Below are 130788 nucleotides of genomic sequence, written 5' to 3' on the forward strand. Positions count from 1 at the left end.
CCAGGAGCGTGAGGGTGCCCCGTGGTGGGGGGAAAGCACCCCCTTGTCCCTCCTCCCGAGATCAGGGGTGCGATGGGGTCCCTCGGACCCTCACAGGTGGACAGCCCCCTGGCTTGAGCCCCGCACCCTGGCACTGTCCCCGGTGTTCCCCTCACCCCACTGTCCCCCATCCCCCACAGCTCTTCCCCCTCTTTGGCCCCACGTCCCCACTTGCCCACATGTTCCCAGCCACCCCCTCCCCATTCCTGTGTCCCCAAGTCCCCTGTCATGGTCTGTTTGGATCTCTCAAATTTATAGGACTACACACACTGTAAATTAAGTTTTAATTTACAAGCTCATTAGGAAAGCGACAATGATGTGAACAAGGGCTCCATCCCCCTGCAGGGGCTGGTCTAACTCCTGCACTCACTATCTGGTCGCTTACATCACACACTTCTCACCTGCATGTTCTCGAATCCATAATTTGTGAGTCCTGCTCCTGTGAGGTGGGAGAAGGTGAAGGTGCCCATCCCTCCTCCTCTGCCCCAGCACGGTGTGTCCCCTGCCTCGCCCTGGGAAGCAGGAGGCCCCAGCGGCGCAGCTGTGGCCAGGCCCCCTTCCAATGCCCCCCAGGTGAGCTGAGGTGTTCGCACCTTCCAGCTTGGCCAGTTGCTCTGCACTGCTGCCCGGAGACAGCGGGTTCTGCAGAACCTGCCGGCGATGGATGGGGAAGGATGCTGCTGCAGGAGAGTGTCTGGGGACCCTCAGGGGTCTCTTCAGGGGATTCTTCAGGGGACCCTCTGGGTGACCCTTCAGGGGGCTCCCCATAAAAGTGTACATCGGTGCCCTCTGAACTCTCTGTGAGACTCTCTGGAGAACTCTCCTGTGAAGTCTCCACAGGACTCTCCTGAGAGGGCTTCATGGGCCTCTCTGGCAGCCAGGTGGGGAGGACCGCTGCCAGCCCACCCTGGTCCCTCTGGGGCTGCAGCAAGGGAGACATCACTACCTTGCCCCAGGAGGGGTCAGTGTCCCCCAGCATCGCTGTCACTACTCAGTCCTTGGGGCAGTCACCCTCCACCCTGACTCCAAGTCGGGCAGCTGGCTGCGGCAGGGGACATCAGGGATGGTGTCCTCGCCATCACCAGTGTTGAGCCAAGCCAGCATATCATGGATGCTGGTCATGTCCATGGTGAATGGCTGCTGGTCCTGCACCTGTGGGATGTCCCCTGCCAGCTCAGAAAAGCCTCCGCCAGGTTCTGGGCACTGCTGGGCAGGGCATGGAGCACAGTGGGGCTCCATGCCCAGTGCTGAGCCGTGGGGTAGCAGGTGGTGGGGCCAGGGTGGGCAGCAATGTGAAGCAAACAGGAGCCCACGGGGTACAGGGGCTTCCCCTGCACCCTGGCCCCATCGGCTGGTGGGGCACCAGTGTCCCTGGTGGCATGGCCAGGGCGGTGAAGCTCACGCCAGGCACCTCTGATGCCATCGGCAGCTGGAGAAGGAACCTCTCTGTCGGGGGGAGCAAGGAGGGGTGATGGGGCAAGATATTGGCAGGCAGAGCTGGTGGGGGGTTAACCTGGCAGTCAGGGGCCCCACGAGGAGCAGGAGCCTGCTGCTGTACCTGCTCTGGTGTTGGTCAGTGGGGGGTTGTTGTGGACAGTGTTCTGGGGGGTCCATCCCCATGGCGATCTTTCTGCCAGAACCTGCTTCAGCCACCCTTGCGATGGTTTCATTCTTCATACTGGAACTTCACACCTCAATGATTTCCCATCCTATTGTCCTCAGTGATGGTTTCCCATCCCAACGATGGTTCCTCAGCCCCATGAGGGTTTCCCACTCCCACGACGGTTTCTCACCCCCACGGTGGTTTCCCAGCCCCACGATGGTTTCCCATCCCAGAGGCTTCCCATCCCAATGTTGGTTTCACATCCTGACAAAGGATTCCCACCCCCCACGAGCGTTCCCCACTCCCACAATGGTTTCCTCCTCTCACGACGGTTTCCTGCCCCAACAATCCCCCCTCCCCACACCGGTTCCCCCCCAGGCTCCCCCCTCCTGCCTCCCGCGGGGTCCCTGCCGCCCGCCTGCCGCCGCCGCGCTGCCTTTGCCGCGCCGCTAGGCGGCGCTGCGCCCCCCCGCCGCACAGGGGGCGGGGCCTCATCCCAGGGGGCGGGGCCGCGGGACGTGGCGGTGGCGGAAGTGACGCTGGGCGAGCTTGGCGCCGTGGCGGCGGGTGGTGCGGCAGCGGCTCGTTGTGGCGGGGGCCGGGGGGCGGCCCTGGGCCCGCGGCGGCGGTGCGGGGGGTGGCCCGATGCTCTGCCCTTCCTGCTGGCCGCTGGCTGCCGGCGGGCAGATCCCAGCCAGCGGCGCGGGGGCTCTGCGCTTCCCTCGGTGCCTCAGCCCCGCCGCCCCTCACCGCGGAGCCGAGCCGGGCCGGGGGTGGGCGGCCTGGGCCGGGCCGGGGCCCGTGCCCGTGAGCAGCCGCGCCGCAGGAAACCGAGCCCAGCTGGCCCAGCTGTGCCTGCTGCTGCTGTTGGAGCCTCTGCCGGCTCCTGGCCCACTGCCAGGGTGGGACTTAGAGCCACACTGGGTGTCGCGTCTCCCTGCGCACGCAGAGGTGTCGGGTCCCCAAAGGCCTCAGGAATGGTGGCAGAAACCTGTGCCCAGGTTACCCAGTACCACTGCTATGTGTGGGCTCTCACTGTCCTTCCCCTTGCCTTTGGATCCTGCTAGCAATGAAGCTCTTGGGCTGCACAACCCTGACGCCTTTTCATGGGAGATGAGATGGTCTCGACCACAGTGATCGTGGGATGGTTGACTTCGAAATGGGCAGTGTAATGAGAAAAAACAGACAGCAGAGTTTCTCCCCTGGAGTTTGAGAGAGCAAGCATTCTGCTGCTCAGGGAGGCACTTGGCAGAGTGCCCTGGGAACCCGCTGTTGAGGGCTCAGGAATCGGTGAGTGCCAGTCAGTTTTGAAGAAGCATCTTGGAGAAGCTCAGGAGCAGGCAATTGCCCTGTGTTGGACATCAGGCTAGCGGGGCTGAAGGCTGGCCAGGCTGAACAGGGAGATGCTTGCAGAGCTCCAGAGGAAAAAGGAATCACACAATCACTGGAAGCGAGGTCAGGCTTCACAGGAAGATGCCAGAGCTGAGGCTACCATCTGCCGGGAGGAGACTTAAAAGGCCAAAGCTCGGGGAGAGCTGCAACTGGCCAGGGCTGTGTCTGACAGCAAGAAGGGGGTTGGAATTAATGTTCATGGCCAGAGGCCTAACAAAAGCATTGGAGCGCTACTTGCTGATGGTGGTCACCTGAGGAATAGGGATGAGGGAAAAGTGAGGGATTCAATGCTTTGCCTCTGTCTTTCAGAATACTGTTAGACTGTGGGCTGCCTGATCCTCCAAGACAGAGTAGAATGAGTGCGGGAATAGTGACTTTCCGTTTGTTTGGGTGCTGATATTGCCAGAGAGCAGCCGTATCAGCTCGGCATTGATGAGCCGAGGGGGCCTGCTGGTATTCCCCCCAGGGTACTGATGGAGATGGCAGAGGTTAAGGCATTAAAAGAGGAAATTAAAATGTCCGCTGCCTTCAGTAGCCAAGGGATGGAGCCTCAAATTTACTTGGCTGGGAAAAACGTTGGGGCTGAATGTGGTGGAAATGGCTATACCATCGCTAGAGGGCTCCTTTAAGGCAGGAGTGACATTGTACTCTCTTCCTCGGGAAGCTCTCCCCATCACGACTGTTCAAAGCTCATTGAGATCCAGCTCCTGCCAGCACTTCAGTGCTGCTGACTCCTGTTGGGTCCTCACACTACGAATTCACCTGGAGGCATCTAGGAAAGGCACTCAGCCTGCTCATTCCCCAGTGCATCCTTGGCACTGCACCCTGTGTGCTCAGCACTGCACCCCGTGTGCTTGATGCTGCTCCGAATGTATGTGGCCCTGCACCCCCTTTTGTTCAGTGCTGCACCTCGTGCCCACTGCTGCACCCCCTATGCTCAGTGCCACACTTCTCAGCGCTCAGCCTCACATCCCACACCCTCTGTGCTGCACCCCACATGCTCAGCAATGCACCCCCAGGCTGCCTCTGCCCCTGCAGGGATGCAGATGCACCTCGGTGCTCTCCTAGCTTTGGGGGTGCAGGGGGATGGGATCCAGGAGCCCAGGCCATGTTTTTTGCCAGCTTCATCCAGGGGCTCTTGTCTCAGTTTCCCCCACAGACTCGCCCATCTAGGGCAGATGGGGCCACCCAGGGGTGACAGGAATGCAGGACAGGGATGGTGTAAGGGTGCAGGCTGATCCCCTACTACCTCCTCAGGGGGCTGAGAGAGGAAAGGGGACCCCAGGCTCCAGGCACACGCGCCCCCTCACCCCTCAGGCCCACGCTGGGCCACGCTGCGGCTCCGCACACCCAGCACCACATGTAGCTGGGGACACAGGGCCTGCAGGGACACAGGATGGACTCTGGCCCAGTGACACAGGGGCAGTGGGGCAGCAGGGCCGGGGCACCCCGGACGCTTCCCCCCACCGGGTGCCATCCACAGGCCCACGTCACCGGCAGCCCAGCAGTGCAGCAGCTTGTGACGGACCAGCCCCAGCCGGCACTGAGCCGATGAACCATGGACACAACCACCCACCGGCCACCCCAGCTCCCCATGCCAGGCTGACCCACTGCCCTGGGGCTGGAACATCGTGGCTCTGCCCACTGAGCCGCGGTTCCTGCCGGGCAATGGTCACCCCAAGGTGGGAATGGGCACTGGCCCTCCTGGGGGCACATGTGTGCACTCAGCATGCGTGTGTGTACATGGGGGCTGTGTGTGCACACATGTCCATGGGGGGTGGGTGCACCAGCAGCACGCAGGGGTGCACCCTGGCTGTGCCACCCAGGCAGGGGGGCTGGGGGGACCTATGAATCCACTGGGACCTCACAGGATCCCCCAGGCCAGGTGCGGCAGTTGGTCCTGGTGGGACTCAGTTTTGGTCCCTGCATGGGGCCTTTGCTGGTGGGGGAAAGCTGGGCTGTGCTCCAGGGCAAGGGGGATGCCCCCATGGCCAAGTGCCCCCCAGGCTGGTGCTGCTGCTGGGTGCTGGCCCACAGCCTGTGTGTGATGCAGATTCAGAGCCTAGAGCAGCACCTGGCTGCACCATGGTGCTGGTCTGGTGGTCTGTGGGTCGGTGCCCCCCCGAGCCGGTGTGCCACAAGTGCTGTGCCTGGTGCCAAGCCGTGCCAGGGCCACTCTGGGGCTATGCCGGACCGTGCCGGATGGGGGCCAGACCCACATGGACCCAAAGCAGACCATGCTGGAGCCAAGCCCACACCTCTGCCCATCCATGCCAATCCATGCTGGAGCCAAGCCGATCCCAAACCCATATTGGACCATGCCAGAACTGAGCCCACGCCCGTGCCAGGCAGTGCCAGAGCTGAGCCAGCCCACACCCATGCCGGGCCGGGCCAGAGCCCACACCCGTGCCAGGCTGTGCCACACAAGGGCCAAACTGTGCCAGAGCTGAGCCAGGCCAGTGCCAGGCTGCACTGGAGCTGACCCCGTGCCTGTGTCAGACCAGACCATGCCGGTGCCGGTGCCGGTGCCGGTGCCGGTGCCGGTGCCGGTGCCTGTGTCAGGCCGTCCCGTGCCGGTGCCGGTGCCGGTGCCTGGGTCTGGCCGTGACGTCCAGTGCCGGTGCCGGGCTCTCCCGCTCCGCTCGGGGCGCCACTGAGCGCGCACGTGGTGTCGGGGCGCGCTGCCCGCGCGGGGGCGCGGCGGCGGGCGGGGGCGGGGCGGGGGCTCTGCGCTGAGCGGTGCCCAATGGCGGCGCGACCCCGCCCCGCCCCGGCGACGAGCGGGCCAATGGCGGTCTCGCGCGGCGCAGGCGTCAGGTGGGAGGGGCGGGGCGGAGGTCACGTGTGACGGCGGGAGCCGTTAAAGGGCGACGGCGGCACCGGGCGGGGGTGGCGCGGCGTGGGCACAGAGTGGGTGCGGACACGGACAGGCCCAGGCCTCGGCCCTTCCTGGCAGCTTCCCGGTGAGTGCGGCTTGGCCCGGCCCTGCCGGTGAGCGGTGGCCTTGGGCGATGGTGCTGGGCGGGGGTAGGGCGGGCACATGGCGGCGGGAAGGGCCGTTACCGGGCGCGGGAAGGGCCGTTATCCCGGCGGCCCCGCTGAGCCCCGTCTCTCCTGCAGGATGAAGAGTGGCGCAGGCCATGGCGCGGAATCCGGTCCCCAGTCCCCGCGGCCGCCGGGGCCGTAGGACGGCGGAGCCACCCCACGCCCTATAGCGACCCCGCCACCCCCCGCTGTATTTAATTTTATACCTAATTTATTAGCACCTCGCCCAGCTCCCCCCAAACCATGGACCCGACCCCCACGGCGCCACTCCTCCCCATGGAGGACTTCCTCTGGATGCTGGTCCTGGGCTTCATCATCGCTTTTGTACTGGCCTTCTCCGTCGGTGCCAACGATGTGGCCAACTCCTTCGGCACGGCGGTGGGCTCGGGGGTTGTGACCCTCCGGCAAGCCTGCATCCTCGCCAGCATCTTTGAGACGCTGGGCTCCGTCCTCCTGGGAGCCAAAGTCAGTGAGACCATCCGGAAGGGACTGATTGATGTGGAGATGTACAACTCCACACAGCAGCTGCTGATGGCGGGTTCGATCAGTGCCATGTTTGGTGAGGAGGGGGGGAGGGGGGGCAAGATGGGGGAGCAGTGTACCCCAGGGTGCCCCGGCGATGGCTTTCTTACCAGGCTTCTCCTCCTGCTCCAGGATCTGCTGTGTGGCAGCTAGTGGCTTCGTTCTTGAGGCTCCCCATTTCAGGTACCCACTGCATTGTTGGAGCAACCATTGGCTTTTCACTGGTGGCCAAAGGGCAAGAAGGTGTCAAGTGGTCCGAGCTGCTAAAGATCGGTAAGCCCGGCTCATGTGATGGCCTCCGTGTGCCCCCTGGGCTTCCCCTTCCAGCAGTGGGATGCTGATTGTGCCTCTTCTCTCCTAGTGTTGTCCTGGTTCGTCTCGCCCCTCCTTTCAGGCATCATGTCTGCCATCCTCTTCTTCCTTGTCCGGAGGTTCATCCTCCGTAAGGTAAGAGCTGCCCACTCTGCTTTCTGATGGCTTTTGGGGCTCCCAGGTGCTCCCTTGTCTGCCCATTGCAGTGGTTGGGTGGCTTCCATGCACCAGGGTTTTGCCAGGCACATCCGTCCTTGGGTTGACAGTTGGGTGAGCCCTTCAGGACTCCTTTGGGAAGGGCTGAAGGGGTGGGAAAATGAGATGTGGAGCCCAGGAGGTGAGGAGGCAGCACTTCACCTCCTCCAAAATATGTGGGCCTGGCCTTGGCAGAAGCAGCTGTAATTCCCAAGCAGGGAAGTAGCCCAGAACTGATAAGGTCAGACCTGCTTGTCAGGCTTTTCCTAAGTCCTGGTGCAAGGCAGGACCTCCTCATGTGTCAGGCTGCAGGTGAAGGTAATGACCAACAGTGATGGCTTTATTTAAACCAGGAGGGCCAGGACTGTCCCCGGTGCTGCGCAGACTGTCCTTTCCTCCCATCTGGGGCCCCAGGTACAGTGAGAGGCACCTGGGCTGGCTCCAGGAACACGCTCCCACTGTTGGGAGTGTCCGAAAGCCCAGGAAGAGGTATCGGGCACCCAAAGCTGCTTGAAATGGAGGTGGCGGTGTTAAGCCTCATCCTTCTGAGATGATGATGACTACCGTGGAGCACAGGATGCTGCTAGCACAGAGCAGGGGTACCCAGCCAGCTGTACAGAGGAGCTCCAGCATTTCCATCTGTATGTTTGAGGCTAACTTCAATTATTTGAAATCCTAGATCTAACTATTTCTGGTTCCAGAGATGTTCAGATCTTATCGCTGCTGTTCTCTCTACCTGGCAGCCCTTAAAAACAGTTTAGCGTCACTGCTGTCAGAGTAACCTTGCGTAACTGGCTTTTCAAAGCTGGGCTGGCCCTGTCATGCTTCATTCTGGTGCTGAATAGTTTGGTTGCTCCGTCCTGCTTGGCATTTGGTAAGGCTTGGTGTGTTTGTACCAATGCTAGACCCTGATTGCTGGGCAGCAGCAGCGGAGATTAAGTCCTCCTGCTGCTCGGGTGAGGGCCTCTCTGTGCAGGTATGTGGCCAGATAAGCTGCTTTGTGAGTAATGGACTCCTATTTTGTCCAAGTCGGCTGGAAAGAGGTAAAGGCTTTGTCTGACAGACTATTTTGTCTGAAAGTGCCTGGGGAATTGAAAGAAAACCTAAATGCAGCCAGAGGCTGGAGAGCCTTAGGAAGGGTTCAGGAGCAAGGCAGCCCCTAGCTGCAGGCACAGATGAGATGCTCCACGTTGGAGTGGTGGGACACTTGGCTGTGCCTGTTCTTGGTCCCTGGGGAGCCTCATGGGATCCCTAGTGTTCTGCCACCTTCTCTGTCCCCAGGCTGCTGGGGTGGTCTGACAGTGCCAGCCCCGTGGGTTATTATCCAGAAGCTGTTGGGAGCTTTGGCTTTTGGCAGAGCTTGCAGGAGCGTGGTGTCTGAGCTGCTGTCAGCAGTTGACTGAAGGTGCAGACCCCCTTTTGGGAAGGGGGTGTTGCTTTGGTGGCTCCGACAGCTGCACAGCCCTCGAGGTCTGGCTTTCTGCAGCACTGATCCTTGTTTTGCAGGCAGATCCTGTTCCCAATGGTTTGCGAGCTTTGCCAGTCTTCTATGCCTGTACCGTGGGGATCAACCTCTTCTCCATCATGTACACCGGTGCACCTTGTAAGTACCTGTCAGAAAAATTGAACCTTAACTTTTGTGTGCTTTACAAAACCTCCATTAAATGCACGATTTACCCCTTTTTTGCTTTACAGGGCTGAAATCTCCTAGAAGGTGGCTGGCCTGTGCCAGTTACAGAAGGCTGCAGGCTAGTGTGCGCTGAGTTCTGGGCTAGATAGTTGCCCAGCCAAAGAGACCTGCTCAAACTAAACCCCTCCAGACCTTTCTCCTTAGACTGCACAGGACTAGCAGATAACTTGGCTTCCTCTTCCCTTCTCTCACCTGTGCTAAAGCTCAGGTACCCGGCTGCAGCTGAAGAGACTCCTCGGGCTGCCACTAGCAAGACTAGGAGCAGGGATGGAGGCCGTGCCTCCCGATTCACTTTGTCCCTCAGAATAAACTCACTATCCCTGGCAAGAAGAGCTGGCACCTGTACTGATAAGAGGAGTTCGTACTTCAGTCTGAAAGGCCAAATTGAAATGCTTGTTTGGCTCTTGTGCAGGGGGACATGTCGTGGGCAGGACTAGGAGAGGGCTTGGCAGGGGAGGGTGGCGTTGCCTGTGGAGCTGGAGGCTCCGTAACCTCCATCTGTCGGGATGACTTGGTGTGAGCCGCTTTTGGTCTGAGCATCGGTTTCCTGTTGTGGAGGAGCTGCCGGAGGTGGGGTGAGAGCAGTCAGCCCTGGCTCTGCAGGGCTTCCTCTGTAAACAGTGGCTGGAAAATGTTCTGGAGGGAAGTCAGCCTCCCCTTCCTTGGCTTCCCGGCCTGGGGGAGAAGGTGAGGCTGCTGCGGTGCTGCTCCAAGATCACTTCATCACTTGGCCACCCCCAAGGTGGATTCATGTTTATCCTGAGCCCTGTGCTGCAGGAGAGCTGGGGGAGCTCTGTGCCGCTTAAATGCAGGGCTTGCAGCCTGCAGGGAGCCAGGCTCACTGTAAACGAGTAGCCAAATGTGTGGCTAGAGTAGCTGTGATGTTGCTGGTGGTGTGTTAAGAGCAGTCGGGTATGGCCTGCAGCAGGAATAGGGAGTTGAGTGGTCGGTCACAGCACCTGATAGTCCCGTGGGGGGGGGGGGGGGGGCTTCAGGGTGTGGCTGCGGCTGGCTCTATAATGCAGAGCCTCTGCTAAAAGTCACACTGCATGTGGGAATGCTTGTAACTGGGTCAGGTAACACCTCAAATGCCTTGAAACTTGAGCTTAAGTTCCTAGGGACACAGGAGCAGGAGAACCATCTTCCCCCTGCAGCGGGAGGAGTTAATGGGTCTCTGGTGGGAGCAGCCCAGGTCCTGCATGTCTTCTCCCTGACGGGGAAGTGGTGCTGCTGCTGCAGCAGCCGTGCTGCGTGGTTTGTTGTTTTTTTCTTTGACATTGCAGCAAGAGAGGAGACAAGGGTTGTGAGTTGTCTCCTGTCTCTGCTCAGGGCACGCACCAGTCCCTGATTTGGTTTGGCTGCGGGAGGGAGGGGAAAGTGTCTGCCCATGTGAAAGGCCAGCTTGTGGGTGGGGGAGACTGTAACTAGGGGGGAGGGGGGCTTCTGTGCAAGTGAAGCGCTTGGTTTCATTGTGGCCAGTGCTGGCTTTCCAGTGGCATTTCTCCCTGGCAGGCACATTAGCTCAGGGGTGTTGCAGGTGATGGAGTCCCCGTGCCGGGAAGAGCAAAGTCATGCGTGAAGGAGGCTTTTGCCCGGAGGTTTTCAAAGATCCGTTGTTTTATTTCCTAGTGCTGGGCTTTGACAAACTTCCTCTGTGGGGTATCCTCCTAATTTCGGTGGGGAGTGCTGTTGTCTGTGCTCTCGTCGTCTGGTTCTTTGTATGTCCGAGAATGAAGAAGAAAATCGAACGTAAGTAATGCCTCCCTTTTTGCAATCCCTTGGGGAAGAGTGTGCTTGAACTAACCAACTTACTTTCCCAGTGGGAGATCTCACTAGCCCCAGGGCTGTTACTAGCAGGGATCCTCAGCTTCAGTTAGAGCTTAAGCTGCTCTGCAAACTCCGAGTCACTGGAGCACATCCCATTGAGCTGGACCTGCATGCACCTACCCCGCTGGTCAAGCGGCTCCCCGGGGCCCCAAAATACCCCTTGAAGTAGTTGTTGTGCTGCTGAGTGGTGCCTGGCAGCTGATCCCTCAGCAAGGCAGCCTCTCCTTGGGCTGCACCGGACAGCAGGCAATATTGAACAGCCTGATTTCACTGCTGAATAGAGAAAGAAGAGAAGGCGGGAGACAACCAGCCTGTTAACCAGTGTAACCTTTAATCCTCTGCATACCTGCTGATCGGTCTTTGGCCTGGCAGATGCAGATCACAAGTTTAAAGCTGTGTAAGCTGATGAAATCCTTTCCCTGTAGCCAAAAAAAAAAAAAAAAAAAATTGAAAGGCATCCAAAAGAGCAGTCCCGAGCTCTGCCTCCTGAAAAGTACAGGCAGCTCTCCTGGAGTCTGTGTGTGGTCTTGCATATAAATTTTGTGTGCAGTCTGGGGCACTTGCAGAACTGGAGATGAGGGGATAACCAGTGTCCTTGTCAGACTGGTGTAATTGGGGTGTGACTAACAGCTTTATGGCTGCCCTTGACAATCTTCCAGCTGTTCAAGCTTCGGCTTAACTCCTGCCTGCCTGCCAGCCAGGCTCCCCTGCCTGCTGGAGAGCCCCACTCTGCTGTGGGGCGGCGCTGGTGCAGGGGGATGTGGGCTCTGCAGAGGCTTGATACCAGGGTGAGGGGCTGGAGGCCACAGCCTGGCCCTTGCAGTGAGCAAACTGGGTAGAAGATGGTCATGTTTGTGACAAGGAAGTGGGTTTTTGTTGTTGTCTGAAGGAGCTGACCTCATCTCATGTTTTCACCTGGAGAAAACATGCTTTTCCTGGTAGAGGGGGTGTAGCAGCCTCAGCATGCAGGGCTTGGTGCTGCTGGCTTGGCTCTCCCAGTGGGACAGGAAACCAGGCTGCCCTTGGGAGGTGGGGACCGGCTCCGGTTTGGGTTTGTCACCCACCAGTGGGTGCTGGAGAGGAGCCCAGGCGGGCAAGTCCTCCCAGCGGGCTGGGGCTCGTGGGCTGGTGGAGGAGCTGGGCTCTTCTGGGCACCTTCCCATCAGCCTCAGGGCTGCAGCTGCCCCGAAGCGGGTCCAGAGCATCCCACGGCTGCCGGGAATGGAGATGGGACAAACATGGCTTGAAGAGGAACCTCTGCTGCATAAAAGCCCCATAACGGTGCTCACCACACCCGGTGTGGGTGGGTAGGGCCTAAAAATAGGAGATGAGCTGGCCTGTGACTGTTTGGCTGTTGTGCCTGGGACAAGGTGCGACTGCCCAGCAGTTTCCAAAGTTCAGGATGGGGGCGAAGCTGTGAATTTTATTTGGCTGGCATAAATCCGAGTGGTGAGGGGTGTGGGCTTGTTCCTGGTGTCGGGAAGGGGTTTGATGGCAGCTGCCTCCCTTTGTAGGTGAGATCAAATCAAGCCCTTCTGAAAGCCCCTTGATGGAGAAGAACATCAGCCCCAAGGAGGACCACGACGAGCCCCGGGTGCCCCTGGGTGATGCCAAGAGCCCCGTTGCTGATGTGGGGTCAGCTGCACCCCACCGGGCAGTGGTGGAGGAGAGGACAGTCTCCTTCAACCTGGGGGACCTGGAGGAGGCCCCGGAGCAGGAGAGGCTTCCCAGCCTCGACCTGAAGGAAACCAGCACTGACAGCGGTGAGCGGGTGTGGGGGGTGACGTAGGGTGCCAGCGTGGTTTTCCCTCACCCCAGGTACCCCTGGGTGCTAAACCCCCACTGTCCCCCTTGGCAGGAGCCATGCGGCTGCCCAACGGCAACCTCGTCCAGTTCAACCAGGCCGTGGGCCACCAGATGAGCTCCAGTGGGCAGTACCAGTACCACACCGTGCACAAGGACTCTGGCCTCTACAAGGAGCTGCTGCATAAACTGCACCTGGCCAAGATGGGGGACTGCATGGGGGACTCGGGGGACAAGCCCCTGCGGCGCAACAACAGCTACACCTCCTACACCATGGCTATCTGTGGCATGCCCCTGGACTCCCTCCGGGCCAAGGAGGTGGAGGAGATGGAGAAGCTGACCTGGCCCATGGCGGACACCAAGAAGAGAGTCCGCATGGACAGCTACACCAGCTACTGCAATGCAGTGGCAGATGCCCACCCGGCAGCTGATGTGGATCTCAACGCTGCCCAAGTGGAGACAGGAGTCGGTGACCACAAAGGCAGCAGGAGCTCCCTGGAAGAGTGGCATGACCAGGACAGACCTGAGGTGTCCCTCCTCTTCCAGTTCCTGCAGATCCTCACAGCCTGCTTTGGCTCCTTTGCTCATGGTGGCAATGATGTCAGGTCAGTTGAGTCAGCAGGAGCGGCGGGGTTGCGCACTAGGGCTGGTGCCCATCTTGCCCAAAGCCTCTGGCCTTCTAGACCAGCTCTCCTTTCTCTTCCAGCAATGCCATAGGGCCCCTGGTTGCACTCTACCTGGTCTATCAGACAGGTGAAGTGGCAACTCCCATCTGGCTGCTGCTCTATGGAGGTGCAGGGATTTGCATTGGCTTGTGGGTCTGGGGGAGGAGAGTCATCCAGACAATGGGGAAGGATCTGACTCCCATCACACCATCGAGGTAAGGTCCGCCTTGGGGCGGGGGGAGGCTGCAGGCAGCTCTAGAGCTGCATCCTGCTCCTGGAGCCCCTCTCCGTTCTCTGTTGGGGATTTCATTGCTTGGGTGGTGGAGCTGGGTTATGTGTGGCCCTGTAACACCTTCCTGCATCCCTCGGGGCCGGGGGGGGGTATCAGTCTGGGACTGCTGGGGGTCTGGAGAGCCAAGTGAGGAGCTGACTCAGCTCTGCAGGGTCTGCCCGGGGAGAGCAGTCCCAGCTCTGGCTTGGGCTGAGCAGCGCAGGGTGTCTGGTGCCCAGGTTCTCATGCACTTTCTCTCTTTGCAGTGGCTTCAGCATTGAGCTGGCATCTGCCCTGACGGTGGTGATCGCCTCCAATGTTGGCCTCCCTATCAGCACAACCCACTGCAAGGTAGGAGGGGGATGGTACTGGCTCTGTGCAAGCCCTGCTTTCCCCAAATCCTGGTGCTAATAAGGCTGAGCTGTGGAGGAGGTCCCAAATGGGGCTTCCAGCTGGCCTTTGGCTCTGCCATTTGCTTCCCAGTGTGGAGTGGCAGCAGCTGCCCGGGGCTGGGGGAGGCCCCTGGGTGAGGGGGCACTCGATGAGGTAGTAAAACCTCTTTGGACCCCTGGGCTCTGCTGAGCGGCCATAAGAACCTGGGTGCCTCAGTGCCCTGTCCCCACTGCTGCCCTGGGATGGCAGCTCCTCACCCTGCTTGCTCTGCCTGGGGTCTGCTGGGTCCCCAAGGGCTGGAGCGAGACCCCCGGCCCCATGGCTGTGGCTTTCCTTTGGCACCCTGGGAAGGGCTGGGGGGTGGCAGGCAGAGTGCAATGCTGAGCTGTGCCCTGGCTTCTCGGGCAGGTGGGCTCTGTGGTCTCGGTGGGCTGGCTGCGTTCCAGGAAGGCGGTGGACTGGCGCCTCTTCCGCAACATCTTCATGGCCTGGTTTGTCACTGTCCCCATCTCGGGTCTCATCAGTGCTGCCATCATGGCTGTCTTCAAGTATGCGATCCTGAAGGCTCACGCTGCTCCTGCTTCCCTGCTGCCACCCTCCCCTCCAGGAGTGGGGGAGGCTCGTCCCACCGTGGCATGGAGCTCCCTCAGTTCTGCATAGTGTTGTCACTGAAGTATCTTCTTTTTTTTAAATGTCTTGGCGCTAAGTTTGTAGGGGGGGCGTGCAGCACTGAGACTGTGCCTGCCCTTGGGGTGTTTACTGTTTCCCTTGGACTCTCCCTCTAGCCAACTTCAGCTGCTCTATCTTAAAAACACATCCAAGCTCTAGGGTGGGAAAGGAAAATCCTTGTAAATTTAAGGGGATATTTATTAATATTCTTTATATTCCCTTGAAAGGAAAAGAGGTGAGCAGCTGCACATTCTCCTCTGGCTTGCTTAAGTGGCAGAAGAGGAACCCAGGGTACCACCAGATCCCATCCTCACCCTCCTCTTTTCTGAGGCATAACATCCAAACGAGTGTTCACCAATAAGGGGACTTTGGACCCTGGTTCACCCAGTTAAACATTGTAAACTCTGCTGTCCCCTGGAGGTGAAGACAAGTCAGCCAGAGCTGCTACTTACTTCCGATCTGCAGCTGATGGGGTCTTGGGAACACACGTAGCCTGTACCCTTTGTGTTTGGCTTGCCTTTGGCCTCTCTCTCCTACTAAATTTGCTCTCAATTGCTTGAATTTTGGAGCAGTGTGCACCGCGAGGCTGGTTTGGGGGCACTGTTACTCGGGATGCTGCAGTGCTTCCTGGAGGCACCACCTTCATGTCCTTCCTGTTTGCCTCCCCTCTAGCCACAGGTCTTTGCCATTGCACAGGGCCAGCTGTTTTCAGGCTGGAGTTCAGGTCTGTGGTCCCCAGGGGCCGGCTGGAGGCTTTGTGGAAGATCTGTTCACCTAGGGGGATCTAGTGTGGTGCTTAAGGCTTCCAACTGGAAGTGTGCTGAGTGGATTTCCCATGGGTTGCCTTGCCATATTAGTCTTTTGGCTTCTCATTCCTTCCTGGATTTAGGTAACCACAGTTTGAAGCTGAGAGCTCCCTTCGGTCTGTGTAGGATGGCTCGTGCTTGGCATGAGCCCTGTGGGAAGCTTCACACTCTTCCTTGGTTGCTCTGGATGCACCACCATGGCTCTCTGGCATGTATTAGAATTCTGCTGAGCAGCGTGGCCAGCATGCTGCGTGGATAAAGGGTCTGTAGGAAGTCAGACAAAACATCAGGTTATTTAACAGCAGTTGCAGAAAAGGTTAAATATCTAAAACAGTGCTGGCTGTCTCAGTCACAGCTTACAAGAAGCTTTTGTAAATCAAAAAGCTGTCAAGGAAGTACCACATTATTTTTTTTCTTTTGTGGGGCAACAGAAGAGCAGCTCAAAACACTGCCATCCAAGGCTGCCACAAAACTTCCAGCTTCCACTGACAACAAAAGTAACCAGAACAGTTCCTGCAGGCAGGGGGCCCTGGCAGGCAATAGTTTGGAGGCTCCTGCTGCTGCTGCTGGCTGGTGTCAGAGTTGCCCCCCCCCCAGGTGCTGCAGACAGCTGAGGTGCATCCGAGTCAGCTGCTGCAGTGTTGCAGGTCACAGCAGTGTCTTGGAGTGCACTGGCCAGGTTTTACTCTGCCACGGTGAGCCGCAGCACTGCAGCAGCTGATTCACCAGCCTCCCGGCTGCCCCAGGCACTGGTAGTGAAGCTGGGAAGTGGGACAGCAACCCTGGCTGTCAGCTTCCCCCACCCTGTCCTCCTCGCTGAATTACAGCCCTCTGACAGCAGCCAGCTGCAGGGTTCTCCCACCCCTCTGGCTCTGGAGCTAGGGAACAGCTCAGCAGTTAGGGAAGATTAATGCCTGTGCAGCTATTTTCCTGCAATGAAAAAGCTCAGAGACTTTGGGTATTGTCCTCTATTCTACATAAGTATGCCAAAAAGAAAGATTGTGAATCTTCTCACCTCATTTCTGTTATACTAGTGGCATTTTCCAGAGCCTGACCACAGGGACTGATTTGCTTTTTCTGGTCTCTGATCCTGCTTACATTTATCTTCTCTCCCCATGGAGAAGTTTTATGGCTTCCTTTGCACTACAACATCATGATACTCACTGCAACAGGGAGTCTTTGAAGTGTTCAGGTTTGCCAAGTGCATCAGCTGTTTCAATTAAAAGCTTTGAAAAAAAAAAAAAAGGTGCCTTGCTACTGACAGCTTGCAAGCGGAGGCTGCACTCACAGCAGTGTATTTGCACACAACCCGGGTCCAGCAGAACTGGGCAAGACAGAGAAGGGGTCCCAGAGCCAGGTAACTCATTTAACAGGTGGTTGTATCTATTTCCTTTTAAATGCATTGAAAATGCCCCTTCCTAACATTAACCTATCCCAGAAGGCCACTGAAAGCTGCCAGTAAAAAGCAGTGGTGAGACTCCAACCACCCATTCTTCAAGGCCCAGTTACAAAGCTGGCAAAAAGGCACGTTCCGCCAGAGCCAAGAGCTGAGCTGAGAAAGCTTCATGGAGACTCAGAAAATACCCAGAAGAGAACGAGATCAACCAGCTGGAAGCATCAGCACTCAAGCCATCCCTTTGCTCCTGCTGCCAGGGTGCTGTGGGGGCAGAGCCGCCCCCAGCTGCTGCCTCAGCACTGGTGCTTGGCACTAGCAGGAGGCAATTCTCTGTACGCTAGTGAATTGCTGGGGAGGGAAGGCAGGCACTGGCAAGCTGAGAAGAGTCAGCTATACCTCAGAGAATCACTGATTTGGGTCGGAAGGGACCGACATCCATCTGACTTACTTTGCACTTGGGCATTTCAGCTTTGCTTTGGCTGCTAGGCGCTCCTGGAGCAGTCTTCTCTGCTCCTCTGCAAAGAGATGGTAGGAAAACGCAGTGCACGCACCACAACCCCGGTAGTTGGAGCACCAGTAAGAATGGATTTCTTTTACATTCACAGCACAACGGTGGAGGTCTCCTGAGCTCCCCGCCTAAGCCTGACAATGCTGTTCCCACAAATTCCCAGAGTGTTTCCATGCACATGACATCGCCCAGGGGCTCACTGGCATAGAGAGACCCGAGTTCCCCGATCCTCAGGGCATCGTGACGCTGCTCACGCCTCAGCTGTGTGGGGCTTAGTTCGCAGAAGGAAAGGGGAGATGCTGCCCGTGCCCCTGCTTCAGCTGTGGGTCCCGCAAGCCCGTGCCCCACAGCAGCCAAGCCCACCGCTAACACAGGCGGGTGGGAAAAGCGAGGAGCGCCGCAGCCGTGGGGCACGGGGTACCTGTGACACCCCCAGTCTGGCTGCGGTACCGGGCATCTCGCGGCGGGACGGCCTGGCCTGGCTGGAGGCAGCATCACCCCAGCCCCAGGGCAGCGCCCCCTCCCCTGACAGCCCACGCGCCCAGGGCGCTGAGGGCACCTCTGCCCCCCCACCTGCCCCCTATGCCACCCCCTTCCCTTGACACCGCACCCCCGGTGTCCCCAGCACCCCAAGGCGCGCCCCAACCCCCCCCGCTGCCTGCCCCCCCAACCACGCCGGTGCGCGCGTTCACGGGCCACCCCGCGCACCCGAGCCTCCCCCGTAAGTCCCAGCAACCCCCCACTCTGCCCCTGCTCCCGGCAGGCCCACCGGCCCCACTGAGCCCCCCAGGCCTGTCTCGGGTCACGCTCAGCCCAGCAGCCCCCAGATCGCCCCCTGCCCCCCATTCCACAGGCACTAGCGACTGCCCCGGCCACCGCAGGGCCACCGCGGGCCCGCACCCCGCGGGGCGTCCCCAGCCGGGGCGTCCCCAGCCCGGCCTGGTCCCCCGCCCCACATCGGCCCCTGAGCGCCGCCACCCGCTGGGCCCCCGCCGCTCACCCTGCGCGGCCGCCCCTGTCCGCTCCATGCCGGGCCCCCGCCTCAGCACAGCCGCCTCCCGCCCGCCGCCTCTGACAGCCGCGCCGCGCCCATTGGCTACCTCCTCCTTCAAACCCACCAATGGCGAGGGCGAAGCCGCGGAGGGGCGGGGACACGGCAACTGCGGTCGCGTCAGTTAGTCCCGGTTCCCGTCAGTTACCCTGGGGCGGGGCGGCGCGGCGCGGCGCGGCGCGGCGGGGCGGGGCGGGGCACCATGTCTTGCCGGACCATGCCAGGCCTTGCCGTGCCAGGGCGCAGTGTGGCACAGCAGGCTATGCGATGCCATGCCATGCCGCACAATGCTATGCCACACCATACTGTGACAGCCCATGCCATGCCACACCATGCCGCACCACGTCACCCCATCACATGCCAGGCCAAGTCATGCCACACCATGGCGCACCATGCTGTGCCATGCCATGCCACACAACAGCACGCCAGACCTTGTCATGCTATGCAATGCCATGTCACACTGTGCCAGACCATGCCACATCATGTGACGGAATGCCACGCCACACCTCACAATGTCATGCCACACTACAGCCCACCCCGCCATGCCTCAGTGGTGAGCTGGAGTGGTGGCAGTGGCTGGGGCAGAGGTGGCAGCCCTGGGTAGCTACTGGGAGCTGCAGGTGACCCCCACCTGTAGGATGCCCACACCAGCCACCCACCCAGCTGCGGGGTGAGCATGGGGACAGGGTGGCAGAGGGTCCTACATGGGGCCGGCTGAAGGGCAAGGCCTCAAGGACAAGAGTCCAGCACCGTTAGCCTGAGGAATGGAGACGTGTTAGAACTTGTCGGGCATAAGCCCTGGCAACAAAGGAACAAGTTAACAGCAGACTCTTGAGCCATAGCGGTTGAAATGACAACCCCCACGGACAAAGAGGGACATACAGCAGGACAAAGAGGGAACGGATAGTGCTGATGAGGAACTTTGTTATTCACCAAAGTCAAGTAGGACACCCCCCCCCCCCCCAACCTTAGAATAGAGATTGTTGCTAAAATAAGATAGACTAATCAGTACCTATCGTTTAAATGAGGTGTCTTAGAAGATAACCAATCGGTGTAGGTCACGCTTAAGATCTACCCAATCAGTGTGTAACATGCAGAAGGCAGAAACGTATGTAAATGTAAAAGAATCACCAATAAATCGACATCTTGCTTGCATCAAGCTACCTCCCGTCTCTTCATTCACCGCAGCCGACCAAGCCAGGGTGGTCCCTGAGCTGTGGGGTCAACCCCACCCCCTGGGCTTTGCACTGAGACCTGGAGAGTCCCCCAGACCAGATGAAACTGGGATTTTCCCAGCCATAAACCACCCCTGCATCATTTAACCCCTGCAAAAGGAACGAGCTGAGCAATGCCTCCCTGGGAAATCTTTTATTTTCAACTCCATCGCTAACAGCCCCATTCCCAATAACAAGACCCCAGCGTTTCCAACACAATACATACAAATGAAAAGCAAGGGGCGGACACAATAAATACGTATAAATTAGGGTGGCTCGGGCCCACGGGGCCTAGAGCTGCTATTTCACTTGAAATAGGTGGGCAGGACAAGGGTCCTGGTGGGAGGGGTTGTACTCGGTACATACAGCTTGAAAACCGGTGACTGCCGGTTGGGTTGGGTGTGGGGCTCCTCAGTGCCTGATCAGCTTGTAGGTGGCAATGTTGACCTGGTCGGGCTGGTTGGTGATGCCAACCGGCTGGTGGGGCTGCAGGGATGTGCAGATGAACCAGCCAGGGAAGGCGGCTGACTCGAAGCGCGTTGTCTTCTCTGGCAGGCTGTCCACACGGTAGAAGATGAAGCGGGTCAGCTCCACGCTCTCGATGTCCCTTTTGATGTCGGCTTCCTACAACCCGGGGGTGAAACAGGGTTCAGGGTGCGATGGAGCCCTCAACCCCATAGGGGATGGAGCAAGTGGGGCCCCCACTCACCTCCAGCTGCAGCATGGGCTCAGCACCACTCATCACGCATGAGAGGTAGAGTTGGTAGCCCTTGATGCCCAATGCCACCGGCATCTGCCAGGTCCCTGGGCCACCCTGTGATAACTGGGGACGGTACAGAGCGATGTTGAGCTTCACTGCAGAGAGAAGGGATGGGTTAACGGGTAGTCCTTGGGCTGTAGGGTGGCTCCTGGGTGGTCCCAGGGTTGGGGATGGGGACGTTGGGTCAGGACCATATCCTCTCACCTTTCCGCCCGGCGGAGGGTCCCTGCAGGTGCAGGGCCACCAGCTGGGTGGGTGACTCCAGCACGAAGCACTTCTGGTCGATGTCAAAAATGTCGAAGGACTGGGAGCGGGTGTAGCGGTAGACAGGTGCCCCAGCATAGCTGCTCTTGATCTGCTGGAAGGAGACGGGCTCTGTGGAGAGGGGGGTGGTCAGGAAGATGCCAGTGCTCTCCAGTCCAAGAGCATCCCTCGGCTGGGGTGATACCCCTGACACCATTCCCCCATACCAAAAATATCATCCAGGAAGGCCCCAAGGTCACTGTCGGCAAAGTCCTTGTGCATTGGCTGCTTCAGGAGCTTGGTCACGGCCACCACAAGGACGGCAGCCTGGCGAAAGGTCTTAGCAGGTTGTGCCTTGGTCACCATCACCTGGATGTCCACTCCGGGTGATGTTGCCTCCAAGTCCAGGCGGGATTTCTGGGGAGGAAAGGGGATGTGGGGTGAGGGCCCAGCTTCCCCATCGCAGGGGTCTCACCGTTCCCACCACTCCAGTGTTACCTTCTGTGGGCAGAGGCCGTTGGGGCCATAAAATGTCTCCTCGTTCAGGCTGAAAGGCAAAGGGAGATGGTGAAGCCAGGGCCATCATGGCACCAGGATGGCATTGTGTCCCCACTGTCCCCTTTGGCATGGCCACACTTACCTGCTGCTCTCCAGCGTGTCCAAATCGGGCACGAACGCCATCTCCAGTGCTGACTGCAAAACCCTGGGCAGAGACCTGCTGGTACCTGTTGAGTGCCGCGGCACTTGGCTGCCTGCCTCCGCCTGTCCTGCCTGCAGTGTCGCTTGGGTGCTCTCTGAGCCCAGCCTTGGCGTGGTGCGTTTTCAAGAGCCTCTGGAAGGAAATGCCGTCAGGGCGGGATTTCCACCTTTCGCAATGCCTGGGATTGCCCAGTTCCTCTGGTGAGACTGGGAGGGCTGGGGGGCTGGCTTCCCCCACGCAGTGCTGTGGGGCTGAGTGAGGGGCTGGGTGTGGGGCAGAGCAGGGGCGATGCTCCAGGGTTGGCATGTGGGGCAGAGCAGGGGCGATGCTCCAGGGATGGTGTGGGGCAGAGCAGGGGCGATGCTCCAGGGTTGGCATGTGGGGCAGAGCAGGGGCGATGCTCCAGGGTTGGCATGTGGGGCAGAGCAGGGGGGGATGCTCCATGGTTGGCATGTGGGGCAGAGCAGGGGCGATGCTCCAGGGTTGGCATGTGGGGCAGAGCAGGGGCGATGCTCCAGGGATGGTGTGGGGCAGAGCAGGGGCGATGCTTCAGGGTTGGCATGTGGGGCAGAGCAGGGGCGATGCTCCAGGGTTGGCATGTGGGGCAGAGCAGGGGCGATGCTCCAGGGATGGTGTGGGGCAGAGCAGGGGCGATGCTTCAGGGTTGGCATGTGGGGCAGAGCAGGGGTGATGCTCCAGGGTTGGCATGTGGGGCAGAGCAGGGGCGATGCTCCAGGGTTGGCATGTGGGGCAGAGCAGGAGCGATGCTCCAGGGATGGTGTGGGGCAGAGCAGGGGCGATGCTCCAGGGTTGGCATGTGGGGCAGAGCAGGGGCGATGCTTCAGGGTTGGCATGTGGGGCAGAGCAGGGGCGATGCTCCAGGGTTGGCATGTGGGGCAGAGCAGGGGCGATGCTCCAGGGATGGTGTGGGGCAGAGCAGGGGTGATGCTTCAGGGTTGGCATGTGGGGCAGAGCAGGGGGGATGTCTGGGGTCAAGGTGTGGGGCTGGTGCTTGTGTGCTGGCCCTTGGCGGCCAGGCTGACCCAGCAGGGACTGTACCAGCCCCATCCCACGGGGGCCACGATGATGTCCACCCTCGTCATACTGGGGACCGCGGCTGCCCCAGAAGGGCCAGTGGTGCAAGCGCTGCCATTCCACAATTTCCCCACAGCTTCATCCTGCACTGGCAGGGCTCTGCCACACCTCCTGTCCCTACCACCCCAGTATCAGATGGCACAGGACCCTGCTGTCCCCTTGGTCCCTTGTGCCGACCCATGCCACTCTGGGGACGTGGCTTTTGGGGACGCCATGCCCTTGAGGCCATTCCTTGTCACCGTGCTGCCGTACACCCCACTCTGCAGGACGCATCCTGCCAGGGTGCTGGCGGTTGCGCCATGCCGGCCGGGCCAGGGATGTGCATGGCTGGGCTTGTGTGGCCGTGGGCTGTTGAGGTGTTTTCCTGGTGCCCGTTTCACTTCCCGAAAGTGCTGCCCGGCTGCGTGGCTCCTCGGCGCAGGGCTGGCGTGGCTATGACTCAGCTGGCAGGAAATTGCCAGGAGCCCCTGAACCCCCGGGGCACCCCCCACCCGCCCAGCCCTGCCTGCGCCTGGCCGGCTCCCCGGTGCCCCGCGGGGCAAGGTCCACCACGCGGGGATGCCCTGGAAGGCCTGAAGTCCTCCATGCCACGGGGTCCTTCCCAGCACGGTGGGGCTCTGCAGGCTCTGGCGGGGGTCCCCGGGCCATAGTGGGGGTCCTCAGGCTACGGTGGGTGTCCCCAGGCCGTACCGGGGTCCCCGGGCAAACTGGGGGTCCCCGGGCCATACTGGGGGTTCCTGGGCCCATACTGGGAGTCCTCAGGTTATGGCGGGTGTCCCCAGGCCGTACCGGGGTCCCCGGGCAAAACTGGGGGTCCCCGGGCTGTGGCGGCAGTCCCTGGGCCGTACCGGGGTCACCGCCCCCAGCGCCGAGGCCCGGTGCGAGAGCGGCCCCGCCCCCGCCGCCCCCGGGCTTCCTCCTGGCCCGGCCCGCGGCGGCGCATGCGCACCGGGCGCGCTCGGGGGCGGGGCGGGGCGGGCGGTGACGCAGGAGCGGGCGGGGCGGCGGCCGGGGCCCGCTGTCAGAGCCGGGACAACGAGCGGGGCGCACGGACGTGCCGGTGGGTGCCGCGGGCGGGCCGGGCGGCGTGTCGGGGCCGGGCCGGGCCGGGCCGGCCCTGGCGGGGGGCGGGCCGGGCCGGGGCCGGCGGGCGCCGGGCGGCGGGCGCGGGGGACCGCGGCCGCTCCCCGGTGTCCTTGGCGCCGCCGCCCGGGCGCCTCGGGGCGGGGGGAAGAGGCGGGCCTGCCGCTAGACGGGCAGCCCGGAGCGGCCAATGGGACGGCGGCTCGGCGCTTCGCACCGCTCCTATAGGCGGCGGGGGCGCCAAGCCTGGGCGGCGGCGGCGGGCGCTGATTGGCGGGCCCGGGCCCGGCAGCGCGGGCCGCGCGCGGTGGCGGGGCGTCACGCGCCCCTTTCCCGCCTCTACGTGTTGCTTTCCCCCTCCCCCCCGCCCTGTGCTCGGGGTGCCCGGTCCCGCCCGGTGCGGGCGTCCCCACCTGCGGGGCCTCTCGGGGCGGCCTCGGGGTGCCGGCGCTGCCGGGGTCGGCGGTGCTGCCTCCCCAGAGGGGCAGCGGCGGCCCCGGCCCGGGGGCGCCCGGTGCTGGAGCGGCTCGGCCGCCAGCCGCGGCCCCGCGCCGGCCCAGCCGCTTGCTCTGGCGCTGCGTTTGTTGTGCTAAGGCAGACCCGAGCGCAGCTCCTCGGTACGTCGGGCAGGTGCCGGGGGTGCCGCCCGCCGGGGGCCGCATTTAGCACCTTAATCTGCTCAGTGCCGCTCCCAGCCGTTCACCGGTTGGAACGGTCCTGTTGTTTGATCTCTCGATGAAATCTGGGTTGTGATCCGACTGCGGCCACGAGGGCCCGGCCTGCACGCCCGGGCTTCCCCTGCTCAGTCCTGCTGCGGCTGTAGCTGTGTGTGCGGTCGCCAGCGGGCCCTGCGCCGGTAACCGGGCTCGCTTTCCTACGCCCTGGCTCCCGGCTGCGCCTTGCATTACCCGGGAAGCGCCCCTGCTCCGGGCTTCCCCTGCTCTGCCTCACGGCACGGGCTCCCGCGCCTGCAGCCAGCCAGCCCCTTCTGCCAGAGGCCCCTCTGGTTCAGCTGGTCCGGGTGATTCCCTGGCCGGAGCCCCCCGTTCTCCAGAGAGGTCACCGGGACGCTGCGAGCGGCGGTACGAAACCAGACACCGAAGCTGGAGGGGCCACCTACGTGCCTGTGTGCTGATGCCCAGTTCAGTCGACTCCCTAAAATATCTGTTTGTGTTTTGCTGCTTAACTCTGAGGAGGGTAAGCTGGGAAAACGTGTCGTGCTGCCGCGCTTGCTGTCCTGCGCCTGCCTGCCTTCTCTTGCCTGTTACGGGCCTGGTTTGCCTGCGGGCAGAATTGAGCAGGCAGGGCAGAAAGGGCAAGTGGGCTTCCTTTTTTCCCTTGGGTGAATCTGTATAACACCTTGGCTGAATTAGAGTGATCCCGGGTCTTCTTCAGGCTCTTTGGACCAAAACCTTATGTTTTGAAGCAGGAAGCGTAGCTGCTGCTGTGTCAGGTCGCCCGAACTAGATTCAGCAAGGCAAACCTGGCAGCCTGGCTGATGAAACGCCAGTCACAAAGGTGTGTTTTTTTTCTCTAGTCTGCCATGAAACTTCATTTTAATCTGGTGAACACACGGTAGCTGCTTCGACATTGGGCTGCTGCTTGTTAAACTGGTTGGGGTTATGGAAACTGGCCAGCTGGGTCACGTCCAGCCTCGGGTCCTGCCTCTGGCAGAAGTCGCTGGGTGGAAAGGGCAGCTGCAAGAAGAGCTGGCTCCAAGCGCCAGCGCTTCCCTTGAGGTGATCTTGCCTCAGTGCTTTCTCTTGAGCTGTGGCTGCTGGTTGCATGTGCGTAAGGAGGAGCGTGGTTAACCTCAGGCCTCCCTGTCCATGCAGGGCTGCACCTCACCAAGAGCTACAAAGTGGACGTTGCAGGGGGGGACCTCTGAGAAGGTCCCTTGCCAGCTCCGGGTTGCTTCTCTGGGTTCTCTGGGCAGGGGGAGAGCCTCTTTCTGGGTCTTTCAGCTGCATTGACCTTCTTGGGTCTGAACTTGTAAGGAGAAGCGATGAAGTGGTCTGTCGTGGAGCCCACATCCCAAGTGCTTTGTACCACTGTACCTCTGCTTTGCATAGACAGTTTCTTCCCCGCTTTATACTGATGCATATAATGCAAACCGGTGAGAAGAAAACCTCGGCCAAGCAGAGTGGTCACGGGGTGAGTAACGCAGCAAGAATCGAAGCCAAGACCTTCTACCTGGGTGAGAGAAAAAGCTTCTGTGCTGGGTCGACGTGATAGGAGTTGTCCTCTGTCTTGCGCAGACCTGGAGGAGCACGCCCTGCTAGATTTGATGAGCTGGATGTGACAGAAAACGTGACATTAAGATCCAGCTGGTAACAATTTTTTTCCAGTGCCTTTCTGGGCATAGTGCTTTAAAGTGCTTCTCTTCAAACTCGTATGATGTCCCTGCGAATGGGAAGTTGAAGGGCTAAAGTGTCCAGCTCCTGCTGAAATCTGAGAGGATTTTCTGGTTTAAAGCAAACAAAAAGAGGATTCTCAGACGAAGAATCAAAAAATCAAAAGAAGTCAAAGAATACTTCATGGATTCATTAGTGAAAAAGAAGTAGATGTTGCTGGCCAGGAGCTCAAGAGGGAAGCGCTGGGGGAACCTGATACCTTACACTTAATCCGGGCTGTGTTTCACCATCCAACATGCCTTATTTTGTACAAAGGTGCTGATATAAAAAGGTGCAGGTGGTTTTGACGTGCAGTGGCTTGTTTGAGACCGGTGTTGGATGCCCCAGCAAGCAAATCTGCTTTAACTGTCAGGGGAGATGACGGTGCCATGCCAGGAGCGATGGAGGAGGCAGACCTGGTTGTGCCGACTGTCTTGAGCAGAAACTGTTTCTCAGCTGTTGGGGACTTCACTGGGGTGGGGCGGGTGTGGATGGATTAATCTGTATTAAAAATTAATCCTAAACTCAGTTGCTCGTGCTCAGGGTTGACGGCGGGTGGAAGAGTGCGTGTGTCTCTGTTCTGTGCTCTCTTGCAATAATTTCTAAGCCACTTTTCCCTTCTGTCCCAACAGGAACTTGTGTGAGGCGACAGGACAAACATGCTTAACTTAAGGACTTGTGCAGCAAAGCTGAGGCCGTTGACGGCCTCGCAGACTGTAAAGACAATTTCCCAACACAGGCCGGCAGCACCCAGGACGTTTCAGCAGATCAGGTGCTACAGCGCACCGGTGGCTGCCGAGCCATTTTTGAGTGGGACTAGTTCAAACTATGTGGAGGAAATGTATTATGCTTGGCTGGAAAACCCCAAAAGTGTACATAAGGTAAGGAGCAACCTCGCCAGGAGATCACCCTCACATCTCTGTGTGTGTGTGTCTGAGCAGGGGGTTCGGGTAAGTGCACGCATCCCAAGGAGGACTGAATTCAGCTGGAGGGGCTGGATGGTTGTGGATGATCCTTTTGCCTGCTTTGGTGGAAAGAAACCTAAGCGATTCCTTGAGCAAGAGCCAAGAGGAGCTTCTCCGTTCAAGAGGGAACACCGAGGGCTTGTGGGACGTGGGCAGCATCCTGGATCACAAGCAGATACAAGGAGTGCCTTCTGCTGGGAATCCACCTTTAATGAGCTCCCAGTGCTTTTTTGGTTTTTTTGTTTTTTTTTTTTTTTTTGTCCAGCTCTGATGGCTCATCAGGAGAGTTTATTCTGGAGCAGAGGATGGGGTGGGGGGTGCAGGGAGGGTATTTTTCACACCTTGACTAGTTTCCTTTTTGCTTCAGGCGTGGGTGGTGTTACATGTCGGGGTAGACGGGCCGTAGCTAAGCTTGTGCTTTGAGCTTGTGTGTGTAAAGCCAGACGGGTGATCTGCAGCCTAGGGAGGGGACTGGGTCTGGAGGCCAGAGGAATTCCCACCAGCAGCTCCTGAACTTAAAACTGGGGAACCAGCCTGGCTGTGGGCAGTACTTGCAGAGGTCTGTCTTGATCGGAATTAGTGAAGCTCCCCCAGCGCGGTGGAGGGCAACTCTTCAATGTAGAGTCCCGCAGGTGAGGGCTCAGCTGGGAAGAGAATTTCTGAAAGCCATCTCTGTTTTTCCCCATTCCCAGTGTTTCACAAGGAAAATGTTCCAGTGACTAAGTCTCAACATTACCCAGGGGATTTTTAAGACAGTTTCATACATGTCCTGATGTAGAGCAGGCGTTTTCTTTGTGCAGCAGCACACGAGCAGCCTGCGAACCAGGACGCGATGGTTAAATGAGCAGTCAGGGGTGAGGAAGGAATCTCATGCCCCAATGCTTGCATCAGCGTTGAGTATGTTTTCAATGGCACCAACCCCGTGCACCCAAAACACGCAGCCTGTAGGGTGCTATAAAGGCTTTACCGTAGGATCAAAGCTGAAATTTTCACAAACAAGGATGTCTTGATGCTTCTTTCAAGGCAAACAGGTAGCTGAGCCAAGCAATACAGACTCAGAAGACATGAAGTATGTTTGTTTGGGTTGTGCCCTTTGCCAAACAGTGACATGAAAGCTACCCAAGCACGTGCACATGGTGCAACGCAGTCCTTCAGAGGCAGGATATTGAGTTAAAAGCCATGAATCTAAATGACGTAGTCTAATTTAAAAATGAGTGAGGGTTACACCACGCTTCTCCCACTGACGGGCACAGTTGTGTCTCTGGCAAAGAGTCTTTGTGGTTTGATACTGGCTGTTTGATCTTACAGCCCCTGCTCAGTCTTGAATGATGCTCTGAGTGGATGTGAGAGTAAACATCAGGACTCACCAGGGCAGCTGGCAGGGAACCGTGGCTGGGTGCTGAGGCTGGACCTCTGGATCTCTTCTGGTCTTGTCTCCTCTTTAATGTAGCTCCTGTAGCTTTGTCAGCTTGTCTATAGGTAGGCAGTGCATGCGGTGCTGCGTGGGAGTCCTTGTGCATGCTCGGCTGAAGAAATAGGAGAATTTAGGTTGGAAGGAGCCTTGGGGCCTCTACCCCAGCATGGCTGTCTTGGAGGTGGCATCTGGCTTCATGGCTAGAGCAGGTCACCTGGGGGCCTTGTGCAGCCAAGTTCTGAGCCCCCACAAGGGTGGACCTCCCACCACATTTCCAGGCCCCCAGTCCCGTGTTTGTGGTGAAGTGTGTATTAGTCACTCCTGGAAATCGGTGTCCCTGGAAGTATTTTTAAGTGCTCAGAGAGCAGTGCAGGAGCTGACAAGATTTTTGCCTCCGCTGCAGCTGGAAATGGTTTGTGACAGCAGGAAAATCGGTGTCACGTGAAAATGAAATGTCAATGAAAATGAAATGGGGTCGTATCATTGCCAGGAAGCGAACCTGACACTGACAATATAAAACCCAAGTCTTACGGACTGCTTTTTGAACAAAATGAAGCTGGCACCCTGCTTGGCAGAAAGGGCGTTGGGCCAGGGAGATTGGACTAGGTGATCTTGGAAAGTCCCTTCGAGCCCAAACCATTCTGTGATCCTGTGAAATCCAGCTCCCGGTCCCACAGCTTCTGGTGGGGTTAATACCTGAGCTGGCTCGGACTTTGCTGTTGCTCCCTGATGTACTTGGCCCTCATGCGTGACTCATCGCTCCTGGGTGGATCCCACCTCGTTCCAGTGACCCCTTCACCAAGATCCCTTCCCAGCTCCTAGCTTCGCCCCTTTCTCCTCTGCACTTTTTCCTGGCTCACCCTGTCCCCGCTGGGACGCTGAGCCGCCCTGGTGGGATCGGTGCTGCAGCTGTGCCTGGTCTCGGCCCGTGAGCAGTCCCCGCCGGCCTGCGTCCCATCTGGCGTGACGCTGAAGCAGCAGTGGAGCGCGTCACCCCTGTCACTGATAAAGCGTTGGCTTCCGTCCCGTCAGATGTAGGGTCAGATCCAAGGGTGGAGTTCACCGAAAAGCTGGGCTGTCACACGGGCCTGGCTGCCGCTTGCCTGTTCCGTGCACAGAGAGGGAGCGGCTGCTCCTCGCCCTCGTTCTGCTGATGGGGGTGAGACCTTCAGCCAGGGAAGAGCTGGAGTGTCTTTGCTGTTGTCACCAAAAACCTGAGACCTCCAGCCAGCATGAGTGTCCCAGCTGAGCAAAATGAATTCCCTTCCTGCATGCAGATGCTGGTGTTTAAAACTGCAGAATATACTTCAGTGCTTGTTTAGAGTAGGGAAGATTTAAAAAACCAAACCAAACCAAACCCCGCTATTTTAGGTTTGGGTTTTTTTTCTGCATGCAGTCCTTCAGCTGAACTCCAGTTTCTGAGTCTGGTGGGCAGAGCTGGGGAAGGAGGAGGTGAGGGTGCGGGGGCCAGTGCCAGTGGGCTGCCAGAGGGTCGGTGCTGCTCGTTCCTGGGACTGCTTCCCGGGGCAGCGGGGATGCCGCCCTCCTGCCCCCACGCTGCCAACTCAGGTGTGGGGCTGGCTGCTAGCGACGCTTGGCACAGCCCACGCCGTCTCCTCAGGACCCCAAGTAACTTGCTTGCTTCAGGGTAGATGGCTGGAGAGCTTTGACTGCAGATAGGTGATACCTGCAGTCAGACCTCCGTGACGAGTTTAGCCTTCCTACAGGGCAGCCCCAGTGTGTAGGATGAACTTGGTAAAGGGCGACAGCTCTCCCCTTAGGTATGTACATCGAATGGTCTTTAACGTGGACTTCTTAGTACACCGCTGTTTTGATTTTTATATTGAAAGTGGCTGTATGACCGTAACGTGTGTAGACCGTGCTGTGTAACCCCGCCACGACTGCAGGAGCCTGCAGTCTTCAGCGAGGCCAGACCCCCATGCCCGGCCATGGGAGGTGCCTTCCCTGCGTCCTCCGCAGCCGTGCTGGCAGGCAGGGTCCAAGCCTGGATCTGGTAGGAGTGTTGCCTGAGAGTCTGAAACATTTGGGTTTTGTTACCCATCTTCGAAAGCAAGCGCCTCAGAGAACCGAAGGTCCTTGTTGGTGTTGATAAGGGACAAGACGATGTGCAGAGCACGAACTGATCGATCGCTGCTTGACCACCTATGCTCGGCAAGGGCTACCTGCTGTAAATTTGGTTTGAGCTCCTCCTCTTCCACCTCTAAGCTCTGAATGTTCCTCCTCTTCTCGCTGGTAAAGCAGGAGGTGCTGCCTGGCTTGCTGACCGTGCAGAGTGGGTCTGGTTGATGCTTTCCATGCCCTGGAGTCAGCATCAGGAGAAGGAGCAGGGGTGCAGCCTGGGCTCTAGGCAGGGGCTGTGTCTCCCCTGCGCATCTCAGCCTGCTGCACCCCCAGCCCACCGAGGTGGCTTGCAGTGGATGGAAGATGTCGCCCTCCTCTGCCTGCCCGACCTCCGAGCTGGCTTTGTGGCGGAGGCTGGGACATCTGAGCCTGTGCCCTTCTCCGAGAACAGAGTCTGATAAATGAAGTGAAAGGTGCTGGTTTCTCCTGGAGAGCTGCTCTGGGGCTGTTCTCAGCAGAGAAGCCTGGGGTGAGCTCCGCTGGCAGAGCCAAGCTCAGAATCCCTCTGAGCTATCCAGGCTTTGCTGGGGCAGCTGGCTCTCCTGCCCGGCTTTGCCGGCGCAGGAGCAGCGGCACAGAAGAGCGCTGGGAAAGCTGCTCCGGGCTGATGCCTCGTGCCGTGGCTGTGGTGGGATGTGGCCGCGGGACGGTCACAGCAGGGACCTGGGGTTGGTGGTATTCAGCGTGCTGAGACCTGGGAGCTGCCTGTAGGCTTGGGCGCTGGGGAGGTGCTGGCTTTGGTGAAGTGGTAACAATGAGGTGCTCAAAAATCTGAGCTTGGAGCTGGAGGAGTTCTTGCAGGGCTGCCATGGGCAGAGAGGGAATAACGTGCTGGATTAAGGCAAAGATCTCCTTCTCGTGATACAGCAGGATGGTGCTGATGGGGCTGTTCAGCCTCTCCCACGGGATACGTGAGCTCCAGAGGCACCGCCATGGGTCACCAGAAACCCCTGGGACGGCCCTTGAATACTCTTGAATTCAGAACTGCATCAGCAGCTTGAAAGCTGACATTTTTATAGCGCTTACCAGGGCCACAGCCTTCACTGGGGGCAAAGCCTGCAGCCAGGTAGCCTGGGAACTTCTGTAATTACGTTGGGCAGTAAAGCATTTAGCGAAAGTGCCTGAGCTGACTGAGCCGGCGCCGCACCTTGTTTGGAGAGCTTCAAATGAACTTTTTCTTTCAAAACAGAAGCAAACTGCATCTCCAAGAGGTTAATGCTAGTAAATGTCAGCAGGGAGGAGGTCATAAAGGCAACACCTCTGCCTCCTGGCTCTGTCCCCAGCGCTGCTGTCGGCCCCTCCTGGGGCTAGCAGGTGCTCCCTTTCTCTTGCCTGTCTTTATCTTCCAGTTTGTTAAACAACCTTGAACCACCGAGCAAAGCAGCTAGCCTGATTCCTCCCCATCTGAAGGGCACCGAGCCTGTCGCCAGGGCGCTCGTCCTTCTTGCTGGCAGGCTTCTGGGGCAGCCCTGAGCTCTGAGGCTGAGGGAGGGACTTGGGCTGCTCCCACCAGTGGCCAGCAGTAAAGATTGTACAAAAAGCAGCTCTCCCTCTTTTCCTGTCGAAATTTCCTTTAGCAGACAGCGATCAGAATGAGGTTGGGTGTTTTCTGATTTTGCTTCTTGGTTTGTGGGTTGTTTTTTTTTCTTCCTTTGGGGAAGCTGTTGTTTATCAGTTATTGTGCCAAATTGTTCCACGTTTTATTTATGCTCCTCCAGCGTGACCCGTTTCTAAATTTACTCACCTTGCACAGCCGTGTCATGGGGCGTCTGGGTAGGTCCAGGCTGTAAATAGCTTCCTGGGGCATGTGATGGGTGCTGCAGCTGGAGGAGCTCCAGCAAAAGGGGAGAGCGGGTGTTCCTTTGGCGAAGATCAGGTTCTCAGTCCCCTCCACCCTGCTACCAGGGTGCAAAGCTGCTTTTTTTGCCCCAAAGCACCACTAGAGCTGCTCTCGCGGCTCTTTTTGACTTGGTTGAAATGTGCTGGGGTTGGCTGGGCAGCACTGTGCCTGGCGCTGCGTTGCTGAGGTTGGGTTGGGTGCTCCCCGCAGGCACAAGGTTTGAGGGTGCGCAGGGAACTAACTGAGTGCTGGGCTCTTGCTCCCAGTCAGTGGAGAGACCCTCGGGCTGAAACCAGCGCACAGATCTGATGGGCTTTGCTGTAGCTGGCACCTCGGTACGTGTGGGCACGCAGATGCGGCTCCACCTTGGCCCTGTCCTTTGCTGTCGGTCAGTAGCGTGTAGGAAGCAGGCAGGGGTGACAGTGTGATGGAGGCCCTGGCCTGGACCTTGCTGTGCTGGTCTCTCCCCTGCCCCAGGTCCGTTGCTGCCTCTCCAAGTAGATGGATTGCCTTGAGTTTGGCCTGGGACATTTGTGAGCTCTTCAGGCAGGGCTGGGTAAATCCCACAAAGTTACATCAAGTCTGTTGAGGGCTTTTTAGGGAGTTTTTGCTTTGTTGTCTTAACACCTGGAAATACACATCTGCAGAGGGGAACAGCAGCAGAGGTGATGCCTGCCTCGCTAAGGGCACAGGAGAGCTGGCATGGGAGTATCCACATAGTGCTGGCATTGGCATTGCTGAAAGGGTGGGGGGAAAGTTGAAGAGGGGACAGAAAAAGAAAAAAGCCATTGCTGGCTGAGGGCTGTACAGCACCGCTTGTGCGGGGACTTGGGTCTCAAGCCATTTAGACAAAGGCAAAGAGGAAGAGGTACATTTGACTACAAGGCAAAAATTTTTTTTCAGAAAATATCGGGGGTATTCAGAGGGCAGTCTCCTGCCCTGTAGAAAAGGGAAGAAGAGCCTGAAGACCAGGCTGGGGCTCGTTGCTCACAGTAGTGATTTTGAGAGCCAAGCTAGGGGTGTCACCCATGTCCTGTCCTGAGCTGTGCTGCTCAGGGGCCTGGGGCGGGGGCTCTGGGGACAGTCTCATCCTAAAAGAAACAATCCAGATGGATGAGAAGTAAGATAATGATGTAACTGGAATAGTGGGAGAGCTTTAGGGCTCTCCTGTCCCAGGCAGGTGGGTGTCTTTGGCAGCAGCTATATGGTGCTGGGGCAAGGGGGAGGAGGCAGCTCTGCCCCCCAGGAATTGTGCTCCCTGCTTTGGCAATACTGCTGAGACCCCAGTAACCTTGAGTGAGGATGTGTTTGAGTCACAGGTAATGACCCTCTTGCCTCTCTTCTTTCCCTTTTCCTAGTCATGGGACATCTTCTTTCGCAACGCCAATGCTGGAGCTGCTCCAGGCACTGCTTACCAAAGCCCCCCTCCACTGAGTACCAGCCTTTCCGTGCTGTCCCAAGCGCAGTTCCTGGGTCAAGCACAGCCCAACGTAGATAAACTGGTGGAGGACCATCTCGCAGTGCAATCTCTCATCAGAGCTTATCAGGTAAAGAGACTGACTTTGCGCGGAGGAGGAGCATGTCCTCTGTAGAGGGGCGTGCAGTGGCTGCAGTGGGCTGGGGTTAGTGTGGCTGATGCATGTGTTTTGCATGAAGAGCATGCAGGATGCGTGCTGCGCTGCCTGGTTTTTAATAGGAGCTGCTGATCTGTTGGGGCAGAAGCTCAGCTGTTGCTTTGCTGAACAATAGGAAGATTAAAGCTATTGTCACCCAAACAGAGCCATTACAGTGGCAGGGAGGGGGTGGTCCTCTCCTCACAGGGTGATTTGCTGGCCTCCGGAATGATGCCTCTGTGCTGTGGGCTCCTGCCATGCTCAACAGTGGCGCGGGACACACATCCTGCTTGCCCCATGTTGCTGCGAGAACTTCTGAGGTCCTAAGATAAAAGTTCAGAAAATGTTTCCTTGTGATTTGTGGCATGGAAGAGGGCTGTGGTGCCACTGGGCCTTTCAGGAGAAACAAGTTTTGAGCAGGAAGGAAACACCCTCTGGCTAGGGGATGGCCAGCCAATTTTAACTAAAGAGAACACCTGTCAAATACATTTGGTTGCACCCTGGTTTGTCAAGCGTGGGGGCTCTAATTTGGGCTGCCGTGTGAAGTTTTAACAAACCCAGATGCTGTGGAGGTGTGACCGTGGTCTTCTCACCCATTCCGGTGAAAAAGCACCCGCTGCAGGTTGTGTTCCTGCTCAGGTACAGGGAAAATTCAACAGTCTGCTGCTGAACAACAGCATGAATTCAACAAATTGCTGCAGTTAAGGCAAAAACCGCAGCACTGCACAAGTCCAAAGGCCTGCCCAGCCTTGGCCTTGCTCTCTGGCTTGAAGAAGGTGCCCCTGCCCTGCCCGCCTTCACAGCTGAGGTGCCGACACCAATGCTGGGGCACTGCCATGCTTTTCTGTAAGAAGGGGAAGCTGGGACCTGTTTGTGAGGACCTGCTTCTTTCCTCGTGGCTGATTTCATGGGAGGTGACCGCCCTGCCGCTCTCCAGTCTGGGCGGATCCTGGTGAGCTGTTTCTAAAGGCCGTGCAGCTCTCGCTGCTGGAACAAGCGGGCAGATACCGAGTTCAAACTGGTGTGGTTGGAGGCAGCAGCTCCAAGTCAGCGGTTTGAACAAAAGATCTGTAACCTCTTCTGCATTCCCATCACTTCTTCCGTCTCCAAATGACACCACTGGGAGGTGGTCGCTCTTGGATGTGTTTTTCTAAGCTGTCTGCAGTGAGAAGTTCACCTCCCTTCCTACCCCGGTGTCACCAAAGGGCTGTGGCTGCAGTGGGGTGTCCAGGCGGGGAAGTTCAGTGCAGTGTATGGAGGTACAGAAGAGTGGGAAGGCAGGAGGAAGTCCTGCCTGTGTGGGTAAACTGCTTAAACCACCAGGCAATTAATTTCTTAATTGGATCGAGCTGGATTGTCCCTGTAATCATAGGTGAGCGGTGACCGACCCACTGCAGCGTCAGCAGTGGCTTCTTAATTGTAGCTGTGGTTGCATGTCCAAGTCATTGTTTCTTGTAGAATGGTGTGTGTTGGAAGGGACCTTAAAGATCATCTAGTTCCAACCCCACTACCGTGGGCAGGGACCCCTCCCACCAGCCCAGGCTGCCCCCAGCCCCGTCCAGCCTGGCCCTGGGCACTGCCAGTGATGGGGCACCCACAGCTGCTCTGGGCAGCCCATGCCAGTGCCTCACCGCCCTCACAGTAAAGAATTTCTTCCTAATACCTAAGCTAAATCTGCCCTCTTTCAGTTTAAAACCATTACCCCTCATCCTATCACTATACTCCCTGATGAAGTACCGCTCCACATCTTTGCTGAAGCCCCCTTTAGGCACTGGAAGCTGCTTTAAAGTCTCCCTGGAGCCTTCTCTTCTCTAGGCCAAGCAATCCCAACTCTCCCAGGCTGTCCTTTTAAGAGGTGCTCCAGCCCCCTGATCATCTTCATGGCCTCCTCTGGACTCATTCCAACAGGGCCGTGTCCTTCTGGTGTTGGGGGTCCCCGAGCTGGAGGCAGCACTGCAGAATGGAGTCTGCGGTCTCCCCAGAATGGAGCAGAGGGGAGAGTCACTGCCCTCAACCTGCTGGTCGCACTTCTTTGGCCACAGCCCAGGACATGCTTGGCTTTCTGGGCTGTGAGCACATGTTGCTGGCTTGCAGTCAGTTTTTCATCCACCAGTACCCCTAAGTCCTCTCCACAGGGCTCAATCCAGTTGTCCCCCAGCCTGTATCTGACTGGGATTGCTCCAACCCAGGTGCAGAACCTTGCACTTGGCCTTGTTGAACTTCATGAGGTTTACACAGACCCACCTTTCTAGCCCGTCCAGGTCCCTCTGGATGGTATCCCTTCCCTCTTAAATATCCACACACACACACACACACACATATATATGTTTATATATTTATATATAATATATATAAATATTAACATCCTTAAACATCTCTTGGCTCTTGTTCACTCCTTTGTCTCCAAGGGCACTTTCCCAAGGGATCCATGCACTAGCACCCTAATTAGCCAAAAGAAGTTTGCCTGTCTGAAGTTTAGGGTCCTGACTCCACTTGTTACCCGTCCTTTACCCCTCAAGACTGAGAATTCCATCAGGATGTGGTTGTGGCCACCCAGGCTGCCTCCAATCCTGACTTCTCCCATAAGTTCTCCTGCATTAGGGAGCAACAGGTCCAGCAGTGCCTCTCCTCTGGTCGGGCTCTCCATCGTCTCTACTAGGAAGTTGTCCTCAACGTGCTCCAGTAGTTTCCCGGGCTGCTTGCAGTCTGCTGCGCCTCTTTTCTAGCAGATATCTGGGTGGTTGAAGTCCCCGGTCACGATCAGAGCCTACGAGCGTGATGCTTCCTGCAGAGATCTGCTGTGGTCTTTTTTTTTTTGCATTGGGCTTCTTGTTTCGGCTTGTGTTGCATGTGGAGAATAACGAGCAGCATGGCTCCTATGGGGGAAGAGGCCATCTCCTTGCTCCCACACCCATTTGAGCTTTTGCTGTGTACCTGCAAACTGCTGAGTTGACCTCAAAGCTACCGGTCACCCTCAGATCAAAGCTGTTTGCTGGACAAAGTGTCCTCCTGGTCCCGGTGAGAGCATCCTGGCTATGGGGATCAGGCTGGTGAGCTTGCGTCCTGCCAGCTGCTAAGTGATGGGCTAGCCCCAGCGCTTTGTTGCCAGATGGACAAGCAAATAGTTCCCAGACAAAGCTGGTCCAGAAGAAGAGCTTTCCACACAACCACCGGTGTGCAGGGGCACGCTGTCATCAGGCCCTGCAGAGAGCATGTGGGGTTCGGGGCTTTCTTAGTTTGCTGTGACGTCTATGGCTGATTCCAGGCTCTGGCTGGTGAAGCCACAAAAATTCTTTCCTGAAGTACCCTTGAGATACTCAGAATAGGAATGCTTTTCTGGTAAATAAGGTCAGTTCAGCATGTCTGATTTGTACAAGGGGTTTAGTAATCCCCATGGATGCAAGTGCTTTTTCTAATGACCGGGAGGATCATTGTCACAGTGCAAAGAGGGCACCGCACCCTGCACCATGGCAGCAGTGTTTCCTGCCCCACTCCCAGCGTAGCTGAGCCTGAAGCTTCAAGAAAGAGCAGGAGCTGTCAAGAAATAAAACTGTGGATTGCCCATGTGTGGTGCTGGCCACTGAGGTGAATTCAGTTTGCCCAGCAAGATGTGCTGGGGTCTGTCTGTGGGCACCTTCTCCTGTGAGGGCGAGAAGCAGAACTCCTCTCATTGTTCTCTGGCTTCTGATGTGGATTCAAACCCAGTGTGGTGACTCCTGACCTGACTGGCGCCACTGGGAGCCACCAGGGCTCTTGGTGCCAAAGCTCTTTGGTGTTTCTGCACCTGCCTCTTCCCAGAAGAGGGCTCCCAGTCCTGCTGTAGGCTCCTCTCTCCAAAATGCTGACCTTTAGTAGCACCGACAGGCAGATGTTCCTCAGACACGTTCCTCTGCCTTTTCGGGAGCTACTGCTGGTGGTGATGCTTGTTTTCTCTGCCGTGTTGGCAGAATCTGCCAAAATCTGGAAGATTGCCTCTTCGTTTCTGTGATGCTTAGGAAGAAACCATTGGTGTGGAGTTACTGCACCTGTAGAGAGCAGGTGCTGGGGTTGGACACTGGGAAAGCGGTGGGGGACCCTCAGACCTCAGTTCTGGAAGGTCTCTGCTGTGGAGGAGATCGCTGTCCCTCTGCCTGCCCCGCTGAAGTCTGGCTTCAGGCGGAGGAGAGCGGTCGCAGCAGCTGGAGACACTCACACCTACTTGCTGTAGCTGAAAGTAGAAATCGGGGTGGCTCTGCAGAAAATGTAAAGAGGGAGATTGCATGCTTTTTTTTTTTTAAGGAACGTCTTTTCAATTAACTTAATGACTAATCTGTGTTGTTGCTTCCAGGTCAGGGGTCATCACATTGCAAAGCTTGATCCTCTCGGCATTAGTTGTGTAAATTTTGATGATGCGCCAGTAACTGTTTCTCCAAACGTCGGTGAGAATTACTCTGCAAATTAATTATAATGTAATTTAACTTTTTTACCCCTCCCCTCTTTTGTTTTTCTCCCTTTCCCCTCTCCCTCTTGGTACCTGTTCTCCTTTCCGTTCCTGGCCCATTTCATAGATTCGAGGGCATCATGTAGCACAACTCGACCCACTGGGCATCTTGGATGCAGATCTGGACTCCTCCCTTCCAGCTGACCTTATCACATCCACAGACAAACTGGGTGAGGGCTTTGAGAGCAGTTAGTGCTGCATTGCTTGAGCTCCTCTCTCTTTCACAGCTTTGTACGTAGATCGCTTCACCCGTAAGGGGGGAAAGGTCTTAAGTTTCCTTAGTAATGATCACTCTAAATTTAGAGCCGGCGGGGCGCCGAATTAATGATGTCACTGAACTCACTCATCCAGGGGTGGAAGCAATTGCATCTTCTGGAAATGTGAGGCAGAGAGGTTTTGTGTTGGTAAGAGCTGGAGGTCTGTTCCCTCAGCTCCTCTTGCTGCTCTTGGGGGCCCCGGGAGCTGGGGGGAATGGGCTAGCTTTGTCTCTGCAGGGCTGAGAAGTGCCTCTTGGTGTGCCCCTGCAACGATGCTCGGCCCTCCTTTGCTCCCAGCTTGCCACAGCATTTGTAAATCCCTTAATTGCCCCCTTTTTCCAAGACTGAGCTATGAGTCCCTGCCAGTGATCATAACAAGGAAGCTTTGGGATGCATTCCCGTCCAAGTAGGGAAGCGGAAATCCCAATGCCTTCGAGCGAAAGATGCATGAGTGTTGCACAGAAGTGTGTGTGGCGCCTAGGACTTGAAATCCTAGTCTGAAAGTGCTTAAACTCAGCACCTGTCAACATGCTTTAGATTTGATCTCTATAGTATGCTGCCATTCTTCTAGCTAGAATGAGGTTGTGGCGCTGAGCTCTTTCACCTTGCTGGTGCTTTCCAAGGGTCATTACCCTGGCACTGTGAGTGCTCGAGAGGCATGCTTCTAACTTAGAGCAGCAGTGATGATTACTAACCTCGCACAACTGAAACAGCCGATCAGAGCGTACGGTGCATGTAAATGATCTTGATTCCTTGTTCAGCTGCCAGCACAGGGACACCCACCCTGGACCTGCTGGACCCTCATGTAGGATTATGTGTACTGGGAGTTGTAGGGAAGGATTAGGTTTTTTAGTTGTCCCAGCTCGCTGGATGATGGGGAAGCTGCTTCATCCTGAGGTCTGGACTTCTGACATGCTTGTCTGGAGGACCAAGCCCTGGCTGTGCCTCAGGAGCTGGCTGGCTCTGGGTTGGAGCAAGCCCTGTGCCTGGGGAGATGTTGCTGGGAAGAGGCGGTGAGATGATGGCCATGGACCCAGGCGCAGGAGAGGACATGTGCTCGTAGTTGGTGCTGCGCGGGGAGCAGGGAGACTTTTTTGAGGTGACTTGGAAGCCAGTCCCAGTGGCCAGGGAGAAGGCGGCGTGAGGGGAACCTTTTTTAGCTCGGAGATTTTGGCCAGTGCTCCAGTGCTGTGGGCACTACGATCCTTCTGAATCACAGCAACAGAGAGCCCTGAAGCCCTGTGCCTGTTGGATGTGTTTCCCTTTTGAGAGGAAAGCAGGGTCTGCATGAAACCCAGAGCCGGACGGCTGCAAGTGGTAGCAGTGACTGCTCTCCCTTAGGAGAAAAGGGAGCTGGGTGTGGGGAGCAGTTACCATGCTGATCAGTAAGTCATAGACTCACAGGGTGCTCTGGGGTGGAAGGGACTTTCAGAGTCCCTCCTAGTCCAACCCCTCTGCCATGAGCAGGGACGTTTTCACTAGATCAGGTCGCTCAAAGGCCCGTCCAAGCTGGCCTTGAACTCTGCCAGGGATGGGGCACCCACAACTTCTCCGGGCAACCTGTGCCAGCATCTCACCAGCCTCACCGTAAACACTCCTCCTTTATTTATGTCCAATCTAAACCGGCCCTCTTTCGGCTTCAAAGCCTCGCCCCTTGTCCTGTCACTACAGGCCCCCGTGAAGTCTCTCCACATCTTTCTCATAAGCCCCGTTACACACCAAAAGGCCGCGGTGAGGTGTTTGTGGAGCCTTCTCCAGGCTGAACACCTCCAACTCACTCAGCCTTTCGGCACAGGAGAGGTGTTCCAGCCCTGCGATCATTTCCATGGCCGCCTCTGGACCTGCTCCAGCAGGTCCTTGTCTGTCTTGTGCTGGGGACCCCAGAGCTGGATGCAGAGCACCATGTGGAGTCTCAAGAGAGGGGAGTAGAGAGGAAGAATCCCTTCCCCGTACCTGTTGGCCACGCTTCTTTGGATGCAGCCCAGGATGTGTTTGGCTTTATGGGCTGCAAGGGCACGCTGCTGTCTCATGTCCGATTTGTCACCCACCAGCATCTCCAGGTGCTTCTCTGCAGGACTGCTCTCCGTCCATCCACCCATCCATCTGTCCGTCCGTCCATCTGTCCGTTCCCCAGTCTGTGCTGGGGCTGGAGATTGCCCTGATCCTTGCACTTGGCCCTGTTGAACTGCATAAACTTCACATGGGCCCACTCCTCCAGCCTGCCGAGGTCCCTCTGGATGGCATCCCTTCCCTCAAGTCTTATGGACTGTACCACTCAGCTTGGTGTCACCTGCAGCCGGGCAGAGGGCGCTGTCAATCCCATTGTCCACGCTAATTAAGACATTAAACCGTATTGGTCCCAGTATGGACCCTTGAGGGACACTGCTCCTTGCTTGTTTCCACTTTGTGACATTGAAGTCACAGGGCTGCTTCAATGGCAAATGTCAGTTCAGAGGGCTTTTCTTCTGCTTTGACGCCGTGGTTCCTCTGAAGCAAGGTGTGCTCCAGCAGCATCCTTGCTGCAGAGGAAGAAGAGCCCAAAGTGACCCAAGAGCAGGTCCTCTCTTGGAGCCCCAACTGCAGAGCTGGGCTGACAGCATCGTCAGCTGTAACAGAATCCAGGTACAGCGATACAAGCTCCATTTTTCCTGTTCCTCCTGGGTGAGCGGTCATGAGCCCAGCAGCGTGACCCAGTTGGGCTCCCCGCGGTGGAAGGAGTTCAGGCATGGCTGGTCTGTAGGCATCAGCTGGAAGAGAATCTCGGCCTGCGACCTCCGTGTCTGAGCCAAGTGTTGTTTAATTTTGGTTCCTTTGTGGCTTTCATACCAAAGCGTCTGTCATTGCAGTTCCTGGTGTTGGTTGAATTACCAGGAATCCGTGAATTCGTTGGAAATAATGAGTCCTGGAAACAAGCTATGCTGCTATCAGCCACTAGCTCATGCTGGGGGTGTGTCTCGTGGTAGGACTCAAACGGCTGGCTATGTCCAGCCAAAGGAGGCTTTATTATCTTGCTGTAAGTATTATTTATACTGAATACTTTCCTCTGGTCTTCTTATCCTGGAAAGCCTCATCTGGTCAGTCTTAGAATACAACTTGGCAAATGTAGCTTGCAAACTGTGCTTAGCGTGAGGGGAAGAGAGCAGCGCTGGTGCGGAGCGTGGGCAGAGCTCCGGCTGAGCCCAAGATCGGGTGTTGCCGGCTTGTGGCAGAGAAAGCCAATTTCTAAGCAGATCCTGCTGGCTTATTTTGCTTTGAAAGAGTATTTCTTAACACTTGACAGAGCAGTTAATAACAGGAGTGGTTTTGAAACTTGGAAACGATCTTGTTTCCTCTTTCTGAGCAGTGAAATCCTTAAAGGTCAGCTTTTGTGGTGCAAGTTCTACTGCCAGCAGCTTAAACCATGGCCCAGCACTGCTGTAATTCAAAGGAGCTGCATGGGTAATCTCAGAAATTGATCTTTCTTCTCAGTTGCCTTTTGTTTAGCAACTGGTTTGTGTCTGGTTTGTAAGCTTCTTTGGATTAAGCAGTGTGAGCTTTGGGGAAAATGTAAAGGGGAGAAAGCTTCCCTGGGGGTACTCGGTCTGACAAGTGGTGGGGCTGGAGCCACCAACTTCCTCTTTCTCTTGTCTTTTCCATTTGAAAAAAAAAAAGAAAACCAAACCAAAAAACAAAAGTCATCTCATCCTGGTTTTCTGCTGCAGCTGATCCGGCATGGTAAGTGGTGTAAAACAAGGACAAGATGACTGCAGGAACTTGATGTGACCTGTTCAAGGAAATAATAGCTTGGCACACTGAAATCCAGGTGGTGCCTGGAAGGCAGTGTGTGTCTGAGTGTCTGTCCGTCTGTCTGTCTCTCTGTGGAAGGCAGCTGCTCGTGCCTCTTGCCCGGTGGAATGGAAGGAAATAGTCCTCCAGCTTGGGAAGAGCCAGGCAAGCCCCTGCTGGGAGATGCGCTGGGAGCACTGCCACCTCCCCTTTCCCCAGCTGGAGACCTTACTACCCAAACATCTCACCCAAACGTGTGATTTTCCCCCGCTGACTGAAAGGAGAAGTGTGTTCAAAGCATTTCTTGTAACCCAGGTGAGATTGAGGCACTTGGGTCACCTAACCTAGCCGGGAGGCACAGCTCCAGTGACGCACGCTGCCCGCCACTCCGGCAGCCCTGCCTGCATCCGGCACGGTGCGCCGGCGCTCCCGCCTGTGCTGAGCATGCTCGAGAAATGATGGCATTGTGCGTGCCTGCCTCGGTGCTGGTCTTCCTCATTAACGGCCTGCTCATTAACACCCTGATCCCCTTCCTGCCTGTGTGTAGGCAGTAGCGGTGCCTCCTTGGGGGTGACCTTGAAATCTGGTTAGCGATGAGCAGAGCGAAACCCTCTGGGAGCAGATGTTGCCGGGAGGCATCTCGCTGCTCTGTGGCGGATAGCGCTGCCCTTGATGCAGCTTGTTGGGAAGGTGCTTTTTGGTGAAGAAGGTAGCAGGTGAAGAGGCCGTGGTGGGCGGTCTCCCTCTGTCATCCGAGGGGTGCACGTGACAGGAGATCTCAAACCATGCAGCTCAACTGCTCCCCAGTGTCTGATGCCCCCCATTCCTCTCCCTGCCCCTCCCTCCTCTCACCAGACTTTCCACCGGGATTTCTTTTCCACCTAGCGCGTAGTCGTCCTCCATCCCAACCCTTTTGCCTCTGATGGTTTTTGACTGTATTTTAAATACTGTATTTTTTTGACTTGTGCTTTCCATGACTAGTTCTCACAGTTCCAGGTTTGTTTTTTTTTTTACTAACTTTGACTGCGTCTCTCTGTCTTCTCCCTTTCTGCACCCCCTTCCCCTACCCACCCCAGATCTCGCAGTGTTCAAGGAGCGGCTGAGAGTGTTAACAGTAGGAGGTATGCAATTAATGAGCCTTTAACCCTCTGGAGTGCAGGACTCTCTTTGAATAGGTTATTCTGGGCATGAACCAAGCTGATAAAGCGGACCCCTCCCGTCTCACACCACTCTTGAGTTTTGTAACATGCTTATTTTTAATTTGTCCCGCTAAAAGTCTTGATGTAGGTGCTCGGTTAGTGATGCTTCACCTGTAGAGATCCCCAATTTAGAGCCTTGCTGGCCTTTTCCATACTGTGTGTTTGCATGCCTAGCTTGCTGGACTACACGTTTTGTTGTGAATGTTCATTTTACAAGGCCTCAATCTCCCCAATTGGTTCAAGTCTTCTAAAAATCCAAGCTGTCTTCTGACTCTGCCCTGGTTTTGTCATGGTGAAAATTTGGCTGCTCACCGCTAGCCTCCCCTCCCGTCTGATGGTATTGCTGCCTATAAATACTGAGCACTGTCAAAAAAAGGCTGGCAGGCTGCAGCAAAGCAGAAGCAGAGATGCTTAGAGCCCTGGAAACTCCTTGCAAAATCTGATACCCGCTCCCCCCCCCGGAGCGTGCCTGAATCTTCAAACCAGCATGGCAGAGCGAGCCGGAGCCCTGTGCTGCAGGGTGGGAGCCACAGCAAGTTACCTGAAGCTTCCCTGAAACCTCCAACCAGCGGTTTCTCTGGGATGGTGCGTACTAACGCCACCTCTCCCCAGGGCTTCTCTTTGCCTAGGAGCCACAGAGAGGTCCTGGAGACATGGGGCCAAACCCGCAGCGGCTGCCAGCTGCGGCTCGATGCTTCCAGGCACCACCGCTCTGGAGCTGAGCTCCCCGGGGTCCAGCTTAATTCCTTTCCCTGGCGCTGGCAGTGCCCAGGAGGGTCGTGTGGGCAGAGCAGGGGATGGACGGCAGTGGCAACCAGGAAAACCTCTGCTCCAGGCTTGCTGTGGGTGTTGCCAGCCGCCGGCAAGCACTGTGCTTGAGGCTGCACAGGGACGAGCGGTGGCCAGCCCCATCTTCAGCTCATCCTCTGTTCCTGACCAGAGAGCGAGGGCCAGACTCTTTTTAAGGTGAAGTTCAAGGAGGGCCAGCCCAGGAGGGTCTGATTTTTGCCTCCCTTTGCTCAGAGGAAGGTGGGTTACGCTGCCCTGCAGCGCTTGCAGGTGGCATCCCCTGTACCCTCCCTGCAGGAGCCCCCAGCTGGGGCACTGGGTGGCGTGAAGGGAGCCGGGAGGAGCGGTGGCAGCTGCCTCCTCTGTGGCTCCTGCCCTGGGTTAGAAAATGCCCTGAAACCTGGCTCTGCGGGGGGCAAGGAACAGGAGCCCGAGAAGGGCTTCAGGGCTGTGGGCCAGCAGCGGGCAGCTCTGCTCGCCCGCCCCTTCCAGCCAGACTCCTGCTTCCCAAGGGTCCTGGGACGGCCCTTCCCGGCTCCACTTCTGCCTTGCTGCATCAGCCCAGCGAGTTCATTGCCACTCCTCCTCCGTGCCTCAGTTTCCCCAAAGACAGCCATGAATGTCAGCGGGTGCTGAGGCACCTCCGATGGCTTTGGGGTGCTGTGGAGCTGCTGCGGGCCCTGGCAGGGCCCTGCCGACGCTGTTGCAGCCGTGGGTGGTGTCGGGGCCTGTCTGCAGCTCTACAGCTCGATGCTCAGCTCTGAGCACTGCTCAGCACCTTCTCCAGGCACAGCCCAGCTCCCCGCAGCCCCACCTGCCGCAAGCAGCAGCCACCTACAAACCACCGGGTGCCAGGACCTAGAAGGAGGGAGTTTGCTGAGCAGAGCTAGGCTAACCCCCTAATTGAGAGGCTGTTAATTGGGTGAGGGGGTATCTGGGCACCAAAACCCCTGAGGGGCCAGCTGGCTGCCCTACTGCCAGGCTGAGCTATTCAGGAGAGTCCGTCATCGCAGAGCCCTGATGCCGTTTTCTCTCTTTTGCTTCTCTTTCTCTCCCTCTTTGGGGTTTGTCTGTTTTAACCGTTTCCTTCTCTTGCGTTGACTCTTCATTTTTAATTCCCACCATGTGGTGACACCTCTGTTGTGCTCGGTGACTCCTCTTCAATTCCTGTTCCCGTTCTCTCCCCTCTGTTACAATTTGTGGTGTATTTTTTGTGTTCTTGGGGCTACAAACTTCCTGACTCTTACCCTGGATTTTAATTGCTGGTTTACCTGCACATACATATACATATATATATGCATATATTGCTTTGTGTTTTCACTTCCTGCGTTACCTTTCATAATAACCTTGTTCTGTGCTCAATGTCTTTTTGTTTAATTATGGCTTGGATTTTACCTGTATAAACCTCCCTCATGCTTATTTTTGGTTTTATGCTGCTTTTTTTGTCCCTTCCCCGCCTCTCCCAATTGCACCCGGTCCCTGCGTGACGGTGTCCCCCCCCATCCCCCTTCCTTCCTTTTCTCTCTTGCTTTCGCTTGTCCCACCCATGAAAAATCCTGCAGGCTTTTACGGGCTGGATGAGTCTGACCTCGACAAGGTCTTCCACTTGCCCACAACCACTTTCATTGGTGGAAACGAATCGGCTCTTCCGCTCCGTGAGATCATCCGTCGGCTGGAGGTGAGGAGGGCAGGGGGGGCTCTGCAAGACCTGTTTGCAGACGGGGCTGGGGCAGAGTAGTTGCTTTTTGAAGGTCCTGGGTCCGGCTGCTGCCTGCAGCCTGGGCCAACCTGCAGGTCTTAAGCCTTTCACGTTGGGAGCTGCTCCTCGGTGCTTGCCCCACTTTTGCCAGCTGCCCCATGTTACCTGTTCACCTCTGATCACCTCCAGCTTCGTGCTGCATTGGGGCAACGTATTTGCTCTACCCAAGGTGGAACAAATCCCAGGCAGCTGAACAGTTCATTTATTGAAACCTCTCCAGCTGCTTTCGAGTTGAAAGCAGCAAACTGTGCTGGGAGAGCACAGGAGCGGGCTGGAGGAGGAGGCTGCCCTGCGTGGTGGCCTCTTGGAGGGCCTCGGTGCAGGAGGAGCTCCAACCTGGGGCTGGGGCTTCCACCTCTTGCAGCCAGTTCCCCTTTCCTGCCAAATTTCGTATCCTATTCTGCCTGGTCTGAGAGCGCAGACAGCTCTCAGGCAAGCTGCGGACTTGCTCAGATGTTCTCTGCCAAGGCAGGTTGACCTTGGGAGAAGCAAAGCTGCACCGACATCTTAGACAAGCTGTAAGAACGGGCTCCTTATTTGTTGGGGCTGGTTGTTTTGCTGATTGTCTCCCTGCCATGAGAAGTGGTGTTGTGGACCTGATGCCACAGCTGATGCCACCAAGAGGGAAAACATGCCTCCAAGGTGGATGTAAAGCACTTGAGGGTCTGATCCAGGGCCCACTGGGGAAAGGGAATTAAACATTTTGATGCTGGGTCGTGTGCAGTTTCCAAGCTGCCCCCCAGCATCCCAGGTTGTCCTCTGCCACGTCACCTTTCCTGGGAGAACAGTTCAGATGGGGCTTCCGCAGGGGGGCTGGCACGGTGCTGGCTGCCCGGCCCTGCTCATGGGTCCCCTGGGCCACTGCCGCAGGCAGCACTTGCGGGCGTTCAGGCAGCGTGGTGGGGCTGCCAGGCAGGAGGGTTTGTGTCTCCACTGGTGCAAGAGGGCTCTTTGTCTTGCTGGAAGGCTGAAGAGAGGGATCAGAGAGTCCCTGGCACCCCGGTCCCATACGATGCCACATGTGCCTGTCTTTGCCGAGGGGTGAGGAGGTCCTACAGCCCTGGCTGTTGTCTCATGGCCCTTCTCCTCCCCTTGGGGCAGATGGCGTACTGCCAGCACATCGGTGTAGAGTTCATGTTTATCAACGACCTGGAGCAGTGCCAGTGGATCCGGCAGAAGTTTGAGACTCCGGGCATCATGCAGTTTACCAATGAAGAGAAACGCACGCTGCTGGCCAGGCTGGTCCGCTCTACCAGGTACCCTGGGGGGCCTTCACCTTCTCCTTATCTTCCCTTGCTGCCTGGGCTGGTTTGCTCCCAGCTGGAGTGAGGCAGTCACCATCTGACGTCATCTGTCGTCATCTGTCACGGTTGGCTTAATCAGCAGGGTGATGCCAGTGACCTGCTGGGTTGGCAGGCTCAGGTGCTGGCAAAGAACCTGCAAATGTGGGTGATCCTGAAAGACAATAAAAGATCCTGAAACCTAAAAATAAGGTTGAAGTGCAGCACACTGTTGGGGTGGGGGAGCGGCCAGCCAAGCTCTGCGGGAGACCAGGGTGACTGGGCTGCTGCACGATGCCTGCTAAAGCATCACTTGATGCTGTGGCTCCCCTGCTGTGGTCCCCATCCTTTCTCTGGTTTCTGCCCTCAGCTGTAGCCCTGGCACTGATCCCACTCTCTCTTTGCCTTCCAGGTTTGAGGAGTTCCTTCATCGGAAATGGTCTTCAGAGAAGCGTTTTGGTCTGGAGGGCTGTGAAGTGCTGATCCCAGCCTTAAAGACCATTATTGATAAGTCAAGCGAGAAGGGAGTGGATTATGTTATCATGGGAATGCCCCACAGGTAATCCTGCCTCTCTCCGTGGTGATGCTTGGGGCGTGGAGGAGGGGGTTGCAGCCGGGGTTCGGTACTGGAGGGCACACCGGTTTCTGCCATCACCTAACTGGTCTTGCCTGGGGGTGAACCTTAGCTGGAGAGCTCAGGCCTTGGCTGCTCTCCGCTCATGGCTGCGCTTTCAGCTTCAGCTAGTTTGTAAATCCACCTGGAGGGGCGTGGTGCTCCGTCGGCAGAGCTGGAATCCCAGAGCAGGATCCAGCCTGCCCACTTTGGGGCAGCTGTCAGGATGGGGCGGTCCGTCCCTGTGCTGAGGGGTCTGCAGTCTCCTTCTCGGGAAAGCCCTCCCTGGGTGACCCTACAGCCATCGCAGGAGGTGCAGGGTTGCGCACCACCTCTGCTTGATGGGGGGATGGCAAGTCACCGTCTGCACTCGATGCCAAGTTGGCCGGTGGCCAACAATGGTCTTGCTTTTACAGGGGACGCCTCAATGTTCTTGCCAACGTGATCAGGAAAGAGCTGGAGCAGATCTTCTGCCAGTTTGACTCCAAGCTGGAGGCTGCTGATGAGGTGAGTCTTCTCCTCTCTGTAGCTGGTTGCTGTTGCCTGTCCCCGTGTGGTCCCTGGGTGTGTGCCTGTGCAGAATGAGCTGGACTGGGTCACTGGTGTCACTGGGTGGCGTCGGCATCGCAAGGGTTTCCACGCATACCTGTGCGACTGTAGCCTTCGTGTTGGTGCCAGTGCTGGTCTGTCCTTGCCTGTCCTGGGGGTGACGTGCCCTGGCTGCTGCTGGTGTCTCCAGCACGGGCTGGCTGGTCAGCGGCTCTCCATGGGCATAAAGCAGCCTTGAGGTGCACGGCGAGGTGAGGGGAAGGCAGCTGGGAGCAGGGGTTGGCTTGTACCCTTGCAGCAGCCCCCGGCCCCCATATGGGGCCCTAAAGCAGATGCAAAAGCCCCAAGGCTTGAGTCGCTTGTGTGTGCACTCGTGTTCCAAAGCTTCCAGCATCATAAGATGGGATCATTTGGCTTTTGGAAAGCTGGGCTGGGCTGGCTTTATCCTGCTGTGCCCTTCAGATGGGGTTTTGAGGTGAGAAAGCAGCACCCTGGGGTGTCAAGGTGCATATTGCGAGCAGTGCCAGTGACAGCTGTACTGCTGCAGGGTGAATAGAGCTTGGGTGAGCGTGACATGTTTTCCAGTGTCTTCCCCAAACTCCCCACACTTGGTCCTTCCCCTGCACCTTAAACCTTACCTAGATGGGCTTGATGTGTGTCTGAGGTGTGTGGGTGGTTTGGCACCTGGAACAGGCTACTTTTGCTTTGCTGGGTGCCAGGTCAGTTCCTAAAGTGAGTGCCTGCTGCCTTCTGCCACCGCCTCCAGAAAATGCCCCCTTTTTCCAGCCCCTGGGGTCAGTGCCATCCTGCTTCAGGTCTCCTGTGCCCCCACAGCCACCCAGGTTCCTCGGGGTGACTCTCCTCTCCCCTCCATCAGGGCTCCGGTGATGTGAAGTACCATCTGGGAATGTACCACCGGCGGATTAACCGTGTCACTGACAGGAATATCACCCTTTCCTTGGTGGCAAATCCTTCGCACTTGGAGGCAGCTGATCCCGTTGTTCAGGGCAAGACTAAAGCAGAGCAGTTTTACTGCGGGGACACGGAAGGGAAGAAGGTGAGTGGTGCTGAGACACCCACAATGAAGTGGCCCGGGCCAGATGGGGTTTGGTGGGAGGCAGGTTGGTGGGAAGCGAAAAAACCCAGCTGGTGTTTGTTTGCTGTGCCCCTTTCCCTGCCGTCACCCTGACTTTGCTCTGCCATCCTTCACCACTGTCTTTGGGGACAACTTTGGCAGGGGCTCGCCCACCCCGGGCTCCCGTTGCTGCTTCCTCAGTCTTTGAGCCAACTGGCTCAGCCAGGCTGCGGGGAGCAGCAGATGCCCAAACTCCTGGTTGGAAAGCAGGGAAATGAGGGGCACTCCCAAAAGCCAATCCAAGCATGGCAGCTTGGGGGACTCGGCACTAGGAGTCTCAAGCTGAGGGATCTCAGCCTGACCGGGGATAACCATTCCTGGGGCTGGGAAAGCTGGAGCCGGCAGCAGGAGGCAGCTCTCCACACCCAGGTGGGAGAGCAGGAGGGGAGCGGGCTGCGGGGGGGTTTATTTGTGGTCTGATTCATCACAGACCTATCTCCAACACCAAGAAGTGGAAGGGTGAGATCAAAAGTGCTTCCCTTCCTCCTACACCCCAAGGGCTGGATATAAATAGACAAACTGTCCTCATCTGACAGGCGGTGTCCTCAGCCAGCCCCTGGGTATGATAGCAAAGTAACGTCACTGAAGTTGGAGCTAGCTTCTGGCCTAGATCCTGCCCAGAGGTCTTCTGGAGTGAAAGCATGGGGGAAAGGGGCATTTTTCTTGTCTTCCCCCGTCAACAAAAGGCTTTGCTTTGAGATGTGTGTGTCTGGGAATGGGGCTCGCCTCCCAGGTGCTGTGCGCCAGGTGCCGTCCCGCTGCCTGGCTGAGGCATCCCAAGTGTGCTGTCCTGGCGTGGGGGGGAAACCGGTGGCCACGACCTTCTCCCTGGCAGTCGCGCCCATCGTGGCTGGCCCCTCTCCGATCCCCTGAGAAAGCATCAGATGCATTGGCGAGCTGCTCCATGTCCTGTCTGGGACGCCAAAGGCTCACGGGGATGAGACTTGGGCCCTTTCCTGGTGGCTGCCTCTGCCTGCCAGCCCCACAGAGCCCCTGCTGACTGCTGTGGCTTCACATCTCCCAGGTGATGTCCATCCTCCTGCACGGAGACGCCGCTTTCGCTGGGCAGGGCATCGTGTATGAGACATTCCACTTGAGCGACCTTCCCTCCTACACCACCCACGGCACTGTTCACGTTGTGGTGAACAACCAGGTGAGGAGCAAGTCCCCTGCGTCCAAGCAGGTCTGTTGCAGATCAGCCCCTGCAGGTTCAGGTCTAGGTGGTAGCTGGCAGCAGGCAGTAGCTGTTTCCCAGCCAACGTTCCTGGCATGAGCCATGATCCTGGGGTCAGCAGGGGGTACTCCACACCCAGCTACTCAGCAGGAGCATCTTTTGAGTCCAGCCTGGCACAGAGGTGGTGCAGCCTGGTGCTTGGCGTCTGAGATCACGCAGGGCTGCTCTGTTGTGCCCCATGTAAACCAGAGACATTTCACTGGGGCCAGCCCATCCCTGTGGGTGCAGCGGCTTAACAGCCTAGGTGCCGGGACCGGAACGGGCTGCGGTGCCTGGGTGCAGGAGTCGGGCGGGTTGTGCTATGACTGAGCAGTGCAGCCATGGTGGGGGAGCCCCCAGCTCAGCATAGCAGCCGAGCTGCCCTCGAAGCTCCGTGTGCGCTCACCTGGTGCTTTCCTGAACTGGTAAAACAGCTGCCCCAGGGGCCCAAGTCTATGAGTGTCCATAGAAGGAGCTGTGTAGCAGAGCCATATTCCAAATCCTTACCGCTGTGCTGGTCCTGTTCCCTCTCACCTGCTACAGATTGGGTTCACAACAGACCCCCGGATGGCCCGCTCCTCCCCATACCCAACCGATGTCGCCCGTGTGGTGAACGCACCCATTTTCCACGTCAATGCAGACGACCCAGAGGCCGTCGTCTACGTGTGCAATGTGGCAGCAGAGTGGCGTAGCACCTTCCATAAGGACGTGGTGGTGGATTTGGTGAGGAACGTGGCAAAAGGCTTTATCCTAAAGCTGTGGCTCTGCTGTGGGTGCTTGCTGATACCTCTTGGGGTGTATTTTCTGAAAGCTGAGGTTTCTCCTCAGGGCTTGTTTGGCCCTTTTGACGTGATGGTAGGGAGGAGATGGTGTAAAGCAAGGCAACGAGGCTGTAATAGCACTTGGAGAGGTGACACTGTCTCTGTGTGGAGCCTGCCCTCGCCTCCCACATTGGAGAGGACGTGCGTGGGTCCCTCCTGGGCTGTTTCAGACCCTGCCTAGCACAGAGATCCAGGTACCTCCGACTGCTTTTGGAGTCGCGGGTTGCAAGGAGCTGCTTTCAAAGGCTCTTTCCCTTCCCGGCAGGTTTGTTACAGACGCAATGGCCACAACGAGATGGACGAACCCATGTTCACGCAGCCCCTGATGTACAAACAGATCCGGAAACAGAAGCCAGTGCTGCAGAAATATGCAGAGCTGCTGATTTCCCAGGGGGTGGTAAATCAGCTGGAGTACGAGGTACTGTCCCTTGGGGCCTGGAAGGAAAACTGCAGGCGGCATCTCCGGGTAAAAACTATGTGTTTGGTTCTTACCTGGGTGTGAATGATGCCCGTTTCTGCTTGTGCTTGTCACCTGAAGCTGGCAGAGCTGTGCTAGGGATGGGTGAGCAATGCAAACCTGGCAGCAACCAGGTTAGGAGCCAAGGCTCGTCCTGAACAGCACAGGAACATGTAGTTCAAGGATGCCCCGTGATCAGTGCAGCACAAGCCATACGGTGCTGGGCCACTGCAGTGCAGCTGCGACTCACGGAAGAGCTGGGCTGTGCAGCACTTGGGCTCACTGTGGCCTGGGGGGATCTGGGGCAGGTCCCCTGCACAAGTTCTGCCTCCCTGGCAGCAAGCGTGGCAGCAGCTCTGCCAGCTCTTTGTTGCCCCCGGTACCACGTTGCAGGATCTCTCGGGTAGAATGTGAGTTGCCGGCTCAGATGGCAGCGGGGCTGTCCTGAGGGGGACAGGGGCCTCCGGCAGCAGCTCTGCGCTCTAAGGCTGAGCTGTGCGGCCCTGGGGCTGCCCTGCTGTGGGGACCAGCTGTGTCCTCCAGCACCCTTGCAAGCTCACGCCGAGGCCGCCCGGCTCATCACCCTTGTTTGGAGACAACTAAAAGCTAATGCTTTTCTGCCTCCTGGTTCTGCCTTTCAGGAGGAAATCGCCAAGTATGACAAGATCTGCGAGGAGGCCCATGCGAGATCCAAGGATGAAAAGATCTTGCACATCAAGCACTGGCTGGACTCACCCTGGCCTGGTAAGCCACTAGCCATGTTTTGGAGGTCCCTAGCAAAGACCCTGGCTTCTCTAGAGCTGTGACAGCTATATTCTAGTAAATCACCCTGGTGGGGTGGTGCTCTCCGCTCCTGGCAATCCCCGCCCTTGCTTGACAGTGTCCGTGATCTGAGCTCTTCACAGAGAGCTGGGCATGGCTCCCACAACATGGTGGGCTGCTGCTCCTTCTGCAGGTTTCTTCACTCTGGATGGCCAACCCCGGAGCATGACCTGCCCTTCCACTGGTCTGAACGAAGAGGACTTGACGCACATTGGTCAGGTGGCCAGCTCAGTGCCAGTGGAGGATTTCACTATCCACGGAGGTAGGAGCTTGCGGAAGCTATGCCAAACTGGGCGTTCATTCTGGAGAAGATGTGAGATAGGGCTGGAACATGGCCTGAGATGAAGGGACCTGCTACAGTGCTTCGATATGTGTGGCCAGCTGGTGGGGGGAATGGATTCTCACCCTCTGTTCTCCCGAGACCCATCCCCAGAGCACTGTGTCCAGCTCTGGGGTGCGCAGCGCAGGACAGAATGGACCTGTTCACAGGATCACAGAGTGGTCGGGGTTGGAAGGCACCTGGGGATCATCTAGTCCAACCCCCTGCTAAAGCAGGTTCTGCTAGAGCAGGTTGCAGAGTTGCATCCAAGTGGGTTTTGAATGTCTCCAGAGAAGGAGACCCTGCAGCCCCCCTGGGCAGCCTGCGCCAGTGCTCTGTCCCTCTCAGAGTAAAGAAGTCCTTCCTTACGTTCAGATGGAGCTCCCTGTGTTGTGGTGTGGTGTGTGCCTGCTGGAGCAGGTCCAGAGGCGGCCATGGAAATGATCGCAGGGCTGGAACACCTCTCCTGTGCCGAAAGGCTGAGTGAGTTGGAGGTGTTCAGCCTGGAGAAGGCTCCACAAACACCTCACCGCGGCCTTGTGGTGTGTAACGGGGCTTATGAGAAAGATGTGGAGAGACTTCACGGGGGCCTGTAGTGACAGGACAAGGGGCGAGGCTTTGAAGCCGAAAGAGGGCCGGTTTAGATTGGACATAAATAAAGGAGGAGTGTTTACGGTGAGGCTGGTGAGATGCTGGCACAGGTTGCCCGGAGAAGTTGTGGGTGCCCCATCCCTGGCAGAGTTCAAGGCCAGCTTGGACGGGCCTTTGAGCGACCTGATCTAGTGAAAACGTCCCTGCTCATGGCAGAGGGGTTGGACTAGGAGGGACTCTGAAAGTCCCTTCCACCCCAGAGCACCCTGTGAGTCTATGAGAATTAGTTCACAAGGGAGCTGTGGTTAAGGGAAGTGAACTGAGCTAGCTCTGCTTTGGAGCCGATCCTTCTTTGCAGGGATGATTCCTCATCCCTGGTTCATCCCTGTGGCAGAGGTGAATCTGTTCCTCTACCTCCAGGCATTTGCAGTCTGTCAGTCCGTGGGTGGATTGTGGGAGAAACATGGTGTCACTGGAACTCCCTCCTGTGTGGGCTACAAGCCGTATTCCGTCCTGGCAGGTTTGAGCCGTATCCTGAAAACCCGTGGGGAGATGGTGAAGAACCGGACAGTGGACTGGGCCCTGGCAGAGTACATGGCGTTTGGTTCCCTGCTCAAAGAGGGCATCCACATCCGCCTGAGTGGCCAGGACGTTGAGAGGGGGACGTTTAGGTAAAGCCATGCTTTTGGTGGCTGCAAAGGTGCTTCTAGCCTTTCTGGAAGGCATCCGAAGGGTGACGGTGAAGTAACGCTTTCCCCTCTTCCAGCCATCGCCACCATGTCCTGCATGACCAGAATGTGGACAAGAGGACCTGTATCCCCATGAACCACCTGTGGCCCAACCAGGCTCCTTACACCGTCTGCAACAGCTCTCTGTCGGAGTACGGCGTCCTCGGTGGGTGAGGAGGTCTGTGCTTGCTGCCCAGGGGTGAGGCCACTCTGGGAAGATAACCCCCTCGCTTCTCTCCCATCCTTCAGGATTTGAGCTGGGCTTTGCCATGGCCAGCCCCAACGCCCTGGTGCTTTGGGAAGCCCAGTTTGGGGACTTCCACAACACCGCCCAGTGCATAATTGACCAGTTCATCTGTCCCGGGCAGGCCAAGTGGGTGAGGCAGAACGGCATTGTCCTGCTGCTTCCCCATGGCATGGAGGGCATGGTAAGGAGCCCCCAGCTCACGGGCACCCAGGGGTGTGCCCATTGTCTGGCCTGCATAAGAAGCAGCTGAGGGCAGCAGTGGCAGCGCCTAGCATCAGCTGCTTGCACTAGCCTCGCCCCCCTCTCACTCTCCCGCTGCTTGGTCCCTGCAGGGTCCTGAGCACTCCTCCGCCCGCCCAGAGCGATTTTTGCAGATGTGCAATGACGATCCTGACGTCTTCCCTGTGAGTGGCGGCCGTGCTGAGCTCAGCCTGGCCCTCCTGTGTTCTGGATCCAACTGCTGACTTGAAACGGGGAGGGGGGCAACACCACCAGGGTGGGCCCTGCACAGTGCTACGGTCGCAGCGGGGGCTGCGGAGCCAGTAGCAGGAGGTGTGGGGTGCCCTGGGCTCGTGCTGCAGCTGGAGGGTTTCGGGAAGGGGGCTGAACCCCATGCCCAGGGTGCACCTCCACCACCCCCGGGGCTGCTGCAGGATGCAAGGCAGAGGTGGGTCCAAAAGCAGCAGGAGGTGGGGGTGTTGCTGGCCACCTCAAGGCAGGGGCACGGACCTGCAGCCTCTCCCGGGTCTCTGTGGGTGTCCATGTGCTCTGGAGAGGGAGGGGAGGGAGAGAGGGCTGGGTGCTGCTCTTTGCCCCGCTGCTGGAGCTGTGAGGCCAAGAGGCACCTTGTGTTTCTTGAAATCCCTTGAACTGCACTCACCGAGGCAGAAACTGGACGACTTTGATGTGCGTCAGCTCTATGACTGCAACTGGATTGTTGTGAACTGCTCCACTCCGGCCAACTTCTTCCACGTCCTCCGGCGCCAGATCCTCCTGCCCTTCCGCAAACCGGTCAGTGCCAGCAGCTCTGCGCCTGCCGAGGCAGGGCAGCCCCATGACCCTGCTGAGCCTGGGGACGGGACTTGGGGCGGGCTTGTTCTTGCACATGGGCAGCAAACACGGGCAGTTTGCCTCTGGCCAGGCCAAGGACCTCGTGGTGCTCGGGACTGGCTTGGTGCATGATGTGCTGCCGGCCAGCTTGCGCAGGCGGCGGTGGCTGTGGCCCCTTCCTGTGTGGGCAGGCCAGGCGCCACGGCCGGCTGGTGGGCATCGGTAACTAGTGCAGTCCCGCCGCTTGCCTTCAGCTCCAGCTGCGGGCCAAGCAGGTTTCGGCAGCACCTTGGCCTCTTCCCTGGGGGAAGCTCAGACAGGGAGAGCTGGTGCTGTTGGAAGCAGATGCCAGATCTGGCAGAGCACGGCAGCCGAGCGAGGAGCAAATCTGCGGCTGCTCCTGGGCTCGGGGGGTGGGGGCGGGGGGGGGCCAGGCAGGATGGGCAGGTCGGTGCTCTGGCCTTTGTTTGTAGGGGAGATGTTTCTGGCAAGGCTGACCGCCTTGCTCTGCCTCTTCCCCCCTCCTTCCAGCTGATAATTTTCACTCCAAAGTCGCTGCTGCGCCACCCCGAAGCCCGCTCCAGCTTTGACGACATGCTGCCAGGTATGGGCGGCGCGGAGGTGCTCATTTCTCCCCCCCTCCCACCCCCCCCACCCCGTGCCGATCTGCGGGATGAAGGGTGAAGGGCAGGAGCCAGTGGCCTCGGGCAAAGTCCGCCTGGCAGCGGCCTCCCTGTGCCGAAGAGCAGCTGGGCAGGGCTGATGCTGCTGGCACGGGGGCATCGCAGGCAGTCATGCAGAGAGCTCTGTGCCAGCGCAGCACGTGGGCTGCCTTCCTCCCTCCCCGCTCCCCTCCAGTGCCAAGGCGGCGTGCCCGCCCCAGCTGCAGCTGGGGTGTGCTGGCTGCGCCCATCTACCCAGCAAATTGGAGCCACCCCCTGTTAGCGCCGAGTCTGGTGCCCAGGAGAGAGGTGGCTCGGCTTTCCAGATTTTGCTGTGGCACTTCCTCCGTCAGCAGCCCCTTCCCGCCAGAGCGGTGCCACCCGGATTTGGCAGCCGCAGGTTGCACAGAGTTGCGATGGTTTGTACTGGGAGCTGACCCAGTACCAGCTGCCTGGCTCTGCCTCTCCGGTTTGCCTGCGCAGGCTGGGGTCCCCGGAGGAGCTGGCATGGGATGTGGGTGCAGGCAGCTGCCGGTGCGGTGCCGCAGGCTGCTGTGGCTGACGGTGCTACCCTCTCCCGTGGCAGGCACCCACTTCCTCCGTGTCATCCCCGACAGCGGCCCTGCGGCCCAGAGTCCTGAGCGGGTGAAGCGAGTGCTGTTCTGCACTGGCAAGGTCTACTACGACCTGACCCGTGAGCGCAAGGCCCGGCAGATGGAGGCCGACGTGGCAATCACCAGGGTGGAGCAGGTGAGCAGCGTCCGGCCACCTCTGAGCCCACGGGCTGGGGGTGCTGCTCCCGTGGCGCCACTGTGATGCTGCTCCGTGTTGCCCGCAGCTCTCCCCGTTCCCCTTCGACCTCCTCCAGTTGGAAGCCCAGAAGTACCCAGCTGCCGAGCTGGTGTGGTGCCAGGAGGAGCACAAGAACCAGGGCTACTACGACTACGTCAAACCCCGGCTGCGCACTACCATCAACCGCGCCAAGCCCGTCTGGTAGGAACTTGGGGGGTGGGGTGGTCGTGATGCTCGGGGGAGGCTGGAGGGTGCAGACCCCCCCTCACCCCTTGTCTTCTCCCCCATAGGTATGCAGGGCGGGAGCCAGCGGCTGCCCCTGCCACCGGCAACAAGAAAACCCACCTGACGGAGCTGCAGCGGCTCCTTGACACAGCCTTCAACCTCGACGCCTTCAAGGACCTGGCCTAAGTGCCAGCCCGGCGGCGGCAGCAGCATGCGCCCGTCTGTGTCTGTCCGTGTCTGTCCCGCGCTCGCCTCCCCCTTCCCTCCGTAACTACAGACCTTGTCCAACCCTATACTGGCAGCTGGAGTCCTTGTCCATGGGGGCTGGGGCCAGCGCTGGCGCAGCTGCCCTGGCAGCTGAGAGGGGCTGGGAGCTGCCCCCACCTGCTGTGGCGGGGGGGAGACCCTTCGTGCCCCTGGTCCCCTGGGGGACTGCTCCCTGGGGCTCCTCTCTGGGGGTGACCAGTGCAATGTGCCCGGCCATCTCCCAGTCCCTCCCAGTCGGCTGTTGCACTTGCCCCTGCTGCTCGTGGAGGGGCGTGACACGGGGTGGCTGCCCCCACCGTGGGACCAAGGCGAGTCTGGGGGTGATGCCCACCCCACCGGCCCCAGCTTCCAGGGCAGCCGAGGGCAGTTCGGCCGTGCCGGGGACGTGCTGTCCCACCCTGCCCGCACTGGGGCCCCGGCCTGGGGCCCTGCAGCCGCTCAGGGGGCGTTCGGCTCCGTGATCTGCCGTGGAGGTGCGGGGGGGCGGGGCGCTGGGCGCTGGCTGTGGGCCGCTTCCTGCCTCCTTGGTCCCCCCGGTGCCACCCAGCTCCCCATCAGCCGTGGGGCCGGGAGTCACGGTGGGCGGGTGGCACTCGCACCGGCTGCTGGCACAAGGCAGGTGGGTGGCCGTGCCGTCGCAGTGGGCTCGGGGGTTGTGACCCTCCGGCAAGCCTGCATCCTCGCCAGCATCTTTGAGACGCTGGGCTCCGTCCTCCTGGGAGCCAAAGTCAGTGAGACCATCCGGAAGGGACTGATTGATGTGGAGATGTACAACTCCACACAGCAGCTGCTGATGGCGGGTTCGATCAGTGCCATGTTTGGTGAGGAGGGGGGGAGGGGGGGCAAGATGGGGGAGCAGTGTACCCCAGGGTGCCCCGGCGATGGCTTTCTTACCAGGCTTCTCCTCCTGCTCCAGGATCTGCTGTGTGGCAGCTAGTGGCTTCGTTCTTGAGGCTCCCCATTTCAGGTACCCACTGCATTGTTGGAGCAACCATTGGCTTTTCACTGGTGGCCAAAGGGCAAGAAGGTGTCAAGTGGTCCGAGCTGCTAAAGATCGGTAAGCCCGGCTCATGTGATGGCCTCCGTGTGCCCCCTGGGCTTCCCCTTCCAGCAGTGGGATGCTGATTGTGCCTCTTCTCTCCTAGTGTTGTCCTGGTTCGTCTCGCCCCTCCTTTCAGGCATCATGTCTGCCATCCTCTTCTTCCTTGTCCGGAGGTTCATCCTCCGTAAGGTAAGAGCTGCCCACTCTGCTTTCTGATGGCTTTTGGGGCTCCCAGGTGCTCCCTTGTCTGCCCATTGCAGTGGTTGGGTGGCTTCCATGCACCAGGGTTTTGCCAGGCACATCCGTCCTTGGGTTGACAGTTGGGTGAGCCCTTCAGGACTCCTTTGGGAAGGGCTGAAGGGGTGGGAAAATGAGATGTGGAGCCCAGGAGGTGAGGAGGCAGCACTTCACCTCCTCCAAAATATGTGGGCCTGGCCTTGGCAGAAGCAGCTGTAATTCCCAAGCCGGGAAGTAGCCCAGAACTGATAAGGTCAGACCTGCTTGTCAGGCTTTTCCTAAGTCCTGGTGCAAGGCAGGACCTCCTCATGTGTCAGGCTGCAGGTGAAGGTAATGACCAACAGTGATGGCTTTATTTAAACCAGGAGGGCCAGGACTGTCCCCGGTGCTGCGCAGACTGTCCTTTCCTCCCATCTGGGGCCCCAGGTACAGTGAGAGGCACCTGGGCTGGCTCCAGGAACACGCTCCCACTGTTGGGAGTGTCCGAAAGCCCAGGAAGAGGTATCGGGCACCCAAAGCTGCTTGAAATGGAGGTGGCGGTGTTAAGCCTCATCCTTCTGAGATGATGATGACTACCGTGGAGCACAGGATGCTGCTAGCACAGAGCAGGGGTACCCAGCCAGCTGTACAGAGGAGCTCCAGCATTTCCATCTGTATGTTTGAGGCTAACTTCAATTATTTGAAATCCTAGATCTAACTATTTCTGGTTCCAGAGATGTTCAGATCTTATCGCTGCTGTTCTCTCTACCTGGCAGCCCTTAAAAACAGTTTAGCGTCACTGCTGTCAGAGTAACCTTGCGTAACTGGCTTTTCAAAGCTGGGCTGGCCCTGTCATGCTTCATTCTGGTGCTGAATAGTTTGGTTGCTCCGTCCTGCTTGGCATTTGGTAAGGCTTGGTGTGTTTGTACCAATGCTAGACCCTGATTGCTGGGCAGCAGCAGCGGAGATTAAGTCCTCCTGCTGCTCGGGTGAGGGCCTCTCTGTGCAGGTATGTGGCCAGATAAGCTGCTTTGTGAGTAATGGACTCCTATTTTGTCCAAGTCGGCTGGAAAGAGGTAAAGGCTTTGTCTGACAGACTATTTTGTCTGAAAGTGCCTGGGGAATTGAAAGAAAACCTAAATGCAGCCAGAGGCTGGAGAGCCTTAGGAAGGGTTCAGGAGCAAGGCAGCCCCTAGCTGCAGGCACAGATGAGATGCTCCACGTTGGAGTGGTGGGACACTTGGCTGTGCCTGTTCTTGGTCCCTGGGGAGCCTCATGGGATCCCTAGTGTTCTGCCACCTTCTCTGTCCCCAGGCTGCTGGGGTGGTCTGACAGTGCCAGCCCCGTGGGTTATTATCCAGAAGCTGTTGGGAGCTTTGGCTTTTGGCAGAGCTTGCAGGAGCGTGGTGTCTGAGCTGCTGTCAGCAGTTGACTGAAGGTGCAGACCCCCTTTTGGGAAGGGGGTGTTGCTTTGGTGGCTCCGACAGCTGCACAGCCCTCGAGGTCTGGCTTTCTGCAGCACTGATCCTTGTTTTGCAGGCAGATCCTGTTCCCAATGGTTTGCGAGCTTTGCCAGTCTTCTATGCCTGTACCGTGGGGATCAACCTCTTCTCCATCATGTACACCGGTGCACCTTGTAAGTACCTGTCAGAAAAATTGAACCTTAACTTTTGTGTGCTTTACAAAACCTCCATTAAATGCACGATTTACCCCTTTTTTGCTTTACAGGGCTGAAATCTCCTAGAAGGTGGCTGGCCTGTGCCAGTTACAGAAGGCTGCAGGCTAGTGTGCGCTGAGTTCTGGGCTAGATAGTTGCCCAGCCAAAGAGACCTGCTCAAACTAAACCCCTCCAGACCTTTCTCCTTAGACTGCACAGGACTAGCAGATAACTTGGCTTCCTCTTCCCTTCTCTCACCTGTGCTAAAGCTCAGGTACCCGGCTGCAGCTGAAGAGACTCCTCGGGCTGCCACTAGCAAGACTAGGAGCAGGGATGGAGGCCGTGCCTCCCGATTCACTTTGTCCCTCAGAATAAACTCACTATCCCTGGCAAGAAGAGCTGGCACCTGTACTGATAAGAGGAGTTCGTACTTCAGTCTGAAAGGCCAAATTGAAATGCTTGTTTGGCTCTTGTGCAGGGGGACATGTCGTGGGCAGGACTAGGAGAGGGCTTGGCAGGGGAGGGTGGCGTTGCCTGTGGAGCTGGAGGCTCCGTAACCTCCATCTGTCGGGATGACTTGGTGTGAGCCGCTTTTGGTCTGAGCATCGGTTTCCTGTTGTGGAGGAGCTGCCGGAGGTGGGGTGAGAGCAGTCAGCCCTGGCTCTGCAGGGCTTCCTCTGTAAACAGTGGCTGGAAAATGTTCTGGAGGGAAGTCAGCCTCCCCTTCCTTGGCTTCCCGGCCTGGGGGAGAAGGTGAGGCTGCTGCGGTGCTGCTCCAAGATCACTTCATCACTTGGCCACCCCCAAGGTGGATTCATGTTTATCCTGAGCCCTGTGCTGCAGGAGAGCTGGGGGAGCTCTGTGCCGCTTAAATGCAGGGCTTGCAGCCTGCAGGGAGCCAGGCTCACTGTAAACGAGTAGCCAAATGTGTGGCTAGAGTAGCTGTGATGTTGCTGGTGGTGTGTTAAGAGCAGTCGGGTATGGCCTGCAGCAGGAATAGGGAGTTGAGTGGTCGGTCACAGCACCTGATAGTCCCGTGGGGGGGGGGGGGGGGCTTCAGGGTGTGGCTGCGGCTGGCTCTATAATGCAGAGCCTCTGCTAAAAGTCACACTGCATGTGGGAATGCTTGTAACTGGGTCAGGTAACACCTCAAATGCCTTGAAACTTGAGCTTAAGTTCCTAGGGACACAGGAGCAGGAGAACCATCCTCCCCCTGCAGCGGGAGGAGTTAATGGGTCTCTGGTGGGAGCAGCCCAGGTCCTGCATGTCTTCTCCCTGACGGGGAAGTGGTGCTGCTGCTGCAGCAGCCGTGCTGCGTGGTTTGTTGTTTTTTTCTTTGACATTGCAGCAAGAGAGGAGACAAGGGTTGTGAGTTGTCTCCTGTCTCTGCTCAGGGCACGCACCAGTCCCTGATTTGGTTTGGCTGCGGGAGGGAGGGGAAAGTGTCTGCCCATGTGAAAGGCCAGCTTGTGGGTGGGGGAGACTGTAACTAGGGGGGAGGGGGGCTTCTGTGCAAGTGAAGCGCTTGGTTTCATTGTGGCCAGTGCTGGCTTTCCAGTGGCATTTCTCCCTGGCAGGCACATTAGCTCAGGGGTGTTGCAGGTGATGGAGTCCCCGTGCCGGGAAGAGCAAAGTCATGCGTGAAGGAGGCTTTTGCCCGGAGGTTTTCAAAGATCCGTTGTTTTATTTCCTAGTGCTGGGCTTTGACAAACTTCCTCTGTGGGGTATCCTCCTAATTTCGGTGGGGAGTGCTGTTGTCTGTGCTCTCGTCGTCTGGTTCTTTGTATGTCCGAGAATGAAGAAGAAAATCGAACGTAAGTAATGCCTCCCTTTTTGCGATCCCTTGGGGAAGGGTGTGCTTGAACTAACCAACTTACTTTCCCAGTGGGAGATCTCACTAGCCCCAGGGCTGTTACTAGCAGGGATCCTCAGCTTCAGTTAGAGCTTAAGCTGCTCTGCAAACTCCGAGTCACTGGAGCACATCCCATTGAGCTGGACCTGCATGCACCTACCCCGCTGGTCAAGCGGCTCCCCGGGGCCCCAAAATACCCCTTGAAGTAGTTGTTGTGCTGCTGAGTGGTGCCTGGCAGCTGATCCCTCAGCAAGGCAGCCTCTCCTTGGGCTGCACCGGACAGCAGGCAATATTGAACAGCCTGATTTCACTGCTGAATAGAGAAAGAAGAGAAGGCGGGAGACAACCAGCCTGTTAACCAGTGTAACCTTTAATCCTCTGCATACCTGCTGATCGGTCTTTGGCCTGGCAGATGCAGATCACAAGTTTAAAGCTGTGTAAGCTGATGAAATCCTTTCCCTGTAGCCAAAAAAAAATAAAAAAAATTGAAAGGCATCCAAAAGAGCAGTCCCGAGCTCTGCCTCCTGAAAAGTACAGGCAGCTCTCCTGGAGTCTGTGTGTGGTCTTGCATATAAATTTTGTGTGCAGTCTGGGGCACTTGCAGAACTGGAGATGAGGGGATAACCAGTGTCCTTGTCAGACTGGTGTAATTGGGGTGTGACTAACAGCTTTATGGCTGCCCTTGACAATCTTCCAGCTGTTCAAGCTTCGGCTTAACTCCTGCCTGCCTGCCAGCCAGGCTCCCCTGCCTGCTGGAGAGCCCCGCTCTGCTGTGGGGCGGCGCTGGTGCAGGGGGATGTGGGCTCTGCAGAGGCTTGATACCAGGGTGAGGGGCTGGAGGCCACAGCCTGGCCCTTGCAGTGAGCAAACTGGGTAGAAGATGGTCATGTTTGTGACAAGGAAGTGGGTTTTTGTTGTTGTCTGAAGGAGCTGACCTCATCTCATGTTTTCACCTGGAGAAAACATGCTTTTCCTGGTAGAGGGGGTGTAGCAGCCTCAGCATGCAGGGCTTGGTGCTGCTGGCTTGGCTCTCCCAGTGGGACAGGAAACCAGGCTGCCCTTGGGAGGTGGGGACCAGCTCCGGTTTGGGTTTGTCACCCACCAGTGGGTGCTGGAGAGGAGCCCAGGCGGGCAAGTCCTCCCAGCGGGCTGGGGCTCGTGGGCTGGTGGAGGAGCTGGGCTCTTCTGGGCACCTTCCCATCAGCCTCAGGGCTGCAGCTGCCCCGAAGCGGGTCCAGAGCATCCCACGGCTGCCGGGAATGGAGATGGGACAAACATGGCTTGAAGAGGAACCTCTGCTGCATAAAAGCCCCATAACGGTGCTCACCACACCCGGTGTGGGTGGGTAGGGCCTAAAAATAGGAGATGAGCTGGCCTGTGACTGTTTGGCTGTTGTGCCTGGGACAAGGTGCGACTGCCCAGCAGTTTCCAAAGTTCAGGATGGGGGCGAAGCTGTGAATTTTATTTGGCTGGCATAAATCCGAGTGGTGAGGGGTGTGGGCTTGTTCCTGGTGTCGGGAAGGGGTTTGATGGCAGCTGCCTCCCTTTGTAGGTGAGATCAAATCAAGCCCTTCTGAAAGCCCCTTGATGGAGAAGAACATCAGCCCCAAGGAGGACCACGACGAGCCCCGGGTGCCCCTGGGTGATGCCAAGAGCCCCGTTGCTGATGTGGGGTCAGCTGCACCCCACCGGGCAGTGGTGGAGGAGAGGACAGTCTCCTTCAACCTGGGGGACCTGGAGGAGGCCCCGGAGCAGGAGAGGCTTCCCAGCCTCGACCTGAAGGAAACCAGCACTGACAGCGGTGAGCGGGTGTGGGGGGGTGACGTAGGGTGCCAGCGTGGTTTTCCCTCACCCCAGGTACCCCTGGGTGCTAAACCCCCACTGTCCCCCTTGGCAGGAGCCATGCGGCTGCCCAACGGCAACCTCGTCCAGTTCAACCAGGCCGTGGGCCACCAGATGAGCTCCAGTGGGCAGTACCAGTACCACACCGTGCACAAGGACTCTGGCCTCTACAAGGAGCTGCTGCATAAACTGCACCTGGCCAAGATGGGGGACTGCATGGGGGACTCGGGGGACAAGCCCCTGCGGCGCAACAACAGCTACACCTCCTACACCATGGCTATCTGTGGCATGCCCCTGGACTCCCTCCGGGCCAAGGAGGTGGAGGAGATGGAGAAGCTGACCTGGCCCATGGCGGACACCAAGAAGAGAGTCCGCATGGACAGCTACACCAGCTACTGCAATGCAGTGGCAGATGCCCACCCGGCAGCTGATGTGGATCTCAACGCTGCCCAAGTGGAGACAGGAGTCGGTGACCACAAAGGCAGCAGGAGCTCCCTGGAAGAGTGGCATGACCAGGACAGACCTGAGGTGTCCCTCCTCTTCCAGTTCCTGCAGATCCTCACAGCCTGCTTTGGCTCCTTTGCTCATGGTGGCAATGATGTCAGGTCAGTTGAGTCAGCAGGAGCGGCGGGGTTGCGCACTAGGGCTGGTGCCCATCTTGCCCAAAGCCTCTGGCCTTCTAGACCAGCTCTCCTTTCTCTTCCAGCAATGCCATAGGGCCCCTGGTTGCACTCTACCTGGTCTATCAGACAGGTGAAGTGGCAACTCCCATCTGGCTGCTGCTCTATGGAGGTGCAGGGATTTGCATTGGCTTGTGGGTCTGGGGGAGGAGAGTCATCCAGACAATGGGGAAGGATCTGACTCCCATCACACCATCGAGGTAAGGTCCGCCTTGGGGCGGGGGGAGGCTGCAGGCAGCCCTAGAGCTGCATCCTGCTCCTGGAGCCCCTCTCCGTTCTGTTGGGGGTTTCATTGCTTGGGTGGTGGAGCTGGGTTACGTGTGGCCCTGTAACACCTTCCTGCATCCCTCGGGGCCGGGGGGGGGTATCAGTCTGGGACTGCTGGGGGTCTGGAGAGCCAAGTGAGGAGCTGACTCAGCTCTGCAGGGTCTGCCCGGGGAGAGCAGTCCCAGCTCTGGCTTGGGCTGAGCAGCGCAGGGTGTCTGGTGCCCAGGTTCTCATGCACTTTCTCTCTTTGCAGTGGCTTCAGCATTGAGCTGGCATCTGCCCTGACGGTGGTGATCGCCTCCAATGTTGGCCTCCCTATCAGCACAACCCACTGCAAGGTAGGAGGGGGATGGTACTGGCTCTGTGCAAGCCCTGCTTTCCCCAAATCCTGGTGCTAATAAGGCTGAGCTGTGGAGGAGGTCCCAAATGGGGCTTCCAGCTGGCCTTTGGCTCTGCCATTTGCTTCCCAGTGTGGAGTGGCAGCAGCTGCCCGGGGCTGGGGGAGGCCCCTGGGTGAGGGGGCACTCGATGAGGTAGTAAAACCTCTTTGGACCCCTGGGCTCTGCTGAGCGGCCATAAGAACCTGGGTGCCTCAGTGCCCTGTCCCCACTGCTGCCCTGGGATGGCAGCTCCTCACCCTGCTTGCTCTGCCTGGGGTCTGCTGGGTCCCCAAGGGCTGGAGCGAGACCCCCGGCCCCATGGCTGTGGCTTTCCTTTGGCACCCTGGGAAGGGCTGGGGGGTGGCAGGCAGAGTGCAATGCTGAGCTGTGCCCTGGCTTCTCGGGCAGGTGGGCTCTGTGGTCTCGGTGGGCTGGCTGCGTTCCAGGAAGGCGGTGGACTGGCGCCTCTTCCGCAACATCTTCATGGCCTGGTTTGTCACTGTCCCCATCTCGGGTCTCATCAGTGCTGCCATCATGGCTGTCTTCAAGTATGCGATCCTGAAGGCTCACGCTGCTCCTGCTTCCCTGCTGCCACCCTCCCCTCCAGGAGTGGGGGAGGCTCGTCCCACCGTGGCATGGAGCTCCCTCAGTTCTGCATAGTGTTGTCACTGAAGTATCTTCTTTTTTTTAAATGTCTTGGCGCTAAGTTTGTAGGGGGGGCGTGCAGCACTGTGCCTGCCCTTGGGGTGCCTGCCTTGCTGTGCTGTAGTTTTAGATTAGCAGTTATGGGAGGCCACTTTTCCTAATTAAAATCATCAAAAATAAGATCCTCTGGCAGTGACTCCTCCATGTGTAAGGACTGGGGCTGGGCCTTGCCCAGCCGGGGTGGGCTTGGGGGCTGTGGGACGTTCCTGTCCCCCCCGTGGTCCGTGCTGTTTGGCTTTGCCTCCATTGCTGTAGTGCAGACACCAGATGCTGCCCAACCATCTTGCTCGGGGGTCGCTGGGGGACAGCCCCTGCCCCTCCCCCGCTGCTACCTCGGACTCAGTAAAGATTTCCTTTGTACCCCAGTGCTGCCTGTGGTCCCGGGGCCTGGGGGGTGCGAGCGGGGGACCCCGGGTCGGGTGGTGTGTTGTGCCATGGCCTGTGTCCTGGCCCTCTGGCACCCACACCCTGGGAGGGAGCGGGGCTGCGGCTGCTGATAACGGCCCCACATGTTGGCCGTAAACAGCCCCGGGCTGCGCCTCAGCCCCGAGCGGGGGGGGGGGGGGGGGGGGGGGGGGGGGGGGGGCGAGGTTATCGGGGCCCCACATCTGGGGGAGGGGGAGGTTATCGGGGCCCCACATCTGGGGGAGGGGGAGGTTATCGGGGCCCCACATCTGGGGACAGCTCCTGACCCTGTCACTAGCCCTATGCCCCCTCCGGGCCTTGGGGCAGCAGCTCCTCCTGCCGTGTCCCCCCACCCTGCCGTGTCCCGGGGATGCTCCCTGCTGTCCCGGGGGCTCGGCCAAGGCCGGCCGCGGGGACCCACGTCAGCAGGTCGGCACCGGGGTGTTGCAAGAGCTGCAGGTGATTGCAGCGGGCCCGGGCGGGGCGTAGCCTGCACCCCGGGGGTCCCCGCGGGTGGGGGGTGGGGGTGAGCCCTGTGGGCACGTGTGGACTCGGGAACGTGCCTGTGGGGTTTGGGATGCGCCTCATGGAGCTGCGTGGGGATCCGACCCGCGGAGCCCTGCGGGGCCGGGGACCTGCGGCAGGGCCCACGGGGAAGGGGACGGCGTTTCCACCCGGGATTGAGCTGTTCCCACGGGACGTGGGTGCCCCCTCCTGTCCCTTCGGCGTGAGGTGCTGGGGGCGGGTGGCCGCTGGCGCTGCACTCCCCGGTGCGGCGCAGCCCCCCCCCCCGGCTGCAGCCCCCGCCCGGGGGGCCCGGCGGGGCGGCGGCGGGGCCGGTCCTTGACCCCGGTTAATGATTCGCCGCCGGCGGCCCCGCGCTGCCCGCGGCCCCGCTGGGCAAACACCGGCCCCGGGGGTTCCGGGCCGGGCGCCCGCGGCCGCTCCTGGCGCCGTCGGGGCTGCGGCCGTGGGAGGGCGCTTCCTCCGGGGGGGCGGCTCGGGCACCGCGGGGGGGCCACTGCCGGGGGGGGCGCACGGGCCGGGCCGAGGGGAGCCCCTTTGGGGGTCCGCTGCCCCATGTGGGGGTCCGCAAGGGGGACACACTGCCCCGTTCTGAGCGTCACCACCCCCGGGTGCCCCGCTCCCTGCGCCCGGGGGGGGCGGGCCGGGGCTGGAGGCCGGGCCGGGGCGGGCCCGCCGGGCCCCGTTAAAGTGGCGGCGGCCGGAGGCGGCGGCGATGGGCAGCGAGGGGGAGCAGGGTCCGGCGGCGGCCCTCGGCCCGGGGCCGGCCCCGGGCGACACGCGTGCGCTGCGGAGGGACTGCCAGCACCGGTGGGGCCCGGGGCGCTGGGGCGGGGGCAGCAGGAGCTGGAGCTGTGGGGGAAGGGGGGCGCTTTGGGGAGGGGGCAGGACGTGAGGGAAGGACTCCAGGGTTGCAGGTACGAGGGAGGACCCTTGGGGGAGTGGAGGAGAGGCCCTGGGGAGGGACCCCCCATGTAGATACGCCGGGGGGGCAGGCCAAAAGAGGGGGCCCACCATCCCCCTTCCCTGCCGTGTGCCCACACCCGGCTCCATTTCCAGCTCAAAAGCCCATTTTTCTGCTCCAATAACTCGTTGTGGGGCCCCTGGGCCAGGGCAGGCGCGCCCCCCCCCTCCCAGGGCTGCTGGCCAGGGACGGGGCATGGGGGGACAGGGACCTGTCCCTTCCTCTGTACCCCCCCTTCAGCCCTAGTCACCCCCTCACCCCATAACCACCCCCTGCCCTGGTCACCTCCAGGATTTTCGTCAACCGGAGCCTGGCGCTGGAGAAGATCAAGTGCTTCGGCTTTGACATGGACTACACCTTGGCAAGTGCGTTTTGTTGGTTTGGTTTTTTCTGGGGGGGGGGGGCGTGGGGGTGGGTGTTGGTGGGACACCCCAGCCCCTGCCCACACCACCCCCTGTGCCTGTACTTGTGTACTTGTGTCCTTGTGCAGTGTACAAGTCCCCTGACTACGAGGAGCTTGCCTTCACCCTGCTGCTGGAGCACCTCGTCTCCATTGGGTACCCCCATGAGATCCTCGCCTACAAGTACGACCCCACCTTCCCCACCCGGTAAGTTTTTTGAGTGAGGGGGGAGCACAGGGTGAGGGTGTTGGTGGGACCCCCACCTGCTGATGGGGTGTGCGGTGCAGGGGGCTGGTATTCGATGCCCTGTACGGGAACCTGCTGAAGGTGGACTCCCACGGGAACCTGCTGGTCTGTGCCCATGGCTTCCGCTTCCTCAAGGGGTGAGTCTGGGACCCCCACTCTGAGGGCTGGGGAGGGACGGGCAGGACCCTCGGTGTGGGGTGCAGCTCTGTGTTCCCTCCCCAGGGCTGAAATCCTGCACTATTACCCCAACAAGTTCATCCAGCGGGATGACATGAAGCGCTTCCACATCCTCAACACGCTCTTCAACCTCACAGGTGAGTGAGAAATTCCTCTCCCATTGCCCCCTCCCCATTGTGGGGTGCCACCCCCCTGTGTCCCATCTCACAGTCCCCTCCCTGGCAGAGGCCCACCTCTATGCCTGTCTTGTGGACTTCTTCACCAACTGCTCCAGATATGTGAAGTAAGGCAGAGTTGGGGGATGGGGGCTTGGATCTGTGGGGGTGTGGCGGGGTTTCCCCTTGGCAGGGCAGCCCATTCGCACCCACGCAGCCCCACACCCACACCCCACAACCCTTTTCTTCACTGTTGCAGCTGCGACACTGGCTACAAGCATGGGAACCTCTTCATGTCCTTCCGCAGCATGTTCCAGGATGTGCGTGAGGCCATGGACCATGTCCACCTCTCGGTGGGTGCGGTCGGCTGGGGGCAGTTTGCTGGGGGTGGGGTGGGGGAGTGGGGTGTGCGCGTCTGTGTGTGTGATGCTGAGAGTGCTGGGGATGCCCCCCTACCCACCACCTCAAGGACGCTTTGGCTGGACCCACCTGTCCCCTCTGCAGGGCTGCCTGAAGGAGAAGACACTGGAGAACCTGGAGAAATACGTGGTGAAGGACGTGAGTATTTGTGGACCCTGTGGACCCCTCCCCATTCTGGTCCCTCAGCCGAGTCCCTGTGCCCACCACCCCACCATCCCCCCCTGGCCCCTGACTGACTTGCCCCCTGCCAGCCCCGCGTGCCGCTGCTGCTGAGCCGCATGAAGGAGGTGGGAAAGGTCTTTCTGGCCACCAACAGCGACTACAACTACACCGACGTGAGTAGAGGGTGTCTGTGTTTGTCCCCCCCACCCCAAGGTCCAGCCTGCCCTGGGGCAGGGGGTGCCAAGCACAGGCAGGGGTCTGCCCTCCCTGGGGCCGGTGGCAGTGATGTTGGGTGTCCTTGCAGGCCATCATGTCCTACCTGTTCGACTTCAGTGATGGCGACAAGGTGAGCCTGTTGCTGCTGTGGGCTGAGTTGGGGGTTCAGGGTGCCATTGGCAGCCCCTCGCTGACACCCCCCACCCCAACACTTGGCAGGCTGAGACCCCGCAGCGCCCCTGGCGATCCTATTTTGACCTCATTGTGGTGGACACTCGCAAGCCGCTCTTCTTTGCGGAGGGCACCGTCCTGCGCCAAGTCAACACGGTGGGAGCCCCTCCACTGCCACAGGGCTGGCTGGGGCAGTGGGCACCAGCTGGGCACTGCAGGAGCTCCTGTGGGCACAGCAGGGGGGGATTCACTGTTGGGTGGGCACCAGGCAGGCACAGGTAATGGTACCCCCCCAGTCCTCTTGTCTTGCAGGACACGGGGAAGCTGCGCATCGGGACGTACACCGGCCCGCTCCAGCACTGTGCTGTCTATTCTGGTGGTGAGCGGCTGGCTGGGCTCCATGGGCAGCATGGGGGACATGCCTGTGCCATCGTGGTGACATCTGGCTGTTGCAGGCTCCTCAGACGTGGTGTGTGACCTGCTGGGTGTGAAGGGCAAAGACATCCTCTACATGGGGGACCACATCTTTGGGGACATCCTCAAGTCCAAGAAGCGTCAGGGCTGGCGCACCTTCCTGGTGGTGCCCGAGCTGGCCCGCGAGCTGCAGGTCTGGACCGAGAAGAGCGGTGAGCAGTGCCCAGCCAGGGACATGGACCCTGCCCAGCCAGGAATGCAGCTGAGCCCAGCTGGGGGAGATGGCCTGGAGCCTCCTACCTGGCCTTGGTGGCAAAACCAGCCCCAGTGGGGTGTGCCCTGACACCCAGTGTTGGTTGTGCTGGGCAGTGGAGGACATTGCCCACACTGAGCTGGCCCCGTTGCCCTTGCAGAGCTGTTTGAGGAGCTGCGGAGCCTGGACCTCTTCCTGGCAGAGCTGTACCAGTGAGTGGGCATGGGGTGGGCAGGAGGCACTAGCTGGGGTGCGGGTGTGTGCAGGCATGCAGGCACCCGTGGGGGACCCTCCAGGCGAGCCCTCAGCCGGGTCTCTCCCACTCCAGGCACTTGGATAGTGGCAGTAGTGAGCGCCCAGACATCAGCTCCATCAAGCGTCGGATCCAGGTGATGCCTGGGTCAGCGTCCCAGCTCGCACACAGCTCAGCCTCCCCCACCCCTTGATCTCCCCCTGGGGAGTGTTGGGTGCCCTGACCACCCTGCTGCACCCACAGAAAGTCACACACGAGATGGACATGTGCTACGGGAAGATGGGCAGCCTGTTCCGCTGCGGCTCGCGCCAGACACTCTTTGCCAACCAGCTGATGCGCTATGCGGACCTGTATGCCGCCTCCTTCATCAATTTCCTCTACTACCCCTTCAGCTACCTCTTCCGGGCACCCCCCGTGCTGGTATGCACCTCCCAGCACCTGCTGTGCCTCAGTTTCCCTCCCTGCCTAAGGGGGTACAGGGCTCATGGTGGCGTTTGGGGGGCACCCAACCACTTAGCTGGTTGGTGATGGCCCCTCTCTGCAAGCCTTTTGCCTACTGCAGATGGCACACGAGTCAACAGTGGAGCACAGCCGCTTGGATACTGGAGAAGGTGGCACAGCCCTTGCACCCTGGCTGGCCCAGCATGGCCATTCTGGCCAGCAGGTGGGTGGCAGGGGACAGAGGAGCAGAAAGGCATGGAAGTGCCAGCACCAACCCCCCAGTGCTGGTGGGGCCATGTGCCCGTTCAGCCGCCCCCATCTCAGTCTCAGGTTGCTGGGGTCCCACAGGACTCCAGCGGAGAGGAGGAAGATGATGGAGAAGCCTGAGCCTACCCCAGTGCCAACAGCAGCCAAGCTGGCCCCCAGAAGGACATTCAGTGGCCCCAGGACACTTGTGCCACCAGCTGGCTGACCGAAGCCACCTGTGGTCAGCCACCACCCACATCACGCCTCTCTCCATGTAATGGTGCCCTTCTCCCTGCTGTGCCGGGAGAGGGGCCCCACAGAGCCCACAGGCTGCCCGGTGCCCCCACTTTCACTCATGGGCCCCCCAGCACCAGCTGCTTCTCCCAGTCAGCTGGCTGCCAGCTGAGGGTGGCCCAGCACTGGGGAGAAACAGCAACACGTGTACCACTGGAAATCCTCTGCTCCGCTCAGCGGCTGCAGCAGCTCCTGCCCCGGGTGCCGTGGTCCAGCTTTGGGCAGAGGTGGGGGGGTGTTGCTGAAGTGTAGGAGGACTCTGGAGGTGACTGCTGCTCCCTGGGAATCCTTTTTGCCGGCTGTTGCCCACTTCTGTTTTCTACCCTTTTCTCTTTATAAAAGACATTCAAACTTCTGGCACCACAGAGACACAGAATCGGTTATTTTAAATGAAAACACCTTTGCCCCTGAGCCTGAGAGGTGGGGACAAAGGGCAGTTCCCAGATCCTCGGCCAGCAGCTGGGACAGTTGCAAGTCCCTGGCAGTCCCAGGCCACCCCCCTCCTGCCAGCACTGTTCTGCACCCCAGAGGAGGGGGCCTGGCCCTGTTCCCCAGACTGCAGCCAGACCTGCACCAGGTCTTCCAGATACTGCTCCAAGACTTCTTCCAGCATCACAGTTTCCTCAGTAAAGATGCTGAGCCAACAGTGGTGGTGGCTGTGTTAGGAGGCAGCAAAAGGGTGGGATGAGGACAGGGCCGTTGCTTGCTGAGGACAGGAAGGTTGCCTCCACCCTTCCCGGCATCCATACCACTTTCTTCCTCACAGCAGGGAAACTGTGCCAACCCCCAGCAACCAGCCCTGCACCAGGTGCCTTGTGCCCCTGGTGCAAGGACAGCTCTTGGGAGGTAGGGGTGTGGGGGTGGGTGCTGCTGTGGGGGCCACATGTGCACCAATGAGGCTCAGCTGCCCCATCCTGGACCCCCAGGCATGCCCAGGGGTCTGGGAGCCTGGCCTGCTGCATCCCAAGGACCTCTGCACCCCTTGCATGTGCTGCCTTCAGCAGCCTGTGTGGAAGCTGCTGCAGTCCCTCAGGTACCCCAGCCCCTCACCAGTCTGGCATAGCTAGCGCTGCTGCATGACTCAAGACACTGGGTCCGTGCATGCCTCTCGGTGGAGAGCATCCATGCGGTGTCCAGTAGGGCACAACACAGTTCTGCAGTGAATCCTTCAGGACGTTATTTCCAAGACACCAGAAGGTACCTGGAGCATTGCAGTCTGACTGCCATTATCCTGTAGCGGGAAAATCAGGTGTGTGCATCACAGCAGAGGGAGCCAAGGGCAGCCCCAGGCGACATAGCCCATGTCTCCAACCTTGCACACTACTTACTAGGCCACGCTGCACCTCTTCCACAAGTGTTTATGTATTTAAACTAGTGCTTACATATTTGAAACAGGCTTAGCATGCATCACCCCAACATACTCACATCTGTGAGGCAACAAGAGAAGTCAGTGGTGTGTGTAAGGCAGCACATGGGAGCAGGCAGCCCCCACCCTGCTGGGAATCCCTCAACAGCACTCTGGGGAATACGAACTCAAACCCTCCAGCTCCACCACTTCTGGCAAAGCCTTGTTTTTCCTGAAGAAGAACTGAGTCTCCCCCTCAGCATCCATGATTTCACTGAGGGATGACACCACAGGGTCATGGTCTTTCAGCATCGCTGGGTAGTGGCTCCCAGCACGGTCTATCCGCAGTGAGCGCCGCACTGGTGTCAGGAATTTCAGCTCCCGGGCTTCCAGCAACTCCTTTCCTCTGCAGAGAGGACAAGAGCCTTTAGGTAAACCCTGCAGAGGAGTGCTGGCACAGAGGGCACTTGCTGCCAGGAGCAGGTGGCCCAGCCTTACCTGGATGCAGACGTAACTTGTAACTTGATGGAGATGGGCAGCTTAGTCCAGGACGCCCCTGTCAGGCAGGGTGTTGCTACCACCTGCTGCATCTCCCTTGGGCAAGGTGTCATAGGCTCTCTAGGAATGGGCTGCTCAGCCTTTTCCCCTGACAGGAGAGGAAAAGACTCTGTCTCCATCAAAGTCAATAGGGACAAGGGGTGCTGGGACAGACTGCAAACCATGCTGCTTCCCTGCTACAGCAGCAGGGAACCTGAGCCTGCCCACACTCCAGCCTGCCAGCCAGCCCCCACACGCACATGTTGTTACCTTCTGATGTTTGATCTGCAGCCTTCAAAATATCAAGGACAACTTCTCTGAGCTCCTGGAGTGGCTGCAGGAAAAGCAGAATGCGGGTCAAGGCACAGCTGACTTGGGAGCAGAGACCAGAGTTAGAAATGAATAGGACAAAAGGATTTTGCTGCATCATGACACCCTATGCTGGAGACAGCAGTAAAAGGCTGCAGGATTTTCCTTCTCCAAGTGAGATCTGTCAGCACACAGGCACGGCTGGGCAGGAGTCCACCCTGCATGGTTAAATCCCAACAGATGCTGCAGTTACACTGCCCAGACCAGCGCACAGCTGCTGTCACACTGCTTCCAGATACAGCTGACACAGCGCACGGTGTACATCTTCCCCTGGCCCTGTTTGTGCCCACATGGCAGTGCCTGTTCAGCTGATTTAAAGTCGAAGGTGTTTCTATGGGACAAAACAGGACCAGCAGCTCTAAACAGCTTTTTCACCAGCGACTACTGCTGCTAAAGTCATGACAAAGTCCAGCCCCTGGATCTCAAGGAAACTAGCTGGCGCAGAGGCAGGGGAACACAGGGAGCTACTGAAGAGAAGCACGCCTCACTCACCACAGCACCAGCGCAGACTGCTGCTTTGTACAACCCTGCCACATCAAAAGGGCCGCTCCGGGCGAGCAGTTTTGCTTTGCAGATCCAGAACTTGGCAAATTTCTCTGCCTGGGGCACGTGGGACAGCACTGCAGAGAGCTCTTCTGCCTGGACACCCTACAAGAAGGACAAGATCCCGGAGAAAGGCATCAATTGCAAGGGCCAGAGGAGTACACCAGGGAAGCTGTCAGTGTATAACCACTGTCCCACCACTCTCTAGGAAGGGTCTGAAGTGTTTTTGCAAGCCTTCTATGCGACCGTGGACAGATAATAGCTTTCCTGCCTCTATCTTCCCCTTGATAAAATTAGTCTAGTATTTCAGAGGAATGACGATGGATAGACTCCTCACTGCTGGCACTACCAGGGCCACTGAACCCTGCAGCAGGGCCAGTAGCCACCATTCCCAGAAGTGACACTTCACAACAGTTGTGAGGTCCACCAGGGACATACCACAAGCAGGCTCAATTGGCGCATGTTGCTGCCACAGAAATCCCTGCTGCAGCTGCCAGGACACCAGCAGTAACACACGTGAGCGCTGTGACCACGTATCGCTCCCTTTTCCCCATTAGTGCACCTTGCTGCATGACTTTGGCCTATCCATAACTCCATGAGGACTTTTACTTTTCCTGCACATGATGTTACCCTCTGGCAACTGCAGCCAAGTAAGCAAGAATGCTTGCTTCAAACTCCTCTGTGCTGTTGGGGGGATGTGGCCCTCATCTCCTTGGATGCTCCAGGAGAAGCCCATTTCAAGCAGCTCCTTTCCCATTCCCACCTCCTCAACGAGCTTCAGGCACTCAGTTAGAGTGTTGTTGATCTTCTCCAGGCAGAGCTGCTTTAGCTGCTCTTGTTTCTCTTGCTTCTCTTTCTCCTTAACATTTCTCCAGGTCAGCTCCAGTGGCTTCTTCTGAAGCAGCATCATAGGTGGCCGCTTGTATGTCTTGCCTTTGGATGCCAACCACTCCTCCAGCTGTTTCCTGTCAAAGGACCAAGGGACCACTGTTACCACCCCAGCAGACTGCCAGCACTTGCCAGGCTACTGTTTCCCTTGGACTCTCCCTCTAGCCAACTTCAGCTGCTCTATCTTAAAAACACATCCAAGCTCTAGGGTGGGAAAGGAAAATCCTTGTAAATTTAAGGGGATATTTATTAATATTCTTTATATTCCCTTGAAAGGAAAAGAGGTGAGCAGCTGCACATTCTCCTCTGGCTTGCTTAAGTGGCAGAAGAGGAACCCAGGGTACCACCAGATCCCATCCTCACCCTCCTCTTTTCTGAGGCATAACATCCAAACAAGTGTTCACCAATAAGGGGACTTTGGACCCTGGTTCACCCAGTTAAACATTGTAAACTCTGCTGTCCCCTGGAGGTGAAGACAAGTCAGCCAGAGCTGCTACTTACTTCCGATCTGCAGCTGATGGGGTCTTGGGAACACACGTAGCCTGTACCCTTTGTGTTTGGCTTGCCTTTGGCAGCTCTGGTTTAAGCCTCTCTCTCCTACTAAAATTGCTCTCAATTGCTTGAATTTTGGAGCAGTGTGCACCGCGAGGCTGGTTTGGGGGCACTGTTACTCGGGATGCTGCAGTGCTTCCTGGAGGCACCACCTTCATGTCCTTCCTGTTTGCCTCCCCTCTAGCCACAGGTCTTTGCCATTGCACAGGGCCAGCTGTTTTCAGGCTGGAGTTCAGGTCTGTGGTCGCCAGGGGCCTGCTGGAGGCTGGAGGCTTTGTGGAAGATCTGTTCACCTGGGGGGATCTACTGTGGCGCTTAAGGCTTCCAACTGGAAGTGTGCTGAGCGGATTTCCCATGGGTTGCCTTGCCATATTAGTCTTTTCCTGGTTTACTCCTGGGTTTTTATGTAGCGAATTAGTAGAAGGAGTAAGTAACTGACAGGACTGTAATGGCTGAGTTTTGATACTTAGTTTTTGAGATACACTCTTTGAGCCTGGCAAAGTATTCCTGATTTTATCCGGAATCGGCTCTCCCTTAGCCTGGCGGCTATTAATTCTGTCCTTTGGACCAGTGATGGCTCTTGACATCGTAGCTGAGCTTTGCCTGTGAGTCAAGACTTTCCTGTTACTAAGACTGTTTCCATGAGACTGAGAAACTCTGTTCAGTACAGGGTGGTTAGAGGCTTGTGCTCGGATGTTTTCTTTGTTGCAGACCAGCTTGTCCTGCAGGCCCTCATTTAGGGAGCAAAATGACCCAGGAAGGGGATCGATACTTTCAGTCTGAGGTGCTGCAGCAGTGACAGTCTCCTGTGCAGGCTTCTCATTCCTTCCTGGATTTAGGTAACCAGAGTTTGAAGCTGGGAGCCTCCCTTTGGTCTGTGTAGAGTGGCTCATGCTTGGCATGAGCCCTGTGGGAAGCTTCGCACTCTTCCTTGGTTGCTCTGGATGCACCACCATGGCTCTCTGGCATGTATTAGAATTCTGCTGAGCAGCGTGGCCAGCATGCTGCGTGGATTTGGCACCAAGCTTGCCATCTCTCTGAGCACCCTTCACCACATTTCTGCAAGCCTCCTCCTTGTTCCTGTCAACCTGGAGAGACAAAGCGAACCTCAGCCCCAGGAGAACTCAAGACAGATCAGACCCTGACAGCTCACTCCTGCCGAAGCCCCCCTAGCCCAGGGGACATCCACGCAAAGGCCTGTGGTGACAAAGCAGTTGTCAACAGAACAATAACACAACACCCACCAGCACACGGGTAGAGGATGAGTTTCCCACACAAAGATCCTATGAAAAATAAACAGTTGACTTACTGCTAGCCGTTTATCAATCTGACCCCATTTGGGGTCAGGAACTCACTGCTGTGATTTGGGTACCCTGTTCCACCCAGACTCGCACTTCAAGCATGAAATACAAAATCAGACTCAAAAGATTTCTACTTACATGCTGTAGTTTATAAACTGGTTTTAAGGGCGGATTCAGGGGATTCATCTGCTGCTTTAAAAAGGGTCTGTAGGAAGTCAGACAAAACATCAGGTTATTTAACAGCAGTTGCAGAAAAGGTTAAATATCTAAAACAGTGCTGGCTGTCTCAGTCACAGCTTACAAGAAGCTTTTGTAAATCAAAAAGCTGTCAAGGAAGTACCACATTATTTTTTTTCTTTTGTGGGGCAACAGAAGAGCAGCTCAAAACACTGCCATCCAAGGCTGCCACAAAACTTCCAGCTTCCACTGACAACAAAAGTAACCAGAACAGTTCCTGCAGGCAGGGGGCCCTGGCAGGCGATAGTTTGGAGGCTCCTGCTGCTGCTGCTGGCTGGTGTCAGAGTTGCCCCCCCCCAGGTGCTGCAGACAGCTGAGGTGCATCCGAGTCAGCTGCTGCAGTGTTGCAGGTCACAGCAGTGTCTTGGAGTGCACTGGCCAGGTTTTACTCTGCCACGGTGAGCCGCAGCACTGCAGCAGCTGATTCACCAGCCTCCCGGCTGCCCCAGGCACTGGTAGTGAAGCTGGGAAGTGGGACAGCAACCCTGGCTGTCAGCTTCCCCCACCCTGTCCTCCTCGCTGAATTACAGCCCTCTGACAGCAGCCAGCTGCAGGGTTCTCCCACCCCTCTGGCTCTGGAGCTAGGGAACAGCTCAGCAGTTAGGGAAGATTAATGCCTGTGCAGCTATTTTCCTGCAATGAAAAAGCTCAGAGACTTTGGGTATTGTCCTCTATTCTACATAAGTATGCCAAAAAGAAAGATTGTGAATCTTCTCACCTCATTTCTGTTATACTAGTGGCATTTTCCAGAGCCTGACCACAGGGACTGATTTGCTTTTTCTGGTCTCTGATCCTGCTTACATTTATCTTCTCTCCCCATGGAGAAGTTTTATGGCTTCCTTTGCACTACAACATCATGATACTCACTGCAACAGGGAGTCTTTGAAGTGTTCAGGTTTGCCAAGTGCATCAGCTGTTTCAATTAAAAGCTTTGAAAAAAAAAAAAAAGGTGCCTTGCTACTGACAGCTTGCAAGCGGAGGCTGCACTCACAGCAGTGTATTTGCACACAACCCGGGTCCAGCAGAACTGGGCAAGACAGAGAAGGGGTCCCAGAGCCAGGTAACTCATTTAACAGGTGGTTGTATCTATTTCCTTTTAAATGCATTGAAAATGCCCCTTCCTAACATTAACCTATCCCAGAAGGCCACTGAAAGCTGCCAGTAAAAAGCAGTGGTGAGACTCCAACCACCCATTCTTCAAGGCCCAGTTACAAAGCTGGCAAAAAGGCACGTTCCGCCAGAGCCAAGAGCTGAGCTGGGAAAGCTTCATGGAGACTCAGAAAATACCCAGAAGAGAACGAGATCAACCAGCTGGAAGCATCAGCACTCAAGCCATCCCTTTGCTCCTGCTGCCAGGGTGCTGTGGGGGCAGAGCCGCTCCCAGCTGCTGCCTCAGCACTGGTGCTTGGCACTAGCAGGAGGCAATTCTCTGTACGCTAGTGAATTGCTGGGGAGGGAAGGCAGGCACTGGCAAGCTGAGAAGAGTCAGCTATACCTCAGAGAATCACTGATTTGGGTCGGAAGGGACCGACATCCATCTGACTTACTTTGCACTTGGGCATTTCAGCTTTGCTTTGGCTGCTAGGCGCTCCTGGAGCAGTCTTCTCTGCTCCTCTGCAAAGAGATGGTAGGAAAACGCAGTGCACGCACCACAACCCCGGTAGTTGGAGCACCAGTAAGAATGGATTTCTTTTACATTCACAGCACAACGGTGGAGGTCTCCTGAGCTCCCCGCCTAAGCCTGACAATGCTGTTCCCACAAATTCCCAGAGTGTTTCCATGCACATGACATCGCCCAGGGGCTCACTGGCATAGAGAGACCCGAGTTCCCCGATCCTCAGGGCATCGTGACGCTGCTCACGCCTCAGCTGTGTGGGGCTTAGTTCGCAGAAGGAAAGGGGAGATGCTGCCCGTGCCCCTGCTTCAGCTGTGGGTCCCGCAAGCCCGTGCCCCACAGCAGCCAAGCCCACCGCTAACACAGGCGGGTGGGAAAAGCGAGGAGCGCCGCAGCCGTGGGGCACGGGGTACCTGTGACACCCCCAGTCTGGCTGCGGTACCGGGCATCTCGCGGCGGGACGGCCTGGCCTGGCTGGAGGCAGCATCACCCCAGCCCCAGGGCAGCGCCCCCTCCCCTGACAGCCCACGCGCCCAGGGCGCTGAGGGCACCTCTGCCCCCCCACCTGCCCCCTATGCCACCCCCTTCCCTTGACACCGCACCCCCGGTGTCCCCAGCACCCCAAGGCGCGCCCCAACCCCCCCCGCTGCCTGCCCCCCCAACCACGCCGGTGCGCGCGTTCACGGGCCACCCCGCGCACCCGAGCCTCCCCCGTAAGTCCCAGCAACCCCCCACTCTGCCCCTGCTCCCGGCAGGCCCACCGGCCCCACTGAGCCCCCCAGGCCTGTCTCGGGTCACGCTCAGCCCAGCAGCCCCCAGATCGCCCCCTGCCCCCCATTCCACAGGCACTAGCGACTGCCCCGGCCACCGCAGGGCCACCGCGGGCCCGCACCCCGCGGGGCGTCCCCAGCCGGGGCGTCCCCAGCCCGGCCTGGTCCCCCGCCCCACATCGGCCCCTGAGCGCCGCCACCCGCTGGGCCCCCGCCGCTCACCCTGCGCGGCCGCCCCTGTCCGCTCCATGCCGGGCCCCCGCCTCAGCACAGCCGCCTCCCGCCCGCCGCCTCTGACAGCCGCGCCGCGCCCATTGGCTACCTCCTCCTTCAAACCCACCAATGGCGAGGGCGAAGCCGCGGAGGGGCGGGGACACGGCAACTGCGGTCGCGTCAGTTAGTCCCGGTTCCCGTCAGTTACCCTGGGGCGGGGCGGCGCGGCGCGGCGCGGCGGGGCGGGGCGGGGCACCATGTCTTGCCGGACCATGCCAGGCCTTGCCGTGCCAGGGCGCAGTGTGGCACAGCAGGCTATGCCATGCCATGCCATGCCGCACAATGCTATGCCACACCATACTGTGACAGCCCATGCCATGCCACACCATGCCGCACCACGTCACCCCATCACATGCCAGGCCAAGTCATGCCACACCATGGCGCACCATGCTGTGCCATGCCATGCCACACAACAGCACGCCAGACCTTGTCATGCTATGCAATGCCATGTCACACTGTGCCAGACCATGCCACATCATGTGACGGAATGCCACGCCACACCTCACAATGTCATGCCACACTACAGCCCACCCCGCCATGCCTCAGTGGTGAGCTGGAGTGGTGGCAGTGGCTGGGGCAGAGGTGGCAGCCCTGGGTAGCTACTGGGAGCTGCAGGTGACCCCCACCTGTAGGATGCCCACACCAGCCACCCACCCAGCTGCGGGGTGAGCATGGGGACAGGGTGGCAGAGGGTCCTACATGGGGCCGGCTGAAGGGCAAGGCCTCAAGGACAAGAGTCCAGCACCGTTAGCCTGAGGAATGGAGACGTGTTAGAACTTGTCGGGCATAAGCCCTGGCAACAAAGGAACAAGTTAACAGCAGACTCTTGAGCCATAGCGGTTGAAATGACAACCCCCACGGACAAAGAGGGACATACAGCAGGACAAAGAGGGAACGGATAGTGCTGATGAGGAACTTTGTTATTCACCAAAGTCAAGTAGGACACACCCCCCCCCCCAACCTTAGAATAGAGATTGTTGCTAAAATAAGATAGACTAATCAGTACCTATCGTTTAAATGAGGTGTCTTAGAAGATAACCAATCGGTGTAGGTCACGCTTAAGATCTACCCAATCAGTGTGTAACATGCAGAAGGCAGAAACGTATGTAAATGTAAAAGAATCACCAATAAATCGACATCTTGCTTGCATCAAGCTACCTCCCGTCTCTTCATTCACCGCAGCCGACCAAGCCAGGGTGGTCCCTGAGCTGTGGGGTCAACCCCACCCCCTGGGCTTTGCACTGAGACCTGGAGAGTCCCCCAGACCAGATGAAACTGGGATTTTCCCAGCCATAAACCACCCCTGCATCATTTAACCCCTGCAAAAGGAACGAGCTGAGCAATGCCTCCCTGGGAAATCTTTTATTTTCAACTCCATCGCTAACAGCCCCATTCCCAATAACAAGACCCCAGCGTTTCCAACACAATACATACAAATGAAAAGCAAGGGGCGGACACAATAAATACGTATAAATTAGGGTGGCTCGGGCCCACGGGGCCTAGAGCTGCTATTTCACTTGAAATAGGTGGGCAGGACAAGGGTCCTGGTGGGAGGGGTTGTACTCGGTACATACAGCTTGAAAACCGGTGACTGCCGGTTGGGTTGGGTGTGGGGCTCCTCAGTGCCTGATCAGCTTGTAGGTGGCAATGTTGACCTGGTCGGGCTGGTTGGTGATGCCAACCGGCTGGTGGGGCTGCAGGGATGTGCAGATGAACCAGCCAGGGAAGGCGGCTGACTCGAAGCGCGTTGTCTTCTCTGGCAGGCTGTCCACACGGTAGAAGATGAAGCGGGTCAGCTCCACGCTCTCGATGTCCCTTTTGATGTCGGCTTCCTACAACCCGGGGGTGAAACAGGGTTCAGGGTGCGATGGAGCCCTCAACCCCATAGGGGATGGAGCAAGTGGGGCCCCCACTCACCTCCAGCTGCAGCATGGGCTCAGCACCACTCATCACGCATGAGAGGTAGAGTTGGTAGCCCTTGATGCCCAATGCCACCGGCATCTGCCAGGTCCCTGGGCCACCCTGTGATAACTGGGGACGGTACAGAGCGATGTTGAGCTTCACTGCAGAGAGAAGGGATGGGTTAACGGGTAGTCCTTGGGCTGTAGGGTGGCTCCTGGGTGGTCCCAGGGTTGGGGATGGGGACGTTGGGTCAGGACCATATCCTCTCACCTTTCCGCCCGGCGGAGGGTCCCTGCAGGTGCAGGGCCACCAGCTGGGTGGGTGACTCCAGCACGAAGCACTTCTGGTCGATGTCAAAAATGTCGAAGGACTGGGAGCGGGTGTAGCGGTAGACAGGTGCCCCAGCATAGCTGCTCTTGATCTGCTGGAAGGAGACGGGCTCTGTGGAGAGGGGGGTGGTCAGGAAGATGCCAGTGCTCTCCAGTCCAAGAGCATCCCTCGGCTGGGGTGATACCCCTGACACCATTCCCCCATACCAAAAATATCATCCAGGAAGGCCCCAAGGTCACTGTCGGCAAAGTCCTTGTGCATTGGCTGCTTCAGGAGCTTGGTCACGGCCACCACAAGGACGGCAGCCTGGCGAAAGGTCTTAGCAGGTTGTGCCTTGGTCACCATCACCTGGATGTCCACTCCGGGTGATGTTGCCTCCAAGTCCAGGCGGGATTTCTGGGGAGGAAAGGGGATGTGGGGTGAGGGCCCAGCTTCCCCATCGCAGGGGTCTCACCGTTCCCACCACTCCAGTGTTACCTTCTGTGGGCAGAGGCCGTTGGGGCCATAAAATGTCTCCTCGTTCAGGCTGAAAGGCAAAGGGAGATGGTGAAGCCAGGGCCATCATGGCACCAGGATGGCATTGTGTCCCCACTGTCCCCTTTGGCATGGCCACACTTACCTGCTGCTCTCCAGCGTGTCCAAATCGGGCACGAACGCCATCTCCAGTGCTGACTGCAAAACCCTGGGCAGAGACCTGCTGGTACCTGTTGAGTGCCGCGGCACTTGGCTGCCTGCCTCCGCCTGTCCTGCCTGCAGTGTCGCTTGGGTGCTCTCTGAGCCCAGCCTTGGCGTGGTGCGTTTTCAAGAGCCTCTGGAAGGAAATGCCGTCAGGGCGGGATTTCCACCTTTCGCAATGCCTGGGATTGCCCAGTTCCTCTGGTGAGACTGGGAGGGCTGGGGGGCTGGCTTCCCCCACGCAGTGCTGTGGGGCTGAGTGAGGGGCTGGGTGTGGGGCAGAGCAGGGGCGATGCTCCAGGGTTGGCATGTGGGGCAGAGCAGGGGCGATGCTCCAGGGATGGTGTGGGGCAGAGCAGGGGGGGATGCTCCATGGTTGGCATGTGGGGCAGAGCAGGGGCGATGCTCCAGGGTTGGCATGTGGGGCAGAGCAGGGGCGATGCTCCAGGGATGGTGTGGGGCAGAGCAGGGGCGATGCTCCAGGGTTGGCATGTGGGGCAGAGCAGGGGCGATGCTTCAGGGTTGGCATGTGGGGCAGAGCAGGGGCGATGCTCCAGGGATGGTGTGGGGCAGAGCAGGGGCGATGCTCCAGGGATGGTGTGGGGCAGAGCAGGGGTGATGCTTCAGGGTTGGCATGTGGGGCAGAGCAGGGGGGATGTCTGGGGTCAAGGTGTGGGGCTGGTGCTTGTGTGCTGGCCCTTGGCGGCCAGGCTGACCCAGCAGGGACTGTACCAGCCCCATCCCACGGGGACCACGATGATGTCCACCCTCGTCATACTGGGGACCGCGGCTGCCCCAGAAGGGCCAGTGGTGCAAGCGCTGCCATTCCACAATTTCCCCACAGCTTCATCCTGCACTGGCAGGGCTCTGCCACACCTCCTGTCCCTACCACCCCAGTATCAGATGGCACAGGACCCTGCTGTCCCCTTGGTCCCTTGTGCCGACCCATGCCACTCTGGGGACGTGGCTTTTGGGGACGCCATGCCCTTGAGGCCATTCCTTGTCACCGTGCTGCCGTACACCCCACTCTGCAGGACGCATCCTGCCAGGGTGCTGGCGGTTGCGCCATGCCGGCCGGGCCAGGGATGTGCATGGCTGGGCTTGTGTGGCCGTGGGCTGTTGAGGTGTTTTCCTGGTGCCCGTTTCACTTCCCGAAAGTGCTGCCCGGCTGCGTGGCTCCTCGGCGCAGGGCTGGCGTGGCTATGACTCAGCTGGCAGGAAATTGCCAGGAGCCCCTGAACCCCCGGGGCACCCCCCACCCGCCCAGCCCTGCCTGCGCCTGGCCGGCTCCCCGGTGCCCCGCGGGGCAAGGTCCGCCACGCGGGGATGCCCTGGAAGGCCTGAAGTCCTCCATGCCACGGGGTCCTTCCCAGCACGGTGGGGCTCTGCAGGCTCTGGCGGGGGTCCCCGGGCCATAGTGGGGGTCCTCAGGCTACGGTGGGTGTCCCCAGGCCGTACCGGGGTCCCCGGGCAAACTGGGGGTCCCCGGGCCATACTGGGGGTTCCCGGGCCCATGCTGGGAGTCCTCAGGTTATGGCGGGTGTCCCCAGGCCGTACCGGGGTCCCCGGGCAAAACTGGGGGTCCCCGGGCTGTGGCGGCAGTCCCTGGGCCGTACCGGGGTCACCGCCCCCAGCGCCGAGGCCCGGTGCGAGAGCGGCCCCGCCCCCGCCGCCCCCGGGCTTCCTCCTGGCCCGGCCCGCGGCGGCGCATGCGCACCGGGCGCGCTCGGGGGCGGGGCGGGGCGGGCGGTGACGCAGGAGCGGGCGGGGCGGCGGCCGGGGCCCGCTGTCAGAGCCGGGACAACGAGCGGGGCGCACGGACGTGCCGGTGGGTGCCGCGGGCGGGCCGGGCGGCGTGTCGGGGCCGGGCCGGGCCGGGCCGGCCCTGGCGGGGGGCGGGCCGGGCCGGGGGCGCCGGGCGCCGGGCGGCGGGCGCGGGGGATCGCGGCGGACCGCGGCCGCTCCCCGGTGTCCTTGGCGCCGCCGCCCGGGCGCCTCGGGGCGGGGGGAAGAGGCGGGCCTGCCGCTAGACGGGCAGCCCGGAGCGGCCAATGGGACGGCGGCTCGGCGCTTCGCACCGCTCCTATAGGCGGCGGGGGCGCCAAGCCTGGGCGGCGGCGGCGGGCGCTGATTGGCGGGCCCGGGCCCGGCAGCGCGGGCCGCGCGCGGTGGCGGGGCGTCACGCGCCCCTTTCCCGCCTCTACGTGTTGCTTTCCCCCTCCCCCCCGCCCTGTGCTCGGGGTGCCCGGTCCCGCCCGGTGCGGGCGTCCCCACCTGCGGGGCCTCTCGGGGCGGCCTCGGGGTGCCGGCGCTGCCGGGGTCGGCGGTGCTGCCTCCCCAGAGGGGCAGCGGCGGCCCCGGCCCGGGGGCGCCCGGTGCTGGAGCGGCTCGGCCGCCAGCCGCGGCCCCGCGCCGGCCCAGCCGCTTGCTCTGGCGCTGCGTTTGTTGTGCCAAGGCAGACCCGAGCGCAGCTCCTCGGTACGTCGGGCAGGTGCCGGGGGTGCCGCCCGCCGGGGGCCGCATTTAGCACCTTAATCTGCTCAGTGCCGCTCCCAGCCGTTCACCGGTTGGAACGGTCCTGTTGTTTGATCTCTCGATGAAATCTGGGTTGTGATCCGACTGCGGCCACGAGGGCCCGGCCTGCACGCCCGGGCTTCCCCTGCTCAGTCCTGCTGCGGCTGTAGCTGTGTGTGCGGTCGCCAGCGGGCCCTGCGCCGGTAACCGGGCTCGCTTTCCTACGCCCTGGCTCCCGGCTGCGCCTTGCATTACCCGGGAAGCGCCCCTGCTCCGGGCTTCCCCTGCTCTGCCTCACGGCACGGGCTCCCGCGCCTGCAGCCAGCCAGCCCCTTCTGCCAGAGGCCCCTCTGGTTCAGCTGGTCCGGGTGATTCCCTGGCCGGAGCCCCCCGTTCTCCAGAGAGGTCACCGGGACGCTGCGAGCGGCGGTACGAAACCAGACACCGAAGCTGGAGGGGCCACCTACGTGCCTGTGTGCTGATGCCCAGTTCAGTCGACTCCCTAAAATATCTGTTTGTGTTTTGCTGCTTAACTCTGAGGAGGGTAAGCTGGGAAAACGTGTCGTGCTGCCGCGCTTGCTGTCCTGCGCCTGCCTGCCTTCTCTTGCCTGTTACGGGCCTGGTTTGCCTGCGGGCAGAATTGAGCAGGCAGGGCAGAAAGGGCAAGTGGGCTTCCTTTTTTCCCTTGGGTGAATCTGTATAACACCTTGGCTGAATTAGAGTGATCCCGGGTCTTCTTCAGGCTCTTTGGACCAAAACCTTATGTTTTGAAGCAGGAAGCGTAGCTGCTGCTGTGTCAGGTCGCCCGAACTAGATTCAGCAAGGCAAACCTGGCAGCCTGGCTGATGAAACGCCAGTCACAAAGGTGTGTTTTTTTTCTCTAGTCTGCCATGAAACTTCATTTTAATCTGGTGAACACACGGTAGCTGCTTCGACATTGGGCTGCTGCTTGTTAAACTGGTTGGGGTTATGGAAACTGGCCAGCTGGGTCACGTCCAGCCTCGGGTCCTGCCTCTGGCAGAAGTCGCTGGGTGGAAAGGGCAGCTGCAAGAAGAGCTGGCTCCAAGCGCCAGCGCTTCCCTTGAGGTGATCTTGCCTCAGTGCTTTCTCTTGAGCTGTGGCTGCTGGTTGCATGTGCGTAAGGAGGAGCGTGGTTAACCTCAGGCCTCCCTGTCCATGCAGGGCTGCACCTCACCAAGAGCTACAAAGTGGACGTTGCAGGGGGGGACCTCTGAGAAGGTCCCTTGCCAGCTCCGGGTTGCTTCTCTGGGTTCTCTGGGCAGGGGGAGAGCCCCTTTCTGGGTCTTTCAGCTGCATTGACCTTCTTGGGTCTGAACTTGTAAGGAGAAGCGATGAAGTGGTCTGTCGTGGAGCCCACATCCCAAGTGCTTTGTACCACCGTACCTCTGCTTTGCATAGACAGTTTCTTCCCCATATACAGTTTCTTCCCCGCTTTATACTGATGCATATAATGCAAACCGGTGAGAAGAAAACCTCGGCCAAGCAGAGTGGTCACGGGGTGAGTAACGCAGCAAGAATCGAAGCCAAGACCTTCTACCTGGGTGAGAGAAAAAGCTTCTGTGCTGGGTCGACGTGATAGGAGTTGTCCTCTGTCTTGCGCAGACCTGGAGGAGCACGCCCTGCTAGATTTGATGAGCTGGATGTGACAGAAAACGTGACATTAAGATCCAGCTGGTAACAATTTTTTTCCAGTGCCTTTCTGGGCATAGTGCTTTAAAGTGCTTCTCTTCAAACTCGTATGATGTCCCTGCGAATGGGAAGTTGAAGGGCTAAAGTGTCCAGCTCCTGCTGAAATCTGAGAGGATTTTCTGGTTTAAAGCAAACAAAAAGAGGATTCTCAGACGAAGAATCAAAAAATCAAAAGAAGTCAAAGAATACTTCATGGATTCATTAGTGAAAAAGAAGTAGATGTTGCTGGCCAGGAGCTCAAGAGGGAAGCGCTGGGGGAACCTGATACCTTACACTTAATCCGGGCTGTGTTTCACCATCCAACATGCCTTATTTTGTACAAAGGTGCTGATATAAAAAGGTGCAGGTGGTTTTGACGTGCAGTGGCTTGTTTGAGACCGGTGTTGGATGCCCCAGCAAGCAAATCTGCTTTAACTGTCAGGGGAGATGACGGTGCCACGCCAGGAGCGATGGAGGAGGCAGACCTGGTTGTGCCGACTGTCTTGAGCAGAAACTGTTTCTCAGCTGTTGGGGACTTCACTGGGGTGGGGCGGGTGTGGATGGATTAATCTGTATTAAAAATTAATCCTAAACTCAGTTGCTCGTGCTCAGGGTTGACGGCGGGTGGAAGGGTGCGTGTGTCTCTGTTCTGTGCTCTCTTGCAATAATTTCTAAGCCACTTTTCCCTTCTGTCCCAACAGGAACTTGTGTGAGGCGACAGGACAAACATGCTTAACTTAAGGACTTGTGCAGCAAAGCTGAGGCCGTTGACGGCCTCGCAGACTGTAAAGACAATTTCCCAACACAGGCCGGCAGCACCCAGGACGTTTCAGCAGATCAGGTGCTACAGCGCACCGGTGGCTGCCGAGCCATTTTTGAGTGGGACTAGTTCAAACTATGTGGAGGAAATGTATTATGCTTGGCTGGAAAACCCCAAAAGTGTACATAAGGTAAGGAGCAACCTCGCCAGGAGATCACCCTCACATCTGTGTGTGTGTGTCTGAGCAGGGGGTTCGGGTAAGTGCACGCATCCCAAGGAGGACTGAATTCAGCTGGAGGGGCTGGATGGTTGTGGATGATCCTTTTGCCTGCTTTGGTGGAAAGAAACCTAAGCGATTCCTTGAGCAAGAGCCAAGAGGAGCTTCTCCGTTCAAGAGGGAACACCGAGGGCTTGTGGGACGTGGGCAGCATCCTGGATCACAAGCAGATACAAGGAGTGCCTTCTGCTGGGAATCCACCTTTAATGAGCTCCCAGTGCTTTTTTGGTTTTTTTGTTTTTTTTTTTTTTTTTGTCCAGCTCTGATGGCTCATCAGGAGAGTTTATTCTGGAGCAGAGGATGGGGTGGGGGGTGCAGGGAGGGTATTTTTCACACCTTGACTAGTTTCCTTTTTGCTTCAGGCGTGGGTGGTGTTACATGTCGGGGTAGACGGGCCGTAGCTAAGCTTGTGCTTTGAGCTTGTGTGTGTAAAGCCAGACGGGTGATCTGCAGCCTAGGGAGGGGACTGGGTCTGGAGGCCAGAGGAATTCCCACCAGCAGCTCCTGAACTTAAAACTGGGGAACCAGCCTGGCTGTGGGCAGTACTTGCAGAGGTCTGTCTTGATCGGAATTAGTGAAGCTCCCCCAGCGCGGTGGAGGGCAACTCTTCAATGTAGAGTCCCGCAGGTGAGGGCTCAGCTGGGAAGAGAATTTCTGAAAGCCATCTCTGTTTTTCCCCATTCCCAGTGTTTCACAAGGAAAATGTTCCAGTGACTAAGTCTCAACATTACCCAGGGGATTTTTAAGACAGTTTCATACATGTCCTGATGTAGAGCAGGCGTTTTCTTTGTGCAGCAGCACACGAGCAGCCTGCGAACCAGGACGCGATGGTTAAATGAGCAGTCAGGGGTGAGGAAGGAATCTCATGCCCCAATGCTTGCATCAGCGTTGAGTATGTTTTCAATGGCACCAACCCCGTGCACCCAAAACACGCAGCCTGTAGGGTGCTATAAAGGCTTTACCGTAGGATCAAAGCTGAAATTTTCACAAACAAGGATGTCTTGATGCTTCTTTCAAGGCAAACAGGTAGCTGAGCCAAGCAATACAGACTCAGAAGACATGAAGTATGTTTGTTTGGGTTGTGCCCTTTGCCAAACAGTGACATGAAAGCTACCCAAGCACGTGCACATGGTGCAACGCAGTCCTTCAGAGGCAGGATATTGAGTTAAAAGCCATGAATCTAAATGACGTAGTCTAATTTAAAAATGAGTGAGGGTTACACCACGCTTCTCCCACTGACGGGCACAGTTGTGTCTCTGGCAAAGAGTCTTTGTGGTTTGATACTGGCTGTTTGATCTTACAGCCCCTGCTCAGTCTTGAATGATGCTCTGAGTGGATGTGAGAGTAAACATCAGGACTCACCAGGGCAGCTGGCAGGGAACCGTGGCTGGGTGCTGAGGCTGGACCTCTGGATCTCTTCTGGTCTTGTCTCCTCTTTAATGTAGCTCCTGTAGCTTTGTCAGCTTGTCTATAGGTAGGCAGTGCATGCGGTGCTGCGTGGGAGTCCTTGTGCATGCTCGGCTGAAGAAATAGGAGAATTTAGGTTGGAAGGAGCCTTGGGGCCTCTACCCCAGCATGGCTGTCTTGGAGGTGGCATCTGGCTTCATGGCTAGAGCAGGTCACCTGGGGGCCTTGTGCAGCCAAGTTCTGAGCCCCCACAAGGGTGGACCTCCCACCACATTTCCAGGCCCCCAGTCCCGTGTTTGTGGTGAAGTGTGTATTAGTCACTCCTGGAAATCGGTGTCCATGGAAGTATTTTTAAGTGCTCAGAGAGCAGTGCAGGAGCTGACAAGATTTTTGCCTCCGCTGCAGCTGGAAATGGTTTGTGACAGCAGGAAAATCGGTGTCACGTGAAAATGAAATGTCAATGAAAATGAAATGGGGTCGTATCATTGCCAGGAAGCGAACCTGACACTGACAATATAAAACCCAAGTCTTACGGACTGCTTTTTGAACAAAATGAAGCTGGCACCCTGCTTGGCAGAAAGGGCGTTGGGCCAGGGAGATTGGACTAGGTGATCTTGGAAAGTCCCTTCGAGCCCAAACCATTCTGTGATCCTGTGAAATCCAGCTCCCGGTCCCACAGCTTCTGGTGGGGTTAATACCTGAGCTGGCTCGGACTTTGCTGTTGCTCCCTGATGTACTTGGCCCTCATGCGTGACTCATCGCTCCTGGGTGGATCCCACCTCGTTCCAGTGACCCCTTCACCAAGATCCCTTCCCAGCTCCTAGCTTCGCCCCTTTCTCCTCTGCACTTTTTCCTGGCTCACCCTGTCCCCGCTGGGACGCTGAGCCGCCCTGGTGGGATCGGTGCTGCAGCTGTGCCTGGTCTCGGCCCGTGAGCAGTCCCCGCCGGCCTGCGTCCCATCTGGCGTGACGCTGAAGCAGCAGTGGAGCGCGTCACCCCTGTCACTGATAAAGCGTTGGCTTCCGTCCCGTCAGATGTAGGGTCAGATCCAAGGGTGGAGTTCACCGAAAAGCTGGGCTGTCACACGGGCCTGGCTGCCGCTTGCCTGTTCCGTGCACAGAGAGGGAGCGGCTGCTCCTCGCCCTCGTTCTGCTGATGGGGGTGAGACCTTCAGCCAGGGAAGAGCTGGAGTGTCTTTGCTGTTGTCACCAAAAACCTGAGACCTCCAGCCAGCATGAGTGTCCCAGCTGAGCAAAATGAATTCCCTTCCTGCATGCAGATGCTGGTGTTTAAAACTGCAGAATATACTTCAGTGCTTGTTTAGAGTAGGGAAGATTTAAAAAACCAAACCAAACCAAACCCCGCTATTTTAGGTTTGGGTTTTTTTTCTGCATGCAGTCCTTCAGCTGAACTCCAGTTTCTGAGTCTGGTGGGCAGAGCTGGGGAAGGAGGAGGTGAGGGTGCGGGGGCCAGTGCCAGTGGGCTGCCAGAGGGTCGGTGCTGCTCGTTCCTGGGACTGCTTCCCGGGGCAGCGGGGATGCCGCCCTCCTGCCCCCACGCTGCCAACTCAGGTGTGGGGCTGGCTGCTAGCGACGCTTGGCACAGCCCACGCCGTCTCCTCAGGACCCCAAGTAACTTGCTTGCTTCAGGGTAGATGGCTGGAGAGCTTTGACTGCAGATAGGTGATACCTGCAGTCAGACCTCCGTGACGAGTTTAGCCTTCCTACAGGGCAGCCCCAGTGTGTAGGATGAACTTGGTAAAGGGCGACAGCTCTCCCCTTAGGTATGTACATCGAATGGTCTTTAACGTGGACTTCTTAGTACACCGCTGTTTTGATTTTTATATTGAAAGTGGCTGTATGACCGTAACGTGTGTAGACCGTGCTGTGTAACCCCGCCACGACTGCAGGAGCCTGCAGTCTTCAGCGAGGCCAGACCCCCATGCCCGGCCATGGGAGGTGCCTTCCCTGCGTCCTCCGCAGCCGTGCTGGCAGGCAGGGTCCAAGCCTGGATCTGGTAGGAGTGTTGCCTGAGAGTCTGAAACATTTGGGTTTTGTTACCCATCTTCGAAAGCAAGCGCCTCAGAGAACCGAAGGTCCTTGTTGGTGTTGATAAGGGACAAGACGATGTGCAGAGCACGAACTGATCGATCGCTGCTTGACCACCTATGCTCGGCAAGGGCTACCTGCTGTAAATTTGGTTTGAGCTCCTCCTCTTCCACCTCTAAGCTCTGAATGTTCCTCCTCTTCTCGCTGGTAAAGCAGGAGGTGCTGCCTGGCTTGCTGACCGTGCAGAGTGGGTCTGGTTGATGCTTTCCATGCCCTGGAGTCAGCATCAGGAGAAGGAGCAGGGGTGCAGCCTGGGCTCTAGGCAGGGGCTGTGTCTCCCCTGCGCATCTCAGCCTGCTGCACCCCCAGCCCACCGAGGTGGCTTGCAGTGGATGGAAGATGTCGCCCTCCTCTGCCTGCCCGACCTCCGAGCTGGCTTTGTGGCGGAGGCTGGGACATCTGAGCCTGTGCCCTTCTCCGAGAACAGAGTCTGATAAATGAAGTGAAAGGTGCTGGTTTCTCCTGGAGAGCTGCTCTGGGGCTGTTCTCAGCAGAGAAGCCTGGGGTGAGCTCCGCTGGCAGAGCCAAGCTCAGAATCCCTCTGAGCTATCCAGGCTTTGCTGGGGCAGCTGGCTCTCCTGCCCGGCTTTGCCGGCGCAGGAGCAGCGGCACAGAAGAGCGCTGGGAAAGCTGCTCCGGGCTGATGCCTCGTGCCGTGGCTGTGGTGGGATGTGGCCGCGGGACGGTCACAGCAGGGACCTGGGGTTGGTGGTATTCAGCGTGCTGAGACCTGGGAGCTGCCTGTAGGCTTGGGCGCTGGGGAGGTGCTGGCTTTGGTGAAGTGGTAACAATGAGGTGCTCAAAAATCTGAGCTTGGAGCTGGAGGAGTTCTTGCAGGGCTGCCATGGGCAGAGAGGGAATAACGTGCTGGATTAAGGCAAAGATCTCCTTCTCGTGATACAGCAGGATGGTGCTGATGGGGCTGTTCAGCCTCTCCCACGGGATACGTGAGCTCCAGAGGCACCGCCATGGGTCACCAGAAACCCCTGGGACGGCCCTTGAATACTCTTGAATTCAGAACTGCATCAGCAGCTTGAAAGCTGACATTTTTATAGCGCTTACCAGGGCCACAGCCTTCACTGGGGGCAAAGCCTGCAGCCAGGTAGCCTGGGAACTTCTGTAATTACGTTGGGCAGTAAAGCATTTAGCGAAAGTGCCTGAGCTGACTGAGCCGGCGCCGCACCTTGTTTGGAGAGCTTCAAATGAACTTTTTCTTTCAAAACAGAAGCAAACTGCATCTCCAAGAGGTTAATGTTAGTAAATGTCAGCAGGGAGGAGGTCATAAAGGCAACACCTCTGCCTCCTGGCTCTGTCCCCAGCGCTGCTGTCGGCCCCTCCTGGGGCTAGCAGGTGCTCCCTTTCTCTTGCCTGTCTTTATCTTCCAGTTTGTTAAACAACCTTGAACCACCGAGCAAAGCAGCTAGCCTGATTCCTCCCCATCTGAAGGGCACCGAGCCTGTCGCCAGGGCGCTCGTCCTTCTTGCTGGCAGGCTTCTGGGGCAGCCCTGAGCTCTGAGGCTGAGGGAGGGACTTGGGCTGCTCCCACCAGTGGCCAGCAGTAAAGATTGTACAAAAAGCAGCTCTCCCTCTTTTCCTGTCGAAATTTCCTTTAGCAGACAGCGATCAGAATGAGGTTGGGTGTTTTCTGATTTTGCTTCTTGGTTTGTGGGTTGTTTTTTTTTCTTCCTTTGGGGAAGCTGTTGTTTATCAGTTATTGTGCCAAATTGTTCCACGTTTTATTTATGCTCCTCCAGCGTGACCCGTTTCTAAATTTACTCACCTTGCACAGCCGTGTCATGGGGCGTCTGGGTAGGTCCAGGCTGTAAATAGCTTCCTGGGGCATGTGATGGGTGCTGCAGCTGGAGGAGCTCCAGCAAAAGGGGAGAGCGGGTGTTCCTTTGGCGAAGATCAGGTTCTCAGTCCCCTCCACCCTGCTACCAGGGTGCAAAGCTGCTTTTTTTGCCCCAAAGCACCACTAGAGCTGCTCTCGCGGCTCTTTTTGACTTGGTTGAAATGTGCTGGGGTTGGCTGGGCAGCACTGTGCCTGGCGCTGCGTTGCTGAGGTTGGGTTGGGTGCTCCCCGCAGGCACAAGGTTTGAGGGTGCGCAGGGAACTAACTGAGTGCTGGGCTCTTGCTCCCAGTCAGTGGAGAGACCCTCGGGCTGAAACCAGCGCACAGATCTGACGGGCTTTGCTGTAGCTGGCACCTCGGTACGTGTGGGCACGCAGATGCGGCTCCACCTTGGCCCTGTCCTTTGCTGTCGGTCAGTAGCGTGTAGGAAGCAGGCAGGGGTGACAGTGTGATGGAGGCCCTGGCCTGGACCTTGCTGTGCTGGTCTCTCCCCTGCCCCAGGTCCGTTGCTGCCTCTCCAAGTAGATGGATTGCCTTGAGTTTGGCCTGGGACATTTGTGAGCTCTTCAGGCAGGGCTGGGTAAATCCCACAAAGTTACATCAAGTCTGTTGAGGGCTTTTTAGGGAGTTTTTGCTTTGTTGTCTTAACACCTGGAAATACACATCTGCAGAGGGGAACAGCAGCAGAGGTGATGCCTGCCTCGCTAAGGGCACAGGAGAGCTGGCATGGGAGTATCCACATAGTGCTGGCATTGGCATTGCTGAAAGGGTGGGGGGAAAGTTGAAGAGGGGACAGAAAAAGAAAAAAGCCATTGCTGGCTGAGGGCTGTACAGCACCGCTTGTGCGGGGACTTGGGTCTCAAGCCATTTAGACAAAGGCAAAGAGGAAGAGGTACATTTGACTACAAGGCAAAAATTTTTTTTCAGAAAATATCGGGGGTATTCAGAGGGCAGTCTCCTGCCCTGTAGAAAAGGGAAGAAGAGCCTGAAGACCAGGCTGGGGCTCGTTGCTCACAGTAGTGATTTTGAGAGCCAAGCTAGGGGTGTCACCCATGTCCTGTCCTGAGCTGTGCTGCTCAGGGGCCTGGGGCGGGGGCTCTGGGGACAGTCTCATCCTAAAAGAAACAATCCAGATGGATGAGAAGTAAGATAATGATGTAACTGGAATAGTGGGAGAGCTTTAGGGCTCTCCTGTCCCAGGCAGGTGGGTGTCTTTGGCAGCAGCTATATGGTGCTGGGGCAAGGGGGAGGAGGCAGCTCTGCCCCCCAGGAATTGTGCTCCCTGCTTTGGCAATACTGCTGAGACCCCAGTAACCTTGAGTGAGGATGTGTTTGAGTCACAGGTAATGACCCTCTTGCCTCTCTTCTTTCCCTTTTCCTAGTCATGGGACATCTTCTTTCGCAACGCCAATGCTGGAGCTGCTCCAGGCACTGCTTACCAAAGCCCCCCTCCACTGAGTACCAGCCTTTCCGTGCTGTCCCAAGCGCAGTTCCTGGGTCAAGCACAGCCCAACGTAGATAAACTGGTGGAGGACCATCTCGCAGTGCAATCTCTCATCAGAGCTTATCAGGTAAAGAGACTGACTTTGCGCGGAGGAGGAGCATGTCCTCTGTAGAGGGGCGTGCAGTGGCTGCAGTGGGCTGGGGTTAGTGTGGCTGATGCATGTGTTTTGCATGAAGAGCATGCAGGATGCGTGCTGCGCTGCCTGGTTTTTAATAGGAGCTGCTGATCTGTTGGGGCAGAAGCTCAGCTGTTGCTTTGCTGAACAATAGGAAGATTAAAGCTATTGTCACCCAAACAGAGCCATTACAGTGGCAGGGAGGGGGTGGTCCTCTCCTCACAGGGTGATTTGCTGGCCTCCGGAATGATGCCTCTGTGCTGTGGGCTCCTGCCATGCTCAACAGTGGCGCGGGACACACATCCTGCTTGCCCCATGTTGCTGCGAGAACTTCTGAGGTCCTAAGATAAAAGTTCAGAAAATGTTTCCTTGTGATTTGTGGCATGGAAGAGGGCTGTGGTGCCACTGGGCCTTTCAGGAGAAACAAGTTTTGAGCAGGAAGGAAACACCCTCTGGCTAGGGGATGGCCAGCCAATTTTAACTAAAGAGAACACCTGTCAAATACATTTGGTTGCACCCTGGTTTGTCAAGCGTGGGGGCTCTAATTTGGGCTGCCGTGTGAAGTTTTAACAAACCCAGATGCTGTGGAGGTGTGACCGTGGTCTTCTCACCCATTCCGGTGAAAAAGCACCCGCTGCAGGTTGTGTTCCTGCTCAGGTACAGGGAAAATTCAACAGTCTGCTGCTGAACAACAGCATGAATTCAACAAATTGCTGCAGTTAAGGCAAAAACCGCAGCACTGCACAAGTCCAAAGGCCTGCCCAGCCTTGGCCTTGCTCTCTGGCTTGAAGAAGGTGCCCCTGCCCTGCCCGCCTTCACAGCTGAGGTGCCGACACCAATGCTGGGGCACTGCCATGCTTTTCTGTAAGAAGGGGAAGCTGGGACCTGTTTGTGAGGACCTGCTTCTTTCCTCGTGGCTGATTTCATGGGAGGTGACCGCCCTGCCGCTCTCCAGTCTGGGCGGATCCTGGTGAGCTGTTTCTAAAGGCCGTGCAGCTCTCGCTGCTGGAACAAGCGGGCAGATACCGAGTTCAAACTGGTGTGGTTGGAGGCAGCAGCTCCAAGTCAGCGGTTTGAACAAAAGATCTGTAACCTCTTCTGCATTCCCATCACTTCTTCAGTCTCCAAATGACACCACTGGGAGGTGGTCGCTCTTGGATGTGTTTTTCTAAGCTGTCTGCAGTGAGAAGTTCACCTCCCTTCCTACCCCGGTGTCACCAAAGGGCTGTGGCTGCAGTGGGGTGTCCAGGCGGGGAAGTTCAGTGCAGTGTATGGAGGTACAGAAGAGTGGGAAGGCAGGAGGAAGTCCTGCCTGTGTGGGTAAACTGCTTAAACCACCAGGCAATTAATTTCTTAATTGGATCGAGCTGGATTGTCCCTGTAATCATAGGTGAGCGGTGACCGACCCACTGCAGCGTCAGCAGTGGCTTCTTAATTGTAGCTGTGGTTGCATGTCCAAGTCATTGTTTCTTGTAGAATGGTGTGTGTTGGAAGGGACCTTAAAGATCATCTAGTTCCAACCCCACTACCGTGGGCAGGGACCCCTCCCACCAGCCCAGGCTGCCCCCAGCCCCGTCCAGCCTGGCCCTGGGCACTGCCAGTGATGGGGCACCCACAGCTGCTCTGGGCAGCCCATGCCAGTGCCTCACCGCCCTCACAGTAAAGAATTTCTTCCTAATACCTAAGCTAAATCTGCCCTCTTTCAGTTTAAAACCATTACCCCTCATCCTATCACTATACTCCCTGATGAAGTACCGCTCCACATCTTTGCTGAAGCCCCCTTTAGGCACTGGAAGCTGCTTTAAAGTCTCCCTGGAGCCTTCTCTTCTCTAGGCCAAGCAATCCCAACTCTCCCAGGCTGTCCTTTTAAGAGGTGCTCCAGCCCCCTGATCATCTTCATGGCCTCCTCTGGACTCATTCCAACAGGGCCGTGTCCTTCTGGTGTTGGGGGTCCCCGAGCTGGAGGCAGCACTGCAGAATGGAGTCTGCGGTCTCCCCAGAATGGAGCAGAGGGGAGAGTCACTGCCCTCAACCTGCTGGTCGCACTTCTTTGGCCACAGCCCAGGACATGCTTGGCTTTCTGGGCTGTGAGCACATGTTGCTGGCTTGCAGTCAGTTTTTCATCCACCAGTACCCCTAAGTCCTCTCCACAGGGCTCAATCCAGTTGTCCCCCAGCCTGTATCTGACTGGGATTGCTCCAACCCAGGTGCAGAACCTTGCACTTGGCCTTGTTGAACTTCATGAGGTTTACACAGACCCACCTTTCTAGCCCGTCCAGGTCCCTCTGGATGGTATCCCTTCCCTCTTAAATATCCACACACACACACACACACACATATATATGTTTATATATTTATATATAATATATATAAATATTAACATCCTTAAACATCTCTTGGCTCTTGTTCACTCCTTTGTCTCCAAGGGCACTTTCCCAAGGGATCCATGCACTAGCACCCTAATTAGCCAAAAGAAGTTTGCCTGTCTGAAGTTTAGGGTCCTGACTCCACTTGTTACCCGTCCTTTACCCCTCAAGACTGAGAATTCCATCAGGATGTGGTTGTGGCCACCCAGGCTGCCTCCAATCCTGACTTCTCCCATAAGTTCTCCTGCATTAGGGAGCAACAGGTCCAGCAGTGCCTCTCCTCTGGTCGGGCTCTCCATCGTCTCTACTAGGAAGTTGTCCTCAACGTGCTCCAGTAGTTTCCCGGGCTGCTTGCAGTCTGCTGCGCCTCTTTTCTAGCAGATATCTGGGTGGTTGAAGTCCCCGGTCACGATCAGAGCCTACGAGCGTGATGCTTCCTGCAGAGATCTGCTGTGGTCTTTTTTTTTTGCATTGGGCTTCTTGTTTCGGCTTGTGTTGCATGTGGAGAATAACGAGCAGCATGGCTCCTATGGGGGAAGAGGCCATCTCCTTGCTCCCACACCCATTTGAGCTTTTGCTGTGTACCTGCAAACTGCTGAGTTGACCTCAAAGCTACCGGTCACCCTCAGATCAAAGCTGTTTGCTGGACAAAGTGTCCTCCTGGTCCCGGTGAGAGCATCCTGGCTATGGGGATCAGGCTGGTGAGCTTGCGTCCTGCCAGCTGCTAAGTGATGGGCTAGCCCCAGCGCTTTGTTGCCAGATGGACAAGCAAATAGTTCCCAGACAAAGCTGGTCCAGAAGAAGAGCTTTCCACACAACCACCGGTGTGCAGGGGCACGCTGTCATCAGGCCCTGCAGAGAGCATGTGGGGTTCGGGGCTTTCTTAGTTTGCTGTGACGTCTATGGCTGATTCCAGGCTCTGGCTGGTGAAGCCACAAAAATTCTTTCCTGAAGTACCCTTGAGATACTCAGAATAGGAATGCTTTTCTGGTAAATAAGGTCAGTTCAGCATGTCTGATTTGTACAAGGGGTTTAGTAATCCCCATGGATGCAAGTGCTTTTTCTAATGACCGGGAGGATCATTGTCACAGTGCAAAGAGGGCACCGCACCCTGCACCATGGCAGCAGTGTTTCCTGCCCCACTCCCAGCGTAGCTGAGCCTGAAGCTTCAAGAAAGAGCAGGAGCTGTCAAGAAATAAAACTGTGGATTGCCCATGTGTGGTGCTGGCCACTGAGGTGAATTCAGTTTGCCCAGCAAGATGTGCTGGGGTCTGTCTGTGGGCACCTTCTCCTGTGAGGGCGAGAAGCAGAACTCCTCTCATTGTTCTCTGGCTTCTGATGTGGATTCAAACCCAGTGTGGTGACTCCTGACCTGACTGGCGCCACTGGGAGCCACCAGGGCTCTTGGTGCCAAAGCTCTTTGGTGTTTCTGCACCTGCCTCTTCCCAGAAGAGGGCTCCCAGTCCTGCTGTAGGCTCCTCTCTCCAAAATGCTGACCTTTAGTAGCACCGACAGGCAGATGTTCCTCAGACACGTTCCTCTGCCTTTTCGGGAGCTACTGCTGGTGGTGATGCTTGTTTTCTCTGCCGTGTTGGCAGAATCTGCCAAAATCTGGAAGATTGCCTCTTCGTTTCTGTGATGCTTAGGAAGAAACCATTGGTGTGGAGTTACTGCACCTGTAGAGAGCAGGTGCTGGGGTTGGACACTGGGAAAGCGGTGGGGGACCCTCAGACCTCAGTTCTGGAAGGTCTCTGCTGTGGAGGAGATCGCTGTCCCTCTGCCTGCCCCGCTGAAGTCTGGCTTCAGGCGGAGGAGAGCGGTCGCAGCAGCTGGAGACACTCACACCTACTTGCTGTAGCTGAAAGTAGAAATCGGGGTGGCTCTGCAGAAAATGTAAAGAGGGAGATTGCATGCTTTTTTTTTTTTAAGGAACGTCTTTTCAATTAACTTAATGACTAATCTGTGTTGTTGCTTCCAGGTCAGGGGTCATCACATTGCAAAGCTTGATCCTCTCGGCATTAGTTGTGTAAATTTTGATGATGCGCCAGTAACTGTTTCTCCAAACGTCGGTGAGAATTACTCTGCAAATTAATTATAATGTAATTTAACTTTTTTACCCCTCCCCTCTTTTGTTTTTCTCCCTTTCCCCTCTCCCTCTTGGTACCTGTTCTCCTTTCCGTTCCTGGCCCATTTCATAGATTCGAGGGCATCATGTAGCACAACTCGACCCACTGGGCATCTTGGATGCAGATCTGGACTCCTCCCTTCCAGCTGATCTTATCACATCCACAGACAAACTGGGTGAGGGCTTTGAGAGCAGTTAGTGCTGCATTGCTTGAGCTCCTCTCTCTTTCACAGCTTTGTACGTAGATCGCTTCACCCGTAAGGGGGGAAAGGTCTTAAGTTTCCTTAGTAATGATCACTCTAAATTTAGAGCCGGCGGGGCGCCGAATTAATGATGTCACTGAACTCACTCATCCAGGGGTGGAAGCAATTGCATCTTCTGGAAATGTGAAGCAGAGAGGTTTTGTGTTGGTAAGAGCTGGAGGTCTGTTCCCTCAGCTCCTCTTGCTGCTCTTGGGGGCCCCGGGAGCTGGGGGGAATGGGCTAGCTTTGTCTCTGCAGGGCTGAGAAGTGCCTCTTGGTGTGCCCCTGCAACGATGCTCGGCCCTCCTTTGCTCCCAGCTTGCCACAGCATTTGTAAATCCCTTAATTGCCCCCTTTTTCCAAGACTGAGCTATGAGTCCCTGCCAGTGATCATAACAAGGAAGCTTTGGGATGCATTCCCGTCCAAGTAGGGAAGCGGAAATCCCAATGCCTTCGAGCGAAAGATGCATGAGTGTTGCACAGAAGTGTGTGTGGCGCCTAGGACTTGAAATCCTAGTCTGAAAGTGCTTAAACTCAGCACCTGTCAACATGCTTTAGATTTGATCTCTATAGTATGCTGCCATTCTTCTAGCTAGAATGAGGTTGTGGCGCTGAGCTCTTTCACCTTGCTGGTGCTTTCCAAGGGTCATTACCCTGGCACTGTGAGTGCTCGAGAGGCATGCTTCTAACTTAGAGCAGCAGTGATGATTACTAACCTCGCACAACTGAAACAGCCGATCAGAGCGTACGGTGCATGTAAATGATCTTGATTCCTTGTTCAGCTGCCAGCACAGGGACACCCACCCTGGACCTGCTGGACCCTCATGTAGGATTATGTGTACTGGGAGTTGTAGGGAAGGATTAGGTTTTTTAGTTGTCCCAGCTCGCTGGATGATGGGGAAGCTGCTTCATCCTGAGGTCTGGACTTCTGACATGCTTGTCTGGAGGACCAAGCCCTGGCTGTGCCTCAGGAGCTGGCTGGCTCTGGGTTGGAGCAAGCCCTGTGCCTGGGGAGATGTTGCTGGGAAGAGGCGGTGAGATGATGGCCATGGACCCAGGCGCAGGAGAGGACATGTGCTCGTAGTTGGTGCTGCGCGGGGAGCAGGGAGACTTTTTTGAGGTGACTTGGAAGCCAGTCCCAGTGGCCAGGGAGAAGGCGGCGTGAGGGGAACCTTTTTTAGCTCGGAGATTTTGGCCAGTGCTCCAGTGCTGTGGGCACTACGATCCTTCTGAATCACAGCAACAGAGAGCCCTGAAGCCCTGTGCCTGTTGGATGTGTTTCCCTTTTGAGAGGAAAGCAGGGTCTGCATGAAACCCAGAGCCGGACGGCTGCAAGTGGTAGCAGTGACTGCTCTCCCTTAGGAGAAAAGGGAGCTGGGTGTGGGGAGCAGTTACCATGCTGATCAGTAAGTCATAGACTCACAGGGTGCTCTGGGGTGGAAGGGACTTTCAGAGTCCCTCCTAGTCCAACCCCTCTGCCATGAGCAGGGACGTTTTCACTAGATCAGGTCGCTCAAAGGCCCGTCCAAGCTGGCCTTGAACTCTGCCAGGGATGGGGCACCCACAACTTCTCCGGGCAACCTGTGCCAGCATCTCACCAGCCTCACCGTAAACACTCCTCCTTTATTTATGTCCAATCTAAACCGGCCCTCTTTCGGCTTCAAAGCCTCGCCCCTTGTCCTGTCACTACAGGCCCCCGTGAAGTCTCTCCACATCTTTCTCATAAGCCCCGTTACACACCAAAAGGCCGCGGTGAGGTGTTTGTGGAGCCTTCTCCAGGCTGAACACCTCCAACTCACTCAGCCTTTCGGCACAGGAGAGGTGTTCCAGCCCTGCGATCATTTCCATGGCCGCCTCTGGACCTGCTCCAGCAGGTCCTTGTCTGTCTTGTGCTGGGGACCCCAGAGCTGGATGCAGAGCACCATGTGGAGTCTCAAGAGAGGGGAGTAGAGAGGAAGAATCCCTTCCCCGTACCTGTTGGCCACGCTTCTTTGGATGCAGCCCAGGATGTGTTTGGCTTTATGGGCTGCAAGGGCACGCTGCTGTCTCATGTCCGATTTGTCACCCACCAGCATCTCCAGGTGCTTCTCTGCAGGACTGCTCTCCGTCCATCCACCCATCCATCTGTCCGTCCGTCCATCTGTCCGTTCCCCAGTCTGTGCTGGGGCTGGAGATTGCCCTGATCCTTGCACTTGGCCCTGTTGAACTGCATAAACTTCACATGGGCCCACTCCTCCAGCCTGCCGAGGTCCCTCTGGATGGCATCCCTTCCCTCAAGTCTTATGGACTGTACCACTCAGCTTGGTGTCACCTGCAGCCGGGCAGAGGGCGCTGTCAATCCCATTGTCCACGCTAATTAAGACATTAAACCGTATTGGTCCCAGTATGGACCCTTGAGGGACACTGCTCCTTGCTTGTTTCCACTTTGTGACATTGAAGTCACAGGGCTGCTTCAATGGCAAATGTCAGTTCAGAGGGCTTTTCTTCTGCTTTGACGCCGTGGTTCCTCTGAAGCAAGGTGTGCTCCAGCAGCATCCTTGCTGCAGAGGAAGAAGAGCCCAAAGTGACCCAAGAGCAGGTCCTCTCTTGGAGCCCCAACTGCAGAGCTGGGCTGACAGCATCGTCAGCTGTAACAGAATCCAGGTACAGCGATACAAGCTCCATTTTTCCTGTTCCTCCTGGGTGAGCGGTCATGAGCCCAGCAGCGTGACCCAGTTGGGCTCCCCGCGGTGGAAGGAGTTCAGGCATGGCTGGTCTGTAGGCATCAGCTGGAAGAGAATCTCGGCCTGCGACCTCCGTGTCTGAGCCAAGTGTTGTTTAATTTTGGTTCCTTTGTGGCTTTCATACCAAAGCGTCTGTCATTGCAGTTCCTGGTGTTGGTTGAATTACCAGGAATCCGTGAATTCGTTGGAAATAATGAGTCCTGGAAACAAGCTATGCTGCTATCAGCCACTAGCTCATGCTGGGGGTGTGTCTCGTGGTAGGACTCAAACGGCTGGCTATGTCCAGCCAAAGGAGGCTTTATTATCTTGCTGTAAGTATTATTTATACTGAATACTTTCCTCTGGTCTTCTTATCCTGGAAAGCCTCATCTGGTCAGTCTTAGAATACAACTTGGCAAATGTAGCTTGCAAACTGTGCTTAGCGTGAGGGGAAGAGAGCAGCGCTGGTGCGGAGCGTGGGCAGAGCTCCGGCTGAGCCCAAGATCGGGTGTTGCCGGCTTGTGGCAGAGAAAGCCAATTTCTAAGCAGATCCTGCTGGCTTATTTTGCTTTGAAAGAGTATTTCTTAACACTTGACAGAGCAGTTAATAACAGGAGTGGTTTTGAAACTTGGAAACGATCTTGTTTCCTCTTTCTGAGCAGTGAAATCCTTAAAGGTCAGCTTTTGTGGTGCAAGTTCTACTGCCAGCAGCTTAAACCATGGCCCAGCACTGCTGTAATTCAAAGGAGCTGCATGGGTAATCTCAGAAATTGATCTTTCTTCTCAGTTGCCTTTTGTTTAGCAACTGGTTTGTGTCTGGTTTGTAAGCTTCTTTGGATTAAGCAGTGTGAGCTTTGGGGAAAATGTAAAGGGGAGAAAGCTTCCCTGGGGGTACTCGGTCTGACAAGTGGTGGGGCTGGAGCCACCAAATTCCTCTTTCTCTTGTCTTTTCCATTTGAAAAAAAAAAAGAAAACCAAACCAAAAAACAAAAGTCATCTCATCCTGGTTTTCTGCTGCAGCTGATCCGGCATGGTAAGTGGTGTAAAACAAGGACAAGATGACTGCAGGAACTTGATGTGACCTGTTCAAGGAAATAATAGCTTGGCACACTGAAATCCAGGTGGTGCCTGGAAGGCAGTGTGTGTCTGAGTGTCTGTCCGTCTGTCTGTCTCTCTGTGGAAGGCAGCTGCTCGTGCCTCTTGCCCGGTGGAATGGAAGGAAATAGTCCTCCAGCTTGGGAAGAGCCAGGCAAGCCCCTGCTGGGAGATGCGCTGGGAGCACTGCCACCTCCCCTTTCCCCAGCTGGAGACCTTACTACCCAAACATCTCACCCAAACGTGTGATTTTCCCCCGCTGACTGAAAGGAGAAGTGTGTTCAAAGCATTTCTTGTAACCCAGGTGAGATTGAGGCACTTGGGTCACCTAACCTAGCCGGGAGGCACAGCTCCAGTGACGCACGCTGCCCGCCACTCCGGCAGCCCTGCCTGCATCCGGCACGGTGCGCCGGCGCTCCCGCCTGTGCTGAGCATGCTCGAGAAATGATGGCATTGTGCGTGCCTGCCTCGGTGCTGGTCTTCCTCATTAACGGCCTGCTCATTAACACCCTGATCCCCTTCCTGCCTGTGTGTAGGCAGTAGCGGTGCCTCCTTGGGGGTGACCTTGAAATCTGGTTAGCGATGAGCAGAGCGAAACCCTCTGGGAGCAGATGTTGCCGGGAGGCATCTCGCTGCTCTGTGGCGGATAGCGCTGCCCTTGATGCAGCTTGTTGGGAAGGTGCTTTTTGGTGAAGAAGGTAGCAGGTGAAGAGGCCGTGGTGGGCGGTCTCCCTCTGTCATCCGAGGGGTGCACGTGACAGGAGATCTCAAACCATGCAGCTCAACTGCTCCCCAGTGTCTGATGCCCCCCATTCCTCTCCCTGCCCCTCCCTCCTCTCACCAGACTTTCCACCGGGATTTCTTTTCCACCTAGCGCGTAGTCGTCCTCCATCCCAACCCTTTTGCCTCTGATGGTTTTTGACTGTATTTTAAATACTGTATTTTTTTGACTTGTGCTTTCCATGACTAGTTCTCACAGTTCCAGGTTTGTTTTTTTTTTTACTAACTTTGACTGCGTCTCTCTGTCTTCTCCCTTTCTGCACCCCCTTCCCCTACCCACCCCAGATCTCGCAGTGTTCAAGGAGCGGCTGAGAGTGTTAACAGTAGGAGGTATGCAATTAATGAGCCTTTAACCCTCTGGAGTGCAGGACTCTCTTTGAATAGGTTATTCTGGGCATGAACCAAGCTGATAAAGCGGACCCCTCCCGTCTCACACCACTCTTGAGTTTTGTAACATGCTTATTTTTAATTTGTCCCGCTAAAAGTCTTGATGTAGGTGCTCGGTTAGTGATGCTTCACCTGTAGAGATCCCCAATTTAGAGCCTTGCTGGCCTTTTCCATACTGTGTGTTTGCATGCCTAGCTTGCTGGACTACACGTTTTGTTGTGAATGTTCATTTTACAAGGCCTCAATCTCCTCAATTGGTTCAAGTCTTCTAAAAATCCAAGCTGTCTTCTGACTCTGCCCTGGTTTTGTCATGGTGAAAATTTGGCTGCTCACCGCTAGCCTCCCCTCCCGTCTGATGGTATTGCTGCCTATAAATACTGAGCACTGTCAAAAAAAGGCTGGCAGGCTGCAGCAAAGCAGAAGCAGAGATGCTTAGAGCCCTGGAAACTCCTTGCAAAATCTGATACCCGCTCCCCCCCCCGGAGCGTGCCTGAATCTTCAAACCAGCATGGCAGAGCGAGCCGGAGCCCTGTGCTGCAGGGTGGGAGCCACAGCAAGTTACCTGAAGCTTCCCTGAAACCTCCAACCAGCGGTTTCTCTGGGATGGTGCGTACTAACGCCACCTCTCCCCAGGGCTTCTCTTTGCCTAGGAGCCACAGAGAGGTCCTGGAGACATGGGGCCAAACCCGCAGCGGCTGCCAGCTGCGGCTCGATGCTTCCAGGCACCACCGCTCTGGAGCTGAGCTCCCCGGGGTCCAGCTTAATTCCTTTCCCTGGCGCTGGCAGTGCCCAGGAGGGTCGTGTGGGCAGAGCAGGGGATGGACGGCAGTGGCAACCAGGAAAACCTCTGCTCCAGGCTTGCTGTGGGTGTTGCCAGCCGCCGGCAAGCACTGTGCTTGAGGCTGCACAGGGACGAGCGGTGGCCAGCCCCATCTTCAGCTCATCCTCTGTTCCTGACCAGAGAGCGAGGGCCAGACTCTTTTTAAGGTGAAGTTCAAGGAGGGCCAGCCCAGGAGGGTCTGATTTTTGCCTCCCTTTGCTCAGAGGAAGGTGGGTTACGCTGCCCTGCAGCGCTTGCAGGTGGCATCCCCTGTACCCTCCCTGCAGGAGCCCCCAGCTGGGGCACTGGGTGGCGTGAAGGGAGCCGGGAGGAGCGGTGGCAGCTGCCTCCTCTGTGGCTCCTGCCCTGGGTTAGAAAATGCCCTGAAACCTGGCTCTGCGGGGGGCAAGGAACAGGAGCCCGAGAAGGGCTTCAGGGCTGTGGGCCAGCAGCGGGCAGCTCTGCTCGCCCGCCCCTTCCAGCCAGACTCCTGCTTCCCAAGGGTCCTGGGACGGCCCTTCCCGGCTCCACTTCTGCCTTGCTGCATCAGCCCAGCGAGTTCATTGCCACTCCTCCTCCGTGCCTCAGTTTCCCCAAAGACAGCCATGAATGTCAGCGGGTGCTGAGGCACCTCCGATGGCTTTGGGGTGCTGTGGAGCTGCTGCGGGCCCTGGCAGGGCCCTGCCGACGCTGTTGCAGCCGTGGGTGGTGTCGGGGCCTGTCTGCAGCTCTACAGCTCGATGCTCAGCTCTGAGCACTGCTCAGCACCTTCTCCAGGCACAGCCCAGCTCCCCGCAGCCCCACCTGCCGCAAGCAGCAGCCACCTACAAACCACCAGGTGCCAGGACCTAGAAGGAGGGAGTTTGCTGAGCAGAGCTAGGCTAACCCCCTAATTGAGAGGCTGTTAATTGGGTGAGGGGGTATCTGGGCACCAAAACCCCTGAGGGGCCAGCTGGCTGCCCTACTGCCAGGCTGAGCTATTCAGGAGAGTCCGTCATCGCAGAGCCCTGATGCCGTTTTCTCTCTTTTGCTTCTCTTTCTCTCCCTCTTTGGGGTTTGTCTGTTTTAACCGTTTCCTTCTCTTGCGTTGACTCTTCATTTTTAATTCCCACCATGTGGTGACACCTCTGTTGTGCTCGGTGACTCCTCTTCAATTCCTGTTCCCGTTCTCTCCCCTCTGTTACAATTTGTGGTGTATTTTTTGTGTTCTTGGGGCTACAAACTTCCTGACTCTTACCCTGGATTTTAATTGCTGGTTTACCTGCACATACATATACATATATATATACATATATTGCTTTGTGTTTTCACTTCCTGCGTTACCTTTCATAATAACCTTGTTCTGTGCTCAATGTCTTTTTGTTTAATTATGGCTTGGATTTTACCTGTATAAACCTCCCTCATGCTTATTTTTGGTTTTATGCTGCTTTTTTTGTCCCTTCCCCGCCTCTCCCAATTGCACCCGGTCCCTGCGTGACGGTGTCCCCCCCCATCCCCCTTCCTTCCTTTTCTCTCTTGCTTTCGCTTGTCCCACCCATGAAAAATCCTGCAGGCTTTTACGGGCTGGATGAGTCTGACCTCGACAAGGTCTTCCACTTGCCCACAACCACTTTCATTGGTGGAAACGAATCGGCTCTTCCGCTCCGTGAGATCATCCGTCGGCTGGAGGTGAGGAGGGCAGGGGGGGCTCTGCAAGACCTGTTTGCAGACGGGGCTGGGGCAGAGTAGTTGCTTTTTGAAGGTCCTGGGTCCGGCTGCTGCCTGCAGCCTGGGCCAACCTGCAGGTCTTAAGCCTTTCACGTTGGGAGCTGCTCCTCGGTGCTTGCCCCACTTTTGCCAGCTGCCCCATGTTACCTGTTCACCTCTGATCACCTCCAGCTTCGTGCTGCATTGGGGCAACGTATTTGCTCTACCCAAGGTGGAACAAATCCCAGGCAGCTGAACAGTTCATTTATTGAAACCTCTCCAGCTGCTTTCGAGTTGAAAGCAGCAAACTGTGCTGGGAGAGCACAGGAGCGGGCTGGAGGAGGAGGCTGCCCTGCGTGGTGGCCTCTTGGAGGGCCTCGGTGCAGGAGGAGCTCCAACCTGGGGCTGGGGCTTCCACCTCTTGCAGCCAGTTCCCCTTTCCTGCCAAATTTCGTATCCTATTCTGCCTGGTCTGAGAGCGCAGACAGCTCTCAGGCAAGCTGCGGACTTGCTCAGATGTTCTCTGCCAAGGCAGGTTGACCTTGGGAGAAGCAAAGCTGCACCGACATCTTAGACAAGCTGTAAGAACGGGCTCCTTATTTGTTGGGGCTGGTTGTTTTGCTGATTGTCTCCCTGCCATGAGAAGTGGTGTTGTGGACCTGATGCCACAGCTGATGCCACCAAGAGGGAAAACATGCCTCCAAGGTGGATGTAAAGCACTTGAGGGTCTGGTCCAGGGCCCACTGGGGAAAGGGAATTAAACATTTTGATGCTGGGTCGTGTGCAGTTTCCAAGCTGCCCCCCAGCATCCCAGGTTGTCCTCTGCCACGTCACCTTTCCTGGGAGAACAGTTCAGATGGGGCTTCCGCAGGGGGGCTGGCACGGTGCTGGCTGCCCGGCCCTGCTCATGGGTCCCCTGGGCCACTGCCGCAGGCAGCACTTGCGGGCGTTCAGGCAGCGTGGTGGGGCTGCCAGGCAGGAGGGTTTGTGTCTCCACTGGTGCAAGAGGGCTCTTTGTCTTGCTGGAAGGCTGAAGAGAGGGATCAGAGAGTCCCTGGCACCCCGGTCCCATACGATGCCACATGTGCCTGTCTTTGCCGAGGGGTGAGGAGGTCCTACAGCCCTGGCTGTTGTCTCATGGCCCTTCTCCTCCCCTTGGGGCAGATGGCGTACTGCCAGCACATCGGTGTAGAGTTCATGTTTATCAACGACCTGGAGCAGTGCCAGTGGATCCGGCAGAAGTTTGAGACTCCGGGCATCATGCAGTTTACCAATGAAGAGAAACGCACGCTGCTGGCCAGGCTGGTCCGCTCTACCAGGTACCCTGGGGGGCCTTCACCTTCTCCTTATCTTCCCTTGCTGCCTGGGGTGGTTTGCTCCCAGCTGGAGTGAGGCAGTCACCATCTGACGTCATCTGTCGTCATCTGTCACGGTTGGCTTAATCAGCAGGGTGATGCCAGTGACCTGCTGGGTTGGCAGGCTCAGGTGCTGGCAAAGAACCTGCAAATGTGGGTGATCCTGAAAGACAATAAAAGATCCTGAAACCTAAAAATAAGGTTGAAGTGCAGCACACTGTTGGGGTGGGGGAGCGGCCAGCCAAGCTCTGCGGGAGACCAGGGTGACTGGGCTGCTGCACGATGCCTGCTAAAGCATCACTTGATGCTGTGGCTCCCCTGCTGTGGTCCCCATCCTTTCTCTGGTTTCTGCCCTCAGCTGTAGCCCTGGCACTGATCCCACTCTCTCTTTGCCTTCCAGGTTTGAGGAGTTCCTTCATCGGAAATGGTCTTCAGAGAAGCGTTTTGGTCTGGAGGGCTGTGAAGTGCTGATCCCAGCCTTAAAGACCATTATTGATAAGTCAAGCGAGAAGGGAGTGGATTATGTTATCATGGGAATGCCCCACAGGTAATCCTGCCTCTCTCCGTGGTGATGCTTGGGGCGTGGAGGAGGGGGTTGCAGCCGGGGTTCGGTACTGGAGGGCACACCGGTTTCTGCCATCACCTAACTGGTCTTGCCTGGGGGTGAACCTTAGCTGGAGAGCTCAGGCCTTGGCTGCTCTCCGCTCATGGCTGCGCTTTCAGCTTCAGCTAGTTTGTAAATCCACCTGGAGGGGCGTGGTGCTCCGTCGGCAGAGCTGGAATCCCAGAGCAGGATCCAGCCTGCCCACTTTGGGGCAGCTGTCAGGATGGGGCGGTCCGTCCCTGTGCTGAGGGGTCTGCAGTCTCCTTCTCGGGAAAGCCCTCCCTGGGTGACCCTACAGCCATCGCAGGAGGTGCAGGGTTGCGCACCACCTCTGCTTGATGGGGGGATGGCAAGTCACCGTCTGCACTCGATGCCAAGTTGGCCGGTGGCCAACAATGGTCTTGCTTTTACAGGGGACGCCTCAATGTTCTTGCCAACGTGATCAGGAAAGAGCTGGAGCAGATCTTCTGCCAGTTTGACTCCAAGCTGGAGGCTGCTGATGAGGTGAGTCTTCTCCTCTCTGTAGCTGGTTGCTGTTGCCTGTCCCCGTGTGGTCCCTGGGTGTGTGCCTGTGCAGAATGAGCTGGACTGGGTCACTGGTGTCACTGGGTGGCGTCGGCATCGCAAGGGTTTCCACGCATACCTGTGCGACTGTAGCCTTCGTGTTGGTGCCAGTGCTGGTCTGTCCTTGCCTGTCCTGGGGGTGACGTGCCCTGGCTGCTGCTGGTGTCTCCAGCACGGGCTGGCTGGTCAGCGGCTCTCCATGGGCATAAAGCAGCCTTGAGGTGCACGGCGAGGTGAGGGGAAGGCAGCTGGGAGCAGGGGTTGGCTTGTACCCTTGCAGCAGCCCCCGGCCCCCATATGGGGCCCTAAAGCAGATGCAAAAGCCCCAAGGCTTGAGTCGCTTGTGTGTGCACTCGTGTTCCAAAGCTTCCAGCATCATAAGATGGGATCATTTGGCTTTTGGAAAGCTGGGCTGGGCTGGCTTTATCCTGCTGTGCCCTTCAGATGGGGTTTTGAGGTGAGAAAGCAGCACCCTGGGGTGTCAAGGTGCATATTGCGAGCAGTGCCAGTGACAGCTGTACTGCTGCAGGGTGAATAGAGCTTGGGTGAGCGTGACATGTTTTCCAGTGTCTTCCCCAAACTCCCCACACTTGGTCCTTCCCCTGCACCTTAAACCTTACCTAGATGGGCTTGATGTGTGTCTGAGGTGTGTGGGTGGTTTGGCACCTGGAACAGGCTACTTTTGCTTTGCTGGGTGCCAGGTCAGTTCCTAAAGTGAGTGCCTGCTGCCTTCTGCCACCGCCTCCAGAAAATGCCCCCTTTTTCCAGCCCCTGGGGTCAGTGCCATCCTGCTTCAGGTCTCCTGTGCCCCCACAGCCACCCAGGTTCCTCGGGGTGACTCTCCTCTCCCCTCCATCAGGGCTCCGGTGATGTGAAGTACCATCTGGGAATGTACCACCGGCGGATTAACCGTGTCACTGACAGGAATATCACCCTTTCCTTGGTGGCAAATCCTTCGCACTTGGAGGCAGCTGATCCCGTTGTTCAGGGCAAGACTAAAGCAGAGCAGTTTTACTGCGGGGACACGGAAGGGAAGAAGGTGAGTGGTGCTGAGACACCCACAATGAAGTGGCCCGGGCCAGATGGGGTTTGGTGGGAGGCAGGTTGGTGGGAAGCGAAAAAACCCAGCTGGTGTTTGTTTGCTGTGCCCCTTTCCCTGCCGTCACCCTGACTTTGCTCTGCCATCCTTCACCACTGTCTTTGGGGACAACTTTGGCAGGGGCTCGCCCACCCCGGGCTCCCGTTGCTGCTTCCTCAGTCTTTGAGCCAACTGGCTCAGCCAGGCTGCGGGGAGCAGCAGATGCCCAAACTCCTGGTTGGAAAGCAGGGAAATGAGGGGCACTCCCAAAAGCCAATCCAAGCATGGCAGCTTGGGGGACTCGGCACTAGGAGTCTCAAGCTGAGGGATCTCAGCCTGACCGGGGATAACCATTCCTGGGGCTGGGAAAGCTGGAGCCGGCAGCAGGAGGCAGCTCTCCACACCCAGGTGGGAGAGCAGGAGGGGAGCGGGCTGCGGGGGGGTTTATTTGTGGTCTGATTCATCACAGACCTATCTCCAACACCAAGAAGTGGAAGGGTGAGATCAAAAGTGCTTCCCTTCCTCCTACACCCCAAGGGCTGGATATAAATAGACAAACTGTCCTCATCTGACAGGCGGTGTCCTCAGCCAGCCCCTGGGTATGATAGCAAAGTAACGTCACTGAAGTTGGAGCTAGCTTCTGGCCTAGATCCTGCCCAGAGGTCTTCTGGAGTGAAAGCATGGGGGAAAGGGGCATTTTTCTTGTCTTCCCCCGTCAACAAAAGGCTTTGCTTTGAGATGTGTGTGTCTGGGAATGGGGCTCGCCTCCCAGGTGCTGTGCGCCAGGTGCCGTCCCGCTGCCTGGCTGAGGCATCCCAAGTGTGCTGTCCTGGCGTGGGGGGGAAACCGGTGGCCACGACCTTCTCCCTGGCAGTCGCGCCCATCGTGGCTGGCCCCTCTCCGATCCCCTGAGAAAGCATCAGATGCATTGGCGAGCTGCTCCATGTCCTGTCTGGGACGCCAAAGGCTCACGGGGATGAGACTTGGGCCCTTTCCTGGTGGCTGCCTCTGCCTGCCAGCCCCACAGAGCCCCTGCTGACTGCTGTGGCTTCACATCTCCCAGGTGATGTCCATCCTCCTGCACGGAGACGCCGCTTTCGCTGGGCAGGGCATCGTGTATGAGACATTCCACTTGAGCGACCTTCCCTCCTACACCACCCACGGCACTGTTCACGTTGTGGTGAACAACCAGGTGAGGAGCAAGTCCCCTGCGTCCAAGCAGGTCTGTTGCAGATCAGCCCCTGCAGGTTCAGGTCTAGGTGGTAGCTGGCAGCAGGCAGTAGCTGTTTCCCAGCCAACGTTCCTGGCATGAGCCATGATCCTGGGGTCAGCAGGGGGTACTCCACACCCAGCTACTCAGCAGGAGCATCTTTTGAGTCCAGCCTGGCACAGAGGTGGTGCAGCCTGGTGCTTGGCGTCTGAGATCACGCAGGGCTGCTCTGTTGTGCCCCATGTAAACCAGAGACATTTCACTGGGGCCAGCCCATCCCTGTGGGTGCAGCGGCTTAACAGCCTAGGTGCCGGGACCGGAACGGGCTGCGGTGCCTGGGTGCAGGAGTCGGGCGGGTTGTGCTATGACTGAGCAGTGCAGCCATGGTGGGGGAGCCCCCAGCTCAGCATAGCAGCCGAGCTGCCCTCGAAGCTCCGTGTGCGCTCACCTGGTGCTTTCCTGAACTGGTAAAACAGCTGCCCCAGGGGCCCAAGTCTATGAGTGTCCATAGAAGGAGCTGTGTAGCAGAGCCATATTCCAAATCCTTACCGCTGTGCTGGTCCTGTTCCCTCTCACCTGCTACAGATTGGGTTCACAACAGACCCCCGGATGGCCCGCTCCTCCCCATACCCAACCGATGTCGCCCGTGTGGTGAACGCACCCATTTTCCACGTCAATGCAGACGACCCAGAGGCCGTCGTCTACGTGTGCAATGTGGCAGCAGAGTGGCGTAGCACCTTCCATAAGGACGTGGTGGTGGATTTGGTGAGGAACGTGGCAAAAGGCTTTATCCTAAAGCTGTGGCTCTGCTGTGGGTGCTTGCTGATACCTCTTGGGGTGTATTTTCTGAAAGCTGAGGTTTCTCCTCAGGGCTTGTTTGGCCCTTTTGACGTGATGGTAGGGAGGAGATGGTGTAAAGCAAGGCAACGAGGCTGTAATAGCACTTGGAGAGGTGACACTGTCTCTGTGTGGAGCCTGCCCTCGCCTCCCACATTGGAGAGGACGTGCGTGGGTCCCTCCTGGGCTGTTTCAGACCCTGCCTAGCACAGAGATCCAGGTACCTCCGACTGCTTTTGGAGTCGCGGGTTGCAAGGAGCTGCTTTCAAAGGCTCTTTCCCTTCCCGGCAGGTTTGTTACAGACGCAATGGCCACAACGAGATGGACGAACCCATGTTCACGCAGCCCCTGATGTACAAACAGATCCGGAAACAGAAGCCAGTGCTGCAGAAATATGCAGAGCTGCTGATTTCCCAGGGGGTGGTAAATCAGCTGGAGTACGAGGTACTGTCCCTTGGGGCCTGGAAGGAAAACTGCAGGCGGCATCTCCGGGTAAAAACTATGTGTTTGGTTCTTACCTGGGTGTGAATGATGCCCGTTTCTGCTTGTGCTTGTCACCTGAAGCTGGCAGAGCTGTGCTAGGGATGGGTGAGCAATGCAAACCTGGCAGCAACCAGGTTAGGAGCCAAGGCTCGTCCTGAACAGCACAGGAACATGTAGTTCAAGGATGCCCCGTGATCAGTGCAGCACAAGCCATACGGTGCTGGGCCACTGCAGTGCAGCTGCGACTCACGGAAGAGCTGGGCTGTGCAGCACTTGGGCTCACTGTGGCCTGGGGGGATCTGGGGCAGGTCCCCTGCACAAGTTCTGCCTCCCTGGCAGCAAGCGTGGCAGCAGCTCTGCCAGCTCTTTGTTGCCCCCGGTACCACGTTGCAGGATCTCTCGGGTAGAATGTGAGTTGCCGGCTCAGATGGCAGCGGGGCTGTCCTGAGGGGGACAGGGGCCTCCGGCAGCAGCTCTGCGCTCTAAGGCTGAGCTGTGCGGCCCTGGGGCTGCCCTGCTGTGGGGACCAGCTGTGTCCTCCAGCACCCTTGCAAGCTCACGCCGAGGCCGCCCGGCTCATCACCCTTGTTTGGAGACAACTAAAAGCTAATGCTTTTCTGCCTCCTGGTTCTGCCTTTCAGGAGGAAATCGCCAAGTATGACAAGATCTGCGAGGAGGCCCATGCGAGATCCAAGGATGAAAAGATCTTGCACATCAAGCACTGGCTGGACTCACCCTGGCCTGGTAAGCCACTAGCCATGTTTTGGAGGTCCCTAGCAAAGACCCTGGCTTCTCTAGAGCTGTGACAGCTATATTCTAGTAAATCACCCTGGTGGGGTGGTGCTCTCCGCTCCTGGCAATCCCCGCCCTTGCTTGACAGTGTCCGTGATCTGAGCTCTTCACAGAGAGCTGGGCATGGCTCCCACAACATGGTGGGCTGCTGCTCCTTCTGCAGGTTTCTTCACTCTGGATGGCCAACCCCGGAGCATGACCTGCCCTTCCACTGGTCTGAACGAAGAGGACTTGACGCACATTGGTCAGGTGGCCAGCTCAGTGCCAGTGGAGGATTTCACTATCCACGGAGGTAGGAGCTTGCGGAAGCTATGCCAAACTGGGCGTTCATTCTGGAGAAGATGTGAGATAGGGCTGGAACATGGCCTGAGATGAAGGGACCTGCTACAGTGCTTCGATATGTGTGGCCAGCTGGTGGGGGGAATGGATTCTCACCCTCTGTTCTCCCGAGACCCATCCCCAGAGCACTGTGTCCAGCTCTGGGGTGCGCAGCGCAGGACAGAATGGACCTGTTCACAGGATCACAGAGTGGTCGGGGTTGGAAGGCACCTGGGGATCATCTAGTCCAACCCCCTGCTAAAGCAGGTTCTGCTAGAGCAGGTTGCAGAGTTGCATCCAGGTGGGTTTTGAATGTCTCCAGAGAAGGAGACCCTGCAGCCCCCCTGGGCAGCCTGCGCCAGTGCTCTGTCCCTCTCAGAGTAAAGAAGTCCTTCCTTACGTTCAGATGGAGCTCCCTGTGTTGTGGTGTGGTGTGTGCCTGCTGGAGCAGGTCCAGAGGCGGCCATGGAAATGATCGCAGGGCTGGAACACCTCTCCTGTGCCGAAAGGCTGAGTGAGTTGGAGGTGTTCAGCCTGGAGAAGGCTCCACAAACACCTCACCGCGGCCTTTTGGTGTGTAACGGGGCTTATGAGAAAGATGTGGAGAGACTTCACGGGGGCCTGTAGTGACAGGACAAGGGGCGAGGCTTTGAAGCCGAAAGAGGGCCGGTTTAGATTGGACATAAATAAAGGAGGAGTGTTTACGGTGAGGCTGGTGAGATGCTGGCACAGGTTGCCCGGAGAAGTTGTGGGTGCCCCATCCCTGGCAGAGTTCAAGGCCAGCTTGGACGGGCCTTTGAGCGACCTGATCTAGTGAAAACGTCCCTGCTCATGGCAGAGGGGTTGGACTAGGAGGGACTCTGAAAGTCCCTTCCACCCCAGAGCACCCTGTGAGTCTATGAGAATTAGTTCACAAGGGAGCTGTGGTTAAGGGAAGTGAACTGAGCTAGCTCTGCTTTGGAGCCGATCCTTCTTTGCAGGGATGATTCCTCATCCCTGGTTCATCCCTGTGGCAGAGGTGAATCTGTTCCTCTACCTCCAGGCATTTGCAGTCTGTCAGTCCGTGGGTGGATTGTGGGAGAAACATGGTGTCACTGGAACTCCCTCCTGTGTGGGCTACAAGCCGTATTCCGTCCTGGCAGGTTTGAGCCGTATCCTGAAAACCCGTGGGGAGATGGTGAAGAACCGGACAGTGGACTGGGCCCTGGCAGAGTACATGGCGTTTGGTTCCCTGCTCAAAGAGGGCATCCACATCCGCCTGAGTGGCCAGGACGTTGAGAGGGGGACGTTTAGGTAAAGCCATGCTTTTGGTGGCTGCAAAGGTGCTTCTAGCCTTTCTGGAAGGCATCCGAAGGGTGACGGTGAAGTAACGCTTTCCCCTCTTCCAGCCATCGCCACCATGTCCTGCATGACCAGAATGTGGACAAGAGGACCTGTATCCCCATGAACCACCTGTGGCCCAACCAGGCTCCTTACACCGTCTGCAACAGCTCTCTGTCGGAGTACGGCGTCCTCGGTGGGTGAGGAGGTCTGTGCTTGCTGCCCAGGGGTGAGGCCACTCTGGGAAGATAACCCCCTCGCTTCTCTCCCATCCTTCAGGATTTGAGCTGGGCTTTGCCATGGCCAGCCCCAACGCCCTGGTGCTTTGGGAAGCCCAGTTTGGGGACTTCCACAACACCGCCCAGTGCATAATTGACCAGTTCATCTGTCCCGGGCAGGCCAAGTGGGTGAGGCAGAACGGCATTGTCCTGCTGCTTCCCCATGGCATGGAGGGCATGGTAAGGAGCCCCCAGCTCACGGGCACCCAGGGGTGTGCCCATTGTCTGGCCTGCATAAGAAGCAGCTGAGGGCAGCAGTGGCAGCGCCTAGCATCAGCTGCTTGCACTAGCCTCGCCCCCCTCTCACTCTCCCGCTGCTTGGTCCCTGCAGGGTCCTGAGCACTCCTCCGCCCGCCCAGAGCGATTTTTGCAGATGTGCAATGACGATCCTGACGTCTTCCCTGTGAGTGGCGGCCGTGCTGAGCTCAGCCTGGCCCTCCTGTGTTCTGGATCCAACTGCTGACTTGAAACGGGGAGGGGGGCAACACCACCAGGGTGGGCCCTGCACAGTGCTACGGTCGCAGCGGGGGCTGCGGAGCCAGTAGCAGGAGGTGTGGGGTGCCCTGGGCTCGTGCTGCAGCTGGAGGGTTTCGGGAAGGGGGCTGAACCCCATGCCCAGGGTGCACCTCCACCACCCCCGGGGCTGCTGCAGGATGCAAGGCAGAGGTGGGTCCAAAAGCAGCAGGAGGTGGGGGTGTTGCTGGCCACCTCAAGGCAGGGGCACGGACCTGCAGCCTCTCCCGGGTCTCTGTGGGTGTCCATGTGCTCTGGAGAGGGAGGGGAGGGAGAGAGGGCTGGGTGCTGCTCTTTGCCCCGCTGCTGGAGCTGTGAGGCCAAGAGGCACCTTGTGTTTCTTGAAATCCCTTGAACTGCACTCACCGAGGCAGAAACTGGACGACTTTGATGTGCGTCAGCTCTATGACTGCAACTGGATTGTTGTGAACTGCTCCACTCCGGCCAACTTCTTCCACGTCCTCCGGCGCCAGATCCTCCTGCCCTTCCGCAAACCGGTCAGTGCCAGCAGCTCTGCGCCTGCCGAGGCAGGGCAGCCCCATGACCCTGCTGAGCCTGGGGACGGGACTTGGGGCGGGCTTGTTCTTGCACATGGGCAGCAAACACGGGCAGTTTGCCTCTGGCCAGGCCAAGGACCTCGTGGTGCTCGGGACTGGCTTGGTGCATGATGTGCTGCCGGCCAGCTTGCGCAGGCGGCGGTGGCTGTGGCCCCTTCCTGTGTGGGCAGGCCAGGCGCCACGGCCGGCTGGTGGGCATCGGTAACTAGTGCAGTCCCGCCGCTTGCCTTCAGCTCCAGCTGCGGGCCAAGCAGGTTTCGGCAGCACCTTGGCCTCTTCCCTGGGGGAAGCTCAGACAGGGAGAGCTGGTGCTGTTGGAAGCAGATGCCAGATCTGGCAGAGCACGGCAGCCGAGCGAGGAGCAAATCTGCGGCTGCTCCTGGGCTCGGGGGGTGGGGGCGGGGGGGGGCCAGGCAGGATGGGCAGGTCGGTGCTCTGGCCTTTGTTTGTAGGGGAGATGTTTCTGGCAAGGCTGACCGCCTTGCTCTGCCTCTTCCCCCCTCCTTCCAGCTGATAATTTTCACTCCAAAGTCGCTGCTGCGCCACCCCGAAGCCCGCTCCAGCTTTGACGACATGCTGCCAGGTATGGGCGGCGCGGAGGTGCTCATTTCTCCCCCCCTCCCACCCCCCCCACCCCGTGCCGATCTGCGGGATGAAGGGTGAAGGGCAGGAGCCAGTGGCCTCGGGCAAAGTCCGCCTGGCAGCGGCCTCCCTGTGCCGAAGAGCAGCTGGGCAGGGCTGATGCTGCTGGCACGGGGGCATCGCAGGCAGTCATGCAGAGAGCTCTGTGCCAGCGCAGCACGTGGGCTGCCTTCCTCCCTCCCCGCTCCCCTCCAGTGCCAAGGCGGCGTGCCCGCCCCAGCTGCAGCTGGGGTGTGCTGGCTGCGCCCATCTACCCAGCAAATTGGAGCCACCCCCTGTTAGCGCCGAGTCTGGTGCCCAGGAGAGAGGTGGCTCGGCTTTCCAGATTTTGCTGTGGCACTTCCTCCGTCAGCAGCCCCTTCCCGCCAGAGCGGTGCCACCCGGATTTGGCAGCCGCAGGTTGCACAGAGTTGCGATGGTTTGTACTGGGAGCTGACCCAGTACCAGCTGCCTGGCTCTGCCTCTCCGGTTTGCCTGCGCAGGCTGGGGTCCCCGGAGGAGCTGGCATGGGATGTGGGTGCAGGCAGCTGCCGGTGCGGTGCCGCAGGCTGCTGTGGCTGACAGTGCTACCCTCTCCCGTGGCAGGCACCCACTTCCTCCGTGTCATCCCCGACAGCGGCCCTGCGGCCCAGAGTCCTGAGCGGGTGAAGCGAGTGCTGTTCTGCACTGGCAAGGTCTACTACGACCTGACCCGTGAGCGCAAGGCCCGGCAGATGGAGGCCGACGTGGCAATCACCAGGGTGGAGCAGGTGAGCAGCGTCCGGCCACCTCTGAGCCCACGGGCTGGGGGTGCTGCTCCCGTGGCGCCACTGTGATGCTGCTCCGTGTTGCCCGCAGCTCTCCCCGTTCCCCTTCGACCTCCTCCAGTTGGAAGCCCAGAAGTACCCAGCTGCCGAGCTGGTGTGGTGCCAGGAGGAGCACAAGAACCAGGGCTACTACGACTACGTCAAACCCCGGCTGCGCACTACCATCAACCGCGCCAAGCCCGTCTGGTAGGAACTTGGGGGGTGGGGTGGTCGTGATGCTCGGGGGAGGCTGGAGGGTGCAGACCCCCCCTCACCCCTTGTCTTCTCCCCCATAGGTATGCAGGGCGGGAGCCAGCGGCTGCCCCTGCCACCGGCAACAAGAAAACCCACCTGACGGAGCTGCAGCGGCTCCTTGACACAGCCTTCAACCTCGACGCCTTCAAGGACCTGGCCTAAGTGCCAGCCCGGCGGCGGCAGCAGCATGCGCCCGTCTGTGTCTGTCCGTGTCTGTCCCGCGCTCGCCTCCCCCTTCCCTCCGTAACTACAGACCTTGTCCAACCCTATACTGGCAGCTGGAGTCCTTGTCCATGGGGGCTGGGGCCAGCGCTGGCGCAGCTGCCCTGGCAGCTGAGAGGGGCTGGGAGCTGCCCCCACCTGCTGTGGCGGGGGGGAGACCCTTCGTGCCCCTGGTCCCCTGGGGGACTGCTCCCTGGGGCTCCTCTCTGGGGGTGACCAGTGCAATGTGCCCGGCCATCTCCCAGTCCCTCCCAGTCGGCTGTTGCACTTGCCCCTGCTGCTCGTGGAGGGGCGTGACACGGGGTGGCTGCCCCCACCGTGGGACCAAGGCGAGTCTGGGGGTGATGCCCACCCCACCGGCCCCAGCTTCCAGGGCAGCCGAGGGCAGTTCGGCCGTGCCGGGGACGTGCTGTCCCACCCTGCCCGCACTGGGGCCCCGGCCTGGGGCCCTGCAGCCGCTCAGGGGGCGTTCGGCTCCGTGTTCTGCCGTGGAGGTGCGGGGGGGCGGGGCGCTGGGCGCTGGCTGTGGGCCGCTTCCTGCCTCCTTGGTCCCCCCGGTGCCACCCAGCTCCCCATCAGCCGTGGGGCCGGGAGTCACGGTGGGCGGGTGGCACTCGCACCGGCTGCTGGCACAAGGCAGGTGGGTGGCCGTGCCGTCGCGCCTCCCTCGTGACGCATTGTGCCGCTGCCTCTCGGTCGCCCTGGTACCCATCGGCCTTGTCCCGCCCCTGCTGGCACAGCGCCGTGTGGTACACGCGTGTCGCACATCCCCCGCCCTGCACACAGGCACGCGCCGCGTCCTGCTGACACGCGCGGCCACGCACACGCGCGGCCCCGCGCTCGCCGCCCGCCCCGCTCTGTCGCTCGGTGCTCGGCTGTCTGCGCCTGGCGGGGCGGAGCCGCCCGCACACACCACCCAGCTCGCGGCTTTATTGTGCGCGGCGGCGGCGGCGCCGGCGGCGCGGGCTCGGCCCGGCCCGGTTCGGCCCGGCTCAGTTTGGCTCGGCTCGGCCCCGCCTCGCGCGTCGCGCCCCGCCCCGCCGCGCCCCGCCCCCCACCCGTTCCGCCGCGCCGTCATGGAGCCGGGGCCGCGCGCGGGCTGAAAATCCCGCGCAGCTTCCGCGCAGCCGCGCGCGCCCGGCGCCGCCAGGGCCATTTTGGGCTGCTCCGACGGTGAGTGCGGGCAGCGCCGGGGCGGGCGGGGACGGGGCGGGCAGCCCCGGGCGGGTCCCTGCGCGCAGACCCGCCGCGCCGCTGAAGATGGCACCGCGCCCCCTGTCCCACCGTGCCCGGGGGGGGTTGCCATGGCAGTGGGGGGGCGGTGGCGGCCCGACCCAGACCGGCCCCGGGGCCTGTCCCCTGGGTGCCACAGGGCCCGCGGGCAGGGGAAGGGGGGGCGGGGGGTGTCAGCGCCGCGAGGGGACGCCCGGGGACTGGGGCAGGCCGAGCCTGGCGCGGCGCGGGCGCCCCCCTCCCTTCCCCGTGGTGGCCCCGTCCCCGCCGCCCTCCCGCGGGATCGGGGGGAACCGAAAGCTCCGGGGTGACCCCGCGGCCCCCCCCGCGCTGCTGCGCCGGGGAATACCCGCGGCGGGGGGCGATGCCGGTGGGGCCGCGTTCCACTCCCCCGGGTGTCGCCTCGGAAAGTCCCCACGGTTCCCCCCACTCGCAAGCGTGGGGGAAAGCCCACTGCCGCGGGGGCTGTGCCCACGGGAATTTTTCTGTGGATGCCGCGGTGGGCTGGCACGGGGCAGGGGGGCCTTTCTGCGTGGCCACAGACCCCCCTCGGGGCTGCGGGGGCAGGCACGTACCGGCCGGCACCCCGTGCCAGACCCGGGCAGGACGCCAAGTCCCGGTGCCGGACGGAGGCCGGACCATGCAGGCTCTGGCCCCCCTCCTCCCCCGCCGCGGGGGGTCCCTGGTTCCCTGCATCTCCTGGGGATGGCCGCCCCCTCACCCGCTGTTTCCTCTGCCTCCTGCAGCCCCGGTGACGGTGACACCGTCCCGCAGCGCCTGCTGTAGCCTCGGAAGACCCAGCCTGTGCCCGCCCGCCACTGATGAACTCCATGAACCCCATGAAACCCTCCCTGCCGCCCACGCCGCACGGGTGAGCGCTGGTACCCTGAGGCTGCACCCGCTGCCACCCTGGCCCCTGGCCTCTGTCCCTCCTGGCCTTCATCTTAATTAATTTGTTTTTCTTTCTAGTGATGGTTCATTTGCATATGAGGCTGTTCCTTGGCAACCGAGCACCAATCAGCCAGCGGGATCCCTCTCCGTGGTAACCACTGTCTGGGGTGTCAGCAACACCTCCCAGAGCCAGGTACCTGCAGCATCTTTGTCCCCCACCCCACAGACCTTCCAGCAGTTGGGCACGGCTGCCTCTGCCTGACACACCTACCACCCCCCCAACAACTGCCGTCCACTCTCCAGGTTTTTGGCAGCCCCATAGGCCCTGGGGGGAGCAGCTCCAGCACCCCGCTGCTGCCCAGTATGGCTGGCACCGGCTCAGGCATGAGCTCACCGCCGTTCCTGCCACAGCAGCCCTTTGCCGAGGGGGCACCCGGGAAGGGGTATGTGCAGCCAGGCGTCTATGGCCGCAGCACCTACCCCAGTGGGCCGGGCTTCACTGCCAGGTAAGGCTGGCCCTGCACTCCCAACCCTGGTACGTACCCTACAGCAGGGCTGCTGCACGCCCCTTCCCCGCCTCTCTGTCCTCCAGCTATGCTGGCAGCCCTGGTGGCCCCGGCGGGATGGGGCTCCCCTCACACGCCAGCCGGCCCCCCACTGACTTCACCCAGGCAGCTGCTGCTGCTGCTGTGGCTGCCGCTGCTGCCACAGCTACGGCCACGGCTACAGCGACGGTGGCGGCACTGCAAGAGAAGCAGAGCCAGGAGCTGAGCCAGTACGGCACGGTAAGAGCCCGGCCATGGCAGAGCCAGGGAGCTGGCAGCTGCCCCTGCTGTGCCATGATCCCCCTCTCTCCCTTCTGCAGATAGGCGCGGGGCAGCCCTTCAGCAGCCAGTTCCTGCCTCATGCTGGACCCCGTGGCCCTGCCAGCATGAGCCCAGCTGGCATGGCGGGTGTTATGGCTCCCTCCGGTGTCTCCCCTGTGAGCATGAGCCCTGCACGGGTGCCCGGCACCAGCCCCCTTTATGGCGGGCAGCGAATGCCCCAGCATGCCTATCCTGGCCCCCCCCCGAGCCAGCAGCTCCCTCGCCAGAGCCTCAAGCGGGCGTACTCCAACGAGGTGAGCATCTGCACAGGTGGGGGCCGCAGCCTGCTATGACTGTCCCCTGTGCCCCTGCCAGCGCTGACCTCCCCTGCCCTGCAGGGGTACCCGGCACAGCAGTACCTCCAGGGCGGGCAGTATGCTGTGGCTGGTGCCCAGTATGCCCCCAGCGCCCCCCAGCCCTCTGCTCCGTCCGCCTCCTACCCTGGCCACAGGCTGCAGCAAGGCATGGGCCAGTACCTCTCTACCTCAGGCAATGCTGGACCCTATTACAAGGTACCACAGCGGGGACAGGGGGCACGGCGCAGGGCAGCCGGGTGTTTGCCATCCTCTGGTGCCAGCCCCTGGGGACCTTCCTCCTTCTGCAGCCAGCCGACCAGTTCAATGGACAGAGCACCGGCTTCAGCACCTACAGCCAGGCGGCCATCAATGGGGTGAGTCTCAGCTCTGGTGGGGGTGGGGGGCAATGCCGTCCTGGATGGGTGCTGAAGGTGCACGGTGCCTCCGCAGCCAGGCCGGTCGCTGCCAGGGTACCCCAGCTCACCACTGGCTGGGAACCCCACGCCACCCATGACGCCAGGTAGTGGCATCCCCCCTTACGCATCCCCGGGTCAGGATGTCAAGTCGCCCTTCCTGCCAGACATGAAGCCCAGTGTCACCTCCCTGCACCCATCCCCCTCGGGTAGGTGTCTCCAGCAGGGGTTGGGGCTGCCGGGGCTGGGGGAGGGGGCACATTATAGAGACACCTCACCCTCCCCCAGCAGTGCCCCAGGTCATTAGTGTGGATGTGACTGCAGGCAGCTTGGTGGCCAGTGCCCCTTTAAGGGCAGGGTGCCAGGGGGTGGCCTCTAAGGAAAGGGGTGGAGCTTAAGAAAAGGGGGTGTGGCCACAGCCGGGGTGTGCAGGGGCTGGGGGCGGGCCTCAAAGCCATTGGCCAATGGGAGAGCAGATTGTGACAGTTGGAGGGGCTTATGAAGGCGGCACTGGCTGGTGGGAGGGGCTTCAGTCAATGGCAGCTTGGGTGGGAGGGACTTCTGCAAGGATGGAGCCTCGGGGTGGGAGGGGCTTCTTGGAGAGGGTGGGATGTCCCAGAGTGTGAGGGGTCTTCAGTGGGCGGTGCTTCTTGGGTGGGTGGGGCTGGCTGTAGTGGGAGGGGCTTTTTTGCGTGGGGTGGGGTGCCCTGGAGTAGGTGGGGCTTCCTGTAGGGTGGGTCCTCCATGGGCGGGGCTTGGTGGGGCAGGGGCGGGGCACAGGGGGTCCCTGCTGCAGGGGTCCTTGCTGAGGGTGTCCCTGGCAGGGCCAGCCCCGGGGGAGGAGCTTCGGCTGACCTTCCCGGTGCGGGATGGTGTGGTGCTGGAGCCATTCCGCCTGCAGCACAACCTGGCTGTCAGCAACCACGTCTTCCAGCTGCGCGACTCTGTCTACAAGACCCTCATGATGAGGTGGGGAGAGCGGGAGGCTGTATGGCATGAGTGGTGTCCTGCTGCCCTACCTCACGCAGCGCTTGCTTGGTGTAGTGCCGTGCAGCATGGCATGGCACAGCACGGTGTGGCATGGAGTGGTGCAGTGCTACGCAGCATAGCTTCTCCCTGCACAGTGCTGCGTGGTGTGGTGGTACATGGCATGGTGCAGCTTGGCACAGTGCTGTATCGCATCACAGCATGTGGTGTGGTTTGGTGTGGCAGGATGTGGTGTGGTTCAACATGGCACGGTGCTGTAGGGTGCAGTGGTACCCTCTATGCCGTAGCATGGCACAGTGCTGCGTGTGTGGTGGGTCAGCATGTGGCCTGGCATGGCATGGCGCCATATGGTGTGGTGGTATGTGGCCTGGCTTGTCATGGCACAGCACTGCGTAGTGGCACCTGGTGCGCTTTGTCACAGTGCTGTGCGGTGTGATGGTACACGGCGTGGCTTGGCACAGCACGGTGCTGTACAGTGCGGTGGTACTCGGTGCAGCGGCTTGTGTGCGGGCACGTGCCCTGCCCGCCCCCCTGCCCACACCCCTGCCCGCCCCACCAGGCCTGACCTGGAGCTGCAGTTCAAGTGCTACCACCACGAGGACCGGCAGATGAACACCAACTGGCCGGCCTCCGTGCAGGTGAGTGTCAACGCCACGCCGCTCACCATCGAGCGCGGTGACAACAAGACCTCCCACAAGCCACTCTACCTGAAGCACGTCTGCCAGCCTGGCAGGAACACCATCCAGATCACTGTCACTGCTTGCTGCTGTGTAAGTCACCAGGGGGGTCCCGCGGCAAGGCTGGGGGCTGTGGCTGGGGCCGCAGCTCAGCCTTTCCCCTCTCCGTATCTCTGCAGTCCCATCTCTTCGTCCTGCAGCTGGTGCACCGGCCCTCGGTGCGCTCGGTGCTGCAGGGTCTTATCAAGAAGCGCCTGCTCCCTGCCGAGCACTGCATCGCCAAAAGTGAGTTCCATGGCCAGCACCCCCAGCCCACTGGGTCCTGGGGGATGGGAGGGTCTGCAGCATGGTGGTAGGACACCCTGGTTGGGGGCTGAAGCATGATTGGGATGATGGGATGTCATGCCCAGGTGCCACCATGGTGCCACCTCCATCCCAGGTGTCCTGTTTCTGACCCTTGGTGCCCCTTGCCCCGCTTCCCCCCCCCCCCTTCCCCAGTCAAGCGCAACTTCAGCAGCGGAACCATCCCGGGGACCCCAGGGCCCAATGGCGAGGATGGCGTGGAGCAGACGGCCATCAAGGTGTCCCTTAAGTGCCCCATCACCTTCCGGAGGATTCAGCTCCCGGCCAGGGGCCATGACTGCCGGCACATACAGGTAGGGGGGATGGTGGCGCAGGGGTGGGAGATGTCCCCCACCCGGTGTCTCCCACTTCTGCCAGCTCAGCCGCTGCTCCTCCTCCTCCACAGTGCTTTGACTTGGAGTCCTACCTGCAGCTCAACTGTGAGAGGGGGACCTGGCGGTGTCCTGTCTGCAAGTGAGTGGGGGCCCCAGCAGGGCCGTGCCCTGGTTTCCCTGCCTGGAATGGGGGTTGGGTTCCCTGCCCTCACCCTGCCTCTCCCTGCCTGCAGTAAAACAGCCCTGCTGGAGGGGCTGGAGGTGGACCAGTACATGCTGGGCATCCTGATCTACATCCAGAAGTAAGTGTTCCCACTCTGTCTCTCCATCTGTGACTGTCACTGTGCCACCCTGGGGGGCTGTGCAGCTGATCCCTGACCCCCCTGACCCCCAACATGAGCCCCCCTGCCCCTCACTATCCTGCCACCCCCAGCTCGGAGCATGAGGAGATCACCATTGACCCGACCTGCAGCTGGAAACCTGTCCCAGTCAAACCTGATGTCCATGTCAAGGAGGAGCCAGAGGGGCCAGCACTGAAGCGCTGCCGGACACTCAGTCCCACGCACATGGTGCTGCCCAACATCATGGAGATGATCGCAGCGCTGGGGCCTGGCTCCGCACCCTTCCCGACGCTGCCACTCCCGCCGGCGGGTGCTGCTGCCGACTACAGCGCCCCAGGTATCGGGGTCGCAGGGAGGACAGGGATGGGCCCTGTCCGTGTTGTGTCATGTGTCCATGCCACACACAACCCCCCCCCCCCCCAATCACATCCTTTCCTCCTGCAGGTTCCAGCTTTCCAGGACCAGGGGGCTTCCCAGAGCCATTTCCCCCCCCCGGCGCCCCCACCACACCAACAGTGAGCGAATTCACACCAGGACCCCCCCCCATCTCCTACCAGTCCGACATCCCTGGCGGCCTCCTGGCCCCTGAGAAACCCCCTGCACCCCCTCTCCCTGCACAGGTCAGCTGGGCTGAGGGTGGGGGGTTCCCTCAGGACCCCGTGTTTCCCCGTGGTGGGACCAGGGGGGGTCCCAGCGGAGGGAGGGTCTCACTGCCACGCTTTGTCCTTGTAGCTGCCCCCGCCAGGGCGGATGGAGCCATCCCATCCCCCGGTGCAGCCGGGGCTGCACAACCCAGCCCTGGGCAGCTCGCCGGGCCAGCCGCTGCACCACCGGAGCACGCCGGCGCGGCTCCCCCTGGGCCCCCCCGGCCCCGCACACACTGCCGACCTCGCCTTCCCCCCTGCGCCCGGCATGGCCGGGGCGGGTGACGGGTCGGAGCCTGCCCTCGACGTGAGTACCCTGGGGAGTGTGGCTGGGGGTCCCACTGCCGGTTTGGGACCCCGGCTGCCACAGGGTGGGTGGGGAGGAGCTGGGGGGGCCCCCGTCATCACACACTGCCACCCCCAGCTCCTGCCCGAGCTGACGAACCCTGACGAGCTGCTCTCCTACCTGGGCCCCCCCGACCTCCCCAGCAGCAGCAATGACGACCTCCTCTCCCTCTTCGAGAACAACTGAGCCATCCTTGCTGCCCCACGGGGTCTGTGTCCCCCCCCGCCACGGGGCCGGGGGTGCAGCACTGGCATGCCCCTGCCTGCTGCAGAGCGGGGACACCCACCTATAAGGGGGCTTGCCCAGAAGGGATGTGATGGGATGGACAGATGGACAGGCTCAGCCCCCCAGAAGCACAAGGCTGTACATAGTGTAGAAACACTACTGGCCCCCTGCCCCCCAAGACGACCCCCCCCCCTGTATTTAAAGGCAAGCATGTCACCACGGGGACAGCCCATGCCCCCTGTATAAATGTGCATACGCTGCTTCCCTGTGTAACATACGTGCTGGGCCGGGGGGGTGTGGGGTTTGGCCCCCCGACTGGCCCACGGCCCTCCCCCTGCCCACACCCCCCCCCCCCCCCCCCCCGCCGCCGTCGAGCTCCCTGTACCGTCTGCTCATCGCTGGCTATTAAAGGATTTCGTTTCGGCGGGGATCACGCCTGTCGCTGGCCAGGTCACACCCCCTGCGTGTGCCCCTGGCTCCTTTGTCACCCTGCTGGGGCCCTGGCCCCACGCTCCACTCCATCCCCCGGGGCAGGGGGTCCCTCGTGGGTGGCCTTGCCGGGAGCGGGTTGGGGGCGTCTCGGGTCTTTCTCCAGGGCGGCTGCGGGACCGGGGGGGCCGCCACCTCCCGAACCCACGCGGTCCGATAGCTGGGGCTACCCCCACAGACCCCTGCCCTGCCTCACACCTCCCGGCCGCCCCACGCCGCTCGGCGCACCGGGCCCCATGCCCCCGCCCACCCCCACCCCACAGCAGTACGCATGCGCGCCGCGCCCTGCCGAGCCGCCAGACCCGCGCGTCCCTCGCCCCCGCTTCCCCCCCCTTCATTCGAAACACGGCGCTGCCGATTGGCCGCTCGGCCCGTCGCTCCGCCACAACGCCAGCAGCCGTTGGTCGGCGCTGCGGAGGAGGTGGGCCATGCCTGGTCCTATATAAGGCGCGGCGGGCGGTTGGTCTCCTTCTGCTGCGCCGCGCCCGCCGCACGGAGCTGCTGCTGACGACCCGCTCCTACCCCGCCATGGCCAACCCTGTCGTCTTCTTCGACATCGCCGCTAATGGCGAGCCCCTGGGCCGCGTCACCTTCGAGGTTGGGGGCGGGGGGGGGGGGGCGGGCGCTGCCGCCATTTCCTCGCCGGGGAAGGGCGGGGGCGCCACGCCGGGGCGGTGGGGGGCCTCCATGTGGCCGCAGCCCCCGCGGGGCGAGGGGGGAGCGCGCTCCGGGCCGCGGCGGGGAGGGAACAAAGGACCCACCGCAGCCCCCGGACCCGCCGCGCCGTCCCCGCTGCGGGCTGAGCGCGGCGGAGGATGCGGCACGGTGCGGCTCGCCCGGGGAGCGGCGGCACGCTGCCAGCCCAGGGTGTGCCGTCGCCCGGGGGTAGCCCGGCCCGGCCGCGCCGCTCGCCACGCCGCAACGCGTGTCGCGGCCGCCCTGCCAACGGCGGGCAGCCCCAGCCCTCTGTCACTGGCCGCCCCGCCGCGCCCGGGTAGTCGGGGGGGGAAGGGGGTCCGGCGGGCCCGGGGCGGGGCGGGGGTGCCGCGGTGGCTTCCCCTGCCGCGGGATCGGGGCCGCGGCTGCCCGCGCCGCCATTTTGTCCCAGTCCCCCCGGAACGGGGCCGCCCCTCGGCAGGCGGCAGCCGCCCCAGGGGCACATCGCGGCGCGCCCCGACCCCGCTGCGGGGGTCGCTTCTAGGGCGCCCGTGGTGCCCCCCGGGTGTGGGGAGGCCGCCGGGGAGCGAGAGCAGCGGAAGCCGGATCGCCGCGGGATTGTCGCTGCGGGGGAAGCATTTCTCGCCCCGCGGAGCATCCCTGGCTTGGCTGGGCGCTGCTCCGGGAATGGCCGCGCTGCGGCTGCTCCCTGCCGGGCTGCCCCTTGCCACGCAGATGGCTGCTCGCTGCCCGAGATTCTCCTGCAGTGAATGGGAGGCGGCGTGTGCTCTGCCGGGCAAGGCTCGAGTAAAATGGGGGTTTCTGATTTAATCCCAGCTAGCAGAACAAATGCGTGCCTCTGTCCTCCGACCTAAACTTGTTTGGGTGCCCTGTCTGTTAGTCCAGGGTTTCCAGATGAAACTGAGGTGGGAAGTGTTCTGCAGTAGCAGACGGGTGAGATCCAACCTCCCAGAGGAGGTCCCTGGGCTCCAGACAGGGAAGGGAGGGGATCCCCATGGGCTGGGAGTGCCCTGTGGAGTGGGGACACTGGCCTGTCTTCACCCCAACCTGACTAATGGCGGCTTCTCTTTTTGCAGCTGTTTGCAGACAAGGTGCCCAAGACAGCAGGTTGGTAAAGTGGCATTAGCCATGCTGCAGCTGCAGCAGACCCTAACATTCTCCCTAAATTGAGACAAAATAAACCATTCATCATGATTTTCCTCTTTTGCAGAAAATTTCCGTGCCCTGAGCACTGGCGAGAAGGGATTTGGCTACAAGGGGTCCTGCTTCCACAGAATCATTCCTGGGTTCATGTGCCAGGTGCGTGGTACCCCTCCTAACACACCCACCTCCCTGCTGCAGTGGATCTGGTGCTTGTGTGTGTTTCAGAGTTGGGTGCTGGCATATTTGGGGTGGGAAGGTGGCTCTGTCTGCAGCCTCTTTGGGGCTGTTGCACCTGGTTTGAGAGTCTTCTCCTGTGCCTGTGACCTTGAATGCCACTTTTTTGCAGGGTGGTGACTTCACACGCCACAACGGCACTGGTGGTAAATCCATCTATGGGGAGAAGTTCCCCGATGAGAACTTCATCCTGAAGCACACAGGCCCTGGCATCTTGTCCATGGCCAATGCTGGCCCCAACACAAATGGCTCTCAATTCTTTATCTGCACTGCCAAGACTGAATGGTGAGTTGGGCTGTGGGAGGGCAAGCTTAGGGGGTCCCTGGCACCCACCCTGGTGGGGAGGGTGACATGCCAGGCTTGGTGCTGAGGTACCTGTGTGGGGACAGTAGGTGCCAGTTGTGACCAGTGCTTTTGCTGCAGGTTGGATGGCAAGCACGTTGTCTTCGGCCGTGTCAAGGAGGGGATGAATGTGGTGGAGGCTATGGAGCGCTGTGGCTCCAAAGATGGCAAAACAAGCAAGAAGATCACCATTACCGACTGCGGGCAGCTCTCATAAACCCTTCTCTTAGCAACTGACCCTTCCTTAGGCAGCATGAGCACTGTGCCCTGCTGCAGCTCACACTATCCCACCCTGCTCCTGACTTACTGCTGCGTTTCTACTGGGTTTCAGCCCCATGTGCATGGTCCAGCTGGGCCGCAGTTACCTTTGAGTCTAAATAAAACGAGTTAAACCACAGTGGACCCCTTCTTTTCCCCTCTTACTGGGGTGGGTGGTGTGTGGGGCCTGGGTGTGGGGGGGCATGAAGGCCCCTTGCAGTGTGGCCATGTCGTGTCCTTGGTAGGCTCCAGAGGGAATAGGTGCAGGCAGCTGGTCCTAAAACAGTTTGGGACCCCCTTCACCTACCCACTGATGTAGCCTCTGCCCCCCTCTGGCATGAAAGTGGTGGTGCCCCCTGACTTTAGGGTCCCTTGGGGATCTGCATGAACAGATGGCATTGGCTGGCTTGGGCTGT

The 130788-nt window shown here is 58.6% G+C and overlaps 10 protein-coding genes and 1 long non-coding RNA gene across 36 annotated transcripts; 7 read left to right on the forward strand and 4 right to left on the reverse strand.

The window, feature by feature from the left end:
- The first annotated feature begins 5881 nt into the window (after nucleotides 1–5881).
- Nucleotides 5882–14430, forward strand: LOC102057333 (sodium-dependent phosphate transporter 1). The gene is made up of 11 exons (XM_055696133.1): nucleotides 5882–5997; nucleotides 6155–6638; nucleotides 6734–6874; nucleotides 6963–7048; nucleotides 8615–8711; nucleotides 10428–10547; nucleotides 12140–12388; nucleotides 12484–13033; nucleotides 13135–13308; nucleotides 13631–13715; nucleotides 14166–14430. The coding sequence occupies exons 2-11, from the start codon at nucleotides 6323–6325 to the stop codon at nucleotides 14415–14417; spliced, it is 2070 nt and encodes a 689-aa protein (XP_055552108.1). The 5' UTR covers nucleotides 5882–5997; nucleotides 6155–6322; the 3' UTR covers nucleotides 14418–14430.
- Nucleotides 14431–14435: 5 nt separating this feature from the next.
- Nucleotides 14436–18297, reverse strand: LOC129734166 (uncharacterized). 2 transcript variants are annotated; one of them, XR_008729804.1, is made up of 3 exons: nucleotides 18137–18297; nucleotides 17077–17407; nucleotides 14436–15496 (listed from the first exon to the last, which is right to left on the reverse strand). It is a non-coding gene; the product is annotated as an uncharacterized LOC129734166 (long non-coding RNA). The 2 variants fall into 2 exon arrangements; XR_008729803.1 differs by lacking the exon at nucleotides 18137–18297 and having other exon boundaries at nucleotides 17077–17745.
- A 1250-nt stretch (nucleotides 18298–19547) lies between these two features.
- On the reverse strand, nucleotides 19548–21237 carry LOC102050776 (interleukin-1 receptor antagonist protein). The gene is made up of 6 exons (XM_005433412.4): nucleotides 21045–21237; nucleotides 20903–20951; nucleotides 20632–20821; nucleotides 20366–20536; nucleotides 20111–20256; nucleotides 19548–20025 (listed from the first exon to the last, which is right to left on the reverse strand). The coding sequence occupies exons 1-6, from the start codon at nucleotides 21083–21085 to the stop codon at nucleotides 19813–19815; spliced, it is 810 nt and encodes a 269-aa protein (XP_005433469.1). The 5' UTR covers nucleotides 21086–21237; the 3' UTR covers nucleotides 19548–19812.
- A 48-nt stretch (nucleotides 21238–21285) lies between these two features.
- Nucleotides 21286–57695, forward strand: LOC102050142 (2-oxoglutarate dehydrogenase complex component E1). Of its 8 annotated transcripts, none has more exons than XM_055695993.1 (24): nucleotides 21286–21304; nucleotides 26308–26556; nucleotides 33395–33583; nucleotides 38197–38299; nucleotides 43228–43272; nucleotides 45702–45817; nucleotides 47000–47154; nucleotides 47591–47737; nucleotides 48208–48298; nucleotides 49218–49397; nucleotides 50500–50628; nucleotides 51232–51411; nucleotides 51775–51927; nucleotides 52608–52710; nucleotides 52922–53050; nucleotides 54219–54369; nucleotides 54465–54592; nucleotides 54676–54854; nucleotides 55006–55077; nucleotides 55562–55684; nucleotides 56255–56327; nucleotides 56972–57135; nucleotides 57224–57378; nucleotides 57468–57695. In XM_055695993.1, exons 2-24 carry the CDS (start codon nucleotides 26335–26337, stop codon nucleotides 57586–57588), a joined length of 3108 nt encoding a protein of 1035 aa, XP_055551968.1. In that variant the 5' UTR covers nucleotides 21286–21304; nucleotides 26308–26334; the 3' UTR covers nucleotides 57589–57695. The 8 variants fall into 8 exon arrangements, with proteins under 8 accessions (XP_055551968.1, XP_055551969.1, XP_055551966.1 ...); XM_055695994.1 differs by lacking the exons at nucleotides 21286–21304; nucleotides 38197–38299 and adding exons at nucleotides 23154–23259; nucleotides 37977–38067; XM_055695991.1 differs by lacking the exon at nucleotides 21286–21304 and adding an exon at nucleotides 23154–23259.
- Nucleotides 57614–66430, forward strand: LOC129734196 (sodium-dependent phosphate transporter 1-like). The gene is made up of 11 exons (XM_055696397.1): nucleotides 57614–57637; nucleotides 57767–58490; nucleotides 58586–58726; nucleotides 58815–58900; nucleotides 60467–60563; nucleotides 62279–62398; nucleotides 63989–64237; nucleotides 64334–64883; nucleotides 64985–65158; nucleotides 65479–65563; nucleotides 66014–66430. The coding sequence occupies exons 1-11, from the start codon at nucleotides 57614–57616 to the stop codon at nucleotides 66263–66265; spliced, it is 2502 nt and encodes an 833-aa protein (XP_055552372.1). The 3' UTR covers nucleotides 66266–66430.
- A 640-nt stretch (nucleotides 66431–67070) lies between these two features.
- On the forward strand, nucleotides 67071–72413 carry LOC102050433 (cytosolic purine 5'-nucleotidase-like). Of its 5 annotated transcripts, none has more exons than XM_055696016.1 (18): nucleotides 67071–67174; nucleotides 68496–68569; nucleotides 68695–68812; nucleotides 68893–68988; nucleotides 69074–69165; nucleotides 69254–69311; nucleotides 69443–69536; nucleotides 69688–69741; nucleotides 69855–69938; nucleotides 70070–70111; nucleotides 70201–70308; nucleotides 70465–70531; nucleotides 70608–70778; nucleotides 70980–71031; nucleotides 71148–71208; nucleotides 71316–71492; nucleotides 71635–71736; nucleotides 71838–72413. In XM_055696016.1, exons 1-18 carry the CDS (start codon nucleotides 67086–67088, stop codon nucleotides 71898–71900), a joined length of 1602 nt encoding a protein of 533 aa, XP_055551991.1. In that variant the 5' UTR covers nucleotides 67071–67085; the 3' UTR covers nucleotides 71901–72413. The 5 variants fall into 5 exon arrangements, with proteins under 5 accessions (XP_055551991.1, XP_055551993.1, XP_055551990.1 ...); XM_055696018.1 differs by having other exon boundaries at nucleotides 67071–67144; XM_055696015.1 differs by lacking the exon at nucleotides 67071–67174 and adding an exon at nucleotides 67909–68050.
- Nucleotides 72414–73397: 984 nt separating this feature from the next.
- On the reverse strand, nucleotides 73398–80533 carry CKAP2L (cytoskeleton associated protein 2 like). Of its 3 annotated transcripts, none has more exons than XM_055696013.1 (10): nucleotides 80433–80520; nucleotides 79373–79703; nucleotides 78544–78754; nucleotides 77727–77793; nucleotides 76237–77375; nucleotides 75611–75812; nucleotides 74797–74952; nucleotides 74206–74269; nucleotides 73897–74044; nucleotides 73398–73804 (listed from the first exon to the last, which is right to left on the reverse strand). In XM_055696013.1, the coding sequence occupies exons 3-10, from the start codon at nucleotides 78546–78548 to the stop codon at nucleotides 73561–73563; spliced, it is 2025 nt and encodes a 674-aa protein (XP_055551988.1). In that variant the 5' UTR covers nucleotides 78549–78754; nucleotides 79373–79703; nucleotides 80433–80520; the 3' UTR covers nucleotides 73398–73560. The 3 variants fall into 3 exon arrangements, with proteins under 3 accessions (XP_055551988.1, XP_055551989.1, XP_055551987.1); XM_055696014.1 differs by having other exon boundaries at nucleotides 79373–79439; nucleotides 80433–80450; XM_055696012.1 differs by lacking the exon at nucleotides 78544–78754 and having other exon boundaries at nucleotides 79373–79439; nucleotides 80433–80533.
- A 1193-nt stretch (nucleotides 80534–81726) lies between these two features.
- LOC129734158 (interleukin-1 receptor antagonist protein-like) lies at nucleotides 81727–83527 on the reverse strand. Its single transcript, XM_055696021.1, has 6 exons — nucleotides 83335–83527; nucleotides 83193–83241; nucleotides 82922–83111; nucleotides 82656–82826; nucleotides 82401–82546; nucleotides 81727–82315 (listed from the first exon to the last, which is right to left on the reverse strand). The coding sequence occupies exons 1-6, from the start codon at nucleotides 83373–83375 to the stop codon at nucleotides 82103–82105; spliced, it is 810 nt and encodes a 269-aa protein (XP_055551996.1). The 5' UTR covers nucleotides 83376–83527; the 3' UTR covers nucleotides 81727–82102.
- Nucleotides 83528–83575: 48 nt separating this feature from the next.
- On the forward strand, nucleotides 83576–119679 carry LOC129734133 (2-oxoglutarate dehydrogenase complex component E1). 11 transcript variants are annotated; one of them, XM_055696001.1, is made up of 24 exons: nucleotides 83576–83594; nucleotides 88295–88543; nucleotides 95380–95568; nucleotides 100181–100283; nucleotides 105212–105256; nucleotides 107686–107801; nucleotides 108984–109138; nucleotides 109575–109721; nucleotides 110192–110282; nucleotides 111202–111381; nucleotides 112484–112612; nucleotides 113216–113395; nucleotides 113759–113911; nucleotides 114592–114694; nucleotides 114906–115034; nucleotides 116203–116353; nucleotides 116449–116576; nucleotides 116660–116838; nucleotides 116990–117061; nucleotides 117546–117668; nucleotides 118239–118311; nucleotides 118956–119119; nucleotides 119208–119362; nucleotides 119452–119679. In XM_055696001.1, exons 2-24 carry the CDS (start codon nucleotides 88322–88324, stop codon nucleotides 119570–119572), a joined length of 3108 nt encoding a protein of 1035 aa, XP_055551976.1. In that variant the 5' UTR covers nucleotides 83576–83594; nucleotides 88295–88321; the 3' UTR covers nucleotides 119573–119679. The 11 variants fall into 11 exon arrangements, with proteins under 11 accessions (XP_055551976.1, XP_055551978.1, XP_055551975.1 ...); XM_055696003.1 differs by lacking the exons at nucleotides 83576–83594; nucleotides 100181–100283 and adding exons at nucleotides 85113–85218; nucleotides 99961–100051; XM_055696000.1 differs by lacking the exon at nucleotides 83576–83594 and adding an exon at nucleotides 85113–85218.
- A 958-nt stretch (nucleotides 119680–120637) lies between these two features.
- ZMIZ2 (zinc finger MIZ-type containing 2) lies at nucleotides 120638–127584 on the forward strand. Of its 2 annotated transcripts, none has more exons than XM_055696011.1 (19): nucleotides 120638–120805; nucleotides 121612–121736; nucleotides 121835–121949; nucleotides 122060–122262; nucleotides 122349–122541; nucleotides 122622–122876; nucleotides 122961–123134; nucleotides 123227–123292; nucleotides 123369–123540; nucleotides 124156–124300; nucleotides 124878–125088; nucleotides 125175–125280; nucleotides 125536–125651; nucleotides 125744–125811; nucleotides 125906–125974; nucleotides 126106–126350; nucleotides 126458–126633; nucleotides 126746–126964; nucleotides 127082–127584. In XM_055696011.1, exons 2-19 carry the CDS (start codon nucleotides 121687–121689, stop codon nucleotides 127187–127189), a joined length of 2691 nt encoding a protein of 896 aa, XP_055551986.1. In that variant the 5' UTR covers nucleotides 120638–120805; nucleotides 121612–121686; the 3' UTR covers nucleotides 127190–127584. The 2 variants fall into 2 exon arrangements, with proteins under 2 accessions (XP_055551986.1, XP_055551984.1); XM_055696009.1 differs by having other exon boundaries at nucleotides 120639–120805; nucleotides 125494–125651; nucleotides 127082–127583.
- A 575-nt stretch (nucleotides 127585–128159) lies between these two features.
- PPIA (peptidylprolyl isomerase A) lies at nucleotides 128160–130511 on the forward strand. Its single transcript, XM_055696022.1, has 5 exons — nucleotides 128160–128314; nucleotides 129472–129502; nucleotides 129606–129694; nucleotides 129885–130057; nucleotides 130196–130511. Exons 1-5 carry the CDS (start codon nucleotides 128246–128248, stop codon nucleotides 130329–130331), a joined length of 498 nt encoding a protein of 165 aa, XP_055551997.1. The 5' UTR covers nucleotides 128160–128245; the 3' UTR covers nucleotides 130332–130511.
- Nucleotides 130512–130788: the final 277 nt, after the last annotated feature.

This window comes from Falco cherrug, chromosome 18 (assembly GCF_023634085.1).
Source record: "Falco cherrug isolate bFalChe1 chromosome 18, bFalChe1.pri, whole genome shotgun sequence".
Classification (NCBI taxonomy): Eukaryota; Metazoa; Chordata; class Aves; order Falconiformes; family Falconidae; genus Falco; species Falco cherrug.

Coding starts and splice junctions, on each gene's coding strand:
- CKAP2L (XM_055696012.1), bottom strand. CDS start 80,460: ATGGAGCGGACAGGGGCGGCCGCGCAGG. Junction 79,440..80,432: donor GACAGGGGCGGCCGCGCAGG/GTGAGCGGCGGG, acceptor ATCTCTTTGCAG/AGGAGCAGAGAAGACTGCTC. Junction 74,270..74,796: donor CAGTCTGCGCTGGTGCTGTG/GTGAGTGAGGCG, acceptor CTTTTCCTGCAG/CCACTCCAGGAGCTCAGAGA.
- LOC129734158 (XM_055696021.1), bottom strand. CDS start 83,375: ATGGCGTTCGTGCCCGATTTGGACACGCTGGAGAGCAGCAG. Junction 83,112..83,192: donor ACGGCCTCTGCCCACAGAAG/GTAACACTGGAG, acceptor TTTCCTCCCCAG/AAATCCCGCCTGGACTTGGA. Junction 82,316..82,400: donor AGCCCATGCTGCAGCTGGAG/GTGAGTGGGGGC, acceptor CCCGGGTTGTAG/GAAGCCGACATCAAAAGGGA.
- LOC102050433 (XM_055696015.1), top strand. CDS start 67,956: ATGGGCAGCGAGGGGGAGCAGGGTCCGGCGGCGGCCCTCGGCCCGGGG. Junction 71,209..71,315: donor CCATCAAGCGTCGGATCCAG/GTGATGCCTGGG, acceptor CTGCACCCACAG/AAAGTCACACACGAGATGGA. Junction 71,737..71,837: donor ATGGCCATTCTGGCCAGCAG/GTGGGTGGCAGG, acceptor CCCCCATCTCAG/TCTCAGGTTGCTGGGGTCCC.
- LOC102050776 (XM_005433412.4), bottom strand. CDS start 21,085: ATGGCGTTCGTGCCCGATTTGGACACGCTGGAGAGCAGCAG. Junction 20,822..20,902: donor ACGGCCTCTGCCCACAGAAG/GTAACACTGGAG, acceptor TTTCCTCCCCAG/AAATCCCGCCTGGACTTGGA. Junction 20,026..20,110: donor AGCCCATGCTGCAGCTGGAG/GTGAGTGGGGGC, acceptor CCCGGGTTGTAG/GAAGCCGACATCAAAAGGGA.
- ZMIZ2 (XM_055696009.1), top strand. CDS start 121,687: ATGAACTCCATGAACCCCATGAAACCCTCCCTGCCGCCCACGCCGCAC. Junction 123,135..123,226: donor ATGCTGGACCCTATTACAAG/GTACCACAGCGG, acceptor CTCCTTCTGCAG/CCAGCCGACCAGTTCAATGG. Junction 126,965..127,081: donor GGTCGGAGCCTGCCCTCGAC/GTGAGTACCCTG, acceptor TGCCACCCCCAG/CTCCTGCCCGAGCTGACGAA.
- LOC102057333 (XM_055696133.1), top strand. CDS start 6,323: ATGGACCCGACCCCCACGGCGCCACTCCTCCCCATGGAGGACTTCCTC. Junction 6,875..6,962: donor GTCCGAGCTGCTAAAGATCG/GTAAGCCCGGCT, acceptor CTTCTCTCCTAG/TGTTGTCCTGGTTCGTCTCG. Junction 13,716..14,165: donor TCAGCACAACCCACTGCAAG/GTAGGAGGGGGA, acceptor CTTCTCGGGCAG/GTGGGCTCTGTGGTCTCGGT.
- LOC129734133 (XM_055696001.1), top strand. CDS start 88,322: ATGCTTAACTTAAGGACTTGTGCAGCAAAGCTGAGGCCGTTGACGGCC. Junction 114,695..114,905: donor GCTGGACTCACCCTGGCCTG/GTAAGCCACTAG, acceptor CTCCTTCTGCAG/GTTTCTTCACTCTGGATGGC. Junction 119,363..119,451: donor AACCGCGCCAAGCCCGTCTG/GTAGGAACTTGG, acceptor TCTCCCCCATAG/GTATGCAGGGCGGGAGCCAG.
- LOC102050142 (XM_055695993.1), top strand. CDS start 26,335: ATGCTTAACTTAAGGACTTGTGCAGCAAAGCTGAGGCCGTTGACGGCC. Junction 47,738..48,207: donor ATCATGGGAATGCCCCACAG/GTAATCCTGCCT, acceptor TTGCTTTTACAG/GGGACGCCTCAATGTTCTTG. Junction 56,328..56,971: donor CTTTGACGACATGCTGCCAG/GTATGGGCGGCG, acceptor CTCCCGTGGCAG/GCACCCACTTCCTCCGTGTC.
- PPIA (XM_055696022.1), top strand. CDS start 128,246: ATGGCCAACCCTGTCGTCTTCTTCGACATCGCCGCTAATGGCGAGCCC. Junction 128,315..129,471: donor TGGGCCGCGTCACCTTCGAG/GTTGGGGGCGGG, acceptor CTCTTTTTGCAG/CTGTTTGCAGACAAGGTGCC. Junction 129,503..129,605: donor CAAGGTGCCCAAGACAGCAG/GTTGGTAAAGTG, acceptor CCTCTTTTGCAG/AAAATTTCCGTGCCCTGAGC.
- LOC129734196 (XM_055696397.1), top strand. CDS start 57,614: ATGCGCCCGTCTGTGTCTGTCCGT. Junction 65,159..65,478: donor ACTCCCATCACACCATCGAG/GTAAGGTCCGCC, acceptor CTCTCTTTGCAG/TGGCTTCAGCATTGAGCTGG. Junction 65,564..66,013: donor TCAGCACAACCCACTGCAAG/GTAGGAGGGGGA, acceptor CTTCTCGGGCAG/GTGGGCTCTGTGGTCTCGGT.